The 101,128-nt window shown below is 36.7% G+C and overlaps 1 protein-coding gene and 1 long non-coding RNA gene across 3 annotated transcripts in view; one reads left to right on the plus strand and one right to left on the minus strand.

Moving 5' to 3' along the window:
* Positions 1 to 3,715: 3,715 nt before the first annotated feature.
* Positions 3,716 to 69,720, minus strand: ACTR3 (actin related protein 3). Its single transcript, XM_023259267.2, has 12 exons — positions 69,495 to 69,720; positions 41,356 to 41,411; positions 37,241 to 37,365; positions 30,209 to 30,319; positions 25,891 to 25,986; positions 24,020 to 24,127; positions 18,787 to 18,930; positions 16,616 to 16,789; positions 10,039 to 10,131; positions 9,708 to 9,833; positions 6,541 to 6,624; positions 3,716 to 4,942 (listed from the first exon to the last, which is right to left on the minus strand). Exons 1-12 carry the CDS (start codon positions 69,536 to 69,538, stop codon positions 4,847 to 4,849), a joined length of 1,257 nt encoding a protein of 418 aa, XP_023115035.1. The 5' UTR covers positions 69,539 to 69,720; the 3' UTR covers positions 3,716 to 4,846.
* A 19,990-nt stretch (positions 69,721 to 89,710) lies between these two features.
* Positions 89,711 to 101,128, plus strand: part of LOC123379120 — a 19,438-nt gene continuing 8,020 nt past the window's right edge. For both annotated transcript variants that reach the window (XR_006583123.1, XR_006583124.1), the window contains exon 1: positions 89,711 to 91,040. This is a non-coding gene — a long non-coding RNA (uncharacterized LOC123379120). The remainder of the gene's footprint in view (positions 91,041 to 101,128) is intronic.

A 101,128-nucleotide genomic window follows, 5' to 3' on the forward strand; every position in this document is an offset into this window, starting at 1 on the left:
TACAATGCTCAGATTTAGAGTGTACAATCATTTACACTACAGAGATCTAAAAATTACAAAAAACCTAGTTAAAGAACTACTGAAGATTCACTTCAGAAAATTTATGATCATTTAATTAATCCTCCACTGTTTTACATAGAATTATCACAGTTTAAGATAAAAACTAGTGGAAAAGAAAAGTATAATTATTGTTTTACTTTATTGATAAATCTGGATATTTTTAAAGGACCAAAAATTGTGTACACAAGTAATTCAAAGCTTTCATTTCAAAATGAAAAATGGATTTTATTCATGCATCTAGCCATCTATCAAACACATTTACTGAACTACTACTATGTGCCAGGTAATATGTAAGGCACTAGAAATACCAAATGAATATGACTGATCCTATTGTGTAATTACTTTCTTCAACTATTGATGGATGTAACATTTTTCATTATTTTGAGTAAGAATTTCAGGCACACATAAAAGACTAATTTTAAACCACAGACACACGTTGTAACATAACTTAGTTACAGAGTTGTAACTCTGTACTTAGCAGAGTTTTTTCCCTCAAAACAACCACCACAACCACCATCATCTATGCGAAGAAGAATTCTGAGCTTCATAAGACATTTTCGAAACCTCACTCCTCTGTGAATGAGTTCACTACACTAGCTTTTGAGCTCAGAACAGAATGTTTTATTCATCATCAAGCACAGTGACTGAATCATGGTATATACTCAAGAAATACCTCTGGGATTGAAGGCCCAAAACTTGATGCCTTCATACGACATGGGCAGTATAAATGAGTTGTAGTGTTTGAATAATAGTGAAACCATTTCAATTCAGCACCTTAGTTTTAGTGTAATGTATAAAAGTCACCAAAAGTGAGAGACCACTAGAAAGCAATAAGGATAAATCATTTGCAAAATCAAAATAACAAAACTTTCCTAATTTTTAATTTTCTCAGTTTTTTCTTTCAGGTTTTTTTTCCAGTTGCCATTTTTTTCTAAGTCACGCATTCATCTCTATTTTTGTACCTTTTTTTTTCTTTTTACTGCTGCTGCATACATGGGAGCAATGTTAATACAATTCTGAATTCGAATAGGTGTTACTGAATTTCAGATTCCAACTTCTAAATACATCAGTTACACAGGGTTATGGCATAGAAAATACCAGGAACAACCACAGATTTTAATTTATTTTTGTTAAGATTCTATCAAGACCAAGCACATTGTAATGAAGGTTCTGGTATGCTGAAAAACAAATACTGAAGAGGGATGAGCAGTATTGAAGAGTCATCAACAGTGACTAGAAATCCCTTTTCACTCAAGTCTCCAGACCCTCCAGCAGATCTAAAATTCTTAAGATAAGCTTAGATATGATATGGACCTAATTACAAAAACAAAGTATTTATTTTCAGGATTTGCTGTGGAAAGTTCACCAGAACTTCTCGTTGACAACTCTGCCTGTGACCATGTATACTGGCTATGTGCTACTACAGTGAATATGTTCTACAGCACAGAGTAGAAGGTTTTACCCCAAGAGTTTGTACATATTTGGTTTGCATGTATTTTAGGTAATACGTTTAGGGACATTAAGCTATATTGGGAATCTAGGTGCTAACAGCTAAAGAGACTGCAGAGGGCTCTCAGAGGCACTCAGGCATGGTGCTGATGAATAAGATCTGGCAGTTAGAGGGGCAGAGGAGTCAAAGCAGTGCTGGTAGGAAAAGCGGAAATACATGGGACTTGATCACTGACAGATTAGTCCGATATTTAGTGGAACAACAACACTCTTTACAATACCACAAATACCTTTTGATACTACAAATAATTTCATCAATAATATTACAAAGTACTCTGGTACCATCTTTATGGTTATCTGAATGAAGGAGGTTTCTATTTATTTAGATATATCTTCTAGGACTTCTCTGCAGAAATTAAGTAGAGAATAAAGAACATAATAGCTTGTTATCCCTATATATATTATTATTTCTGAAGATATTTCTACAAATAACTGCAAGGACAGTTATATCCACTTGTTCAAGTAGCTTTGAAAGCAAACTATTGGTGGACTTGATAGACAACTGCTGTATCTGCTGTCAAAAAGCAAGACAATCAGAAGAAGGTGGTTACTTGTAGTATATGCCATGTACTAATGTGTAAGGATCAGGCTGTAAAACCCAGCTTCCTGAAGAGTAGGCAAGTTAGATAACCGCCATCTATTTTTATTTCTGTCCATTAATATTTCCCAATCGATCAAAGCCCTGCCTACTAAAAAGGAGACATTAGAAGACACCCTTACTAACACAAATAAACCAATTCTCACAACTCATAAAAACTGCACTGTTAATCCAGATACCACACCACCCTCATATGTAAATTAAGGTCTAGAAAGTTCAAGGAATTTATCTAAGATTACACAAATATATCTTCTATGTTTTAACAATAACAACAAAAAATCAAAGTCGAAGGAGTTGTATCATCAATTTGTAGAACCAGAATAAAAATTTCAGTCACTGGCCTTAGTCTGGTGTTTTTCCAATGTACCACGCTCATGTAGCTGACATCAAATCAGTGTTACAGATGTGAATTCATCTTGGCCAGCCTCTACACATATACAGCCAAACATGCTATAAACTGAAAAATGATATACAGTGATAGGACAGATGTAAAGAAATAAGACGTAAAGAAATAAGCTATCATAACATAGATCAGTCCTATAAAAGCAATGCAAAGGGGATATCAGGAAACATAAGAAAGGTTTGAGTGTTCTTGTGTGCCTAAATACATGTAAGTTTAAAGAAAAATTCTTGACCTTCACATTTTTGTACCAAACCATTGACATCTTTATATAAGTATGAGTGAGACTGTAATCTGTGGCTTTGTAAATGTGATTTGAGCTTACTCATTCACTCTTCAACAATACTAGGTGGAAAAGACATATTTAAAGCAATGCTAATGGATCAGGAAGATGAAATCTTTTGATGTTTACCATTTTAGCTCTGTATAAAAAGATCTTTGAAAAAGCAAACGAAGAATAGTGTATGTAGCAAGCTCCTATTTGTGTTAACATAAGGGAGCTATACTCCTTTCTATATGCAGAAAATTGCAAGGACATAAAGACATTTCTAACTGTGATGAGAAAGTCAGAAAAGCTGCGGTGGAAAATGAATGTACTTTCACTATCTACTCTTTGGTGCTGTTTGAATAGTTTTTTTTACATGTTCATGGACTACTTTCTCAAGTAAAAAAAAAAAAAAGATCTTTGATACTCATACTACTACTACTGGAGGGCAAACATTTTGTTCTTTACTCCCACATTCAAAGATTCATATAAAATGATTTAAGTATCCAGCTTCACTGTAAATAAAACCTAAAGTTTACTCCCCAATTCTATCTTTATAGTAAATACAAACAACAAAGACACTTTAACTGCTCTTTAACTTTTAGACAGAAGTATACTAATCCTATGTGTTATTCTCATGGATAATGAAGTTTAAGTGTTCACTGACATTGATGCTGACGTTTTAAAAAGCCTATAAAACATTTTCCATTTTATTCTTCTATAAATAACTGGTAAAATTTCAAGTTCACAAGATATTTTCTGCCATACACATTAGAGAGATTTCAGTGAATCCCACTTATCCAACAGAAACAGAAATCATATAAAATACATAAACACAAAGTAGAATGACACTGCTCCTAAAAAAAAAAAAAAAAACATTAGAAAAGGTAATTCAGTTTTAATTTATTTTATCACTTTTTTCTTCATGATCCAGATATTTTAAAATGCAAAGAAAATTAACTTTCCATGATATGTCAGGGACTGGCACTAAAAAAATTTTCAGACTGCAAATGAGTTATACAAATGAAAATATCAAATGGAGATCCAGTTATCAAAATGAAAGCACTCAACATATTAAAATTTCACAATTATTTGTTCAGAGCACATAAAAAAGTCAGCTTGCTAACCAACTGTTGTGATTTTAAAGAACTATTGCAGAGGTTTGAAGAAAATAGATTAGTTAACTTATAAAGAGATTAAAGAGCTTGAAACAAGTATTAAAAAGAAATCTGTGCCTTTATTAGAATGGTGTTAGGCTTTAAATATACCAATTTTGGTAATCAAATTATTCATTTTTAATAAGAAATGACACTACAGAACTGCATTACTGGTCCAACAATCTCGTCTTTACTTTTCCTTTAAAGCAAGAAACAGAATTCGAGTAATCAGAAAGCACTAGCAGGCATCAGTTAATCCAAGATACTAGCTTCTTAGTTCCAAAAGCACTTGCAAAGAAAACCACTGTGGGGGTACAGGGGGGTGGAAGCCATTTGTAATAACTGGAATCCCATGAGTGTGTGTGTGCGCCAAGTCTCATGAGGCTTTTTTAATTTATCCTTTACTTGGTCACTTGTTTTTCCTCAAATACTAGTTTTTCTTTGACTTTTTTTTCCTCAAAGTATAAAAAGTATGAAATATAAACAAGCTCTTGCATTGCACACTTAGAAGTGCACAACTCAAGCATTATAGAGCTATCTACATACCGATAAATCCCATCGAATCTTGGATAATTCAATAATATACAAAATATCAGGGCACAGAAAGAACTAAAACCCACTTCTTTTTGTTACACATAAGATTCAAATATTCAGTCTAAAGAAAAACACATAATCATTTTGGCTCTCCTCTACATTCGCATGTTGATATACTTATTAAAATATCCTGTATAATTATGTTTGGTCTTCTTACTCCAAGTCAGGTTTAAAACCTCAAAACCAGCCATCCAGACAAAACAGGTAATCAGAAAGATTATTTCTTCCCCACCTCCCTAACCCCAATAATTATGAAATCAATTTTACGACATGACTCCAAACACTGGATTGTGACGACAAATGCTAGGTCCAATTTCTTCGTAATCCTTTTTGGTGTGGCACACTTGGTAGAACTCAGGCTGAAAACAAAAACATGTATTTTACAAAGGTCAAATACGTACCACCTTTCAATATGCTTAAAAGAGATCTGTGTGGTGCCTTGTGGTTAAGTGTCTGACTTTGGCTCAGGTCATGATCTCGCTGTCCGTGAGTTCAAGTCCCGTGTCAGGCTCTGTGCTGACAGCCTGGAGCCTGTTTCAGATTCCGGGTCTCCCTCTCTCTCTGCCCCTCCCTGACCATGTTCATGCTCTCTCTCAAAAATAAACATTGAAAAAAATTTTTTAATAAAATAGACTTGTTAAATCTAAAATTTTTATTAGCCCACCTCCATATGTGAACAAAGCTTAAAATTTCTAGCAACTGTGACAGCATCAGTTGTAATTCTTTATCAGAAATGAAAAGTAGCATTTAACAACACATGTCCTAACACACATCTCCCCCTACCTTAGCATGATTTTGAAATTCTGAAGACTGGAAGGTGGATTCTCAAAAGCCCAGACTATTCTGCTGAGGCTTCCCCCCATTGTAATCTAAAAGAGCAGCATTAAATCTAAAATATAGGTAAACTCCTAGTAGTCATATACAAAAACTTCTAGATCAACTTGCTTTCCTTACTCAAGGTATGGACAGAGTCTCTCTCTCTCTCTCTCTCTCTCTCTCTCTCTCTCTCTCTGTTAACTCCTTTCTCAGAGGGCACACTTACAAACTCAAATAGGTTATATGGCACAAATGAACATGACTAAAATTAAGGAATAATATGTACCTCTTCATTTTAAATGGTTTTAAAAATCCAAGCATGTATGATATTCAGTGATTCAGATTAAAGCTTCTTCATTTTATTTAATACTCTGTGCTACAGGATAAAGCACCAATATTTAATAGACTAATGATGTTAAATTATCTTTTGAAGGGATTTTAAGATGTTTTGGTTTGGGGAGAGAGCTCTTAGAACAATTCCTTCCACTAAGTTTTGAACGTCATATTTCCTATGCAATGATCTTAATGCTTTTAAATATCTACACAGAAAAAACAATGACCTTATGATATCTGTATTATCACAAGGTTAAAAGAATTTTCCCTACAGATAAATTTTAACACCATAAATGCTCATTCTAAAAAAATGTCTAGCGAGCAAAAAATAAAATCCAAAGGACTTCTACTTTTTAAAATACTATATATATATATACACACACATATATATGTGATGTATGTATGTGTGTGTATATATATATATATATAGTATGTCTATATAGAGAGAGACATCCGATTTTAAAACCTGCTCATGCAATATACAAATACAATTTAAAGAAATTTCCTTCGTTCTTCTGAACCGTGTAAGTATTGGGGTGCTTGTGTGGCGCAGTCGGTTAAGCATCCGACTCTTGATACCGGCTCATGGTCTGTGAGATGGAGACCTGTGTCCAGCCCTGCGCTGACAGCAGGGAGGCTATGTGGGATTCTCTCTCTCTCCTTCTCTGCCTGTCTGCCCCTCCACTTGCACACACACTCTCAATCTCTCAAAATAAATAATAAACGTTAGAAAATATTTTTAATTATGTCAGTACTGGTGAATTCTCCCATCTGAAAAATCACATTTTAAATGTAAGCTTTATCTCACCGTGGAAGCCAGCATCGATCCTCCAAACCAAACTGCGTATCGCTGCATGTGGTGTGTAATGACTTGTACATCAATAGGTTTTGGCTAAAAATGAAACAGCAAGAGCAGTTTGAGAAATAAATTCAAGTAACGATTTCTGTATTATATAACTTTAAATGTATATAGACTAAAATATAATGTTTCAGATACTCAAAAATAATAAAACTCTAAGAGGACGCACATAAAGCAAAAGAGAACACGACAGAAACAAATTAAGCTAATTTTTAAAAGACAAAAAAAACAAGCACTCTGAAGTGGCGAAAGCGACTAACCCAATTGTGAACACAGTATTATGACTGTGCCTTCTGGCTTAAGATAAAAATTAACTGTTGAATTCCAGTTAATATATTTCTCACAATAGTATGGATTAACAATTCTGAAAGTACTATATACATATTCCAGATTCGAGCAAAAACATAAATATACTGTAGATAATGGAAGCCAAGATTCTCACTGTCAGAAAACACAACATTACAAATATGGAAGAGAAGAAGGCTAGATTGAACTTCTGGTATTCTGGAACTGGCAGTATCAGTATGCATTCACAGTTTTAAATTTATATACATACAAATGTGTGCGTGTGTGTGTGTGCGCGCGCAAACGTACGCACGTACACACAAACACATCCTAGTTCTGTACACCAAGGCCTGAAGAGGTGACCCTCAGTAACAATAAACATAACTAGTATCCACAACTTGGTTGCTTAATAGCATTTTGCACCAAAAGGAACAGAAAGGAAGAGAAGAACCTGAATTATTCTGCTGTGTCAAGGAGTAACAAAGCACCGAAAGAATACTAGAGATGCATCAAAAGGACAAAAAGCCATCTTTAAGGGCTCCTACTGGCCAAATCTGAGAAATCTGAGCATCAAAATTAAAGATATTAATAGTAATAATGATATGTTGATATTATATCACAATGATATTAAATTATATGATAATATGAGAAATCAGGTTTTCACAGAGGTATTACTGAATGAATGAATGAGAAGGAAAAACTCTTCCTTACAGTAAAATGAGACTTAAAAAACACAGATGGAATGACTGGAATGTACAGAATACCAGTTGGCAATTACCACAACGATAACTATTTCAGAAAAGAAAAATGGATGTTAAAACCAGGGCTGAAAGTTTGATAAAAACCAGGATAGCTGCATACTCTGAAACTATCTTTCCATAATATTCTTATTAAATATAAAGAAAAATAACTTCACAGAGAAACCTAACAAACACAACTTTATTAACCAACTGATCAAAATTAACATCTGGGACAAATTATACCATGTGTTCAGTGATACAATGCACTAAAAAGGATACAACATCATTTCTGTGGTATTACTGCCAAAAGTACCTGATCTGAACCTAACTTATCATGAGGAAATATCCCCAATTGACAATCCCAAATTGAGAAACATCCTGCAAAATAAATGGCCTGTATTCTTCAAAAACGTTAAGGTTAAAAAAGACAAATAAGACTGAGTACTTGTTCCAGATTGAAAGGACATAATAATTATTTCAAACATGTGATTCTGGATTGGGTTCTAGACCAGAAGTTTTTTCTTTTGCTATAAAGGACAATAATGGAAGAATTGTTGAAACCTGAATCGGGTCTATAACTAAATTATATATTATATCAAGCTTACTTGTGTGATTTTTATAATTGTAATGTATTGTTTGGGGACATACACTAAAACATTTAGGGGTGATGGACCATTATATTTCCATCTCACTCTCAATTCAAAAAAATGTGTGTATATATGCATATGTACATATATTTATATGTATAGAATAAAGCAAATATAAAATGCTAACATTTGGGGAATCTAGGTGAACGATTTATCGGAATTCCTTCCACTAAGTTTTGTAACTTTTCTCTAAGTATGAAATTATTTCAAAATAAAAAAATTACAAACTTACAGGTCATAAAAAATGGCTTATTTTGTTGCTGTTAAAACTATTTTAGTTGCCATTAAAAATTACAGATTGAAAGGGAATAAAGCCAGATTTAGATATAGATATATAAAAATGTTATGAAAATCCATAAAAATATCATATAAAAGAAAAAGAGAGGCAGAGTCCTCCAGTAAACATTATTTTTCCTGTATCATTAATGTCAATACAGTTGACATCACTGAGGGGAAAGAATCTCTCATTTCTTATTTTGAAATGTACGAGCAACCTAAAAATGTTACATTTTTACTTTATTAAAATACTACACTCAAAAATAGCATTTCTACTTTCATTTCATGTCTCTATGAGTCATTACAAACTAAACAACTACTTAAACATATTTTATTCTGCAGTCCAAGGGACAGGTCTAAGTTAACCAAAATTTAGGGGGTGAAAACAGCTGTCATGCAATTTCTAAACAAGCAGCAAACTCTAGAGGATTGTGTTTTACTTTTAAGTAATTTTAAATGATTAGTAGTCTCAGATGAAGCCCTCATTCTTAATAATTTTCCAAGTTGAATAAAATGTATTTTTATTTAGCAACATATCCTCTAAATCAATGTTTTGTATCAACAGTCTACAATGAATAAGGATGAAACATAACATTTACTGAAAATCTGTCTCATAAATATAGAAAGTCGACATCTGAAAATTTAAAATTAATTTTGATTTTGACAGTGAACCCCAAATCCAGGACATGCAAAAGAAAAGTTATTTCTGCTGAACCACCAGTGTGATTTTACACTATGAGCTGCTATGGGGGATAGGGGTGGGTAGGGTCAGTCTGTATAAGCAGGCTTGACCCCACAACATCAGCTTCTGTCTCATCTCAGCTTTATTGTACTACTATTGGAGAATTTAAAATTGTGTAGATTCCCTAAGGAATATTATCGCTGGAGTATGCAAGATATCTGTTCTATATAATACGTTATCCGTGAGAGAGGTATGAAAAAATGTTGCTTACACGGACTAAGAATACTTTCCAGAAATGTAGGTGATATCCTAGATGACCAAGAATATCATGGACATGAATGTGTAATATTAACCACTTTCCATTAGAATGCCTGATAGAGGCCTCTTATTTTCCTAAATTAAAGCAAAAATTGGCAGACATTTCCCATCACCATTATAAGAATCAAGAAAGCCCCTACCCTCCCACCAATCACTGAGAAAACCAACCTTCAATCTGCCACCACTCAATTCCTCACTTAGTTTCAGCCTGGCATCTACAGTTCTTTTCAAATCTCTTTGCAAGCGACGTCCAAAGTCCCTGAACATGGTTGAACCTCCAGAGAGGACAATATTCTACATTGGTGGAGAAAAATATATAAGTATGGACTTTTATTTAAAAGGAAAAAGAACATTTTTAAAGACATAAGAAACAATACTAAAATCCTATCAGAGCCTTTTGAAGAGAGGTTTTTTTAATTTAATATTCAAGAACAGACCAGAAATTTAAGAAGTTTTTAAAAGTATGGCCTTGAACAGTAATTTTGCTGTAAATACTGACCTTGTAGAGAGGACGTCTGACATCAATAGGGCAATTCTGAATTACTTCATCTACAACTTCTGAGATAGGTTGAGTAAAGTCTGGATTAGCAAACTGAAAAGTAAAGGTGGATATACGATAGAGATTAGGTTAGTACTGACTTAAATATCACAATAAAAAAGCATGTTTTCAGTTCAAAAACAAAATAATTTTTATAAATCATAAATTCTGGTCTCTAATTCAAAATTAAAGACACTGAAATCAGAGATTTCAGAAGTCAAATTGTAATAATGATGATATATACCATTTCACAACCATCAGAACAGTAAAAATGTAAAGCTGCACATACACTATGAACTGATAAAAATCTGTGGACACGCACATGAGCAGAGCTGCAAAAATCTGAATTGAATGACACATTTATAGTTGAAGGCAAACAAGGAAATGCTCAGTCTTCTCATTTCACCTTTTATACTATAAGTGGCCTTTTCACGATATATGTAGTGTCACAGTTTCCACATTTATGTGGGTGATTTTGCAGTTTAAAAGGGTCTCCGACCACAGTAGTGCCAAAGTGCTATCTACTATTTCTAAGTTTGAGAAGGCTGTGATGTGTGTTATGGAGAAAATACAGTGTTGGTAAGCTTCATTCAAGCATGAGTTACAGGGCTGTTGGCCGTGGGCTCAATGCTAATGATGGAAAATATATACTCGTATGCCTTTAAACAGAAACACAAATAAAACAAGGTTGTTCAGTTGACAAAAAATGTAACCTAAAGCTCACAGGACCTAACCTTGTATTTCCCCTACGAACAATGATTTTAGTTTTCACTAATTCGATGTTCACAGCAACTTTATAGAGCATCTACTGTGAATAATGAGAATAAACTGTGTATTTATATGATGATATACCACAAACTATTTCCAAATAGCTGACACTCAAAAGCAAAACTCAATTTTTAAGAAGCTAACTCCAAAAAAATTTGAATGATTACATATATGTAAATCTTTTAAAAATGTTTATTTTTGGGGTGCCCGAGTGGCTCAGTCAGTTGAGCAACCAACTTCAGCTCAGGTCATGATCTCACAGTTCCTGAGTTCGAGCCCCACATTGGGCTCTGGATTGAGAGCAGAGAGCCTGCTTGGGATTCTCTCTCTCCCCATCTCTCTGCCCCTCCCCTGCTCATGTTCTCTCTCTCAAAAATAAACATAAAAAAAATTTTCTTTTAAATATATGTTTTTGTGAATACATGCACAGTTAAAAAACATGAACTGGATATACACTAAATTTATGACAACCACCCTCAGGAGAAAAAGCAAGGATGGAAACCAAACAGAGAAAGGTAAAGGTCTGAGGAAGGGAAGGTACTCTTTTTGTAACACTTTATTTCTTAAAATCTCAGTATGATAAATATTAGTATTAGTATGTATTTATTTGGAATGGAAGGTACATGTATTAGGCAACACTTTTCAAAATTTTTTTAACAGATTGGTTAGATTGGTAGGTTTGAGATGGAAAGCAGCCTAACAATTTAAATCATCATGGAAATAAGAAGGAGATTAAAAATAGTAAATTTTTAAAAACTTAATTTTTATATACAGCAGGCCTTATACAAGGAGAAATAGTATTAGGGAAGGCTTTCTTCCCCATCATGTATTTGTATATGCATGCCTGTGGCCCTCCAAAACATGCTGTATGTATATTTCTAGATTTCCTCAGAGGAACTACAAAACATAACAGTTTTTATTTTTTTTTTTAAGATTTTGAGAGAAAGAAAACAGGGGAGAAGGCTAGAGGAAGGGAGGGGGAGAAGGCAGAGGGACAGAGGGGAGAGGGGAGAGGGGAGAGGGGGGAGGGAGGGGGAGGGAGAATCTTAAGCAGTCTCTATGTTCAGCGCTGAGCTACATGCAGGCCTCAATTTCATGATCTTGGGATCATTACCTAAGCCAAAATCAAGAGACGGATGCTCAACTATCTGAACCACCCTAGCACCCATAAAATAGTTTTTGAATACTAGATCTCAGAATTCAACTTGTATTTTGAAACAAAGACCTCATTTTACTAAAACTTTTCAAAAATATATGTATGTGGCCATTCTTTAAAATTGGAGAGGAAATGCTAGATGGGGTTTTTCCTAGTTAAAAATAAAAGGTCAAAAGTTAGCCTAATTTGTTAAAATAAACAAGTATATTTCACTAAAATGAATAAAATTTAAAGTACTGCCCAGAAAATGAGTTGCCAACCACGTTTCTTGGCCTCTCATTTTTCACATTAGGTTGTCTAATGGGAGAGACAACATTCCTTTGTTCAATAAACTGATTCTAGAACTTGACTGATAACTCTCATGCATTTGTCAATTTTTTCCAGTTTTTAAATTTAGTTTTAAGTTATTGAGAGTTTGGGCATATAATGAAAAGAGATTTAACGTTACTTAAATGATGAAGCATAATGATACAAAATATTTTAATTTAGATAAAGTAAAATATCACTAGCAAAGATTCTACTGACTTCTATTATCATAGTAAAAAAACAAATGGTAGTCAACATCTATCTATTTAAAGCATACCCTAACAGGGGTATAGAACTCCTAGGAATAATGAATAGCTACAAGTGGGTAGAGAAATGGGACTCATACTGAGGCTTGAAAACCCAAACTACAGACTATTTGTTCCATCTGTTAAGAGGTAATCCATATTGCATCCTGTGGGAAAATATAACTCCACTCAGCTGGCTCTGTATGCCATTTACAGTCAATCTTAGTTTATGGGCAAGGAATGGCTCAGTTCACAATTAACTGGAATGAGTAACAGAATTGGAATCCTGAAAATTTCATTTTGTGATGTGTATAACCACTCTCTAAGCTTTAGACTATGAAATCTCTAAGGAAACTTCAAATCTCAAAGCACGCTTTTATGATCCCATAATGATACCTTCAACCTGAGAACCTGTCATGAGATTTAATCCTCAAAATGTGGAGAACATTAACAATCCGATAGAAAATATGGTCTATAGGGGCGCCTGGGTGGCTCAGTCGGTTAAGCGGCCGACTTCGGCTCAGGTCATGATCTCGCGGTCCGTGAGTTTGAGCCCCGCGTCAGGCTCTGTGCTGACAGCTCAGAGCCTGGAGCCTGTGTCAGATTCTGTGTCTCCCTCTCTCTGACCCTCCCCCGTTCATGCTCTGTCTCTCTCTCTGTCTCAAAAATAAATAAACGTTAAAAAAAAAAAGAAAAAGAAAATATGGTCTATAATATCTCATCAATTTACTAATACAGAACTTAAAAATTCTGTACATTGTCTTTTGTTAGCCATACTCCTTAGTACTTACCTAAACAATACACACACACACACACACACAAAGGAGCACGCACTCAAGAGATTAACCTTCCCGTAATTCTTTCCCAAACCTTTAAGACAGTTCACCTGCTATAACAAGATCAGAAAAAGGCAGGGATGGGGTCATTCATTCCTGTGCCATGCCCTTCTCATAGCAATTTTTAATCAGGAACATACAAAAGACAGAATTTATACAACCTTTCAACATTCACATACCCTGGACTCACCCACAGATATTCTGATTTAGAAAGAAATGAAGTCTGATTTGAATACATCTTTACAAAAAGCTTGGGGACTATTGTGCTTTATAGAATCCCAGGAGAGAATGTGTAGAATGTATCGAGTGAAGCAGCAAGCAATGAATACTTAGTAATAAATAAATGAAGGAAAAGAGTTAAGAATTAACAATAAATTGTTGCAGGTTATTTAATAGTTTAATACTAACAGGCTCAACCTAGGGTCCCTACTAAGCATATTTTTAGGCCTTTGCTTTCCCTTTCAACAAAAGGATTAGTCCTGCCTCTGTTTTCTGATCGTGTCTTAATACTACTACAAGTGGCTAACAAGAGAGGAGTATCTTTTCTCTCTTCTGAGAAATTTACAGAAAATACACTCAAAGTAGACAAAGCAGTCAAAATAGCTTTGTCAAAAAAATTTAATTTCCTTTAAAAAAAAAATCAAAGTGCCAAACCCGTTCCTTCTAAAAACAGCTCAGGTATTTGTGAAGAATCCAGCAATTCGAAAAATAAATATCCTTACTCTTTCATACAGTTTATCATCAGTGTTCAAATTCAAGTACCTACACTTTTATCTAGCCAAAACAAAAACCAGAGTGAATTCTTCAGATGACAAGAGGAAATGTGACACAGAAAAATCTAGAACTACAGAAGACAGAATCTTAAAATTCACTTGGGAAGTGACACAGTTCATATGATACCAAAAAAAAAGGGGGGGGGGGTCTATTCTGGAAAAACATGATGAACTGTACACACATATCTTCTTCTCTCTACTAAAAGCACTAATAAAGAAAATTTATCAAAAAGGCATAATCCCAAATGTATGTAGAGAAGAGAACAGGAAGAAACAGCAACAAAATTTGGCAAACTAGAATCTGGAAGGCAGATGGACAAGACCATGCATTCCCTCCAAAACACTTAGTAAGTCATCAGTAGGGAAAGCCAAGAATAGGGCTGTTTCTATCACCAGCCCACCCCCCCTCCAAAGAACTGGCTGTATGTGTTAGCACTGAAATGGAAGGGCTGTCTAAAACCTTACAACACCCAAATACTAGTCTGACCACAATGCCTTATCCTTCAGGGGCTCACCCATTTGCTCCCAATTTACAGTTATCTGCAATTCATCATGATCTCCAATCCCTGGCCATACCCCTCATTATCCCTAAGTAAGTCAGGCCTTTGGGATTCAGGCTCTTACACTCCACAAAATTCTTGACCTCTGCCTTGTCAAAACACTTTGTTCCTTTTCCACAACTGCCTGGGAGGGAAAACACTGCTCTATGACTCAAAGTTCTGAGTCTCTAACTTTTGTAGTGCCACCCCCCTACTATTAATATAGTCACCCTCTCAATTCTTCTCACTAACGATTATACAAGTTACTGTTCTCTCCCAGCCCTCAACTTTATGTCCATTCCCTTCTCCCAACACAATAGCTTGACTCCCCTTCATGAAAAATAAAACTATGCACTGTGACAATGAACTTCCTAAGCTACCTGCCTACTCCTCTATCCAGTCTTCCCAGCTTCACATTTTCCTGTACCCATACATAACTCTCTACCTCTACCACTGGGGTAATCCCTCTTAAAGACAAAACAACCTCAGCCTTATTCTTGCAACTGGGTTCTTCTCAGTCCCTCCTTCATCTGGAAAACTGCAATAAACTAACCAGTTTCCAACACCTCTGTTCTAATTCATCCCACACAGTGCAGCCAGAGTGACCTTTCTAACACCGTTCATAAATCTGTGTCATTTGCACTGAAGATTTCTGCACAACTCCAGAATCCAGTAAACTCCATTCTGTAGCATATTAATCCCTCATGAACACCCATCTGGACCCATCTCCTAACTCCCTTCCTTTATACTTCTATTATCTAGCTCTCTCCTCTCCCAGACTTCTACCCAGTCTATCCCCTTTGCCAGAAACATACTCCCCTAACATACCTGCCTGACAAATACCTATTCATCCTTGAAGTCTCAGTTCAACTGTTACCTCATCTAAGAAGTTTCCGTAGTTCTCCCAAGCAGACTTAGATGTTCTTTGTTCCTATCCCCTACCCAGATCCATGCATTTATTAAAGCAACTTTACCTGTTTAGCTATTCATCTCCCTTATTCTCTGAGCTCAGTAAAACCAATATAAAATAATTTTTCATCTTTGAATATTCCGTACTTAAACTGAGACCATGAAAACTGTATTCACTTACTATTTGCTAAGAGAATAAACATATTCAAAAACAACTGTTCTTAATGTCAAATACGCACAAAAAACATATAATGTAATTCTATTAACAAGTTTTTTATAGAGGCGCCTGGGTGGCTCAGTCGGTTAAGCATCCGACTTCGGCTCAAGTCACGATCTCACAGTTCATGAGTTTGAGCCCCATGTCAGGCTCTGTGCTGATGTGACAGCTCAGAGCCTGGAGCCTGCTTCAGATTTTGTGTGTGTGTGTCTCTCTCTCTCTCCCCTTCCCCTGCTCATGCTCTGTCTCTCTCTCTCAAAAATAAATTAAAAAAAAATTTTTTTAATAAGTTTCTCATACTAAGTGATTAGAAGAGTTTTTCATTATTAAAAACACACCATTTCATTCATTTAATAAAACCTGTACATTACTAACATTTCATAGAGATATAAAACTACTTTGTTAATAATATTTTGTTACGATACTTAAAGGTTCTTTGTCTAATGGCCACTTTATATGAGGGCAGTGGCAGTTCTAGAACTTATCCCCAAATATTTTATTTAAATGGTCATAAATTTTAAGGGCTCTCGTCTTTGCATGACCCCACATAAGCCAAATTTTAAAAAGACAAGTTTCAGTTTTCTAAATGCATGAAAACAGTAACTTGTTTAGCCTATTTCAACATAGGCAATTTTTCCTCTTGAAAATGATTAATTCCCTATAGCATTTTAGTATACAAAAGAAAGTTCCTGAGATTAACTCTTTCCTGAATATCTTATAGTTCATTGATAATTTCTGCCAAATTTTTCAAAACAATTCCATCTAAAAAAAAAAAAAAAAAAAACTTACCTCTGGATGAAAAAAGATTTCAGGTCCCAAGAATCTCTCATAACCAACATCAATAGAAAATTCTTTTTTTGAGATAGCATTGATTCCAGTATATTGCTTAATCCACTTTGATCCATCTGTGTCATACTTGTTAAATTCTTTTACTAAATCTGGGCAGACATAACTATAGCGCTCCTAGAAAAACAAAGAATTGAGTAATTATTTCCTCATTTTAGTAACGGTAAAAAAAGATGGCATATTTTCAGTAAACAAGAATCAAATGAACAAATACCGTCAGAAAATAAAGAAATTAAGCTGAGGAAAATTTTATGTTACGGTATTATCTGATGTCTAGTACAAATAAAAAGCTCATCTCTCATCTCCTACACATAACTCCTGGCTTCATATATAAATTGAGTAAGATCTGACCAACTAAAGAGACAATCTCTATTATTTTAATGTTATTTCATGAAAATATTCATTTCTGTCATTCAACATTTTATACTACTTCAGTAATTAATGGAGTTTACATTCTAGAGAGAAGAAAACATAAAATACATAACCAGAGAATAAATAATAGTTGAAATAACCACACAAATTAATATAGATACTTAATCCTTAATACCTATCTGAAACAAAACTGAATATGGTCTAAGCAAATGAGCAAAAGAAAAATGACTGAAAATAAAAACTATTCTTTTTTACTATATCACCTACAATGCTAAATTGTTGCATATCTGATCATATGTCCTAAGTAAAAGTTTTTATCAAAACTGCAATTCAAAAATGTTATGGGTTATAACATTCTGTTTGCAACTTATGGGTTCCTGAATCCAAGTCTCAGGGTTTTTTTGTTTTTGCTTTTGTTTTATTTTGTTTTTTAAGAAAAATACACAGGGGTGCCTTGGGTGGCTCAGTCAGTTAAGTATCCGACTCTTGATTTCAGCTCAGGTCATGATCTCACAGATCCTGAGTTTGAGCCCCACATCAGGCTCTGTGCTGACAGCACGGAACCTGGTTGGGAGACTCTGTCTCCCTCTGTCTCTGTTCGTCCCCACTCATGCGTGTTCTCTCTCTCTCTCAAAAAAAAAAAAAAAAAAAAAGGATTAAAAAAACCCCACACACTTCATATATTTTTGCACATCAAGAATCCTAATCTGCAATAGCTACAAATATTATTACTAATAACCAAAAGACATGAAAGGAAAAAGTACTGAAAAACAAAGGACAATTTGATTATGTTACCGTAGGTCTTCTTTCTCCAAACCTTGGAAGTAGGAATTACATGGAAATAATAAGTTTTAAAAGACATTCACACTGAGCATTAGTATTCTCTAGATTTAAATCATTGGTGCTCTTATCATTTTTTTAAATTCCAAAGACTTCCCGAAGATGCTATAGCAGTAATGTTCATATTAATTTTTTACACATTTAATTTCGATGCCACCATTGGCGTCTTTTGGCAGCCATTTAGTAATTTAGTAATTTTAGCCATTGAGTAATTAGGAACAGTAAATTCATTTTCATTCCTGACCTTTGACGAGTGACAGAAACCCTATAATCATGCAGATAGGCAATAAACAGTTATTTCTGCTGGGACAGTTTTACTTTCACATACTGAAAACATAGGAGAAATCCACGGAAATTTGTTTAGGTATGCTGGCAAGTGAGAAATTTAAAAAGCAATGCTAAATATTTTGATGGTTTACATAAAGCACTGATAGACTTATGTAAGACACATATTATAACACCTTACATAGCCTTTACACGTTTCTATTTGCCATATCACTGGAGCCAAACCTATATTCTATAGACAAATGAAACAATTACATTAAAAAAAAAATTTTGCAACAGAAAACTCTTAGGATTAAAATAAAGAATTCAGTGAAGAAACTAAGATATGAGGACTCTGAAGTGAACTAATGAGTTTTACTATGGGGAATAATCACAAAAATGTATGCTAAAGTCAAATGTTCTTGACTCAAATGTGAAATGTGGAGACAACAGGCACAAGGCTGATAATTCCCCAAAATTTCCTTACAAGAAATACACAGAAAACATATACATAATTAAGAGTAATGATTTGCAAAGGGTTTTTTAAGTACTATTCTTCATCTAATAGTTTCTCATGTTAACACTGTAAATTTGACTTTAATTTTTAAATGAATTACACACTCATCATTATTTTGTACCTTTACTGCCTTAGCAGTTTCCAAGGATTGTTCTGGAGGGATTCCTACTTCTCGGTCTCTCAGCAACTGCTGAATAAAATATGTTATATCTCGTCCTGCGATTGGAATGTGCTTAATACAGCTGCCAATCACATACCCTTCGGCCTAGATGAAAAAAAAGTCTCAAGTTTACTTTCAGTGATTTCAAGATTAATATAACACAAATAACCATTATAATAAGACTAGGTTCTCAAGTTAGTGTATTTATATTCTCAAGTACTGCTTTATCCCAGGAGAATTCTTCTAGTCTTTATTCCTCAAGTGTATTCCTCACAATACTTTATTACATAATTTATAGTACTATACAGATATTATGAACAAGAATGGTCAACAACTCAGAACTATTCTTTTACTGGTAAGAGTTTATAACCAAGACTGAAATGACTGAACAGCACAAACAACGAATTTCAGAAGTATTAAATGTTTTGATATTAGGCCAGATAGAAAATTATTTTTAAAACCTTTTATATTATCAGTGAACAGTTTAGACAACATTGTAGGAAATTTATAGTCTACAAACTATCTTTTTTCCTACTGAAGTAGGTACCAATTTCACAAGGCTGAGGCATTCTATGCATCATCATAATGCCAAATAATTAAGTTCTATACAATGAATCCAAATTTTCTGATAGGAGTCAGAGGTACAAAGAATAATGTAGCAAAATTAAATTTAATTAACAAAGAATATTAGGGATGTCCTCATCTGGGCATGGCAGAGTATTAGTGATTGGATTTATCCTCTCACCTTAAAGAAAAAACAGGACAAATTATATGAAATAAAGGTTTACAGACAGTGAATGAACAACAGGCAGAGTAGGGCAGTGTTCCCCATGAGAAGAAAAAACAAACAAGATGAATGCTATGAACATCCCATCTCATTGCCTAGAAAAGTGCCCACGCAGCAGTAACAGGAGGGAGAACCCAAGCAGAGCCAGAGTCTCATTAAGTTGAGGATACGGAATTTCGATTTCAGGAAGGTCAAGACGGCTACAGTTTGCAAGTCAAACTATTGAAGTGGAAAGAGCTGCACTGACACAGCTTTGGAGATGTGAAAAGTAACACGTAAGCTGACTAATAATCACCACATTCATGTTAGGAAACCATCAAGACCAAAGAAAGAACCTCTAGAAAGGAGGGGACAAAATAATCTCCAAAGCTCTTGCATAACTGGGAATAGTCTACATTCCCATTAATCAGAGTTTAAAGATCTCAAACACAGGGCATTGAGTAGAGTCCACAGAAGGGTATTTCTTCAAGAGTGAGGATAGAGTAGAACCAGACAAAAGACTGTTCTGGACTTGCTCAATAACACTTAAAAGGAGCTCCTAAAAGGATCAAAATGATTACTAGTAACTTAATTGGGTTCCAGGAAAGAAATCTCAAAATATTTTAAAAAGCCCCCAAAACCCAGGACACAGCAATGTAAATATACGGTACCGAATGAAAAATTATAATCAAGCAAGGAAAGAGGAAAATACAACACTGACTGGGAGAATCATCAAAAGAGAAAGCAACAGAAATACAAAAGATAATAGCATTGATAGACAAAAACACTGAAACAATTATATATTCCACATGAACAAGAAGATCAATGGAAACATGAGTGAGAGAGAAAGGGAATATAAAAAAGACCCAAAGAGAACTTCTATGATGAAAAATAAAATATCTGAAATAAAAAATACTCTAGGGGCACCTGGGTGGCTCAAGTTGGTTAAGCATCCTACTTCAGCTCAGGTAATGATCTCATGGTTGGTGAGCATGAGCCCCACATCAGGCTCTTTCCTAACTGCTCAGAGCCTGGATCCTGCTTCGGATTCTGTGTGTGTGTGTGTGTGTGTGTGTGTGTGTGTGTGTGTCCCCTTCCCCTGCTCATGCTCTCTCTCTCTCTCTCTCAAAAATAAACATTTAAAAAAGAACAGCATTAAAAATATATATATGCTAAATGTGATTAGAGCTAATTAAATTATCTGCTCTAATAATAAAAAAAGTGAACATGAGGACAAGAATGAACCATTCAATTCATGAGTTCCAGCCCCCATATCTGTTTCTGTGCCCACGGCACAGCCTGCCTTGAATTCTCTCTGTCTGCCCTTCATGCTCGCTTGCTCTCTCACTCTCTCTCTAAAAACCTCAAGGAGAAGAAATGGAAAAAATAAAATAAAAGAATACATTTAGGTACATCACAAACTACTAAAAACTAGTGAACCAGGAATATATTATGAAAAAATCTTGAAGGCAGCTGGACAAATAAGAAACATTACAAAGAAACGAGCTTAGGGATAACAGCAGACTTATACTCACAAACAATGTAAGCCAAAAGACAGTAGAATTACATCTTTAAAATACCAAAAGTAAAAAGCTATCAACCTAAAATTCTATACCAAGTAGTATCTTTCAAAGATGAAGGCAAACTACTTTTTCAAAGGATGTATGTAAGTTGAAAGAGTTCATAGTCAGTAGACCAGCACTTTTAAGAAATGCTAAAGGCCATCGCCATCATTCTGGCAGAAAAAAATTAGGCTAGACGGAAATATGGACCTTCACAAAGGAAACCAGCACTGGAAATGGTAAGTGCATAAATATAAAAGAAACTTACCTTTTTCAAGATCTCTTTTAAAGATGACAACTTGTTATGGGCTGACATGTCCCGCCTCTCCCAAAATTCTTATGTTGAAGTGCTAACCCCTAATACCTCACAGTGTGATTGTATTTGGAGACAGGGACTTTAAAGAGGTAATTAAGTTAAAGTAAGATGATTAGAGTTGGCCCTAATCTAATATGACTTATGTTCTTAAAAGAAGAGATTAGGACACAGACACACAGGGAAGACCACGTACAGATAAATGGAGAAAATTAGGCCATCTTGATAGAAGGAAGACACAGAAGCCTCGGAAGAAATCAACCCTGCCAACATCTTGATCTCAGACTTTATTACCTCCATCTGGGCAAATATTAATTTTCTACTGTTTAAGCCACTCATTCTGGTACTTTGTTACAGCAGCCTTAACAAAACTAATATACTATTTACAATGAAACAAATTAATAACATAGTGAAAATTTATAACAGGTAGAAGTAAAATAAGTGACAATTATAATTCCAAAGGGAAGTACACTGTTGTACACAGTAACTACTTATAAAACATCAGAACATTATTTGTACTTAGATTATAAGTTAAAGATATTTATTATAAACACAAGAGCAACCACCACCAAAAACAAGCAAATGACAATGACAAAGAAGTAGAACATAGCTAATAAGTCAATAAAGAAAACAAAATAGATTTAAAAAAATACTCCATTAATTCAAAAGAAGGAAAAGAGTACAAAAACAGGAACATCCAATTCTTAATATCCTTATAAAAATTCACTCTTATTCGTGTTCATAACTTCTATTTGAATATTAATTATCAAGATACTGACATTACTGATTAATTTCATAGATCTTCAGATCTGGGTGAATCAGAACCAGTTCACCTACTAGTTCCACAGCCTACTATTTGGCGATCTTAGGCAGTTCATTTATTTTCATTTTTTAATGGGTAAACTGAGGTCCTCAAAAGGTAATATAACCTACATTATAGATTTTGAGGTTCAAATGAGAATTTAAAATGAAAATCTTAAGAAGCTCTATGTACCACTAAGAAAGAAAACTGTGACACCAACTATAAAAAAAAAATGAAATACTGGACACATTCCAATATCCAAGATATTAACATATCCCCCAATGGCAAAAAAAAAAAAAAAAAAAAATGTGATATAGCCATACAATGAAATATTATATGGTGTAGCCATATAATGAAATCTTATTTGGCAATAATAATAAATGAAGTACTATCCATGCTACAACTTGGAGGAATCTTGAAAACCTAAGGCTTCATGAAAGAAGCCAGTCACAAAAGACCACAAAGTTTAGGACTCCATTTATGTGAAATGTCCAGAACAGGCAAATCAATTGAGACAGAAAGTATGTGAGTGATTGCCAGTGGCTAAGGTTATCAGGGAAAGAGTCTGCTAATGGACAGAACATTTCTTTTCAGAGTCATAAAAGTGTTCTAAAATTGACTGCGGTGATGGATGCACTCTGAATATACAAAAAACCACTGAATTATACATTTGAAATGGGTGAACTGTATGGTGTATAAATTATATCTCAAGAAAGCCGATACTAAAAAAAGGGACAATTATTACTAAAACTATTATGACATTGGGAGAATGGATTATAACATCTAATCTAAGTCAACCCAAGGATGTTATCCTCAACAGAGGATGCCTGATCCATTAAAAATAGGAATGAGAATAATGAAGACATAAAAGTCCCAAAATAATTTCATCCCAAACAGGATATTTAATATAATATAAACATTATTTGAAAAGCTGTTTTCTATGTATACCCATCTAATATTATCAAGTATGAATTCAAGTAGTCATTTTCAATACATTAGGCACAATAAAAACCCGAATTTGTCATTAAGAATTGGAAGCACAAAGGCCTTGGCAGAAAAAATGCTATCTCTGACAAACAATACAATCTGATGTATTTTTCTTAATATGCCTTACTAAATCCAAACCACAAAGTACAATCATAACTTGAGCTTTTTATTCAAAAAATAAAATAACTTTCCGGGACACTTAGCTGGCTCAGTCAGTAGAACATGTGACTCCGGATCTCGGGGTCATGTGTTCAAGACCCACCACTGGGTGTAGAATTTAATTTTAAAGAATAAATGAATAATTTCCCAAAATTATTAACAGCCATGAGCTTATAAACTATTTAGTTAACCTACGCACCCAGCTCAAGTCTGTTAATCAAGGATAAAAGAGATTATAAAGTAGCTAACATACACACACAGACATATCCAAACCAGAAAACAGAATTCCGTGTCTAAGAAAAGAAAGGTATAATATATTTCCATTCCAGTTACTCCAACATTTGCTAATTATGAATTAGAAATAATTTCTAATATCTTTAAAATCATTTTCTAATTATAATACAAACCTATAGCAAAAAAGACTTTACAATTTGTTTACAGAATTTAAATATTAATTTGAGCAAAATATAGCTATAGCTGAACAAATGACCAAATTTTTAAAGTGCAACATTTAGAATTTTTTAAAAGTGGTATTAATTCATATAATTTATTTCTGCCAGATGTGTTATCTGATGTCCTATTTGGTAACTGTAAAATATTCTTACCACAGGAATGACATGAGTGACACCGTCTCCACTGTCTATTACTGTACCGGTCAATGTCCGTTCTCCTACTTGTCTTGAGGTCCAAGATGCAGCTAAGGCAAGAACAGCCTTAGACACACACACACACACACACACACACACAGATTATGACAAACAAAAAAATAGAAACAAGGGCAAAGAGTTAACAGAAAAAAAACTATTTCAATGGAGTACTACAATTTTAAATGTACAACTGACTCTTGAACAATGCCAAGGTTAGGGACCCTGACCATTCCAACACAAGCAGCTGAAAATACAAATATAACTTCTAACTCCCCCCAAACTGAACTAATAGCCTACTGTTGACCAGAAGCCTTACCAATAACCTAAAGAGTTGATTAACACAGATTTTGTGTGTTATATTGTATACTGTGTTCTTATACTAAAGGAAGCTAGAGAAAAGAAAATGTAAGAAAATTTTAAGGAAGCGAAAATACATTTACAGTACTCTACTAGATTTATCAAAAAAACTCCACAGATTAGTGGACCCATGCAGTTCAAACCCGTGCTATTGAATGGTCAACTACAGTATCTTTGGAAAGAAAATACACAAAATTAATTTACATTATGCAATAAAATTATTCACATCCTACTAATTTACAGGCTTATATTTACTTTCAGGGGCATGTTCATAAATATTCCATGTTTTAACAAGAGCCATTTTTCTCCTAAACCCCGCAAAATGGGAAGACTAACATGAGATATCACAGTACTAAGAATGCAAGGACTTAAACTATGTTTATATGAGCTAGCCTATACACAAACCACAAAGTGTAAGGAAGGTAAAGAAATACACAAACACCCAATCACTCATTATTCCATACACAGATGGCTATAAACAAGTACCTCTATCGTAAGATTAGCTCCAAATTTTCTAAGTGCTGCGTGCATTTAGAAATATGTAACAAGTTATTTAACCATAGAAAAAGCCATTATACTCTTCTAAATATTATGATTTAATCAGGAAACAAAGTTGAGGGGGCTGCGTTTTTCAATGCAAAATACTAGCATGGGCAATAAGATACAATTTTTTTTTTTTTTTAAGTTTACAAATAAAGAAACTAACACAGCTAGTTCATTGTTTAAAAACTCAATTTCATACAATCCAAGCTTCAAACAAGATACACAGCCAATAATTAAAAAGAGAGCTAAACTGGCTTTATTTTACCTACTTGCAATATAATAGCTGAAAGGGACCTAGAAAGTTATCTAGGCCATCCTCCTATTTTAGCACAGGATCACACACCATAATCATCATGACCTAAGAGAACTACACAATAGTTTACATACTTATTAAACATTTACGATATGCTAGGCATCACATTCACTACAGGGTTAAAAAACAAGTAAGAGGTGAGCTGTGATCCTGAAGGGTAGGAGAGAAGCCATTCCATGAAGATACACTTACAAAGTAAGTTCAATAAAATACTACAGGGATTTCTGATACATGGAAAGCAGAAGGGCACAAAGAAGATGGTCCAATATACCTAGCAGTAAGTCAATCAAAACAAACTATGAAAAAAGGACACAACAAATGTTTCAAGGAAAAATGAATATGTATATAAAGTTCCTGACCTGGAGCAAACAATAAATATTAGTTCCCTTATTTCTGTCCCATGAAAGCTTTGAATTATCTAAAGTTCATCAACTTACTTCCTTCAACATTTCTCTTTTGCTGATTAACTCTATTTCCTATGATTTCTAAATTACTGATTCAGGAAAGAACTATGGCATGCTTTGAGGTTATGAAAAATATGTATTTTTTAACAGTGAATTAAACCTTAGACTAAAATTTAAGAGACAAGCTTATCTTGACTTATGAACTTGCTTACCTGCACAGCAATGTACAAGCCTGGAACATTGAAGGACTCAAACATTATTTCAGCAGTATATTCCCTGTTTTCTGGAGTATTCAGTGGAGGTTCAGTCTATTAAATTGAATATTAAACATTTTAAATAGACAAGATCAGATTATTTTCATAACTTTATAGACAATTTTTAAATAAGAAATAATTTATGTCATTTTATTTAAAAGTCTTTTAATTAAACTTGCAGGTACAAAGATAGACATACAGACCAAAGAAAAACTATATAAAGATTTCAAGCAGATCTAGGCATATATGAAAACAATATAGTTATTCACACAAGAAACTGACTCCTTATGTCACACCATTAAGCACTGATAAAAGGAATGAGAGAGAAAGGAGACCCAGTCAAATCATCTTGTGAAAGGGTAAAGACAGTCCTCCAGGGAGACATACCAATCCTATCTGCTGGTGGAAGAACTCTCACCCATGTAATGTTTTCAGCAGGATGTACCTGGTCTATTTACAACTATAATAAATAAGCCAAGATTCTACAAATTTATGGTATGGCCTCTTGGAAAATGTTATAGAAGTCATAAAACTGTTAAGAGTATTAAAATGGAGATGTGTAGGGGTGCCTGGGTGGCTCAGTGAGTTAAGCATCTGACTTCAGCTCAGGTCATGATCTCACGATTCATGAGTTTAGCATTGGGCTCTGTGCTGTCAGCTCGGAGCCTGGAGCCTGCTTCGGATTCTGTGTCTCCCCTCTCTTTCTGCCTGTCTCCCGCTTGTGCTCTGTCTCTATCTCAAAAATAAACGAATGTTAAAAAAAAATTTTTTTTTTTTAAATAAAATGGCTATGTTTACAGTATTCTCTTCCATTTTTGTGACCACATACATCATTTAGAAACCTGCAGATTAAGTCTTGGCCAGAACACATCCTAAGTCAAGAGTGGACTGAGGAAACAGTTACCTGCATTCCTGGACTTCATGTTTCACCTATGCCTCATGACTACTTAAATCATTTACATTATTAAAGCTTGAAACTGGGCAAGACCTCTAATTCTTCTGAATGTGATTTGACAATTCTTTTTGTTATCTCAAATATTGAAACTGAAAGGCAAAACTTTTAAACTTCAGAAGTACAAAAGAATTATCTTTTTGATCTCGAGGGAAGAATGATTCCTTAAATTTCAAGAACACATATTACAAAGAGAAAGATGGATAAAATTCAAATTCACTGCAAATTAAATCTTTTTGTTAATTTAAAAAAACACTATAAAGTTTTTAAAGAAAAAGGTCGACTAAGAGTAGACTTTTTACACATGTAAACCCTTTAATAGCTAAACTACTTGATATGATTAAACTTATTTAGAGGAGTTTTGGAACATGTTCAAGGATTTGGAGATAATTTAGAGACAGGTACATAGAAAATTAAGCACACTAAAAAAAAACCAAGGCAGTTAAATTATAAACTCCAAGAAAAACAGAAGTTCTATATAAAATAAAATATAATCAGAAGATCTCCCAAGGAAATATACAAATAGCTAATAAGCACATGAGAAAGTACTCAACATCATTAGTCATCAGAAAATGCAAATTAAAACCAAAATGAGAACTCTTACACACCCACCAGAACGGCTAAAATTAAAAAGACTGACACCAAATGTTGGATAGAATGTAGAACAACCAGATTGCTAACACATTGCTGGTGGGTGTGCAAAAAGGTAGAACCCCTTGGAAAAAGTTCTCAAAGTTTCCTATAAAACCAATCATGCATGTACCCCATGACACAGCAATTCCATATCTAGGTATTTGCACAAGACAAATGAAAACATGTCCACAAAAAGACTTGTATAAGAATGTTCGCAGTGACAGTTGGGTAGTTCAGTAGGTTGAGCTTCTGACTTTTGATTTCAGCTCAGGTCATAAACTCATGTCCAGCTCTGCTGAGCACAGATCCTGCTTGGGATTCTCTCTCTCCCTCTCTCTCTGCCCCTCCCCTGCTCTTTCACACACGCTCACTCTCTTTCTCAAAATACACACTTAAAAAGAAAGTTCGCAATAACCAAAATATGCATAATAATCAAAAATTGGAAACAGCCCAGGTAATCATCAATAAGAAAATGGATAGTAAGGCACATTCATACAATAGAATATGATCCAACAACAAACTACTGGTATTTACAACAATGTGGATGAATCTCAAAGATTATGTTGGGGGCACCTGGGTGGCTCAGTCAGTTAAATGTCCAACTTCGGATCAGGTCATGATCTGGTGGTTTGTGAGTTAGAGCTCCACATCAGGCTCTGTGCTGATGGCTCGGAGCCTGGAGCCTGCTTCGTATCCTGTGTCTCCCTCTCTGCCTGCCCCTCCCCCACTTGTGCTCTGTCTCTATCAAAAATAAATAAAATGTAAAAAAAAAAAAAAAAATTTAATTAATTAGCTTTAAAAAAAGATTATGCTGAATTAAGTCTTAACCAAAGAGCACATCTTGTAAAATTCCATTTATACAAAACTCAAATATAAGCGAAACCAATCTGCGCTGGAAAAAATCAGAACAGTGGTTGCCTCCAGGGAAGAGGGGCAGGAAATAATCAGGAAAGGGCATCAGAAAACTTTTCAGGCTGATAGTAATGTTCCATATCTTGGTAAGGGTTTAGGTTACACAGATGTATGCATCTGTCAAAACCAGACAATGGGTAAACTACATCATGTATCCTGTAAGACAAATCCATCCCACCACTTGTTTCTGTAAATTCAATTTTATTGGAACACAGCCATACCCATTCATATAAGTATTTTCTGACACTGCTTTCCTGCTACAACAGCAGAGCTGAGTAGCTGCAAGTTATTCAGAGAAAGTCTGCCAATGCCTGGTCAATATACACTGAATGGTAGAATTAAGATTTGTGCATTTGATAGCATGTGAATGTTATATAAAAGAACTGTAAACAAATGAACTGTATTTGATGATATGCATGCTAATGTACTTAGGGGTGAAATTACTCCATCTACAACTCATTGTGAAGTAATTACAAATATAAGATTGGGGCGCTTGAGTGGTTCAGTCAGTTAAGCATCCAACTCTTGATTTCGGCTCAGGTCATGATCTCACGGTTCATGGGTTGGATCCCTACACCGGGCTCTGTGCTGATGGTGCAGAGCCTTCTTGGGATTTCCTCTCTCTTCCTTTCTCTCTGCATCCACACACATGCTCACTCTCTCTCTAAATAAATAAACTTTAATAAATAAATAAATAATAAGATGGAATGATGGATAACCTAATAGCTATCATAAAACAATTATAAAAAAAATTAATACTTGAGTCTAGGTTGTGTACATGTGGATAATTATTGTAAAGCTCTTTCAACTTTGTTTATGGTCTACCCATAAACAATATTCACAAACTACCATAGTAAAATACAGAATACTGATTTACCAAAAATTATGATATAACCACACTGCAGGGAGGGGGAGAAGATAGGGACTTTGTGTTAACAGAAGGGGGATAAGAGGAAAAGAATAAAAGCCTCATCTTTCCTACTAGGTAGTTAGTAGGCAGTGTCTAATATTCAAATAAACAAGAAATAGAAAACATGTTTAAATTTATGTGATAACTAGCACACACACACAAAAAAACTCTTAAAAATTTAAAGTGTTTGTCTCAAGAGAACATGAATCAAAGACTGGGAAAGGTGAGGAAGGAGAATACTATCTTTTTATTTTAAATCTTATACCACTTGATTTTTTAAGCTAAAAACATGTGTTGCACTGATAAAAATAAGAAAAAAGTTTAAAAGTAAATTATATTGTATTTCTGTTGTCAAGAATTATTAATAAATAATAATCAGACTAGTTATTTAAAAAAACAAAGTGAGGTGCCTGGGTGGCTCAGTCGGTTAAGCATCTGACTCTTTACCTCGGCTCAGGTCGTGGAATGGAGCCCCCATGTCGAACCTGCTTAAGATTCTCAAGATTCTCTCCCCCGCCCCCACCCCTCTTCCCCTGCTTGCACACGCACACACACTCTAAAAAGAAAAGAACAAAAGCAAAGTGCCTTATTTCTAATTTGTTTTGAACCTTACTTACAGTTCCTACTGTAAGAATTAAATATTAACTATGAAAACTTTGTAAAGCACCTAACCCTTGGTTGTCTCAACATATTACAACTCTAGTGGAACTCAGAATTAGATAATCTTAAAGACCATACAACTTTATAACAAAGTCTCTTAGGTATATGGCAATGTAATAAGAAACTATGCCCTACTGAGTACAGATGTGATGAAAACACTCTCAGCATTTTTCAAAAATATCCCTGATGAAATTACAATTTGTACTTACCAAAAGAAAATAATGGTCTTCTGGTTCTGCCCTTAAATATTTAAAGATCACCTGTTCCATAAACCTTTCCATCAAGTCCCAATCTTCAACTATACCATGGCGAATTGGCCACTATTAAAACGGAACACAAAACAAATGAAATCGTATTAATATCAAAAGTAAATATAACTACCCAAAAAAGGTAATATTAAATCAGGACAGAAATTTTTAGGTGTGATTTAATGAGTGTATGTAGATCATGCTTAGGAGACACAAACTTAACTATTTAGAGATCAATGAAATTATTGCTACAACCTATTTTTAGATGGTTCAATTAAAATAACGCAAATATGTCAAATGCTAAAAACTCTTACATCTAGATAAAAGTTCACTGTACTGGTCTTTCTCAATTTCTGAAAATCTTGTAATAATGGGAAAATAACCCATTAAAACTAAAGTCTATGGATAGTATAGTTGATTAAAGTTTCCTTAATTTATAATTTGTTAGCTCTTTCACAAATATTTGTTGTGTGCCTAATATATATAACACAGCTGGTATGTATAAAGCCAGCATAATCATAAATGAAGCATGTTAAATTTTATTTAAAAAGTTATAGATATTTGTACAGAACCATGCTTTAAAACAGAGTCCGAGGGTACTGCTGCAAATTCACAAAGACACCACAACATATTTAAAATTTTCCAGGGAAATACAGTGATACTCAAAATCAGTTTGACACTGCATATCTATTAGTTCAAGGTAGTTTGGTTTCAACATTAGATCACTCTATATTCCTTTCAGTAACATCACTTCTTTGAGAAGCTGGGTTGCCAGCAGTTGCTATTATAAAAACCAAGTACCTCCCCCCAAATAAGAAATGAGGGTGGCAATGAAAAGTTGTGAAGTGCCTAACAAGCACATGCATCGTAACAGTTAACTGTGATTATTTGACAATTAAATAAAAATATTTTCCTTTTGAATAGTGTCTTATTTTTTTTCAAATGGCTACTAGCTGCTTAGCACTAGCTACTTAATAAACACAACTGCTGGGTATTTCTTTTTGTCTAGGTGGTGGGTGGCACAGTAAAAAATCTTACTGAGACACTGAGAGCACCGAGAAAGTTTGTGAACCTCTGCAATAATAGTTCCACAACATATATAACAAAAGATTAGTGTTATAAATATATAAGGAATTTCTTAAGCAAATTAAAATTTTAGGCAAAAAACTTTAAAAATACACATAACAGAAAGGAAACAAAAAAATAAACAAACAGTTCCATGTACACAGTACGCACTCAATACCTAAGGCTGAACTATTGTATGAACAAGTAAACATCCCATAGTTATTTACTTAATCATTAAACCTCTTAGCTATTAATCCCTAATGTTCACATCTCACTCCAGCACTTTAGATACTTTTTTAGTCATTATACTTATAAAATGACTTCTACTAGAATTTAAATTAAAATTTGAAATAAAAGAAATACTCTTCAGTTTGCTTTAGGGAAGGGAAATGAATGTACTACATCATTCATCTTATAACATTACTGGAAGTTTACATATTTCAATGTTCTAAGAGCTTATTCATTTATTAGTCAAGTATTATTGTGCACCTAATGTGAACCACTGGCAAAAATGCTGAGGACATGACCATCCTGCCCACAAGTTCAGCCTAATGAAAGAAACAGATACAAATATTATACTGTAAGATCTTAAAGAAATAAAGTATCTAGCACAAGGTGACCAACTTGGCTTCTGAAGGAAAACAGAAAGGCTCCTCCTATTCCTTTATGACTGAAGTCATAATCTAAGCTGGGTCTTAAAGGAGCAACCTTGTCAATACTGTTTTTTGGGGGACAGAGGGAAAACATGTAGACAGAATAGAAAAGATATATACAAACACTACGTAATATACAAACACTGCAGTTATCAAAAGGCTTGGGGAGAGGAAGTATAAAGAGATAAATCAGTTCTAGATGAAGGATACCAGATTCTCAAAAACTGCATTTACTTACCATGTATTTGTGTTTTATCCTATAAGAAATAGTTCATCAGTGGCAATTTTTAAGCAGCGCAATGACAAGAACAGCTTTGATTTTCAGAAACATCATTAGTGCAGCATTGGGAAAGCTGAAATTCATCTTAAAAGAATCAAGCAAGAAAGAATAAGAGCCCCAATTGTGGTATGGATGATGTTAGGCCATACTGAAGATTTCTGTCAATAAGAATGAGAACAAACTCAAATGTATCAACAAGTTTCCGTTCTGAAGTCAGATTGGAGAGGGTCTATTAATCAAGATACAAAAGCTGTGTTCTGTATTGTCTTGGAATAAGCAAGGGTAGAATATATATGTAATGAATTTTGTTTTGGATATATTAAACTTGAGAGCCAGGTAGTTGGAAATGTAACGGTCAAGGAATTGGAAGCAGAGATCTGGGCTGTAGTCGTAGGGAATGAAGTGCATGAGATCACCTAGGTAAGAGGGGAGCTTGGGTGGCTCAGTCAGATAAGCTTCCAACTTCAGCTCAGGTCATGGTCTTGCAGTCCATGGGTTGGGGCCCCACATGTCGGACTCTGTGCTGACAGCTCAGAGCCTAGAATCTGCTTCGGATTCTGTCTCCCTCTTTCTCTGCCCCTCCCCCGCTCATACTCTGTCCCTCTCTCAAAAACAAGTATTTTTAAATAGATAGATAGATAGATAGATAGATAGATAGATAAGAATCAGGGAAAGCACATGGGAAATAACACATTTGATTAGAAGCAAAGGCGGGGGAAGTAAGAATAAAATAGAAAAGTCTATATTAGGAAGAGAATTATCAGAGCTATCCTGTTGACAGACAAACTAAGAAGGATAAAGATTATTACATACTAATGGATTAACAAACAGTTTAACAATAATCTGCATTCAAATAATGAGACTAAATAAGAAGTTTGGTTTTAAAAGGAAAGAGGAAAATGATAGCTCTAAAAGGCTGAGGAAAAGGAGTAGGAATAAAGACTGAGAGAAGTTTTATTGTTTTGGTTTGTTTGTAGCATTTGAAAATGTGTTTAAGAAAATGTGTTGAAAATGTGTTTAAGAGAACAGAATCAGTGCAGAGAAACTCTGGCCTCTTAGCTCACTGACTTCATCAACTTCAAAGATTTATTTTCCATTCTGGCTGCAGTTTAGATTTTGGTATCACTATCATCTCTAAATTCCTGGAATACAAGTATATCCCTCTCTGATCATAACCTCTTCTGGAATACTCCAGCAGCCCACTATATTGCTCATCACAATAAGACTTGTAGTTCACTGGCTCTGGTAATTATTCCCTAGTTATCAAACCTCCCCAAATACACACACACACACATACATACACACACACACACACACACACACACACACACACACACACACACGGTTTAGATTTTATGCCCCATCACTTTGACTACTCATATTTCCTTTTGTCATTCCATCTATCAAAACCTAACCTAGCATAACCCTTTGCTAAATGTGCCTATACCCAGAATGCTGACTATACTGAAGACACATACATAACTAGGTGGATAAAACTAAGTATTCATAATTGCATTCTCAATTCTATACATAACTTTGCCTGGCAAGCCTTTGTTTCCCTACTCTGTTCATCTTCACTCTTCACAATGATAATTTTAAATGTTCTCCCTATCTATCACTCATGTATTCTTCCCCAACTCCCTGGGCAGCAGAGATGATGTCACCATGTACTTCATTCACAGAGAAGGCAGAAGCCAAGTCAGGAATCCAACCTCCTTCCACCAAATCTATAAAACTGATTCCATACTGACCCTTGTTTCTCTTCCACTTTTTTGTAAGTGAAGAGACCCCCCCGCCAAAAAAAAAAAAAAAAAAAAAAAAAAAAAAAAAAAACCACCCATATCAATTACATCATCTGTGCTCTGGATGCCATCCCTATCTTTCTTAGTCACCTGGATTAGACTACATCTTTCCTGTTACTTACACCTTTTTCTAATGGCTCTTTCACATTAGCATTTAAACGTCTCTTCTTAGTCCCACAACTTGTCTATTCATCTATCTCTGGCTCCCAATCACAGACAAACCCCAATGAATTATTACTGTCATTTTTTCCTGGCCTAATATTCACAATCCAACCTACCTGAACCCAGCCTCACTGGGTTCTCACTCTTCTAAAACTATTCTTAAGGTTACAAATGACATCCCTGTAGCTAACGACAGTAAATAATATATGGGCTCTAGCTTATTTGATACCTTGGCAGCATTCCACACTGTTTATATTCCTTCCTATCTAGCCCAGTCTCTCGAACCACAGCTTCTCAGTCTCCTTTGTAGGCTTTCCCTCTTCTATACAAATCTAAACGGTACATCCTGGGCCTCTTCCCAAGTACACTCCCCTAAGTAATCTCATCCTTTCTAGAGTAGATACTTTCCAAACATCTGTCTCTAGCTATCATGTTTTTGAGCTCCAAAAGCCAAGTACCTGACTGCCTAACAATGTATAAGATGTTTCTCAGGCACCTCAAACACAACACACGCAAAACTAAACTTACCCTCTCCTCCCTAAACCACCCCAGTCCAAAGTGTTTCTCCTCAAGTAGTCTCAATCTCAAGAAATAAAGGGCACGAAGACTATCCAGGAGCTGGGAACTATCCTCAAGTACTGTTTACCACCAATATCTTGTTAATCATTCCCTACTACTCCTTAGGTATCCACGTTTTTATTCTTGGCAAAAAAAAACAAAACAAAAAACCAAACACACACACACACACACACACACACACAACCACATAACTTACACACATCTAATCAGACTTCTATATTTAATACTTTACAACAAAGAAGTAAACATAGAAAACAGAGGATCATGTTAAGTGACAAAAGAATGTAATCATCAGAATCCACAAAGTGGGACATTTAACAAGACAAATAACCAAAATTTTTCCATAAAGGAAAGAAAAACTCACTTTCTCTCTCTCTCTCTCTCTCTCTCTCTCTCTCTCTCTCTCTCTCTCTCTCTCTCACACACACACACACACACACACACACACACACACACACACAGAAAAGAACCCCAGACCTAAGCAACCTGTCAACCAAATCAAAGGAGTAGACCTTGTTTAAAACTCGATTCAAACAGATTAACCAAGATAAGAAATAACCAGGGAAATGTGAGTACTTATTAGATTTCAGATATTATTAACAAAGTGCACACTGTATTTAGGTGTGATATTTATATTTTTAAAAGTCTTTAAGAGAGAAGTATTTGTAGGTGAAACAATATGTGAGATTTACCTTAAAATAATCGGAGGGAGGGGGAAGATACAGATCAAACAAGGTTGGTGATGGGTTGATAACTGCCAAACTTGTGTAGCTGATATGTGGGGGTTCATTATATTCCTTTCTATTCCTTTTATACATATGAAGTTTTCCATAACAGAAGTTAAGTATGTGTGTGAGAGACACACACACATAATCTGTTTCTGTCTATCCCCACTGCCATCAAATGTAGTCCAATCACTAATATTCCTTGTCTCATCTACAGTATGGCCTTCCCAGAATCATGCTGTGTTCCCAAATAATAAAAACAGCTAACACATAGTGCTCATTCGTTAGGAACAAAGCACCACCCTGTTAACAATTGCTTTATATGCATTATCTCATCAAACCTTCCAACAATCCTGAAGTACCAAAAATATTCCCATTTTATAAATCAAGAAACTGAAACTCAGAAAGCTTAAGTTACTGAATGATACCACAAAGCAAGAAAGTAGCATAGATTTCCAGCGTAAGCATAGAGACTTCAATATTTGTACTTTTAGTCACTAACATTATTCCTCTACTGAAACCCATTAATGTTGTCCATGGGACAGAGTTTAAATCCTTTAACATGTCTGGCCTAACAATACTTCCAACCATCTTGTCCTGGCCTATATAACCAGCCTCCTCACTTCTTTCCACCTTATTCTCTATGCTTCAGGCACACTGGTTGTTCAATTCCAAGCTCCCTCATACTTCCAAGCCTTCCTGAATATTACAGTCTCTGCCTAAAACAATCTTGCTACACAATTCATTCATCTAACTCGTTTTATTCTTCAAGCCTCAGCTGAAAAGATATATTCTTCAAAGACTTTCCAAAATCTACAAACCAGGTAAGCTACTCCTGATGTATATTCCCAAAGCATCCTGTATTTTCCTTTTTCTAACCTTCATAACACTTATAATTATTTCTTCAATGTCTTCCATTCCACCACATTATACTAGCCTTGAAGACAGGGAAGCCATTTTTCTTATTTACCATTGTACTCTTAGCACTTAGGGTTTTACACACAGTAGTTGTTCATTGTTCATTAGTGAATAAATTATCAGAAGGGAATAAAAGGTACAGAAGAAATGTGCAAAAAAATGTGCAAATAAGGCAAAGTCAGCATCTAAAAATAAGAAAATTAAGGTCACAATGGTGTTTGCCTTTCAGTGTGGGCAGGGGTGGTAACAGTGTGGAGTAGGTACAAGGAAAGCAGGTGGGTCACTAGATTTATTTGCTCTATACACTAAACTTTTAGGATTATGATCACAAATATTTTTAGACTACAAAATGAAAACTTACCTATTTTACTACATAGAAATTATACCTCAATTAAAAGGGAAAGAAAGAAGGGTCAGGAACGAGAAAAGGAAAAAGAACAAGAGGAAAAGAGAGAGGCATTTCCAGGTGACATAAGCTTCAAGAGAGAAATAGTGTGAGTCTGAAGATGGGAAAGACATGTCTCTAGATGCAGCACTATGGAAGTAAGAGAAAGCCACTCACATTGATGGCTCTGAGGTCTAGTGGCACGGAAAAATAAATACTGCTCATTTGAATGGGTAAAAATTTTCCTCTCAGGAGGAAAAAACAAAGCAAGTTTGGGAGGAGCCTCAAGGAACAAGAAATTTCTACACTAAAGTGGTTGAGGGTATTAGGCCTATAATAGAGTAAAATTCTAGATGGCACAATCACTGAGCAAACTCATTTTTAAAAAATGTATTATTTATTTATAGAAATCATAAAAATATACCTTTGTTGCATATGTAGGTTTTTCTATTGCTTCATCACCAATAAAGAAGTCTAGGTCATCAACACCTTTCATCACCCTCCTCTGAGCTTGATCACCCACTTTTGCTGACTCCTTAATAGCAATACCTTAAAAAAAAAAGTTATTTATACATGTGAAAATTTGCTTTTCTCAAATGAGACATATTAACTTATATTTCTTCCATTATAAAGTATTATTAAACACAACATGACCTAACATACTTAAATTGTCAAAGCAGAGCACAAAGGTCATTTAAGAAATCAATGACAAAATTAATTTAACACAATGAAATCTCAACTTCCATCCAGAGACAAGGCCTCAAGTGTAAAAGCCATAAGTAGAAGTACTATTGTGGGAATGTTTCAGTTATATTTTTTAAAACTATGTAGAATCTATTCTGATTTGAGCAAGATTATAATCCCACCAAGTCAACATATGCTTAATGGATAATCAGAAAGAAAAAAAATGAAAAACACTAACAAATGAAAACAGGAAAACAAAAGGGGAATTTTTTTTCAAAAGCTTTCTTCCTATTTGCACTATTATGGACTGGCAATTTAAATATAACACTGGGGGCACCTGGGTGGCTCAGTTGGTTCAGAGTCCAACTTCGGCTCAGGTCGTGATCTCACGGTTCGTGAGTTCAAGTCCCACATGAGGCTAGCTGCTGTCAGTGCAGAGCCCGCTTCAGATCCTCTGTCCCTCTCTCTCTCTGCCCCTCCCTGGCTTGCGCTCTCTCAAAAATAAAAAATAAAAAAAATTTAAATATAACACTGGCACAGGGTTCTGTTAAACTTTAATCCCACAAAGGGAAATTTCAAATCATTTAAGTAAAATCCACAACATTCCCGTTAAATAATTCCAGAAACCCAGCCACAGTTCTTGACCTAAAACCTATATATTTCTTAATTAACATATAAATTTCTGAATCCTTCAAGTTAAGCATTCATTCAAAATAATTATCTGCATGTACTTAAAATGATCTAGCATTCAACTGTTATACTTTCATTTAATAACAATTATATTCTTAATAAGATGGGTAGAAAATACTGAAGGAAAGATAGTCTAAATCCAGTCTACTCCTTCAAAATGTTAGAAAGCTTCTCTAGTAATTTATTTATAATGTCCATAGACATCCAGGTGGCTCACTACAAGTTTCCTGAAAAACAAAGATACATGCAAATAACTCTGAACCAAATCTACAGGCTTTCCAAATCAAATATCCATGCTCATCAGTGGCAACTGGCTGTATCTGATTATAAAAACTGGACTTGCAGCATTAAAACTGGATGTAAAAAACTCCAATATCAAAAATCTTCTTTCAGTACAGAAATGGATTTTTAACACGCTACAACTTCTCGTAAGAAAGACAATGAAAACTAAAATTGCATATTTTGGCAAAGAGACAAAATAGGGAATGGGTACAATGGTGATGAGATCCTAAGGTTCCAAAGATGGGTCTCCAACAAAGACAACACGTCCACTTAAGATTTAAAAAAAAAAAAAAAAAAAAAAGGAAAAGAAAATCAGTAATCTCATGAAATAAATGCTTACTCACAATACCTTATAAAAGATTATAAATTATGAAATAACAAAATCAGCATTTTATAGGTTGAATATCTTCCCCAAAGTATGCTGAAGTCTTAATCCCCAGTACCTCAGAATGTGACCTTATTTCGAAAGAGGGTCTTTTGAGTTGAAAAGAGATTATTGGGGTGGGCCCTAATCCAACATGACTGGTGGGTGTCCTTATAAAAAAAGAAATTTGGACACAGCCAGAGAGAAGACAATGTGAAGACACATCAGGAGAAGACAGCCATGTGACTGGAGTGATGCATGTACAAGCACTGTCAGCAAACGTCAGAAGCTAGAAGAAGCAGCTAAGAGGGTTCTCCTAGAGCTGTCAGCAAGATCATGGTCCTACTGACAACCTGATTTTGGAATTCTAGCCTCCAAAACTATAAATTTCTGATGTTTTAAGCCACCCAGTTTTTGGAACTTTGTTATGGCAGCCTTAGGACACTGATATAAAAATACGAAAGGATCTAACACTAAACTCAAATATAACTAAGTCAGGTACTAGACCACAAAAGTATTATCCATATTAGTGGGCAATAAAGCCAATATTTGCTACCAAATTCTTGAAATAAACAACAATCAGTATATTGATACATAAATGCGAGGAAAGAGTAAAAAAAAAGCAAACCTGTCCTTCAGTGTAGACAACAAACATGCATGAATAAAACATAAGGAAAAGACAATAGTACCACCAAACTAAGATCACTATAGTCACATGAATGAGTGATTTCATCAGTGTCACCTAAAATCCATTGTATGTATTAAAAAATTAGATTTAGGTAGTAGCCTAAATTCTCTTTTTCCCCTTTAAATTGAAGTATAATTAACATAAAATGTTTACTAGTTTCAGGCATGTAACATACTCATTCAACAACTCTACACCTTACTCAGTGCTCACCAGGCTAAGTGGCGACCATCCGTGACCATACAATGCTATTTAGAATATTATGGACTATATTCCCTATGCTGTAGTTTTCATCTCCATGACCTACTTATTTTATAACTGGAAGTTTGTACCTCTTGGTAGTAAGCCTAAGTTCTTACATAATCAATTCATAGCTAAGTATACCAAAAGTGTATCACAAGTACAAAGTCAAACAGGTTTGTCAGTGGAGAGTTAAAAAATAAGATACATATATGTATTTATATGAATGTATGTGTGCATATGTATACATATAAATATAAAAGCTCCCCTCTTAACTACAATTTTAACAATGTACTTCTCATATTTCACATTGAATTTTGTTCTTGCCATATTAATTACAAAACCACTGACCTATTCATGACCAATGAGTGCCGACTAGAGACTAAAGATCTGCATTTTTGGCAATTTCTACCATGTTCTCAACTTCACTGATCTGAAACCTGACCTGTTTCATTAGTCTCCTGCATGTTTATTTTCCCATTTCCTTATTTTCATAAATAAGAATATACTACACAAAAATATTCAAACAGTCACACAAATACTACTTTATAAGACTAGTGACACTCCAGGAGTTAGCACCACCAAGCAATGGCTCAAAAGATTTTTCACCTGATATTGTTAAAGTTTTGATTTGGCAGTAGGACAAGTAGATCAGGGTACTTTATATGTTTGAAAGTCAAAAGTACAAAAGTATGTCCATTCAAAACCAGATGCATAATCAATGCTAACAAGTAAGAGTGTTAACAAACCAAGTGTTAAGAGTATTTTTTAAAAAACTACTGAAAGCTGGGGCGCCTAGGTGGCTCAGTTAGTTGAGCGTCCGACTTTGGCTCAGGTCATTATCTCGGGGCCAAGATCCCACATGGATTGAGCCCCACGTCGGGCTCTGTGCTGACGGCTCGGAGCCTGGAGCCTGCTTCTGATTCTGTGTCTCCCTCTCTCTGCCCCTCTACCACTCACACTCTGTCTCTCTCTCTCTCTCTCTTTCTCTCTCTCCCTCTCTCTGTCAAAAATAAACATTAAAAAAAAAATTTTTTAATAAATAAATAATTACTGAAAGACAAACTACTGAAAGTTGATGGTCAGGCTAAAGTGAAGTTAACAGAGGATAGAACAAAAACAACGTAAGTACGGTTATAAAATATTAGAAAACAGCTCAAGTCAACATTTCTAAAAATGAGATGCCATCCTTATTTTGAAACATGGGTTTTCAGCAGGGACGTCAATAAACACAAGTCTGGCAAACAGCAATCATGTCCATACACCAAAGAATAGTCTTCATAGGTGTGCAATAGAGGATGCACTACTGAACAGCTACACCCACAAACTGTTAACAGAAATATCCTCAAAGCAGAAAATTGTGTGATTTTCAGTTCATTCATTTTTGTCTTTAAAAAGAGACATTTGGTAGATCTGGCAAATGAAGAACTAAACAGCTAAAATGAATGGTGAGAGGTGTGCAAATGAGGTCACACTTAGCAAATTGTGTTTTTAAAGGACTAAAATCTTACACAGTGCCAGAAATAATTATCTTTTACTTTAACGATTAAGAAAAAGATCTTTAAATCAGCTTGTGGCTTAAAAGAATACTTACAGGAAGGGATGATAAACTGTGGTTCTGTGTTTCCAGCATATCCTAATTTTGTATACCTGCAAAATAAAAAAGAAAATTTTAAGGATTTCACTAGTATCATAGCAATTACGAATTTATTTCTCAGATCTCCATTGGTTATGAAGTGAGATTCCATTGTGGGTAAATTTACAAAATCCCATAGCTTCAATGCATGTAAATATCCCTATTTTCCAAAATTATACCAAAATACCCACAGCTTTTAACAAGAAATTCCACTTCTAGAAACTGATCCTACAGGAATATCCTACACATGTGAAATAACATGTATCAAGGCCATTTGCCACAATCTTGCTTATAACAACAGCAAGAGTCTGAAAATAACCTAAATAAACATGAAATGAGAAACGAGTTAAATATGCTAACTTCATCCTATGTTATATTATGCAGCTATTAAAAAAGAGATCGAAGAGGCTCTTTATGGACTGATATGGAACAACCTCCAAAACGTACTGTTAAATGAACAAAAAGCAAGGTACAGAACAATGTTTCACATACACTATACAGTATTTGTATAAAGTAAGGGAGAGGAGTAAGAACACATAAAATGTACTTGATTGTATAGACACACAGAGTATGTCTGGAAGAATATAAAGAAATTAATAACTGTGGTTGTCTCCAGAAAAGGGAATTGGGTAGGTGATGGGCAGAATTGAGGAGGAGATTTTTTACTGCATATTTTTTCATACCATTTGAATACATTACTATTCAAAGTAACTAATTTTTAAATGCCTTGCCACAGTGGATTCAGCCTATATTCTTACAATAACAAAATAACGACAACGATGATTAGGAACTAAAAGCTGAGCTTTGATAAGCTGCGCGTTATGGGCTACATAGGAGATACCTGGCTAAATATGAAAACCTATTAACTATGAGCAGGCTTTAAAGACAAAGTAATAACATTTTATACTACTCATATTCAAACTCACTGCTAAATAGTAGGCAGGTAAATTGCTGTGAGATTCCCGGCTTCTAATAATATCTGCAGAACTTTTTTTTTTTTTCTTTCTTAATATAAGAAGAAGGAAAAAAGCTCTCTTTGGGGAGAACATGGTTCAAAACTAAGTTCAAGAACTAAGAGTGCCAAATAGGCTAACTCGTTAAAAGTAAGGAGAAAACATGAACTCTTCCAAATGTGATAATGCTCTGACTAAAACCTCTTCCAAGATTCCCCACTGTCCACGTTTAAAAAGTAAACAAAACTTCTTTGCAAGGCATACAAAAGAGCTCTAATATTTGGCTCCTGACCACCTTCCCCAACAGCGCTGACATACTATACCAGGGTCCCTAGCCATAAAACTGCTAACATTTTCTGGACAGAACAACTCATTTCATGCCACGGAGCCACTGTTAACACTTCCAACTACAGGAGATGCTCTCTTTTCAATACTGAATGCAACTGCTAAACTCTAACCCATCCTGCAAACAGCAAGTTAAGTATCACTGCCTCTAAACAAAACCTTTTCTAACCTTCAAACAGTATACTTTGTCCCCACAGTGGACAAATGGAGCTGACTTATGTTTTATTACAATAAAGACTTACAAAACATGACAGTCTAAAACTGTCTGAGCCACAACATCCTAGAAGTTTACTATACAATACTTAGTGTGAGATTAATATCTAATTATTCCTTCATCTAATCCCTCTACCTTTTTTTTTTACTATTAGTCACCAAAGCAATTTAAGTCATTATAAATAATACCCTAATAGAACAGAATGTCTTACTTCCAATTCTATTACCCCTACAAAGAAGAATAATCTCCCTAAAAATCACTGCCTAACTCACATATCTTCAAATGAGGCTCTACTGCTTACAATATTAAGTACAAACTTCTTCTTGTTTCTATAAAATGATTCATTATTAAGTAATTCCTAAAGTCCCTTTCAGATAAAAAAAAAAATTGTATGATTCTGATTCCTTCAGCTGAATATTAAGGAACTTCACAATAAGTCCCAATTAAACATTTTAAGTGTCTCCCATCATTTGCTTCCATGAACCCAGCTCAAAGCACACTGCACTTGTTACTCATTTTCCTCCACAGTGACTTGCTATTTCCCCATCACATTATCCGTGTTTACATGGCACCCTCTCAGAAAGCTCTCACCACAACTTAGGACTCCTCCATGAAGTTTTCCTGATCATTTTAATTATCAGTCATCCTTTCCCTCAATAAATTCAATCTCAACAATCACTCATTACACAAGCCAAACTGTTATTTTCCTGTGTGTAAATACCAACTCCCAAATAAAGTAGTAAGATATTTGAAGCAGAAACCATTACAGTAAAAACTCCCTTAAGAAAACTTCCATTTGTCAAGTTCACCAGATTAATCAATACTCCATCCCTGGTCAAAATCCAACAGCCTAAGTTGAGCATATTCAGCAATAAATTAGTTTCAGAAAAAACACCAAAAGAAGAATCTAATCAACCAGTCTTTACCAGACTAATACAAAACAGTCAATACATAATCAAAACAAATGTGCTCTCCCCCAAACACAAAAATAACTACCTAGCATATTAGCTATATGGATATACCATAACATTTAATCATTTCTACTATACCTATAAGCCAAATAATTTTCTAAGTTTTTGTAGAATAGCCAAATACATCTACCAATGCTCTACTGCCCTGAATTTAAAGTTAAACAGTATATCAAAGGTACTCAAATATCTCGAGTATCTCAAATACTAAAATGGCATCAAAAAGTATCTCAATTTTCACCAATTTTTAAGAAATATAAAGGGAAATCTCCTAGTTTACTTTTAACCTTAAAATGTGCTTAGCCTCTAAAAATTAATTTGGCTTGTAGCTTGAAGAAAAATGTTTGTGGCACAGAATACAATCTAAAAAAACTGAAAAAGTCTTATCCGAAACTCTAGAAAAGAGTTACTGAGTTAGGTTGAAGTCACATTTTCTCTACTGGAGAGAGAGCAAAGTGCTAGATAACAAACAATATGACTCTTTAAAACCACTCTCCTATACTATTAGCAAACTTTAAAAGTTGTTTTTTAAAACAGCTTTGAAACTGCTCAAAAAATCCACAAAAGTCTATTTATTTATTTATTTACTTTTATTTATTTTACACAAGCAAGGGAGGAGCAGAGAGAGAGGAAGGGGGGGTGGGGGGGGAGAGACAGAGACAGAGAGAGAGAGAGAATATATATGAATGAATCCCAAGCAGACCCCACAACACTGGGCTCAAACTCACAAAGAAGAGATCATGACCTGAGCCGAAATCAAGAGCCGGATGTTTAACTGACTGAGCCACCCAGGCTTGCCCAAAAAGACATTTTAATGTTCTTATATGAGCAGAGAAGCATTTAAATAGGGAAAGCAGGAGAGAGGAGAGGGAAAGAGTCTAGGAAGATCTGAAAGAACTGGTCAGCTGAGTCTAAAAGGATGAGTTAGAACAGTACGTATCAATGCACACAAAATATGCTAATATTTGAAGAGTATACTGGAATGAATTGAAGGGCATTTGGGTATAGCTATAAGAGATTTGTTTTTAACATTCATTTAAACTTTCTCAACATAAATATAACAAAAAGAATATAAATTATTAGTACAGATATTAAGTAATAAATTTGTTTATAAGTTTCAAATTAAAGCTTTTCAAATATAAAGTAGCCTCGATTAACCTAACTTAATTTATCAGCTTTTATACTTGAAATGGCTGATTTGATTAAGACATTTTTATGATGACCTCTCAAAATTCTTGATAGTCACCACAGAGAAGAAACTGTACAAGTAAATGACAGAAAAGTTTTTCTTATTTTTCTCTAAAAGAAACTCCTTTCTCACAATTAATGGCATTTGTTAACTCGAACTCTTTAAATTATAATTTAAGGATGTGTTCACTGTATTTAAACTAAAAGTTCTTTGCTTTCATTGACACATGCAAAATTCAAATTTTGTGTAATAAAGCAAATAGATTTCAAATCAAACTTTTTCATATTAAGACTTTCTCAAATCATGCATACATGTTCCTCTCCTTGTTACAACAATGTTCTTTTTTATTATTAAAATACTAACCAAAGATCACAGTGAAACATTTTTAGCTTCACTCTTCCAAAATGAATTTTTGTTCTAAATTCATAGATTCTGTCGGTATACTTTATTTTTCCACAGCCCTTGCAATTTTCTACTAAGTTCCTTTGGGTGTTCAAAAAAGTGTTTCATATAATTAAGCAACTCAGGAACACAATACTTAACCAGATTATACAATAAATCTATAAAGAAGTGCGCACACACACACACACACACACACCAAAATCTAAGTTGCCTTCAAGCAGAAACTCTTCCTTCAGACAGCTAGTAGACACTTTGCTAACATTTCCTCCCTTTAAGTTTTAAACATGGGATTAAACAGCTTGGCTTTCTCTTAAATTTGCCAGTTGGAGAACATCACTTAATGTAAGATTCAGACCTGGGACAAATCTTTATATTTGCAAGGCATTTATTCAAATCAATCTACAGATTCATGCAATCCTTATCAAAATCTCAAGAATGTTTTTTTTGTTTTTGCATTAATAGAAAAAATCCTAAATTCACATGGAATCTCAAGGGACCATCAACAATCCTGAAAAAGAACAAAGTTGGAGATCTCAACACTTCCTGATTTCAAAGCTTTACTACAAAGCTAAAGTAACCAAAACAATGAGGCGGTGAGGTACACACAAACTATATAGACTAATGGAATAGAACAGAACTCAGAAATAAAACCTCCCAAAAAAGGTCAAATGTTTTTTGAAAAGGGTGCCATAACCATTCAATTGGGGAGAGGATAGTCTTCAACAAATGGTGCTGGGAAAAGTGGATATCTATCTACATGTAAATGAATCAAGTTAGAGCTTTATCTTATACCATATGCAAAATTTAACTTAAAAAGGATCAAAAAGGAACACCTGGGTGGCTCGGTATGCTGAGTTTCTAACCTCAGCACAGGTCATGATCTCAGGATTCCATTCATGGGTTTGAGGCTCATCAGGCTCTGTGCTGACAGCTCAGAACCTGGAGCCTGCTTCAGATAGTGTCTCCCTCTCTCTCTGCCCCTCTCTCTCTGCCTGCCCCTCCCTCCCCCCCCCCCCCCCTCTCTCTCTCTCTCTCTCTCTCTCTGAAAAATAAACATTTAAAAAAATGGATCAAAGACCTACATGTAAGAGCTAAAACTATAAAACTCTTAGAGGAAGTGCTCTCTTCAGCAGCACATATACTAAAACTCTTAGAGAAAAACACAGCGGAAAAGCTTCATGACACTGGATTTAGCAATGACTTATTGGATGTGATGCTAAAAGCACAGGTAACAACAAGGAAATAAATTAGACATCATCAAAATTAGCAACTTTTTGGCACCAAAGGGCACTATCAGTTCAGGACAAAGGCACCCATGGAATGGGAGAAAACAGCTGCAAATCATATACACATAGTGCCCAATTTAGAATGATTCGACTCACAATTTTCTGACTTTACAATGGTGCAAAAGTGATAATGCATTCAGTAAAACTGTACTTTGAATTTTGATCGTTTCCTGGACTAGCGATATGCTGTATAATACCTCTGGTCATGCTGGGCAACAGCAGTGAGCCTCAGCTCCCAGTAAGCCAATGTGATCACAAGGGCTAACAACCAATACACTTACAATTACTCTGTACCCATACAACCATTGTTTTTTACTTGTAGTACTACAGTCAATATATTACATACTACTTTATTATAAAATAGGCATTTTATTATATGATTTTGCCCAAATGTAGGCTAATGTAAACTTTCCAAGCACATTTAAAGCAAGCTAGGCTAAGCTATGATGTTTGGTACGTTAGATGTATTAAATACCTTTGTGACTTAGGATATTTTCAACTAATGATGGGTTTATCCATACGTAAGCTCAATGTTAAGTGGAGGAAGATCTTTATCATCCAGAATATACATATATATGTGTGTGTATATGTGTGTGTATATACATATACGTGTGTGTATATGTGTGTGTACATACATATACATGTATGTATTTTCTATGGATATATATATTCTGGATATTATACACTACATATGTACACATATATTCTGGATATATATACACTATATGTATATATATAGTGAAGAACTCAACAACAAAACAAACAATACAATTAAAACTGAGTAAAACACGTAATAGACATTTCTCTTAAAAAAAATGTACAAAAGACCAATAAGCACGTGAAAAGATGTCCAACATCATTAATAACTAAGGACGTGTAAATCAAAATGAGATGCCACTTCATACCCATTACATTGGCTATTACCAGAAAACAAAAAGAAAATGACAAATGTTAGTGACAAAGTGAAGATACTGGAACCTTGTACTGGTAGTAATATAAATGGTACAGGTGCTACGGAAAACAATATGACAATTCTTCAAAAAATTAAACACAGAATTACCATGTGATCCTGCAATGCCATTTCTGGGTATACACCCAAAAGAAAAAGCAAGGGCTTGCAGACCCATGTTCAGAGCAACATTATGCATATAAGCCAAAAGGTGGAATCAACTTAACTGTCCACTGTGAAAGGGTAAACAAAATGTATATACACACCACAGAATATTAGCCTTAAAAAGAAAGAATATTCTGACACATGATACAATATGGAAGAACCTAGAGATCATGCATAGTGAAATAAGCCAATCACAAAAGATCAAATATTGTACGATTCCACTTATATGAGGTACCTAGAAGAGTCAAATTTACAGACAGAAAGTAGGACATGCCAGTAATGCAGGTGGGGTAGGGGCTGTTATTGTTTTATGGGTATAGAGTTCCAGTTTGGGAAGATGAGTAAGTTCTGAAGATGGATGGTAGTGATAGCTGCACAACAATGTGAATATACTTAATGCCACTAGACTTTACACTTAACAAGGTATTTATGTTGTGTATATTTTACCACAATTTAAAATTTAAAAAAAACTAAATTTTGTAGCTGCCCAGAAAAAAAATTCAAATTGGATACATACTGTATATGTTAAATATAAATCTAAATGCATCAAAGATTAAAAGGGAAGAAAAATTAAGATATAAGTTTTAAAAGAAAGCAGGACAATTTCTTTATAACCATGGAGTAGAAGCGGTTTTCTAACTATAATTTAAAATCTAGACACTAAAAAAAAAAAATTAATATTTCAACTATGTAAAATTAAAAACTTCTTCAAAAAAACGTATCAAAAGTAGCCACAAGAAAAATTACTAACAGAGAAAAATTGTCTGCACTCGAAGACAAACAATCTCCTTGAAACATACAAGATACCTACAAGGTGATGATGAGGGAGGGAGGGAAATAAAGAGGAAAAGAGCAAAGAAAGGAAGAAGGCAAAATAAATAAATAAATAAAAGGAAGAAGGAAAGGCAAAAGAAGAAATAGAAATAGCTATAAACAGAAAGGTGCTCAACTCCTTGAAGTTAAAAAAAAAAAGCAGATTAAAAGTGCACTGAGATGGGGCGCCTGGGTGGCGCAGTCGGTTAAGCGTCCGACTTCAGCCAGGTCACGATCTCGCGGTCCGGGAGTTCGAGCCCCACGTCAGGCTCTGGGCTGATGGCTCAGAGCCTGGAGCCTGCTTCCGATTCTGTGTCTCCCTCTCTCTCTGCCCCTCCCCCGTTCATGCTCTGTCTCTCTCTGTCCCAAAAATAAATAAACGTTAAAAAAAAAAAAAAAATTAAAAAAAAAAAAGTGCACTGAGATAATGCTCATACATTCACAGTTGGAATCCAAAATGACACAGTTATTTTAAAAACACTTAAATATTTGGGGTGCCTGGGTGGCTCAGTCGGTTAAGCATCTGACTTCAGCTCAGGTCATGATCTCACGGTCGTGAGTTCGAGCCCCGTGTCGGGCTCTGTGCTGACTGCTCAGAGCCTGGAGCCTGTTTCGGATTCTGTGTCTCCCTCTTTCTCTCTGACCCTCCCCCGTTCATGCTCTGTCTCTCTCTGTCTCAAAAATAAATAAACGTTAAAAAAAAAAATTTTTTTTTTAAAAACACTTAAACATTCACTTACCATATGACCCAGCAATTCTACTTCTACGTACATACACAAGAAAAATAAAAATATGTGTCCACATTCGTTCAAAACAGCATTATTCAGTGTCCCCAAACTGGAAGCAAAACATATGTTCATCAACAAGAAAATAAACAAGGGCAATATAATTATACAAACCAAAATTACTCCACACATAAAGAATTTAAAAGTGTAACCCACTCTCCAAGGAAAAGTGTTCAACAGAAGACAAAATGACCCAAATACTGGAATTATCAGATAAAGACGGGAAAACAGCTATGACTATCACAATTAAATACAGAAAAGTGCACTTATAATGATGAATAACAAGTATCACCAGCAACTCTAAAACTATATAAAAAAACAAATGGAAATTCTAGAATTGAACAAAGAAATACCAGATATTTAAAAAAAAAAAAAAAATCACGGATGAGCTAAAAAACAGAAAACAGGTAACAGAGGTAATAATCAGTGAACCTGAAGGCAGATGACTAGAAATTACCTAATCTGAAATTGGGGGAGGGGGGATATTAAGAAGAGACATGAAGAAAAAAGAATAGAGTCTAAGAAACTTGGGAGAAAATACGAAAAAGGTCATATACTGAAGTCTCCAGGTGGAGAACACACCGGATAGTAAAATACTTTTTGAAGGAGTAATGACTGAAAACTTTAGCAATTTAGTGAAAGACAGCAACACATAGGTGTGGGAGGCTCAAGAAAACCCAAGCAGAATAAATAGAAAGAAACCATACTTAGTCACATTACAATCAAACTAAAAATCAAAGATAAAGAAAAAATACTGAAAGCAGCCAGAGGAAAAATACCCATTAACCGGAAACAAAATTCAAATTACTACCACCTTCTTATGAGGAGTGATGAAGGCTAGAAGACAGTAAACAACATTTTTAAAGTCTGGAGAGAATGGGAAAACAGTCAGCCCAGGAATGTACAGGAGCCAAAATATCCTTCGACAATGAAAGTGAAATGAAAACATTTTTCAAATAGAAGAAACTCACTGCCATCAAACATGGGCTAAAGAAAGTTCTTCAATCCAAAGGAAACGGGAAACTAGAGGGGATAGTGAAGTATAATAAAGAAAATCAGAAATTATAAACAGGTAAATATAAAAGACTATTTTTTATACTTAGTTTTTGAACACACTTATAACTAAAGCAAAAATCTGATTATCTTGTGGGGTTATACAGTACATAGATGTAATACCTATGACAACTTTAGCATAAAAGGACAGTGAAGTAAGGGGAGCAGCAGGCAAGACTTAACAGATCTCCTGAAATGCAAGATCTCTACTCCTTACGTGAAGTTTTAATTAACTCCAAAGAAACAGTGAGTAGTGAGTTTTCTTAAAGACACATATTGTAATCCCTAAAGCAATTGTTAAAAAAAAAAAAATGCCAAGAGTATAGTTAAAAAGCCAAAGGTAAATTAAAATGGAATTCCAAACAATATTCAAATAATCTGAAAGACAGAAAAGAGGAAAGCACAACAGGAACAACAAATTTTTTTTAATAAATAAATAAAACAGTATACCTAAATCCAACCATATCCATTATTACATTAAACGTAACAGACAAAACTCTCCAATTAAGAGGGACAGATTAAATATTTTTTTACAATAAAAATGCAAGCCCCAACTATATGTTGTCTGCATGATATGCACTTTATAAAGACAGAATGAAAAAAAATGGATGGAAAGCAAAAAGCAAGTATAAGAAGGCTGGAGTGGCTATATTCATATGCGATAAAACCATTCTTTAAGTAATATGAGGGGTGCCTGGGTGGCTCAGTCGATTAAGCATCTAACTCTTGATCTTGGCTCAGTTCATGATCTCAAGTTTGTGAGTCAGAGCTTCAGGTCAGACTCTGCGCTGACAGCACAGAGTCTGCTTGGGATTCTCGGTCTCCCCCTCTCTCTCTTTCTCTGCCCCTCCCCCATTCACTCACTCTCAAAAATAAATTTAAAAAAATTTTTTTTAAAAAAGAGTAATATGAGAGTAATTTTATAATAATAAAAGGGTAAATTCATCAAGACCTAACAGTCTTAAATGTGTATGTGCCTATTAACAGTTTCAACATGCTTGAAATGTGTCATAATTAAATGCTGAGACTCTTACAGCAGGAAATTTTGTCACCTCTCAGTAATGGATAAAATCTCACACACACACACACACACACACACCAAAAACTCAGTAAAGGCATACAGGATCAACGTTAATAACCATTTTGATCTAATTGATATACTCAAGAAGTGCAGAATATGAATTCTAAGTACACATGATGCACTCATTTTGACCACGGATGGGCAAACTATGGCCCCAAAACAAAATTCAGACTATTGATGTTTTGGTATCACTCGTGAGTTTAAAATTCTTTTTATATTTAAATTTTTTTAATTTTCTTTTATTTTTTTACATTTTAGGAGGAGGAAGGGAAGTGAAAAGGGAGGAGAGGAAAGCAGCAGCAAGGACCATGCCTGACCCACAAAGCCTAAAACAAAGACCATATGTGGCCCACAAAGCCTAAAATATTTACTATTTGGTCTTTTATAGAAGTGTGCCAATCCCTGACCCAGACCAGATGCTAAGCCACAAAAAACAAATCTCAATAAATGTAAAAGATTAAAATCATAAATACATATTCTCTGACTAAAAAAGAATTAAATTAGAAACTGACAGCAATAAGATATCTAAATAAACCCCAAACATTTGGAAATTAAACACACTTCTACCTATAATCCGTGAATCAAAGAAAAAATTGCAAGGAAAATTACTTCAAGTTGATTAACAGTTAAAATAAAAAACATCAACATGTGTGGGATGCACCTAAAGCAAAGCTTAAAGGGAAAATTCCTACAGTGCTTATGTCAGAAAAAATAGAAATGTCCATAATCAGTGACCTAAGATTCCACCTTAAGGTACAAAAAGGAGGGATGCCAGGGTGGTTCAGTCGCGTCAGACTCCAGTCCAGGACGTGTTCTCCCAGTTCATGAGTTTGAGCCCCAGGTCGGGCCCTATGCTGACAGCTCAGAGCCTGGAGCCTGTTTCTGATTCGGTCTCTCTCTCTAAGCCCCTGCCCTGCTCACACTGTCTCTCCCCCTCTCCCTCTCTCTCAAAAATAAAAATAAATATTATAAAAAGAAGAAGAAAGCAAACTCAAAATAAATAGAAATAAACAGTAAACAGAAAGGCAGAAATCAGGTTAATAGAAACAGAATATTAACAAGAAAAAAATGGAACTATGGAAAGATAGGCTGATCGAGAATAGTACAGAAATTGCCAACATAAGGGATGAAAAGCTGATTAACGCTACCAATCATATAGAGGAGAAAATGATAAAAAAGAGAATACTATAAACCACAGCCATCATATTAAGATGTAAGGGACAAATACCTTCAAAGACAGAATTTACCAAAATCAATACAAGATGAAACAAAAAATCTATTTTGAATAACCCCAAAGCTATTAAAGAAATTATCAGTAACCCTTCCAAAAAGCAAACTCCAGGCCCAAGTTTGACTGGTAAATTCTATCACTCATTTAAGGAAGAAATAAAAATAATTCTACATAAGCCCTTTCAGAAAAGAGGGAAGAGCTTACCCCAAACCCTTTCGTGAGGACAGCATAATTCTAATACCAAAACCAGATAAAGACATTTCAAATGAAGAAAATGGCAGGCCAACATCCATCATGAATACAGATGAAAAAAATCCTTAACAAAACAAATAAAACAACATGCAAGAAGGGTATATATCATAACTAAGTGAGGCTTAGCCCAAGAATCCAAGCTTGGTTTAACAGTTGAAAAATCAAGCCTCTGCTTTTTCAGAACACCTCAATTAATTTCACTACTCAACATGCTATGGGGTCTGATGCCTGCTTACTTCCCCAGACTCATCCAAATACTCACTTCACTTGCATAAACCTCAACCCCTACAAAACACATTTTTTTATCTAAAATACAATTACTCTTATAAAGCTTTAATAAATATAGTTAGGAACAGAACACACAAATCCGAGCACTTACAGAACATAAATGCTTATCCTTCTTTCCTTCTTTGTTTTATTTCACCCAAATCCTTTGTTTCCTTATAGACCCTTTCCAAATCTTCCATTTTTATCATTCCTGTTGGACACATTTGATTTTCATAGTATGATTCCTAAGCAAAATTAGTAGAGTCCTAATGCCTTTCAATTTGCTATTCTTTAATACATGGTATACAAGTATGTATGTTCATGTATGTGTACTTTACTGTTTAAGTGCATTTTGTTACCTTGAAATATCTTAAAAAAACCTTTCAAACCTAGTCCTTTTTTAATCTGAATTCTAAGCAGGAAAATTACATTTTGTGAATGTCCTTTCTTTTTTTGATGTCAATTGTAAGTGGAAATCTACATTTAAATGCAGAGTAGAAATAAAATTACACATCAAGAAAAATTCTATTACAAAATGCATATGTTTTTTTTATTCTGGAAGTCTACAAAAGAAACAGAAAATTGTGAGGCACCAGGGTGGCTCAGTCAGTTAAGCTCCCGACTTCAGCTCAGGTCATGATCTCATGGTTCCGGACTTCGAGCCCTACAGCGGGCTCTGTGCTGAGAGCTCAGAGCCTGAAGCCTGCTTCAGATTCTGTGTCTATCTCAAAAGTAAAAAAGAAAGACAGAAGGAAGGAAGGAAGGAAGGAAGGAAGGAAGGAAGGAAGGAAGGAAGGAAGGAAGGAAGGAAGGAAGGAAGGAGAGAGAGAAAGAAAGAGAGAGAGAGAGAGAGAGAGAAAGAAAGAAAGAAAGAAAGAAAGAAAGAAAGAAAGAAAGAAAGAGAGGAAGGGAGGGAGGGAGGGAGGGAGGGAGGGAGGGAGGGAGGGAGGGAGGAAAAATTGTCATTGTCTCCAGATAGCAGAATGGAGAAAAAGGAGAATTTTGTTTTCTAAATTTACAATGTTATGTCTTAAATGATCTAACCATACACATTTAACACATAACAGTGTCACATTACTTTTTTAATTAAAAGAACTTTTGAAATGATAACATTAGCCCATGAAAAAATTTTAATAAATAGTAACACTAGAAAAGTACTAATGTAAGTTTCCCTGACATGCCTATCCCCTAGCCACCTAGTTGCCATCCCAAGAGTAATTATTTACATATCCTGGAAAAAATTCATGCATAGACATGTACATATATTACTTTAATTTATGTCATTGGGTTATACAGGAAGTCAAATTATGAATCCGCTTTACTTCTTTATACTTTCCTATATTTAAAATGTGTCATTTTCTAAATGGTTTTTAAAAAGAGAACATAATGAAAAAGGCAAAGCTATCTTACCTAATGTTTATGAAACTTGTAAGCACAATACAGTATTTTGGAAAACTAAACGAAAATTTTCCTTTATGGCCCGAGAAAGCAGGCTAGATTTACAGAAACTCTCCCTGAGCTACACAGCAATGAAAAAAAATTTCTGATGCTGATTTTGGCCAACCAGGAGGAGTAAGGAATTGGAAATGGCTTACAGAAGGGACGATAGTAGAGAATTCAAAACCATCTTTGAAGACTTGGTGACTAGAAAAATAGTAAAAATATAATAAGTTAGAAGAAAGGGATTTCCTGCACTGGGAGAAATGAATGGCAAAAAGCGAATGAGTTTTATGTAAGAAATGGTTGGTCTATCATGGTCCTAACTGCCTCTGGGGCAGGGAAAAATGGATTCAAGAGTAGTCATCAATAATGTGCTCTCTTAAAAAGAAATGAAACAAACATGATAAAATGTTAGCAGGCAATAATTGTGATAAATAAGAGTATCTGTTATGTTATTCATTATACTATATACATTTCTAAAGGAAAAAGTTCACTTAAAGAAAGAATATTTTTAAATAATAAAACCAGTTATGCTTGTAATGTAAAACATTAGCATCCCTTATGTTGGATAGTATTTTTAATTCTGGGGACGCCTGGGTGGCTCAGTCAGTTAAGCGCCCAACATCAGCTCAGGTCATGATCAGTTCAAGCCCTGCATCCAGTTCTCTGCTGCCAGCACAGAGCTGGCTTCAGTCCCTCTGTCCCTCCCTCTCTCTGCCCCTCCCCTACTTGAGCACATGTGCGCGCGAGCTCTCTCTCAAAAAAAAAAAAGTTATTCTTATTCTGCAAATTCAAATTTTACTTATTAAAGGCATATAGTTGACAATGAGTACTTTTACTTTACACATGATTCCTATTTCTTTTTGCTTTGAAAATCATCTCACAGCAAAAAGTTACTTGAAGATTCCAATACTTTACTGATACTAAACCACTAACAGGAACAAAATCTTAAGAAAATAAATAAATAAAGTTCAAAAATGAACTGGAATAAAAAGCTACAACAAAAAAATCATTCCAGAAAAGAACAAATATGTATTGACGTTATTACCCTAAATACAGTATATGTACCTACAGCCTAGTAGGTAGGAAGTAGATAGAATTTTAACTTTCCATGTTTGAACAATCTTAAACCACATAACAAAATGAATATAAGACTCCCACACTTTAGGATGTAAAGAACCTTCATGATCTAGTGCAACCCACAATTTCCAAAATTTCTTTGTACTGACAACTACTAATTTAAAGCTGAAAGAATTCTACCTCAATATGAACAGCCTACATCTTTACCGTATCATAAAAACAAAGTATATATTAAGCATAATTATCAAATTGTAAGTGAAAATGGAGGTCTACAAATGAATTCCAATGCTTAACTTCTATAATTTCTCAATTCTCAGCTTAGCTATAGTTTTCTTTGTGCTTCTAGTGTTAGGAACTTTTACAGCAAGAATGTAGTCGTGGGGAGCCTGGGTTAGTTAAACGTCTAACTCTTGCTTTCAGCTCAGGTCATGATCTCATGGTTCATGAGTTCTAGTCCTACACTGGGCTCTGTGCTGACAGGGATTGTCTCTCTCTCTTCTCCCTCTTCCTTCTCTCCCCACCCCTCAGGTATGTGCTCTTGTTCTCTCTCAAAATGAATAGATAGCATAGCACAGCATAGCATGCAGTGGCTAATTTACTGGGTTTGTAAATCATATCTCAATAGTGCTGTTTAAAATAGAATAAAATACTAGAGTCAGTCTAATACTGCATTAAGTTTAACTTTTACCAATCTTCTGCTTAATGAACTATACAATCTACTGCCAAGCAAACCAATTCCAACCCATTGTTTCCCATTTAAAATCCTTCTGAAATACGGCAGGATATATAAATGAATAAAATTAACTACTTTCTGTCACACAGCTCCAAATAGGGTGAATTCCAGGAAGGGCAATCTCCTAATTGATCCCTCCCTCAAATATTTTGAAACTCCTGACTTCCCTTCATCAATAAAATATTACTGAGCACTATTAAATACTACGCACAAGGCAGTAACTTAGAGAGTGAACAAAAAAGACATCCTACCATCATGAAGCTTCCAATTTAGCTTACATTAACAAGGTTTTCTTTCCTTTCCATCTACCATATCCTACTTATGCTTTTCCAAGAATATGAGCAAGTTCAGCTCCTTCATAAACCATCCTCCAAATACGACAGCCCTTAGTAATGTCCCCAATTAAATACTAATATGCCATCTTTAATTATTTCACATACATTAGTTTCATCTCTGAAACTAAATTGTAAGTTTTTTAAAGAATAAAATCATGCTATAGCTTTCTGGATATACCACAGTATTCAACACAGAACTGAGAAGTCCAACAGTGAAATAAGTAGTTGATTACTTTTTATAATAATTTTAACTATAGCCAAAGTTGTTACTGTATGTCAATTATTTTGCTATGTTCTTTATATTATCCTTAACAGTTATCAAAAGCATGCAAAATGGATCTGTTTAAATATTGGGAAACTGCAGCTCACCAAAAAAAATCACTTCAAAGAAATACAAAAGCTAGATACGAAATCAAGTATCTATCAGCCTCCAAAGTCAATGTCTTTTGTACTGTCTCCTTTTAAACATGAGTGGTTACTTCCAAAGTAAAACCAGAGAAAGAAATAACAGTATAGTATAGTATGCTAGCTATGAGATCTTTGGCAAGCAATTTACACTCTGTCAGTTTCATCTGTAAAAGAGAATAACTACCTACCTCATAGGATTAGGTATTGAATGAATTAATATTTGTAAAGCAATTAGAACAGTGCCTGGCACACAGTATGCACTATATAACTGTTGGCTGTTATTTTTATTGTCATAAATCACCATAATGAAGTCATCAAATGTGCCTACTTTCATAAACTTTCATACATTATGGCTTCATAGTATCTACAACATAAATATCAAAGTAGTGCGGAATTCAAGGACATTCAAACCTCCATAACCAGCTCAACATGGATCTTTTTAATTCAACTCAAGAAGCACTTACCGAGCACCTATCATACATTAGACACTTTCAGTACTTTCTTGTACCATCTCTCTGTACCATATGAAACATCACTACTGCCTTGTACCATATCAAACCTAACATACCCAAATTCAACCTATACTTTTCTCGCCTCACTTTGTTTTCTTCCACTGTTGTCTCACCTGGTACACCAGTCTTATTTCTGCCTATTAATGCTTTACTCATCCTTAAAGGCCTACTTTAGTTATCATTTCTACCAGGAAGCCTTTTTTTCATCGTCCCTGGAAAAAGTACATTTTCCTTCACCTATGATTCCAAAAAGTTTCATTCATACCTGCCAGAATATTTACCATATTGTTATTATATACACGTAAGCTTCCTAAAGGCAGGCACCATTTCATAATCATCTTTATATTCCTCACAACAAAAGTATTGCAAAAGTACACATTTGCAGACACTTACTAGAGCTACTGAAAAACAACTTTCCCAACCATAAACAAAACAGACGCAAAAGCTACTTCCTATTTCCTACTTTTGTTTATAAAGATAATAATCCCACTATCTTCTGAAAAAGAAAAAAAAAGAGTACAGCTCAAATTCTCTCAATTATAATTCTGGTTTACTATTTAAAAAATTAGGGGCGCCTGGGTGGCTCAGTCGGTTAAGCGGCCGACTTTGGCTCAGGTCCATGAGTTCGAGCCCCGCGTCGGGCTCTGTGCTGACAGCTCAGAGTCTGGAGTCAGCACAGAGTCTGGAGCCTGTTTCGGATTCTGTGTCTCCCTCTCTCTGACCCTCCCCCATTCATGCTCTGTCTCTCTCTGTCTCAAAAATAAATAAACGTTAAAAAAAAATTTTTTTAATTATAAAGCTTAAAGAAATAACCTGTCATATTACTGCATTTATCAAGCAGGTCCTACTTTCCAAAATATTCCATACTCCCAGAATAACTAGACTGTTATACCTCTGTTCTAATGAAAAATCCCATATTATTCACACCATCATTAATTATTGCTTTCAAAAAAAAAAAAAAAAACAAAAGCAAAAAACAAAAAAACCTGCTCCTTCATACATTTAAATTGAACACTGTGTGAAACTCACAAGAGTTTTTGCACTTTTGGAAAAAAAAATGTGTTAATTCAAACTCCTGGGTAGTAAAGGATCAAGCAGTTATCAAAATGAAATAGGAATTTAAGGCAACATAAAGAAAACCGGGCAACATTACTTCCCCATCCTCATCTTTCTCTGGACAGCAGTCACTTCTGCCAGCATCAAATCCCCACTCCTATTCTGACAAACCCACCAAGGATTAAATCTTTTTGCAAGATGAAAAGCTGACATCCCTTTACAGGACGAGGGACCCATTCCACTCCTGTCAGCTACTACACATCACATGATCTATGTCTAATCAATCTGAGCTTAGGTAAGAACACTGAACATCCCAGAGATGTTTTAGAATTCATATTGCCAGTATCTATCTAGTTGCAGCATCTTGCAGACTTCATGCAGCATGACTTTGACAGCCGACTCTCACTACCTGGCCTCTCCCTTCCTCTGCTTTTCTGAGCCCAGTTCTCCAGCCTTCGCATCAATTTTGTGATGTATACCATACCCTTTCCATAACTCATTCCTTTTTCGCCTTATATAAGCTAGTTATTCTGTTGTTTGCATCCAAGATCTCCACAAGTTACATTTCTCTCATTTCTACTTCTCATGGAGTCTTATCAATTTGAATCCTATTTCACTGGGTTTTTTTAAACCAAAGTTTTGTTTTGCTTTTTATAAAAAATGTTTATTTTGATAGAGTGAGCATGTGCACGCACACGAGAGAGAGAGAGAGAGAGAGAGAGAGCGAGAGAGAGAGAGCGCGAGCAGGGGAAGGGCAGAGAGAGAAGGAGAGAGAGAATCCCAAGCAGGTTCTGTGCTGCCAGCATGGAGCCCAATGCAGGGCTCAATCCCATGAACCCTGAGAGTCTGAGCCAAAATCAAGAGTCCGATGTCTAACCAATTGAACCACCCAGGCACCCCTTGTTTTGCTTTCTAAATAATTTTCCTGACAGGAAGGCAACTTGAAACAAGGCAGGCCCCTCTGAAATGCATTTTAGAAGCAATAAAATTCTCAACTAGTGTATTATACAAAAAAACAAATTAACCAAGGGGAAAAAAAGCTCAAAAAGGTCTCTTTCCTTCACTGTTACCTCTACCTTTTTTGATTAGTATGAAACAAAATTTTTAAATAAATATTTTCAAACAGGAAATACAAGTTTCTCCCAAAACTGTGTACTTTCCAGATAAAATGCACCAAAATTCATCCTATACCTGAGATAACAATCTCTTTAAATTCTATTTTAGACAGGGCACCTGGGTGGCTCAGTTAGGTGTCTGACTTCCGATCAGGTCGTGATCTCACGGGTTCGTGAGTTGGGAGCCCTGCTTTGGGCTCTCTGCTGTCGGCACAGAGTCCACTTCAAAGCCTCTGTCACCCTCTCTCTATCCCTCCCCTGCACACGCACGCACACTCTCTCTGAAAAATAAACATTTTAAAATAAATAAATTACATTTTAGGAAAAAAAAACTGCTTTCTGGTAACCCATGTTTCTCTTAATCTATATATTCACTATATTCCAATTCAAATAGCAAACATTAAGTCCTGTGAGTCTAATAAAAAAAATTCTTATTTACAATTCCATACTCTTAAGTTCTTATTCTTAAGTTCAACTATTTCATTTTTGTGTTTTATGCAGTCATTAATGAGAGATGACTTTTGTAATGCACTAATTATTCATTTTCAAACTGCGGCTTCAGAAATATACCCTCATTCTGAAGTTACATGTAATTAAACGTCATTTGCTTAATTGAGTTGTCCTGAATGAACAAGCAATTGTCAGTTTTACCATGTTTGATATAATTCCTGTCCTTTCAATATTCAAAGTTAATAAATAATTCAATGTCAATCAACTTGCTTATGTTTCAGGTTAATCAAATCAATGAATTGGTCACTAAGACTACCCTATATATCTCATATTTGTACTAAAAATTGGCAGTTCTAAAAAATATTTTTTTAATGTATATTTAAATTTGAATACTCTTCAAAAACTCGGCTAACAATTTAACCGCTCTTACTGAATATATCCCAACTGAGGGCAAGGAGCTCCGGAGTCAGATTGCCTGAGGGCTCAGAGTCCAGATCTATGCAACTGTAGCCACTCTTTTATTAGAGCAGGTTACTTCAGTTCTCTATACCTCAGTTTCCTCATCTTAAAATAGTAATTATATCATAGTACCTATACCTCATAGGATTTCTGAAAAGGTTATAAATAATTATCTCAAAAACATAACTCTTAAAGGGCTCTGAAAGGCTGACTTGTACAAATCCCACATTATGTCTTTAAATAACTGAAATCCAAAAATAAAAATATTTTTAAGATTTAAATGACTTAATAAAAAAGCATATTTCCTTAAAAAAAGCATCACTTCAAAATAGTAATTCCTGAACTTGGTTTCAAATGTTATGATGGTAAACAAAATTAGTTTTTCATTTGTGCCATCCAGTATGTATCTGTATCAGCACAAAAACCCTAAAGATTTCATGCACTGCACCATGCCTCAACCAAAACCACTCTAACATATTTTGTATCACTTCAACTAGTAATAAGAAACTTTAACTAATATAACTCATAAATGTGAACTCCTAAGAAAACTTTAAAGAACTCAACAATGCTATCAATTGATAGAACACTCCCTAAAGGTATTTTTCAACTCTGGATCTCTGTTTCATTTTTAAATAAGAGTGGATTAAATTATTCTTAAAGTCTTTTTCAGCTCCATAATTCTATGTAAGTCATGAGGCACTTCCCTTAATTCACGTAAGTTTCACAAATACACATTAAATGCTATTTTTGTGGTCTCAAAGTAACTGAACTTAAAAATGCTCATAGCAGAAGAAAAATGCACCATATTTAATTTACTAAGTTCTAAGACTTTAAGCAAACAACTGAAGTTTATCATAGACCAATACTAAAAATTTAGTATATATTTTTATACAGTTCCAAAATCAACCTTAAACTGTAAGACATTTTGCACCCTAATTCCCCATTTTAAGACTTCCAATCCCTTTCTTGTAACCCTTCATTCACACTAAATACTGTAACTGAAAATGTCTTCAACACCCTTCCCATGAGAATTGCATTTTCACAATGGGCAAGAAAACTTAAGAGAATATTTAAAGATTAATGTTCAACATCAGAACAGACAAAGAAAAAACACTCTTGTGAGGTGTCAGGCGTAGAGAGAAGTTAGAAAGAAAAATATATCAGACCACACAAATTGAAGGCTGTTCCTTTCCTGGTTATAAGGAGTATGTAAGAATGACTTGAGTTTAAAAGTCAACAGTTTCGGGCACCTGGGTGACTCAGTGCGTTAAGTGTTAAGCGTCTGACTTGGGCTCAGGTCCTGATCTCCAGGTGGTTACTGAGTTCAAGCCCCACCCTGGGCTGTGGGCTGAAAGCTGGAAGCCTGAAGCCTGCTTTGTATTCTGTGTCTCCCTCTCTCTCAGAGATAAATAAACATTTAAAAAAATTAAATAAAAAAGTCAACAGTTTGGAAAGCTTTTTTAAAAAATCCTGGAAGAAAATTAGTAAAATTACACAAAATGGTTCTTCAGAAAAATTAAGGTATTTGTCTTTTTGTTCCGGTACAATCAATTATGGAGGTATCTCATTTATATATTGTATGGCATAAAGGTTCACATAAAGATATAAAACCACTAGTAAACAAAGTAATATTTGTCACTATCTTATTTTGAAGAATCAAATTTAAAACATTAATCCAATAACATCACCTTATCTTGCACTGTCACTTAATAATATATGAATTTATAAGAAACTATAAACCATGTTAATGGAGCGTTATTATTACTTAACTGTCTTGCTCTTACCTCTCTAAGCTACTGGCTATTACAGATCAGTAATGTCATTAAAGAGCCTACAAGTTCCAATAGAATTACAGAGGAGCATTCAAATGCTTTTCTTATAGGGGAATTTTGTTTCAGAAAGCATTACTTGAAGCTACCTTTTAACCATTCCACACTTCTGCCCCTATTCCAATCATTTACCTGTTTTCACTCTTTAGAGAGGGAGCACACTGGACAAGGAAGACCACTGTGGAGGGAAATTGAGCTGTATGGTGAGCTAAAATCTCCTCCTAAGGATTCCTCCTCTTAAAAAGTGAGAGGAAACAGATGACTGGTTGTCAGCACGGCTGACTTCACTTTAAGCCACAACTGCTCACTCATTCTTACTGTGAAGCTCAAGAAGCCAGATTACATATCCAAGATTTCTAAAAGAAGGAACATTAATATTCCATCTTTGTTTCTCTTTATCATTTCATTAGCTTCAATTTATAAATTGTAATGATTATTGCCACATCTCCACCTTCATTGCTAAAGTCCCTGTATTTTTAACTTCTCAAATATTTCCAATTATGATCATCATCCAAATTCAATAACAAATTCAAATAATGAACTTACTCAGCTGCTAAAAACCAACTCCCTTACTATCCCACTCAAACTCAAAATCTTTAAATCATCATTGATGACTATTCACAATCCACCACAAGCAAATGCCAAGCCCTAGCTATACCTCCATCCCTCAAATCAGCAAAAACATTCTGACTGTGCAAAGAAGTGTGTTAAGCCAAGCACTGCAGGAGAAAAAAATAATAATAATAAGCATAAGACACTGTGTTCCTTTCCTTAAAAACTTCAATTCAATAAAAACAGTAGCTGATAATTGTAATAATTACAACGTATCAAGTTATTACTATACATCAAGCACTGCGCCTAGTCATTTTCATGCATTATCTTAAAAAACAACACAAAAAAACCCACCCATATGGTAGATACTATGATCTCCAAATTACACATAGGGAAAATATGACGTGAAGAGTTTGAAGTACACAAAGTCATACAGCTAGAAAAACTCTGAACTCAAAAGCAGCTATGACTACAAAGTCCTTGCTAACCATAAACAATACAAAGAATAATTGCTTCAATTATTGTACAAACAAAAAAGAAGCGACCCTGTTCCTACTGCCAATACCCTATTTCAGAACTTGTGCAAAGCTGGTGCTGGGAGGGTTGCTTAAAAATCATCCAGACAGACCAATTAAATGAATATTCCTGGGCCCAACCCCTGAGATTCTCGAGTCACTGGGTAAGGGGTGTCTCCCAAGTAGTTTTTTTTTTTTTAAACCATACCCCTAATTCTTGTTCAGCCTGTCATTAGCTCATTCATTGAACAAAGATGTGAGTTCATATTCTATGTGTCAAGTCCCATAACTTCATCCCAAATACCTCCTCTACATCTGATCCAACCACATTCCATTCTGCAAATATTCTAAAAGCCCTATTTACAACATTTAACTCTTCTCCTAAAGGATTTTGATTCCCTACCAAATAAATATTTTCAATCAAAGCTTTCCTGACATAATATGAACACGAAGTAAAGTAAGTGCTCCATAAATGTTAGTTCTTTTCCACCTTATGAAAATAGATTTGCATTATGTTATTACACGGTCCTCAATTTGTAAGGGAAAGGAGAGGCACAACATAGGCTAACAGGGCTAAACACAAGAAGCAGCTACTCTCTCCTTTCTGCTGCATATGCTTTTCCTTCCCCTGTGTATATCCAAACCCTTCAAAGGAGAGTGTGCATCCTACCTTCACTAATACTGCTTGGATTCTTCTTGACCACAATAATCTCTTTCCTTACAACCTAATGAATAGCTATTACTGTCAGAAAAGTAAAGACTGTAACATTTGATTAAGTGGTCTTTTACCATCCTAATTTTTTAAAATAATTTTTAGCTCTTATTAAGATTCTTGAGAGCAGATTGTATTATACATTTTCATTATAATTCCAAGAGTGTCCAACCTTCTGTCAAGTATATAGTTAGCTTTGATTTGGCAATACCACTTTTTCTACCTGTAAGAGTGATCCTTAAGTTACTAACGTAACTTTCTGCCTTTATAACATCAAAAATGAATTGTCAAAAATATACAAAAATGATTGAAAACTGCCAAAGATTCATCCTCAATGTAAGAAGCATATCATATGGTATAGGGACTCTCCCACACTTATTTGCTATAATAACTTGCTTAAGTAGTTTAATTTCACTAAACCCTAAATTTTTCTGTCTATAAAATAGAGATAATTCTCAGAGTGACGTGAAAAGTAAATGAGGTTAAGCATTTAGCACTAGGCCTGATATGTAATTCTTCATAAATATTAGCTGTTAGTATTTTTTGATAAAATCTAGACAGTAAATTTTTTTTCAGAAGTTAAATTTAAGCAAAGTGACAAGAAAATAAGCTAGGAATTCATGTATCTAATATATATATATATATATATATATATATATATATATATCAAATCAGAAAAATCTGCACAAGAATGGTTTCTCTAATTCATTAAATCAAATGTGTAAGTCTAGGATTTATAATCATATTTTAAAGAAGAATAGAATTAACCTTACTAACAAAAATAAAGCAATGTGCATAGTTCTGATAAGGGGCTCAGGAGTCCCCACAGTGTAACAGAAAGAACACAGGGCTTCAGTACAGAAAGGCTTAAGTCAAAATAGCAACTCTTACCACCTGCTCACTACATGCCATTAAAAAAGTAATTTAAATTTGTCTAATCCTGTTTTCTCCCTTGTAAAATGAGGTTAAAAACAGCTGTCACAAAACTAAATAAAGTAAATAAAAATCCTGGCCGGAAGATCCTCCACTAGTGGAGTTTTCCATTCTGTGCTTAAAAATAAATTTCTGAACAGTGTTTTACAATTAGGCTGGAAGGTTCATCACATACAATGAATATACAACCCAAAGCCCATACTTCACCACACAAAATTTGCATGCAGGAAAAGAGATTGGTGGGAAGGGAGAGGAGAAAGATTGTAGGAAGTCTAAGTAAGAATCCAACTTCTCAACAGGTGCCTGTTATACTTCAAAGAGCATGCAAAACATGACCCACGAAGGAATAAGAATTTCAATGTTTTTTGGTAACAAGATACTGTGAATGCTTCTGCCCTTGGAGATGGCTGGAGAAAAAATTATTAAATACTATGTACAGAATTCACATATGAAACTTGAACTCCCCACTTATGTTTTTCCCCACCCACTCAGCTCTTCCCCATTGGCTCTCAAAGAAAATCACCCTATCTGTACTAATTGCAAGAATGTAGCGACAGTATGAATTATATAAGCTGCTTATCCACGGACTCCAACAATATATTTATGCTTATATTAAAATTTCTAGGAAGCTTAAGTCAATTATGGAAATTCCTGAATTCATTCTAAATCTGAATATATCTAGATACCAATATATAACTCTACAACAAGGCTATATTAATCCCTGCTGTCATAATGAAGATAATTTACCAACACAGTATTTATCAGGGAAAAAAGAAAGAACGGGGGAAAAGAAAATTTCACAATGCAAAGTTCTATAATCAAGCTGTAGCATAGAAAATTATAAGGAGTTCCTTCACTTGGCTTGAGTGTTGAAGAAAAGAATAAATGAAATGAATGAAAACATGCAAAATATAATTTAGGATCCTCTTAACTTTGCAAGTGTTACAATGTTATAAAAATGCTTTTTAAAAAAATGTTTCCCTTGGGGCACCTAGGTGGCTCAGCCAGTTGAGAGTTTGGCTTCAGCTCAGGTCATGAACTCACAGGTCCTGAGTTTGAGTCCCACATATGCTCTCTGCTGTCTGTGCTGAGCCTGCGTCAGATCCTCTGTCCCCCTCTCTCTGTGCACCTCCCTGTTCAGGCTCTATCAAAAGTAAGCATTAAAAAAAAAATGTTTCCCTCATCATACATAGCAGGTTTGAGTTTTGTAATTGTAATATTAAACAACCAGCTCTATCGATGAGAATCTCTACCCAAATTTTATTCTACAGTACTTTCCCAGTGCAGAAAAAAAAAAAAGCATAGATATTAATATGAAAGTATTATTTCTAAATTCTTTTCAAAAGGAGTTATTTTCTTTTATGATCTGAGCTAAGTGATTCTTTATCTTACGTTGACATAAAGGATCTTTGCTAGAGGATCTCTAATTTTAAGTCTGGGGTATTAAGGTTCATGTTTCCTAACTCATAGCTTTTCTTATCTGAGAACATCAAGTTTCATAGATGGTCACTTTTTCAGTCATCTTTTTCCTAACTTACATAATGAAATGGAATGAGCAACCAGATTCAGGTTATAACTTTTCACTTACGTTAAGTAGGTAATTGTAATTATAGACCAAACAGATGAATGTATTCTCTAAAGCACAAAGGAATACACAAATTATAGGTGCACAATCTGCATCTGGGGACCACGGTATTCTGAAACATAAAACTCCCTATTAAGGCCTTACTAAGATATGCTTATCGCAGGCCTCATCTCAATGAGCTATCCTCTCTGTGCTAATAAACCTGAAGGTGTGACTCTTCTGGAGTTGCATTAATAGGCAACACAGAAGACCAAAAAACCTTTTGAAGACCAAAATAAATGGAGTTCTGACAGATGGTAAGAAAGGTGAGAGGGAATGGGGAATCTTAGTTCCATTCAAATCATGAGTGTCCAGTTAACTACCTCACCTTGTGAGGTAAAACTAACGTAATAAAGTGTAATAATGTAATAATAACTGAAATTTTAAAATAAAAATAATCCCTATGATAGATCGAACCCCTCCTGCACCACCTCCTGGTCACTCAGTATGTGTTTTAAATTCAGGGTTGCCCTATCAGAAGGAGGTCATTTAAGGACAGTCAACCTCAATGCAATACCTAATACACTAACTCAAAAATAACCAGAACTGTATTTCAAAAGGGGAAAAACAGGGTGAGAAAAAGTAACATCCTACTTAAGATGTTAACCATGTTAGTTATTAGGGTTACAATTATCTACACTAATTTTGTTAACAGCCCCATAATTTCTAAAGCATAAAATATTAATTATGTAGCAGTATTTTTCACTTTAACAAAACACACTTGAAAATTCCTTCTCACTCAGGCCAAATCTAATTTTAGAACTGACCCTAAGCACGAAACTAGTGGCCAATTAGACTGAGAAAAAAAAAAAAAATACTGAGTTGAGAAAATTAGACTGGATAAAAAATAATAACTTTAATAAGCTGTCCGTCAGAAAAATACATTTAGAAGTTCCAAGGCTAAAGAGGGTGGTGTTTCCCAAAGGAAAATATTAATGAATCGGTTGCTTCCACATGCACGGCTGGGATTTTAGAACTGTCAGACTAACAAAGTTATGAGCATGAAGATTAGAGCTGTTTTACGGAGAGCAAATGGAGTGAGGAACATACACAATCCTTCAAGCAACAAAAGTTTACTGATTAATTAAAGGAGGGAGGCTGACACCCTACCTCTCATAGCCCGCCTCCTCCCACTGGATTATTTGGGGAATTAGAAATGTAACAATGTATCAGCAGTGGACACACACACACACACACACTCCCTGCACTGTAACTTAAAGCAGTCATTCCACATTAAAATATAGACAATATTTTCTATGAAAATACAAGTGCACCAAAAACTCTTAAGATGCCTATTTATTTACTTTAACGCCATTCTACATATTAAACTACCTTACAGATCTGGTGACTCTTTGAAAAGCAAGCACATCCCTTTATAACTCAATACCACCTTCCGTCCCGACTTGAGATACCTTCACAGAATGAATGCACAAAACTTTCATTATTTTCCTGGGTGCTTCCCCTCCTCCTCCCTCGCGAAACACGAATATATATCTTTTTGAGTTCACATAAATTGATAACTAGCACCAGTAACTCAATCGATTTTAAATATGCTTAATCTTGAAAGTTCTAATAAGATGTGTTCAGGTTGGAAACGAAAAACTACCTTATAAGGATATAAAAGACAGAAAGCAGGAAGCGGCTTTGACAAAACTAAGGAAGTTGCAGCGCGCTTGCTCACTGGGGGACTTTTTTGAGGCAAGAGAAGTAACACATGACATCTTTCTCTCTCAAATTAAAATGTGACTTGGTTCACCGGTAAAAGCGCAGTGGGAGATGGAAAAGACCGCGAGTCGGAAAGGAAGAGGAGGTGGGTGGTCAAATGAAAGCCCCGACCTAGGTTCCCATTTTCAGAGTCCGATTCTTCCCTTTTCCCACCCACACCCTGGGCAGTGTTGTCACAGCAATCTTGCAAAACCTACAAGGAGTGCTTCTCTCTTCTAGCTCCTCTGCCAAGCTGTCCCCGCGCTCGATCCACTCGGTCCCAAACCCACAGGCAGGAAGAGACGCGGAGGAAAAGGAGAGCCGGGTGCGCCGGGTGGCGACCACCCCGACCGCACCGCGGGCCCCGGAGGGACGACCGACCCCAAGTCTCCCTGGGCAACGCTGCCCACCGCGATGGGGGAAGGGCCGGGAGGGGTCCCGCGGAGCAAGCCGCTCCCAGGGGGGTTCTCGGCCCCGCACGCCCGCCCGGGTCCCAGAGGGTGAAGCGAGGCGACAAGGGAGGCCCTGGCTCCGGGCCCCACCCCTCGCAACACGGCGGGGCTAGGGCTGACACGGCCGGCGGCAGCACCTTGCCGCAACACACATCTCCCGACCCCCACGGTCCCCCGCCATTTACCCCCCCCCTCCGCCTCAGTTTCCCCACCCCCCGCCCGTCAGCCCCCTTACCCCGTGCCACAGTCCACCACACAGGCCGGCAGCCGTCCCGCCATCTTCCTCCTCGCCTGCTGCTGCCGCTGCCGCCGTCTGCTCCGTGCTGATTGGGGCCAGGGATTGGCGGCGGGAGATCGGAGCTATCTGACCATCCACAGCCGGGCCGCCCTCTCCGTCCGGGGGGGAGCCGGGAAGCCGAAGCAGTAGCGAGAAAGCAGCAGGCTCGGTCAGCGGCTACCACTTCCGCAACCCAGGCGGGCAGGCAGTCCCCGCCCTGCCCCGCCGCGGCCTCCTCCCCCTCTCTCTCTCCCCTCCTCCTCCCTCCTGCCCCCACCCTACAACTTCTTCCCCCCACGCCGCCTTGCCCCGGGAAGCCAAGATGGCCGCCGGTGCCGCCGCCCCGGCCAGGCCAGGCCCAGGCCGCGAGCGCTCCCGCTTCCGGCTCCGAGCGGGAGGGGCGAGAGAGCATGCGCAAATGGCGTGCTGCCGCCGGCCTCCGCTCGCGTCCGGCTGTTAATGAAGTCCACTTCGGGTTTTCCCGAGGGTAGGGGCGGGGAAGTCGGCCTCAGCTTCCAGATCTCCTTCTGAAGCTGGAAGGGCTTTTTAGTTTCAATTACTTGTGTGGTAGGTTGAGGGAGGAATGGAACTGCATCCGGCAGCCGCGAGTATCTTCTCCGGTGCCCCGGGGAAAACCGGCCTAACAGAAAACGTTCTCAGCGGCACACAACATTCTTGTAACTTGGAGAGTCTGCTTTTCTGGGTAGAAAAGCGATTATCAGACCGAGGGTGAGCAGTCGGGAGGGATAGGTGAACAAAGGCTTGCACCGTGGCTCTTCTGCCTTTGTGCCGAGTTTTTAGTCATTTACACCTGCGCATTGTTACAACATTGTCTAGATTTGTAGGCTCCCCACCCCCAGGGGCAGGCCTGTACCCTCGAGGACAAATAGTCCGTTATTCAAGGCTTTTGGCTGATGACAAAGATTCCCTCGTAGTAGTTTAAGATTGTACTATTTTACTAGCAGGATTATACCAAGGATTAAGGACCAAAAAATTAATTAGGAAAAAAAGGATAAAAACTGGAGAGCCCAGAACAATGGTTTTCAAACTTAAATGTGCATCAGAATTACCTGGAAGATTTGTTAAAACAGATTTCAGGGCCACACCCCCAGAGTTTTCTGCTTAGTCTGAAGAAGGGCCAGGTGATGGTCTGGGACCCCGTCTGGGCGGAACCTAGAAGTTTAAAAGCTTTCCACCAGGCTTATCTTCTGATAAATCATCAATGTGCTTACATGTCGGAAATAAAAAATATTTTCCCTAAGAAAGGTGTCTTAATCACTCCAGGCGATAACAGTATGGTGTTAGACCAGCCTGAGGAATGTAAGGTGGGTTTTTCATTCATTTAACAGATAGGTATTGCTCACCTACTCAATTGTGGCAGGGACTGTGCTGCCCCTGAATAGTCATTGGGCACAAAAATAGATAAGGTCTCTAGTCATAGTTCACAGTGTAGTGGGAAAACATAAGTTTTGTTAAAAGCAATAGCAGAGAACAGAGTCCTGTGAGAAATGGGGATGAAGGGTGGAAGAATAGGAGGAAAGTGGAATATACCTTTTCTGACAAAGTGACATTTCAAAGGTTAGGTAGGAGATAGTGGAAAGGGTGAGGAGAGCTTACCATAACGGAACAGGAAGAGTCAAGGACCTGAGGTGGAAAAGAGCTTGGACTGTTCCACAAATTCAAAGAAGTCCCAAATGGTCAAAGTGAAGTGAGCCAGGGAAGATGGGAGGTGAAGCCTGAGAAATAAGGAAGAATCAAACTGTAAGTATTTGTAGACTTCTCCACGAATCGTTAGCCTGAAAACAACCTGGAAGACATCAAAGAGATTGAAGCAAGTAAATGTGGCTGCTTTGTAGGGAATGGACCCCACAAAGAGTGAAATGAGTGGGTGGTCTTATAATACATTGTGTGCTGTAAATCAGAGATAGAATTATGTGAGCAGTAACATCCATTTGAGATCAGACATGTGCAGAGGAGACAAGGGGAATCATCATCACCAACTAATGCCCAGCACACCCACAGCTACTCACAGAAAGTAGATAAATAATCCTCCTGGGCGGCTTACTTCAGCAATTGTCTTCCAAGAAATCAAACAGAAGTGGTTCTCTGTTCAGATCATAGTTGGGTTTTTTTCCCCTACATTTTAGAAGACACAAAACAGATTCTTTGCTGCCTTTTCCACCATCAGATATTTAAGGTCATTTGGAAGAATAGATGCTTGAAGATAAACTGTGACAGAAAAGGGACATGTGGGTTGGTTGGGGTAAACAGTTGTTTCCAGAATTACTGGTAGCAAGTCAGGAGTGAAAGGATCTTACCAGAAGGGTCCTAAGAACAGGGGTTAGGCACTTGAACAGATCACTCAATGAGACCCACACTGGTGGATCCTCAGGATGGCCTCCCACACTGGCCTTGTGTGGGCTGTCACAAAAGTAATTACATTAAGGGTCAGAAACTGGAATGTTTCCAGGGCACAACAGGTGACCTTATGACTGACAAGGACCATGAGGAGGTTTGACAATAGGGAGAGTCCACATCCCCACCAAAGGCGGTAGAAAACTATTGCTATGCAGAAATGAAGACCCAGGATTGCCAGAGCCTCTAATTGTTCCAGAAAAGTTGGAAATCTGTATTTTTGTCTGTTGGTAACTAATTCTCTGCAGGCTATATCTGACCTATGGGCTACCAGTTTTCAACTTTTGATTTGAGAAGCTGTTTAACAGTTTACTTGTATATTGGATTCAAATATACAGCTCATGTCAGTGCTGTGTACTGTATTTCATAGGTATGAGGAAACCTACAGATAGTCTCTTTCATGTAGTCAGGTCTGACCTTTGTCTATAAAGGCTGTGACTGCTAGAAGCATTTGGAAGCTTCCAACACTTGTTGGAAGTATCATTTGTGCTTGTTCCTCATAATTTGTCTCCCCAAACATTTGCTTGTTTAAGACCCCTCCTACTTCCTACTTGCTACATGCCAAAATTGGTCAACCTCTGTGCTCTTGCTGTGTGGTTAAGCCTTCCTCAGCTGCACACAGCGTTCAGAAGTACATCCAGCCAGAACATTTCTGACAACCCTGTTTGCATATATACCCTTCCTGCTCCCAATACAGAGAAGCAGAGGATGTCAGAGCAAAAAGACCTCACAGAGATGATCGTGCTTAGACATGAAAAGGAAAGCAGTGGTGGATCGGTGGGGTTTGTGTGACCGCCTTATATCCATTCTCTAATAACACCCTGAATTCTTTTTAGTTCAGATCAACCAGGTGCTTGTCACTTTCTAAGCCTGGTCCCCAACATTTCAAGCACTTGTGAGTCTTGTAATAATCCTTTCAAGAAATCCCCATTTGCTTAAATTAGTAGTAATCAGTTTTCATTACTTGCTAAGTTACATAGAAACCAGACAATGTAAGTGATTTTCCCAGTATCTTAGAGAAACTAGGGACCAGGACCCAGACCAAAGCCTGGCTCTTTTCACCGCTCTCTAGTTCAAACGCCACAACGCTGTTTAATTTTGACTGATAAGCTGTGTGATTTCCTAAGTTATTTGTAATTTAAGGCCAACTTAACAAATGTCTCTGGGGGCACCTGAGTTGTCAGTCTGTTGAGCACCTGGCTCTTGACTTTGGCTCAGGGCATGACCTCACGGATTTGTGAGTTCTAGCCCTGCATCGGGCTTCCCACTGATAGGAAGGAGCCTACTTGGGATACTCTCCTTCTCCCTCTTGCTCTGCCCCTCCCCCACTCTCACTCTCTCTGGATCTTAAAATGTCCAAAAAATTCACAAAATTCACATGTGACTCAATCTCCATTATTTTAATATGGGAAATGTTGTTATGGTTTTAAATGAACATAAGTACTTGCTGCGAGGATGACTATTTGCAAACTGGCAGACCAATCAAATCCACTCAAAGCCAGAGTATTGATTAAAGGCAACGAGATAAATGGCCAAGATATCCATGCAGCTGAGGGAGTGTTTGTAAATCTTGGCTTCTCCCTACTCCAGTTGTGTGATCTTAGACAGCTTAGTATGTAGAGAGAGCCCTGAACTTGGAATTAAGAGACTTGAGTGTTAATTCTTTAATCTGTTTTTATCTATGCATTTGCAGAAATAACTAACCTATAGGATTGTTGTAAAGTTTGAATTTTAAGGAAGCATATAATAAATTATGGGATGATATTATGGACAGATCAGGAGGACTATAGTTTAATTATAAAGTAATGACTCTTTTACTTCCACCTAAACATACAGTCTTTTGTATCCTCCTCATCACAGATGTTATCTTGGGGCCTGTGTACTCTTAATGCTACTATCATACAGAATATTTTTAGAAGGTCTCCTACAGACTTGCCTTCAGATCCCATGGCACATCCTTTTAAATATCTCCACTGGCGGCAAATCTTGACTTCTTGTGGGTAGATTTGATTTTTGGAATTTGCCAAAAGTCTTTTTTTTCAGAGCCAAGTCCAGGGAATAAATGGCTGATCAACTAGAGCTATGTTTTCTGATCATCGGCTTTGTGTGACTATAAAGCAATAAAACTGGTTTTCAAAGGGGACTTAACTGCTGCTGTCTATGCACTTCTAAAAAGAAGTTCTAGGGGCGCCTGGGTGACTCAGTCTGTTAAGCATCCGACTTCAGCTCAGGTCACGATCTCACAGTCCGTGAGTTCAAGCCCCGCGTCGGGCTCTGGGCTGATGGCTCAGAGCCTGGAGCCTGCTTCCAATTCTGTGTCTCCCTCTCTCTCTGCCCCTCCCCCATTCATGCTCTGTCACTCTCTGTCTCAAAAATAAATAAACGTTAAAAAGAAGTTCTAGAAAGATTTTATGCAATGGACACATCCTTGGGATAAAAATGTTGTACTCATCATATGTTTTATTCCAATTGAAAATATATTTCAGGGGCACCTGGGTGGCTCAGTCAGTTAAGCGTCCAGCTCTTGGTTTCAGCTCAGGTCATAATCTCATGGTTCATGGGATGAAGACCCACTGACAGCATGGAGTCTGCTTAGGATTCTCTCTTTCTCCTTCTCTCTCTGCCCCTCCCCTGCTCTCTCTCTCTCTCTCTCTCTCTCTCTCTCTCTCTAAATAAATAAACTTAGAAAAAAAAGAAAGTATATTTCATATAGTAATATCTGTACAGTGTTTGAAATAAGGTGAGATTCTGTGGAATATCACCCTAGTCTCCCTCACTGCTGCAAAAATGAATAATGTATTTAAAATATAATGGGGCACTTGGGTGGGTCAGTGGGTTAAGTGTCTGACTTTCTGTTTTGGCTCAGGTCATGATCTCATTATGAGTGTGAGCCCTTCATCCCGAGTCTGCACTGTCAGTGCAGAACCTGGTTGAGATTCTCTCTCTCCATCTCTCTCTGCCCCTCCCCTCACTTTCTCTCTCTCTCAAAATAAATAATAAACATTTTAAAAGAAATAATTAAATAAATAAAATGTAACTCAATTGGAAAGAAAATACAAGCTACACTCCCCACCCACCCTCCCACCCCACACACACATTACATATAAAGACATATTCCAGATGGACTACAAATCTTCAATATAGAGTAAAATCCATATTCTTCATTGTGACCAGCTAAGGCTTCTGTGGTGTAGTGCCTGCCTTGCTTTTCAACTTCGTTTGTCCCTGATGGGTTAGCCACATCAGCTTTCTTGCTCTTCTTCGCACACACCAAGGCCATTTCTACCTCTGTCTTTTCCCTGGACTTACCCCCTAATCATTAGTTATTCCGCAATCAGTTTAAATCTCACTTGCTCAGGACAGCCTTTCCTGATCACCTATTCTGAAGGAATCTGGTTCACTCCACCATGTCACCATATTTTAATAATGTAGTGAAATGCCTCATTTATTTATTGATTCATTTGCTTATTATCCATCTCTCCCAAATGCCTACTAGAATTTGAAAAGAACCCAGCTCATAATAAGGTGCACAACAAATATCACTTAAATAAATGAATTGAATAATAAAAATAAAACTATAAATATACTAGAAGAAAATTTAGGAAAATATATAATCTCAAAGTGGGGGGGAGACTTTCTTAAGTAGAAACCCATAGCCAGGGGCGCCTGGGTGGCGCAGTCGGTTAAGCGTCCGACTTCAGCCAGGTCACGATCTCGCGGTCCGTGGGTTCGAGCCCCGCATCAGGCTCTGGGCTGATGGCTCAGAGCCTGGAGCCTGTTTCCGATTCTGTGTCTCCCTCTCTCTCTGCCCCTCCCCCGTTCATGCTCTGTCTCTGTCCCAAAAATAAATAAAAAACGTTGAAAAAAAAAAGTTTTAAAAAAAAGAAACCCATAGCCATTAATGGAAAGAATTTGTTACATAATTAAATTTCCATTGGCTGAAGGTTTTTCTAGAAATTATAGGCTAAAAGAAAATATTTATATCCATATGACAAATGTTAATACTCTAATAATTAAAAATGATAAGAAAATGCAAATAATCCAACAGAAACATTGGCAAAGGCCGTTAACACAAACTCCCTACAGAGCAGTAGGACAATTAAAATGGACAATTAACATAGGGAAAGAGGCTTTTCATTGCTGCTAGTAAAGGAAATACAAATTAAATAATGATACCATTTTTAACCCATCATTAACAATATTTAAAAGGAGAAAAAATATCCAGTGCTGATAAGAATATAGGAAAATGTTCGTGCACTAAACACTGTTCCCAAGAAGGTGAATTGCTACAACTTCCTACAGAGTTAACCATCAATGTCAATTCATTTATTTCTATACATTTGCATATATTAGTTTTGGAATCCCATGTTGGTGAATCCTTAAAAAATTAAAGTACTGATCTAGGAGGAAGAGAAGATTATGATCATGAAGAATTATTTTAAAATTTGAAGATTTAGAAATGCATTCTTCAAGTGCCTCTGTGACCAGGTAAATCACTTATAGGTGATGAAAAGAAGGTGGACTAGTGAAAGTATAAATAATAGGGAATGGGGAGGACCACATTAAATTGGAAAGTCCATGCAGCATCAGTAATATTATTGCCATGCAGGCATGGAGATCCATATCTTCCAGTTTTTCATATTAATCTTTCTCCAATGTTGTGCAAACAAAACATTTTCTTTGCTGTATCTAGACTGCAGGCCACCATTTTGTGACCTTTGATTTGTAGTGTGGTCTAATATGTGGAAAAATACACAAAAGGGAGAAATGAGAGAAGAGGAAAGGAAAGAAGGCCCTATTGTCAACACAAAACAAACAAACCTTTTAGAATCTCAGAGAGAGAGAGAGTTTAATTCAAGCCCAGGTTAGGAGGGCTTCCCTGGAAACACTCTCCTCAGGGAAGAAAGTGCTCTGAAGAATGAACAGTTTTTAACAGGGTTATATGTTTTTGACATATTGTAAATGCTCAACAGATTATAGATTTGCATATAGGCAGGGATCATGAGTTTTTCTGTGAAGGAATGCAGGTAGTGGGTGCTTCGATCCATATTTCAAGGACAAGATGGTTTTCTGTTGGGGTGCCAGGGTGGCTCAGTTGGTCAAGCATCTGACTCCTGATTTCAGCTCAGGTCATGATCCCAGAGTCAGGGGACTGAGCCCTGCGTCGAGCTGAGCATGAAGCCTGCTTGGGACTCTCTTAATCTCTCTCTCTTTCTCTCTCTCTCTCTCTTTCTCTCTCTGTCTCTTTCTAAAATACAAAACAGGGGCGCCTGGGTGGCGCAGTCGGTTAAGCGTCCGACTTCAGCCAGGTCACGATCTCGTGGTCCGTGAGTTCAAGACCCGCGTCAGGCTCTGGGCTGATGGCTCGGAGCCTGGAGCCTGTTTCCGATTCTGTGTCTCCCTCTCTCTCTGCCCCTCCCCCGTTCTTGCTCTGTCTCTCTCTGTCCCAAAATAATAAATAAAAAAACGTTGAAAAAAAAATTAAAAAAAAAAATAAAATAAAATACAAAACAAAAGAGATCATTTTCTGTTAGGCATTCATAAAGCAGATATATAACGCATGCATGGAGAGCCATAAATCAGGTTTTTGGTTTGAACAAAGTTTATCTACAGTCATGTTTTCTTAGAAATCTAATATGGTTTCCCTTTAGGGAGCTCTTCCCTCATCACTATATATGTACAGTAGTCCCCCCTTTTCCATGGTTTTGCTTTCCACGGTTTCAGTTACCCAGGGTCAGTCCCAGTCTGCAAGCTGATGAAACTCCTGACGGAGCATCAAAGGTTAACAGTAGCCTAATGCTATGTCACAACACCTGTGTCATTCACCTACATCATCTCATCACGTAAGCATTTTATCATCTTATGTCATCACAAGAAGGGTGATTAACAGGACAAGAAGATATTTTGAGAGAAAGAGACCACATTCACATAACTTTTATTATAGCACATTGTTATAATTGTTTTATTTTATTAACCTCTGTGCCTAATTTATAAATTAAATTTTATCATAGGCATGTACGTATAGAGCAAACAGAGCGTATACAGGATTCAGTACTATCCATGGTTTCAGGAATCCACTGGGGGTCTTGGAACATATCACCGAGGATGGGGGTGACAGAGGTGGGCAACTGCACATATTTATATGTGTTATAAAGATAGAGACGATATTGAAGGTTGCATACAAAACGATGGAAACCCTAGAAGGGATGAGATTGAACAGAGAGATTGTTAACTTTTCCTTATGACTCTGTATTTCTGTCTTGTTACAATGCTTTTTGTCATTTTAAAAAGTCTAGTAAGATAGGAGGAAAATTGCTGAGGTTACTCAGACTGAAACTCCGATGCAAATGCCACAACATAATCATAGAAAGCTTTTAGGATAATCCAGCCAGAAGAATTTCAATTTGTCTTAGGAGCAAGTCATTAATTTAAGTATTAACACCTGAAACTAGAAAATACAGCTTTGAAAGGGAAAACATTCACACACTGTAGGGTACAGTGACTTTTGTTAGGTGTGGATGAACTGGAAGTCACATACACACTTGCCCATTGGAGAAAAAGATGTTCCAGAAAATGGTACCTTGATTATTTTTAAATAAAAGATTAAAAAGAAGTGCATGCTTAGTTCTTTTAAATTACAATGTGGCCCAAAGCATACATTGCATTTAGTTTAACACATTATGCTGTTTTATTAAAACCAGTTCTAGTCTTAGAGCAGCTCAGATTTTTAAATATGTATTGCTTTTTTTCTGCTTACCTCTCAGGCATTACAGTGCTCTTCAAAACACATATCTGAAAAATGTTCAGGCTTCTCATTCCAATCTAACACTGCATTCGGGTCCAGTTTGATGAGAAGAAACTAAATTGCGAATGCATTTTTTTTCAGACACATTTATTTTCATCTTTTGGTTAATTTGACTACCAGTGACAGTCCTCACATTTCTGGAACAAGTCCACCAATTGTGGAAGAACCTAATAATTACACTATGATAAATAATAGATTTTGAACTGGGGTTTATCCAAAGTGAAGTTATCAAACTTTCTCTTCCTGCTTTCTACCCTGACCCCAACCCACCCTGACGCACACCATGTGCCATTGCAGCCTCTATGCCTACTAGTCAGTTAGCATTGAGTCAGTGTTCTTTTCAGAGAATGATAACTTTATGGGAGAGGCTTAGTATACCTCCCCAGTTTAGCAAATGAGAAAACTGGAGCACAGAATTAAGTGACTTATTTAAGATCTCACAACAAACTAGTAGAGTACTTCCACTAAAATATATCTCTGGAAATGCATAGATGATGAAAGCTATATTGACAATCTGCACAATTCTTGTGTAAATTCAATGATGCTATAAAACCTTGGCATAATTTCCAGTGGGTCAAGACACTTTGTGGTGGTAAATAAGAGAAACCAAACTCGAATCAGCTCAAAAATAAAAAGGAATATTTTCTTTAGAATGAGTGGATTTCAAATCAGTGTAAATTCCAAGAGGTAAATGGGTTGAGGCTGGATGGAAAGCTCAAAAATGTCAGAATCTGGCTCTCTTTCTCTTTTGGCTTTGCCTGAAACTGTATTGGCTTCATTCTCAGGCAGCTTTACTCACACAGTGGCAAAAATCGCTTCTGTTCTAACAGTTCACCTATATCTTTCCTAATGGCCTCAACAAAGGAACGGGGAGTAACCCTCATTGGCTGGTTTAGATTGTGTGTCCTTCCTGGGCACTTCACTGGGGCTACTTGGCCAAGCCTAGGTCACATGCTCTGCCTCCTCCCTACCAATCCCACCAAAAGGAAGCATCTGGAAAACAAATGGAGGAGGGGTGGTCACACAAGGGAGAAAAGTGTTCATTACTCAAAGGGAAGTAATGAATGTAAGGAGAGCAAAAACAAAGTCCATTAAATTTACATTGACTTATAAACTGATACAGTTAAGTGTTAATTTCTTGCTTAGTGGTTAGGGGCTCGTAGCATTTTCATTAAAAAAAAATACTACCAATCCTCTAGAAGAAGATACTATGAAAACAGAAAAAACAGAAATATACTGAAAAATATTGTTGAGTTTGCCAAAACAAAAAGATGTGTGGCATATATATATATATTTATAGTGTCAGTCCATAAATGAACACAAAGGCAAATGAAAAATTAAAATGTAGGACATCTGCCAAACATTACATTGGTTTAAGTGCTTAATTATTCCCTTGATCCTGCACTGGAAAGCAATCATTATGTTTTTGCAGTAGCATTTGTTTATTTTGTTTTCCATTTCATCTTTAATGCCGATGAGCTTGTGCTAGCTTCACTTAATAGTATTCCATCGGAAAGTATATAATTATTCAGTTCATAAAGAGTAATGGCCTCATACATAGCTAATTTTTATCATAATGTAACTAGAACTCTGCTTATTCATTTATCCATTCATTCATTTACTTATGTGCCAATTATGAACCAGGAACAAGGTTGGACACTAAGATTAAAGAGATGAGTAATTTGCAGCCTCACCCCTGGAAGAAGTCAAAGTGCAATAAGGGAAACAGATAAAAGTTAAAGTATACCATGAGAAGGGATTTGCACAGGTCTTTAGAAGCAGAGGAAGACACAAAACTCACACAGTTGAGGTATCAAGCAAGACTTCAGAAAAGAAGGCTTAGGGCATGCTTTCCAGGGTAAAGCAGATGATAGGCAATTCTGGAGAAAATGTCATGTGCAGTGACAGAAAAACTTAACTGTGGGAGTTTCAGAAGCAGGATACAACAGTGGCTGTGGTATAGCCTGTATACAGGGTAAGATCCATGTAGATGACTTTGTGTGCTAAGTGTGGACTTGACCCTGCAGTCCCAAAACCCTGGTTCCCCAACTAGGACCAAGGTGACAGCAAAGAGCCATCTAGAGAGCTTGTCAAAAGTATAGACTACCCAGGCACCACTTCTGGAAATTTGGGTCAATGGGGAATCTGTGTTTTAAGAAAGCTCCCTGTGTGATTCTGGAACACATCCAAGTTTGAGAACCACTGTGTATAAAACACAGGGCTCCTTCAGAGGGTACTGGGAAAGAGAATAACATGTTTTGGAAAGATAGCTCTTTGCCAGGGGAAAGTTTCAGCAGAGCAGGTCAAACATAGGAGATGGAGAGACCTGATAGGAGACCGTTGTGATAAATTAAGAAATGGCCAGCACCTGCACTGTAGCAGAGACAGCGGGGTGCAGAGGACGTGAAGGTTCAGAGAGATTTCTGAGAAATGGAACCCACAGGACGAAATGATCTGTTTGATGTGGGAAGTGGTGTGTGTGGGCAGGTGGCTGGGGGTGGAATCTAGTTTATAAGGGTGCCCTTGAGAACTTGGAGTTAAGAGGGAAGCAGGAGGTGTGGCTGTGTGTACTGTAGTGTGATATTAGCTCAAGGTGGGAGACCAAGCTGGAGCTTGCCATGGGCAGGAGGCCAAGGCTGGGGATTGGGCTATTCGAGATCCAGAGTCTCAGATCTGAGTTTGAAAACTTGCTGCCGATCTTTACCTGGGGACACCTCCTTTCTTTGTGCCACAGGGGGTTTCTCCCAGCAGTCATCTCTCACAGCCCCTCTAGTAGCTTCTTAGGCCTTCTCTCTCACTTGTAAACTTTCTGAAGCCAGGGATTATGTGACTGTGTTCTCAGAGTCTAACCTAATGCCTGCACATGCTTAATGCTCACATTTCTAGGTAAATGAATTTTATTAATTACCTAGATAATTACAGCTATAGCAGCCTCACTATATCTGTATAGGCTTAGGGCCTCATGTATGTGTGTGTGTACATGTGTGTGTGGTGATATAAACTTGTATTTCTATAAATCTACATGCTTCTTTTATTACTTATCAAAACACACATTTTTATCATGAGTAAGAGTATGCCAGATACACTGCTTTCTTCCAAACATTAGTTACTGCAAGATGCACGTGTAATTAGTGAACTAGGCATTTGCCAGAGATAGTAATTTAAATTCCACCAGAAAGAGCTTGATTAATAAAAATTTATTTTCGCAACTTTTGAGCTAATCAAAGACAAGGAGTAATTTTCAATTCAATCATCCAAATAAGTGTATATGGATCTACAGAGATTATTTTTAAGTAGAGTGGAATGATTAAAGTACTAATCTTTTTCTCATGTGGTGCTTATTGGAACAAAGAAGAAAGGCTTTACTCAAGCCCCAAGGAGTCACTGCCATGCAAAATAACAATAGAAGGACAAAAAACATAAGGCTAACTTGAAAGTATATGCTTCATTCTGTTCATTCATTAGATAATTCCTTTTTTGTTTATTCCCCACTATTGTTGCCTTCCTTATTGCAGTTAAGTGCCCTCTGACTACTGAACAGGAACATCCTTCTTACAGAGTTTCACATCAACAGAAAACTCAAATAGTTACAACTTTTATTTATAATCTGCTCTCATAAGAAAAGTCAATGACAAGTAAGCAAGCTAGTATCAGCAATTTCACAGTACAATTTCCAAGCAGATGTGGGAATTAACTTTGGATAACCAGAAATTGTAAAATAGCAAACATGTTGGCAAAAACTAAGAAAAGTACTGTTTATGTTTTAATGCATACATTTTCAAACTAAATTCTTACATATAGATACCGAATTGTACCTCTCTAAGCCTATTTGACCCCAAATTGACTTCCCAGTGTGTGTGAATGTTCCTGATAGAGCCTGATTATCATGAAAATATATAACTTCCTGTTACCCCTGATCTCCAGAAGCCCGTTTTATGCTTCTCAGCTTATAATTTATGATACGTATGTGCTAGTTCCTTGCCCTTTCCTTCTGTGTTGAAAAAAGCTGATTCCTAAAAAATAAATAAATTTTTAAGAAGGGGCACCTAGGTGACTCAGTCAGCTAAGCATCTGCCTTCGGCTTAGGTCATGATCTCACCGTTCAGGACTTTGAATCCTGCATAGAGCTCACTGCTGCTGTCTGTGCAGAGCCTGCTTTGGATCCTCTGTCCCCCTCTCTCTCTGCCCCTCCTCCCTGTTCACACACATGTGTGCACGCGCTTGCACATGCACGTTTTCTCTCTCTTTTTCTCAAAAATTATAAAAAAAAAAAAGAAAAATGAAAAAGGAAGCTGATTCCTGCCATCTCAATCTGCCAGACTCACTTGCCTATGTCCCAAAGGAATTAGGACACTGAAAGATAAAAAGACATAGTAGGAGCACTGGCAGAAGAAGGGGAGAAACCAAGGCATTTCTCCTCCCTGATTCAGGGAGCTTCTCCACAGTGGCTGCTTCTCTATGATTCCCATTCCTTGTCTGGCCAGGATTAATGCTCCAGGGCTCTGTTAACCCTAGAGGTGGAAAGGAGAGGCTTCCTGCTATTGCTACTTGGTAGGGTGCCCCTCCTTCCCCAGTTTGGCTTTCCAGTCCTTCCAACACCTTTGTAACTAGTTCCTGGTATTAAACCTCCTCATCTGAACTACCTCATTCGGGTTCTGATTTCTGGTTAGACCCCATCTCAGACACTGAGGCCATAATACCTGGAAAGTGGTTAGGCAAGGAACAAAATGATTATCGTCACAGGAGAATATGGGTAGGTATTGCGAGGATAGGTACTGCAAGGACATCCCAAAATGTCCAGCAGAGATATAAAATAACTCATAAACATGTTGCAGAAAATATATAATACAATAGAAACAGTTATTTAAATTTTTTTTAAACTACTTTCACTTAGTTCTTATCTCCATTCACTAGTAATCTCCCATCAATAGGAAAACCATGGGGAATGGAGCAGAGTGAACAAAGAATCATGCCCACACTCAGCCCAAAATAGTTCCAAGTAGCTTTGCTACACAAAAGAAAGAAAGGTGTAATCAGCACCCAGGGTAGGTAACAAGACACATTTAACAATGTTACTGTTAAATAACAATGAAGACCTCTCTGAAGTCTCCTGCTGCTCTGTCTCCTGGATACTCTTTCTCTCTGCTCTAATTTGACCTTCGCATAGCACAAAAGCAATCAAGCTTAATTGGATGGGAGAGTCTAGGACAGTTGTCAGTGACCTAAATGGCCTGGGGGTGACCCATCCTTTGATATAGGTTTTGAAATCAGATTTTGTACTCTGTGCAAGGTTGAGGCTATGGTTTCATCATCTTGGACAGGATTCATTTCCTCATGTCTACCTTCCAAGCAAATAAATCCATTTCTGGTTTTGTTGAGATGGAGCCTAACTGGAAGCTGCATAAGGAACTAGTTTTATTCACCAACCAGTGATGGGCCATGTGCTAGTTTCCTGAGGCTGCCGTAACCAAGTACCCAAACCAGGGCCTTAAACAACAGAAACTTACTGTCTCACAGTTCTGGAGGCTGAAAGTCCGAGACCAAGCTGTTGGCAGGGTCCCTCCCTTCTGGGGGCTGTAGGGGAGAATGTGCTCTAGGCCTCCCTCCTCACTTCTGGTGGTTTGCTGGCGATCTTCGGTATTCCTTGGCTGGCAGAAGCATCATCCTGATCTCTTCCTTCCTCTTCACAGCATTCTTTCTGTGTGTGCACATCTGTCTCTACCCAAATTTCCCTCTCTTAGGAACATGAGGCATTTTGGATTGGTGCTTACCCCAAAGGTCTCATTCAAACTTGATTTCCTCTGCACAGACCCTATCCATTAATAAAGTCACATTCTGAGATACCAGGGGTTAGGATTTCCACAAATCTTGTTGAGAAGAACACAATCCACCCCCTAACTGGCTACTTACACAGATGAGTTCACTGTCCCTTGCTGAACTCGTCTTCCCACACCCACCTACCCATTTTTCTTCACCACAGCCTCTGGAAGAACTTAGTGGGCAGGAGCCCATTTGGTAAATTCATTCACACTTGAAGCGTCATTCACTAACATTGTCCTGGTCTATTTATAAAGTGTAACAGTCCAAAAGGATATAGAGCAGCAATAAGAAACCAATGAAGTTTAATATATTATCCTTCCTGGAAATGTGTACATTTTATCAAATCACAAGGAATTATACTCATTCCTCACTGTTAGGTGAATGGCAGCAACACTTGGGGTTGTAAGCTAAAACTTGCTAAGGAGCCCTTGGTTTTCACTATAATTAACATAAAAACTGCATTTTCTATTGATGGCAAAATAAGATTGAATTCCATGTTGTTGATACAGTGATAGGCACTCATAATTCCTTACTGAAGATTACTGTAAATATTTTTAACACTAGTAACAAATATAAACACCACTGAAGGAACTGCAAACTTGGTAGCTACTGCCACAATATGTTTCTTAAGTGGCACAAAATCTAGGAAATTGGTAAGATATTTGAACCACTCAAGCCAACACTGGCTTTCCTTTAAGTCTGTGTGTTCCAGTAACGTCTCCACCCATAGCGTTTAAAAGCCATGTTTGCAACCAATGAAAGATTTATTTTTTTAAGCTAAAAAATGTGGGATATGATGGCACAGCTATCACATTTAAGAAAAGCTTAAATTGACATTAAGAACTAGAAAGTAAGATAGGAAAACTTTATGTGTTGTGCTCTAAAATACAGCTGGTTCTTAATATTCACAGGAACTATATTCTATAGTCTCTGCCAACATGGAATTAGCAAGTACTGAGCCATTGCTCCTAAGGGAAATACAGGGTTGGGTTCCTTTGAGGCTCCAGTCACAACATTTATGTCAACCAAATACATACTCTTGTTTTATGTGTGTTTCTGTTTAAAGGCACATTATTTAATATGCATTGTTGATTCATTACTATTGAACTCATGACCAACTCCACTATAACTCATGCCTAAATGAAGCTTAGCTAACTGTATTTTCTCCTTCAGGCACATTACAGCCTTCTTGTGCCTAGGAACAGTAGACAGCACTTCAGCACTATGCTTGGGACCATTTTAAATACCAAAATCAACAACAAAAAGCATAAAAATGTGCAAGATGTAGCACTAAATAAACCGCAAAGGGGATATTTGTTTACAGTATCAGAATCAAAATAAGAAGGCAAAACATCACCTTGTTGGACCTTAGCTGGGAACATGTACAATCAGCAACTCAAATTTTTTACCACTCTGTTCATGTCTGGGAATAACCATGAAAGTGTCATGGGTATTGATTTTAGGGTTATAAAAAACTTTTTAGTGAGTAGGAGAATTCCCAAATATGAAGGCATGAATAGTCAGGTACTTTAATCTGGTTCCCATTACCCATTAGTCAAAAACAACAACAACAAAACCCCAATACTCTATTTATCTAACAAAATAGGTAATTTACATTTGAGGTTCATATTTGGAACAAGAGACCTTGTAGAGTGGTAGATAACTATAATTAATGTTGAAGCCCTGCTACTAATTCTCTGAGTGACCTTGGGCAAAAAAGTTGGGTTTCTCTGGGCCTCTGCTTCTTATTCATTAAATGATAGGTTTAGACTGCAGCTCATGTGTACTGTTTTTGTGTGTGCATATACATACAAACATATGTCCATACACATATAAATATAGATACTTATAAAGATACCTTATACCTTAGCATTCTAATACACACAACAATGCCCACATTTAAATGTGTTTAGCATCAGGAAAACATATAAGAAATAGTACCTTAGACACATGGAGGACAGTGATGTGATGGAAGATGTTTCACCGTGTTTATTTTGGTGTTTGACATGAAAACATATTAACTATTTAAAAAATTAAACTGGGGTGCCTTGGTGGCTCAGTCTTAGGGCTGGACTCTTGATTTTGGCTCAGGTCATGATCTCATGGTTCGTGGGTTCAAGCCCCACAACAGGCTTCGTGCTGATATCATGGAGCCTGCTTGGCATTCTCTCTCTCTCTCTCTCTCTCTCTCTCTCTCTCTCTTTCCCCCTCTCCCTTTCCCTACCCTGCTTGTGTGCTCTCTCTCTCTCTCAAAATAAACTTTAAAAACTAAAAGTAAAAATGATTAAGAAATAAAATATTAAACTGTATAAAGTAGAAAGAGAGTAAGAATTAGACTTTAAAAAGGAAAGGAAAAAGGAGGAAGAGGAGAAGAAGAAGGAGAAGGAGAACAAGAAGGAGGAGGAGGAGGAAGAGAGGAAAAAGAGAACTCCTAATAGGCATTTCCTGTTCTGCATAGTAGGGGGCAGATATTTTAAGCTCAGATCACACTATGACCATTAGACCACAGGGTTTTATTTGCATATCTTTTTATAAATCATGTGCTTGTTGAGCACTTACTGAACCCCAGGGACAGTACTAGGACATTATTTATTTTTTTTCCTTATGCCTGTGAAATAGTTATTAGGTTGAATCACACCAAATTGCCAATTTTGAATAATTTTAACTTACAAAAATGTCCATTGCTTACCTTCAACCTAATATTAACATCCTCATTTTAATGATGAGGAACCCAAGGTTCCCAAAAAGCTGAGTAGCTGCCCAGTGGCACACACAGCTTTAAGAGGGTCCTGACCTGAACCGAGATCTGTTTTCACTGAGAAGTGGGTATGAATTTCAGGCCATACAAATAAATGTACAAGAACTTTTTAACTTTCTTTTCCTATGTGCCGCCTTAAATGCCACCAAGTGTAGAGATGTGACATCATTAAAGTCAGAATTTTCTCTTCTCACCACTTCCCACCCATTCCCTAGAATTGTGCCAGGGAGGTGCCCCAGGCTCAGGGGCCCTGGTTCTCTCCCAGTCATTCCTTCTGCTTTCTGCTCCTTATTGGTGGGAGAAGGGATCTCACTGCCTTGCCCTCAGCCTGGGGGGCACATGTCCCTTCTGCTGTCAGGCAGGAAGTATACCTCACACACCACTTTCTCTGACATCACCACTGGCTTCCTCACTGGCTCTCCTGGATCCAGACCCTTACTAGTCTCAAGAGGCAGAAAAGTATGGCTCTGACATACTGTGCAGAGTCCAAGCCTTGAGTCCTTTAATAAGGCATTGGCTTTGAAATGTCAAAAGCTTAAGGCTCTGCCTTCCACAGACTCTTCTCTAAAACTCTTTCCTGCTTAAAGTTTCAAAGTCTACTTTTCTTAGTAAAAAAAAAAAAAAAAAAAGGAATCTGTTTTCTTTCATTCTTTTCTTGAGGCAATAAAGGCAAAATAATTAGTAGTCTGAAGGATGAGTGTGAGGGAAGGGATAATGATAACAGGAAAGAACAGATGGGAAAAGAGGAAAACAGAAGTTGACGTTCAAAATGCTTTGCGACACACCTGTGTGGTTCTTCTCTCAACACAACTTCTCAGGCACTTCGCACGCCATGAGGGTGCCCATGATGTGTCCAAGGAAGTCGCACAGACGCTGCTTTATTTGAAGAATACTAGTGGGGACCCATGGAAATGGGTTAGCCCATATGGCTATAGTAATTTTTACTTGTGAGCATGTCCAGAGTCACATAAAAGCTTGCCAGTCTGACTAAATAGAAGGGATTTTCTCAGGGCAAGTAAAACTGAAACTTATTTTTCAGCTTATTTTGAATGGGTTGAATAGGGAAGCCCACTGTGACTGCAACTCTCTGGCCCTTTTTCTCTGCCTGTGAAGCAGTTCTTTAAGACACAGATGGGGTGCTGGGCCATTATTTAAGCAAAGGTTACATAAAATGAAATCAATCAACATGGTGTGACAAATCAGAGAGGGGAGTCAAGCTAACTGTGCTGCTTCACTGCATCTAAATTGCAAAACAGAGGAAGAATGGAAGAAACAATGTAATTAGAGGCATTTAAACTCTCCTGTAGGAGGAACAGCAAAATGTACTAATTTGAAATTGTAGTGGGAACTTGGAGTTCTAAGGAGGTAGGGATAGGAATAAGGAAAGTAGGAGAAGGGTAGAATAGAAGGGAGAAGGCACAGGGGCGCCTGGGTGGCTTGGTCGGTTAAGCGTCCGACTTCGGCTCAGGTCATGATCTCACGGTCTGTGAGTTCGAGCCCCGCGTTGGGCTCTGTGCTGACAGCTCAGAGCCTGGAGCCTGTTTCAGATTCTGTGTCTCCCTCTCTCTCTGACCCTCCCCCGTTCATGCTCTGTCTCTCTCTGTCTCAAAAATAAATAAACGTTAAAAAAAAAAAAGAAGGGAGAAGGCACAATGTGCCCTCAGACGCACAGGAAAAGTATTTGATCAGACTTCTTGAAGAATCAGGGAAGGAACAGTAAAAAAAAAAATCTCTTAAATACAGCGGGAGATGTTACAGTTGGAGAGGAAAAGAATGAGAAGTGGTGGGGGAGGGTGGGGGAGGGTTTGACAGGTGTTAAGAAATGAAACGGAAGAAGATTGAATATTTACAAGGGATAAAATAAAAATTGATTTAAGTAAAAATATTTCACTGTACACAGTCCCTAGGCATGCCATTAATGTTTAATTTAGATTATACAGCTTTATCACACTTGCTATGTATTTGTCTTAAAATAGTTTAAAATGTGCTAACCAACCTTCCTGGCCACAGTCCACAGTAGAGTTATGGAGCCTTCTACAGTCCCAGAGAGCTTCTCCTGAAGGCTAATTTTGTTCTCTACCTGCCAAACTGAGGGAAGAAACATGAGTTGTTTCTTCACCAAGGAGCAACTGTTAAAACTGCTCTAGTTTTGAAGGAGAGGCAAACATGCCAATGTTTCAAGTTTCTCTTGAAGGTTTCTTCTTGCACAAATGACTTCTTACAATTGTGGCCATCCTTTATGCTTTCAAAGCACGTTCAGATGACTTACTTCATTTGAATTTCAGTAAATTCTATCATGAATATTTTCTATATCATGGTTTTTTGTTTTTTGTTTTTGTTTTTATAAGAGAGAGAGTAGGGGAGGGGCAAAGGGTGGGGTGCTGAGGATCCAAAGCAGGCTCTGCGCTGACATTGGAGAGCCCGATGCAGGGCTCAAACTCAAGACCATGATATCATGACCTGAGCCCAAGTTGGACGCTTAACCGACTGAGCCACCCAGGCTCCCCTATATCATATGTTTTTACATGTTGCTTTTCCACTATCAGAACCAATAAAACATGAGACCTGGTTAATCCTCAACCTCTCATTGTTTTCACTTAGGTTTTCCTTTTTCTTTCCTTCTGACTAGAGAGCTTTTTATGCTGGGGGTCAGTTCTGTTGACATTCCAGATTTCTAGTCTTACACTTGGCAAAGTCACACAAAATCTAGAAAACCTAGAAAAAGTTCACAGGAGGATATAGCTGCCCCCCTAATATCATAGCCAACTGCCAGGCATTCATTGGTACTGTGAGAGCCACTGTGGCCTTTTGAAGTCATCAAAGGGTCTCAGGGGCTATCAACCAAAGTTTTAAGGCCAGTTTAGACCTGGCTTTGATCCTTGGATTTACCATCCAGTAGCTATGTGGCATCCTCCATAAAGTGGTGGATATCATTTGTAAAGTTTCTAAGTGCAGTATAGTCCCTGCCACACAGCAGACATTGAATGAATATTGACTCCTTTCCCGTACCTCATAGAAGGACTTTTAAAGAGTGAAGTCACATACAGTTTATGTGACAAGGGCTGGGGTGTGATTTTCTTCACAGAAGTAGAGGTGGAAACTCTACCATCAAACTCTAGGGTAATTGTGTGCACTGCTGAACTCTGACCAGCCCACCATGCCTGTGGAAACCAGGGCATCTACTGACACCCAGCTGGATGACATAATCCCCCTCAGGCAGGTCATGAGGCACCTGCATACCATAATCCCAAAATAGCCCAAATGCATACCATGATTTCAAAGAAGACCATCGTGATTAGCCCTGGAGTTACACAACAACAAATGCAGATCTCACCAGGCAAACATCGCTCAGACATTTTACTTTATTAATATGGGACAGAAACTGTTTAAGTGTTTAGGCTTTGAAGGATTTACCCCCTTTCTCCTTTCCTAAATCTCATCCATGAAGGGCTCCTAGACCTCTGCCTCTGTGTAGATCTAGGTCAGTTTCCCTGCTTTGCCACTTCAGCACTTAACCTTAGGTCTCTAATAGTCTTATTTTTTCTTAAACAGCACATAAGAAAAATTAGTGTCAGCCTTTGTGAGAAAGACATGGCCTTTGTTCCTCTATGCAAGAAAGTAAAAGAAAGCCCCTGTGAACATAACAGAACAGATGTGGATTCTCTGCAAAAAGGCAAGATCAAAGCTGGGAGAACTGGACTGGAAGGTAGGAAGAAGTTGCTTCAGCAGGACAACTGATCTCTGAGACAGACAGTGTCTCGGTTTCCATGAGGACACCCTGAGTACGTTAGAGCGGCCAAATACTGCATTAGCTGCCGGAGATAGGAAGATGAGTGGAACTCCGTCCTTATCCTAAGGACTTCAAAGCCTGGTAGGGAAGGAGCAATGAAGCACATGGTACGACACATCATGATTGCGACTGATGCTAGAAAAGACTCAAGGTGAAAGTGTTCTGGGGTCATAGAGGAGGGTAATCAGCTGTGCTGGTGGGGAGAGGAAGAGGGAGGAGCAGAGACCTCATACAAGGGGTAATACTGATACCCCTTAGGATCTCCATGTTGGTTCTAGCTAGCAGTTATTTTTGTGAAAACGAAATAAATATTTTTTTAAATGTTTATCTATTTTTGAGAGAGAGAGATCGAGAGTGAGTGGAGAGGGGCAGAGAGAGAGAGAGAGAGACCGAGAATCCCAAGCCCCATTAGGAGCTCCAGCTCAAGAACCGTGAGGTCATGACCTGAGCCGAAATCAAGAGTCAGGCGCTTAAACAACTGAGCCACCCGGGTGCCCCGAAAATGAAATAAATTACAGAGTTCATTGACATTTCTGGTCTGTCCTAATCCTTATAATTTGTTCTTAATGATCTTTTCAATTTATCCATAAATTTGTATTTTACAAATGTATATGTGTGTTTGTGTGTGCAGTATGTGTATGTGCATGTTTGTGTATGTGTATGTGTGTTTGTACGTATATATTAGAAATATTGTGCTTTCTTGTATGACTCTTGCTTCTATTTCTCTAGCATATGTGAAACATATTTATGCTTCTCCCTTGTAGATGTTAATGGTGATTTCTTCTAAATAAGTTGAAATTGGAGTCAATATGCATGTATATGTATATATACCCCTACTGACATTAATCCCCCAAAAACTTTCTTTTTTTTTCTTTCTAAAACTTGCATCTTTGTTTTCAGCATCATACAGCCTATAACTCATCAATATGTCTCAGGATGCCTTAAAGGAAACACCTGGAGGGGCACCTGGCTGGCTCAGTCGGTTGAGCATCCAACGTCGGCTCAGGTCATGATTCCATGGTCTGTGGGTTCAAGGCCCGAGTCAGGCTCTGTGCTGACAGCCTGGAGCCTGCTTCAGATTCGTGTGTGTATGTGTGTGTGTGTGTGTATCACAAAACAAAACAAACAAACAAACAAGAAACAAGAAACACCTGGAGAGGCTCAGTATTGTGGTCTTGACATACAGCCCCTGTTCCTGCTTTCACAACTCCACACAATTCTGCAACTTCCACATAGGTGTGCACTTTGGAAAGTGCTGCTGTCTTTGTTGTAAGGAGAAGCCCTATGTCCTGTACTGCTCTCTTGATAGCTCTTAAGAGTGTTTTCTGTTAATAGTCTATTTGCTGCAGCTCTCACTATCACCCTAACGAAAGCTATTCCTCCTTGAGCTCTTGAGTCACACTGATCTAGGGTGAAGGGATTTATCCTGTTCACGTTTTACTAGGAAGAGAGCTTTAAAGTAGTGTAACCTCATAAATATTCCTTAACTGGACCAAAGACTCTACTTTCTGTGCAGGTCAGGAAGCACCCTCCCTAGCGGCTGCTACATCATCATTCCATACCCACTCTTGGGGAGTGGGACAACCTTGCTTGAAGCTTACCTCACACCCCCCTACTCTGTAGGCCACAAAAGCACTTTGCAAACTCTAATGCATTACACAAACATAGGGTATTAGTGCAATCATGTGAGAAAGAGCATACCCACCCCTTATTCCTTTATCACCATTTATGTGAACTGCTTTGGGACTAAGTTGCCTTATTGTGCCTTGGAGTCATTAAGAGGCTGCCCATGTGAATGCAGAGGGTCCAAAGAAGACTTCAACTTTTCAGGAATATCCCTTTATTAAAAAAATATGATGAACATTGATTCATTCTGGATACATTGTATTTTTATAACATCTGTGTTGTGTTCTGCATGTACAAATGTCTTCAAATTAAAAAATTAAAAATCCCCCTGAGCAGAACTGCATACATGCTAAAACATACACATGTAACATCCAAGAAGCAGGGACCCAATTCTGCTGAATCAACTGGATTCTGACGCTAACTTCTAACTGTCCTACATTTACCTGTTGTCTTTTTAAAAAGTTCATTTCCTAATTTTTCATAGTATCTCCTCCCCTGTTTATGCTGACAATACCTGCTGTGCTTATAGGAGTATTTTTCTAAAAGGCAACTGGAAATAATAGGTACTAGATGCTGACATTAGAGTAAGTGGCTGGGGCGCCTGGGTGGCTCAATTAAGCATCTGACTTTGGCTCAGGTCACGATCTCACAGTTTGTGGGTTCGAGTTCCGCTGACAACTCAGAGCCTGGAGCCTGCTTCAGACTCTGTGTGTGTGTCTCTCTGCCTTTCCCCTATTCATGCTCTCTCTCTCTCTCTCTCTCAAAAATAAATAAACATTAAAAAATTTGAAAAAAAAAAAAAGAGTAAGTTGGGGCACATGGATGGCTCAGTCAGTGGACCATGCGACTCTCAGTGTCATGAGTTCAAGCCTCATATTGAGCCTACAGCCTACTTAAAAATAAATAAATAAATAAATAAATAAATAAATAAATAAATAAATGTTAAAAAAGAAGAGTAAGTCTAATAACTAAAATTGTGTTAATGTAAACATGAAATTTTAATAGCATACTGAAATATATATTATACTATGATTAAAACCAAGTAAATATTGTATACATACTGTGTGTGTGTGTGTATGTGTGTGTAGAGGGGGGTGAATAAAATTGATAAGCAATCTGAAGAAAGAGAAGATTTCTCTATAGTAATATGGGAATTATGGGTGGCTTTATAAAAATCCCTTATAAAAAATGTAAGTCTATTTAGTAGTAAAGAAAAATGAATGTCCTTTATGCTACTGAGTTTTTCCTTTGACTCCCATTCTTTTAACTTTGTACTTTCTTTTGTGACTGTTGCTTCTGCTCCCCTGGTATATGCTCATTCATTTTAAATGCTAGATGGTATGCTTCGTCTGTTACACATTCTATCTATATAGGATGATTTCTTTTGCATAAGCTGAAAATGGGGTCAGTACCCCATGGGGACAGATGCCTGTCCCTTCCTTAAATTTAATTTCTCTGAAGTGTGACTTGCACTGTTAAGCACCATCAAAATCAGCCTTTCGTCATGTTCCCCGATACTCCCTTGCCACCCACCCTGTGTGTGCCGTGAGGAGACTCTGCTAGAGAATGTCCTCTCAATTTCAGTTCTTCATTTGTCACATGGATGGCCCAATCTTAAACCTGCATTGGTGTGAAATTAAAAATCACATTCCTGATTCTCTCCTTTGGTGTATCCCATAATCCCTCTTAAGCCAGCAATCTATTAATTTCTAGCCTTTTATGGTAAACTTTGAGCCTTGTGAGTCATGCTCCTGGAAATTTCGCTTGCTTATCAGTAAGATTTTATCAAAAATCTGAGAATTTAGAATTATTAGTGCTCCCCAATTCCCAATAGCTTCCATGTTACTTTTACAAATGTCATTGTTAATATATAATCTGTATGTGTACATTATATATATATATGGATGTCAAAGTGTTAGAATGATAAACATTGAGTTGGTGAGAGAGATTTTGATATAATGATAAACACTGAGGTAGAAGAGAAAACAGGGTCTGTCATTAGTGTAGGGGCCCTCGATGGATTGGTAATGCTTTCTTTTTTAAAAGGAGGAAGAAACTATATTACAATATTAAGATCTGATGAAGCTGAGCAGTAGATCTATATTCTCTGTATCTACAGGTGTGTTCCTCTGTTAATCTATCATTAGCCTGTGTGCATGGACTATTTCACAAAACAGTGTCATTGTTAAACTTTTTATTCCATTGTGCTGGTCATTTAAATTTCTTTATTGACATGTTATAGAAAACACCAGTGAGAGAATTTTGGAAGGGGAGAGGATCCATACAAAATAGAGAGTTGAGAGATGTAGATTATAGTTAGTGGAACAGGAAACAAACGTAAATATGTTAAGAAAGGTACAAAGAGGAAGTAAAGTAAGTGCATTACATACAATTACACTAGAGGAATTAAAAATAATGAGACATTCATACTGAGAGGGGGGAGAGTGTAAGTGCACTAAGCACTCATCTGTCCGAATGGGAAGGAAATCCACAGATAGAGTCTGTCTGGTAAATGAAGAAGTGACAATTTGACTGTATTACTGAGAGATAGGGAAGTAAGCACTCAGAAAAATTAAGAAATCTGTTAAAAAGTTAAACTGGGTTGCTTCTCAAATGTAGGTCTAGAGCTTGGGTGGAAAGCAAAGGGGTGGGTAGAGCTGGGATGTGGGAGCAAAGTCATCTGATCTTTTACAATGAGCTCGTCAACACCATTGATTTTTTGTAAAGGTGCACACGTACTGCTTTGACTTGAAAGACAGCACAGTGTTAAGACCATCAAACCCAAGAAAACGTCCCTCCCTTCAGTCATTTGGTCAAGTTAGTTTTCACTTCTTAAGCTACCGCTCCTGCTTGCTAATAAATTATTTACATCTTTACATCTTCACCCTTTGATTGGTATCCTAAAATGATCCTTTGTTTTTCTTTCTCTGTTTCTTTTCTCTCTTTTAATTTTTACCCTCTGCAAACATTTTAGAAATGGCTTTTCTATATAAAAATTTAAAAACTATTTATCCATTTATGGAAAACTTGTTTCTGATAGATTATTAAGTGAAACAAGCAAGGTTCCTCCCATTCAACTGGCTCAAAACATGCCTAGGACAGATGACAAACATGAAGAGGTAGAAAGCAGATCCCAAGGCTGGAGGCATTAAGATAGAGAGTAACCGCTAATGGGCTTTTCAGGAGGGTGGGTGATGAAAATATCTAATGGGCTTTTCAGGAGGATGGGTGATGAAAATATTTCAGACTTAAAGGGTGGCGATGTTTGCAGTGGTGATGGTTCACATCTTTGTGAATATACTAAAATGACTGAATTGCACACTTTACAGGAGTAGATTTTATGGGACGTGAAATATATCTTAACAATAAAAAAATATGCCTATGAAGAAGTACTAGCAGGGAATAAACAAAAATGATAATTCTTATATTTGGGGAGTGTTTTTCTATCTTTTCCTTCTCTAAAGGCTTTAGTAATGTGATATCGCCTTCATAATTTCAGAAATATTTCAAAGTAACATCATTAGCTTCAGTGTGCAGCATCATCATCATGTGTCTCTTTCTCCTAATTCCACAGTGCTTTTTATTTTCTCATGTTCCTGTATGTGCATAATTATTTGTGTTTTATTATTTATTTATTTATTTATTTGAGAGAGAGAGAGAGAGAGAGAGAGAGAGAGAGGGCACACTCAGGAGCAGGGGAGGAACAGAGAGAGAGAGAGAGAGAGAGAGAGAGAGAGAGAGAGAGAGAGAATCTTAAGCACAGAGCCCAACAGGGCTGAGATCATGACCTGAGCCAAAATCAAGAGTCAGACGTTTAACCAACTGAGTCACCCAGGCACCCCTCATTATTTGCATTTTAATCTGTTTTCTTTTTGGTTTAGGATTTGGTATTACTCTCATTCTTGTTTGACTTTTTTTTTCTTTTCATCACCTTGATGCTGCCAAATCTTTTCTTGTAATTTGTTTTTTTCTGCTCTGTTTTCTTCACTCACTCTAACACTTTTTCCTGCTTTTCTTGAGAGCTTTCCTTGAAATACATAAAAATGCTTTAACCACACTGTGACTTTGTGAAAGAAAAGCTGGACTTTCCTGCCTTGAATCATTCCTCAGTCCAATCAAAGCTGGCAGGCAATCTGGAGGAAAAGGACAACAAGGAGAGAAAGAGGAGGAGAAACTGATATTCCCTGGGCCCCCTCCATGTGCGATGCTCTGTACATGCATTTTCTCACTACTCCCTCAAACCGAGGAGGCACTGTTACCCTCTTCTTTGCAATGCAGACTCTGACTCAGATCAGTTAAGCAATTTGCTCAAGGTCATACAGTCGGTAAACAGCAGAGGCAAGTATCAGACCCAGTTCTGTCTAACTCCAAAGCCAGCACTCTCTTCCTCTACACCTTCATGTTTGCTTATGTCAGTTCCACTGTGGCATTGCCAAGATGGCCTCCAAAGGTTATACCAACTTATACTAATGTTTCGTGAATTTTCATGTTTATTGGCCACTTACATGTTTACCATTAGATTTTCCAATGTATATTAGCCATTTGTGTAATTTCTTCTCTGAATTTCCTGCTTATTCCCTTTTCTTGTTCTCCTACCATGTTATATATTATTTATACTCCCTGTGGATTTGTAGCACTCCCTCTGTGCATCGTGGCTAAGGATTCTTTATTTTCTATTTTATAAATATGATTTTCTAGATTGCCATTCACCTCCCAACTTTGTTTATAGTAGTTTTAAATATAAATTATAAAATATGGGGGCTTCCAGGTGGCTCAGTCAGTTAAGCATCTGATTTTGGCTCAGGTCATGATCTCACGGTCCGTGAGTTCCAGCCTAAGAGCTCAGAGCTTGAAGCCTGCTTCAGATTCTGTGTCTCACTCTCTCTCTGCCCCTCCCCCACTTCTCTCTCTCTCTCTCTCTCTCTCTCTCTCTCTCTCTCTCTCTCCATCACTGTCTCAAAAATAAATAAAACATTAAAAAAGTATGTAAATTGTTCACAATTTACCCTGTTTTCTTTATAGTTATGGGTTTAGTATTACTCTAAAAAATGATTTTCCCACCTTACGGTTATAAAAAACATTTCTGTGAATTTTGTTTTTAGAAGTTTTATAATTTTCTTTTTTATTAAAAAATATTTTTTATTAAAAAAATATCCTGGTCCTTAATCTAGCTGGAATTTAGTATGTGTATGAGAGAAAATGAATGTAATTTGTTGTCCTAAACAGTAATCAGGTGTCCCAAACCAATTCAATTTACTTTATGTACTGAATTTGTATTCCCCCTTTATGGAATATGAAGTATATACACACAGTATACATGGACTAAATTGAGATACACACACACACTCAAGTCTGTCTCGACATTTTCTAGTCTATTCCATTGATTTATTGCCTATTCTTAAACCACTAGCATGCTGTTAATTTTGAAATTTGGTAGAACAAATCCTATCTTCTTACAATATCATTTAAATTTTATTTATTTATTTTGGGGGGTGCAGAGAGAGAGGAGAGAGTGAGAATCTGTGCTGCACAGAGCCAGATGTGGGGCTCAAACTCATGACTGTGAGATCATGACCCAAGACAAAATTAAGAGATGTTTGATGGACTGAGCCACCCAGGCACCCTGTCTTTTAAATAGATAGATAGATAGATAGATAGATAGATAGATAGATAGATATCTCATAAGTAAATAAATAAACATAGCAATCAAAGATACTAAATGACTTGCTCAATGCATGTGTCATTTAAAGACAGAATTCAGAGAGTAATCTGTGTCTTGAATTTGAATCATTTATTCATTTTATTTAACAAGCTTTTATTGAACACTTACTATATGCCAGAAGCTATTGTAGCTTCTGAAAAGCCAGCAGTGAAGGAAACAAAAATATCTATGTCCTCATGGGGCTAACACATATTCAACATTATTATTCATTTTCAAATAGATATATTCTCCTTTTACTTCTGCTAGAGTTCCCAATTTTTGAGAAATAAATCTTAGCTATTATTCCAGTATTATGAAAAGAGTTAGTCTTATATTTCACAGCCTCTTTTTCTTGCATACAAAAAATTTAAACTCTATAGTTTCATTTCCCTTTTGTTAATGCAAAGTAGTATCTCTTGTACATCCAAGTTTGGTTTCTAAAAACCTCTTTGTAGAGAATCCATTGTTCAGAAGCATAAAGCTTTGTGAGGAAAACTAGTTTAAGGAAATCAAGGTCATAATTGAACTAGGAAAAAAATACACACTTTCCTTAAACATTTATTAAAACAATATATCTAGCGTATATTATGCATCTGAACTTAGTAATAGATTTCTCTTAACCATTTCTTGCTTTGGGGGAACTTTTCAGAACTTCTTTTATGACATTTCAGCAAGATGCATGACTATTTTATTTTATAGCACATAATATTCATGATGAGTCCTTTCTCTATTAGTTTTGATCACTACATTTAAAATTTTATGACTTGGAGTAGTTGACTCCCACTCTCTACTCCCAAAATGACCCTAAAGGAAAAAGGAAAGAGTTACTTGACAGGAATTAAGTATAGTTATGTTTGGGTTCTGAAATTGTACAGGTCTGGATTCAGAACGAGCTTTGCCTCAAAAACACAGTGTGATCTTGGGCAAGTGAGGTAACCTCTCTAAATTAAGTTTCTCCATATATAAATTGGTGAGAATAATAATAGTGCTTCATAGATTGTTGAGAAAATTAAATAAGCTAGAACATATAAAGTTAACAGCCAATGCTTGTTACATGATACATGTTAAATAAATGTTAGCCAAAGGGCACTTACATGGCTCAGTCAGTTCAGCCTCTGACTCTTGACTCCAACTCAAGTCATGATCTCACAGTTCATGAGTTTGAACCCCATGTTGGGCTCTGTGCTGACAGTGCAGGGCCTGCTTGGAATTCTCTCTCTCTCCCTCTTCCCCCTCCCCCCCAATAAATAAACTTAAAAAAATAAATGTTAGCCAGTATTTTTTGAGATGGTTGTCAATATCCTGACATGACAAAAAACAGTGGTTCATTTGGGTGATAGAAGCAGGGGTATTGTGAGAAATAAGGGCTTGAAGAACCTCCTGGGAATTCAGGGGAAAGCTATGGGTTTAGGCCTCATGGACATTGGCAGTCATTCAGGCACCAGAGGCTTCCAGGGAAGAGTCACTGACCTGACTCATCTTGGCGACTTCAGGGATTCCATAATTGCTGTGACTCAGCAGCCCTCCATCTGCTCTGCTCCCTTTCTGTTTCTACTCACCAATTTCTCAACTCTTCTGTGAATGCCTTTGATTTCAGCTTACTATGGCTTCTGCTTGTTCATAACTGCTTGCTCACCTTTTCTAATAATGCAAAGCTTCAACTTATTCACAATATGTCAGTTTCATGTCAAATTTTGCAGAGATCGTGTCAGCTTGACCTGATGATATTCCTATTTGCACAGAAGGTCTATGCCAAACCATCTCAGAGGCCTTAGACACATCTAAAAATTGTTTGTCTGGGGGCTGATGTTGAGGTGGGAGGACTGGGTGTTGAGCGGTTAGGCAGGGGTAGGATAGTTCATGTGGTATGGAACACCTACCTTCTCAGTAGAAGCCACAGGCTTTGTGGTTCCTCCAAGGGGCTGTGTGGTGGCTCCCTTGTCCATAAGCTATATGTTGAGTAAATCATATCTAATCTATTCAACATAGCCCAAAAGTAATGTAGCTTCTTCCTTCCATTCCCAGTTATTTTATTATTTAGGTTGGTTTCCAATGTGGTGTAAAATGGGGAAATTTTTGGCCCAGAGGATCCAGTCAAGGATATAAAAAAATAGATGCCCAGACCCAGTTTTTCTTCCTGTATTACTTTGTTTGCTGTTTTAAAACTATTCCTTATTTCTTTCCTTTCTAATCTCTATAAACCATAACTCTAAATTTGAGTGATCTAACACAATCTCAATGACCTGTTTCTGGTTTATATAACGCTTAGCCCATATCTATATGGTTTATTTTTAACTTCTCTAGGCTTACTTGAAATCCTTTTACTTCCTTAGATTCTTAATTGTTTATATCCTTTAATCCCAGGACTCACATTACTTCTCCTTCCTGTATTCTTCTCTCCGCAATAGCTTAGGCACCCTCCACGGTGCTTCTCATCTCCTTTGGGCTTCACCTCCATGGATTTTCCTGGAACCCCTTTCCTCCCACTTCTTCATGCCTCTTGTCCTTGAGCTCATGAAGTGTTCTCCTCCATGGACTCGAAACAGAGGTATCTCTGCTGGAGTGAGTCATCTTGCTACTCTTTCCCCAGCAAAGGTTCATCTTGGCAATCACTGTCCACCTTTTCTTATTCACTTAATTTTATCTCCACCATTTCCCTAAATTGATCTTGTTTTTT

The sequence above is a fragment of the Felis catus genome, chromosome C1 (assembly GCF_018350175.1).
Source record: "Felis catus isolate Fca126 chromosome C1, F.catus_Fca126_mat1.0, whole genome shotgun sequence".
NCBI lineage: Eukaryota > Metazoa > Chordata > Mammalia > Carnivora > Felidae > Felis > Felis catus.

What these genes read in the sequence shown, in the direction of transcription:
- ACTR3 (XM_023259267.2), bottom strand. Translation starts at nt 69,538, where the DNA reads ATGGCGGGACGGCTGCCGGCCTGTGTGGTGGACTGTGGCACGGG. An exon ending in AACCTACATATGCAACAAAG is followed by an intron (nt 30,320 to 37,240) that starts GTATATTTTTAT and finishes CCGTTTTAATAG; the next exon opens with TGGCCAATTCGCCATGGTAT. An exon ending in GATCGATGCTGGCTTCCACG is followed by an intron (nt 4,943 to 6,540) that starts GTGAGATAAAGC and finishes TTTTGTTTTCAG; the next exon opens with CCTGAGTTCTACCAAGTGTG.